This window comes from Ictidomys tridecemlineatus, unplaced genomic scaffold (genome assembly GCF_052094955.1).
Source record: "Ictidomys tridecemlineatus isolate mIctTri1 unplaced genomic scaffold, mIctTri1.hap1 Scaffold_222, whole genome shotgun sequence".
Taxonomy (NCBI): Eukaryota; Metazoa; Chordata; class Mammalia; order Rodentia; family Sciuridae; genus Ictidomys; species Ictidomys tridecemlineatus.
In genome coordinates, this window is record NW_027521915.1 from 311,868 (window position 1) to 452,630 (window position 140,763).

A 140,763-nucleotide genomic window follows, 5' to 3' on the forward strand; every position below is an offset into this window, starting at 1 on the left:
GATCGTACATACAGTATACACAGAAGGAAAATGAGTCTGTGTGTAGGGCTGGCATAGATACACACTCTCTGTGCTCTTTGTAAAAACAAAAATCAAAAGCCACCTTCAGAAGGCCTCTCGCTTGGAGTAACTTCACGTCAGCGCCCCCTACTATTTTTTTTTCTTTTTTAGGGTTAGTGAGAATTTTGCCTTATTGATACCTAAAAGAGCAATCTCAACTCATGAATGACTCTTTGTTAGAGAAATTCCTTCCTGGCAAGTTGCTCTTATCAAGGAAGCTTTCCGTGGGTCCTGGGTAACCTGTACATACTGACCAAAGACCTTCCTTGTTTTTTTGTTCCTGTTGAGATATTGGTAAGGAAATGCTCCACGAGGCCTCTACTGTTGCCGACTCTACATCACTGAAAAATAGCTTATTTGGTTATCAAATAGCATGAGAAAAGCCAGGGCATTTCTAGAAAAGCTTTATTGAAGGTTCTGGATTAAGAACAAGAACAATAGAGATGTATAAGGGAGACAAAATGCATTTTCACATAGGAAATGAAATTTGTGGAGTTGCTTTGGGGGCCTTGGGTCTCTCTCTCAATGTGCTGTGTCTTACGATCACACTTTGGTCCATAACCGTGACTTCTCTAGTATCTGCGCTGTTCAGCTTTCATTCATCGACCCTCTTCGGGGGCCACATCCGTCACTCCCTCCAAGAGGCACTATACAGGCTTCTTGGAGATGATGCAAAAACTTTTAAGCCATTTGAATTTAAAAATACACTAAGAAAGTAATTATGCTCATTGAAACAATGAACTATTTTAAGAAATGGTTGTTTCTCTCAACCCTTCAGCCATAGTTACTCTGCACTGGTTACAAGCCTTTCACAGAAATGTAACAAGGTGCATTGTATAGAAAACGTCTAATTACATTGACAGTTCCATGCTTTTAAATTGTATCTACAAGTGCAAAACCTCGATGTCCAAATGTTTTTAGTATCTAAGTCAAATATTCAAAGGGGTTGCTGCGTAATCAGAAATGCACATATCACTATCCCAATAAGAAAGGCACGTTTTCTGATAACCAATGATAACAATGTGTCACCTTGCACTCTGGGGTCGTAGTGATGATACCCAGGCTGCTGGGCCATATCCTACGCCTGGTGAGCCCAGAAGCACAGGCAAGCGACAGACGCGTGCGTGGTGATGGAGTCTAACTGGAAACCGCAACGTTTCCTGAAGAAGTTAATTGGATTCCTTGAAGGTGAGGAGGGAACCTAAGACAATTATCGTTGCCTGTTAATTGTCAGATCTCCAAAACAGCCAATTAACTTAGGCTTTATGGTTTTTTCAGAGAAGAAAGATTAGAAAACTTTTAGTTTTGTATTTCTGCTACTCAGGGATGTTGGAGAAGCCAATTCCTTTCCAAACTCAGAGCCGGAAGGGCAAATTGGCCACACAACCAGACAGTAATATCTTTTTGCTTCACAAAAGTTAATGGAAACAAATTTTTCAAATAATCACTCACTTATCAATATGTATAATTTGCCAGTCAAATGCTTTTTAAAAAGTAATAAGTATCTTATAATTACACATTAAAATTTTCACGACATCATCTCCTAACCCTGGGATTTAAACACCAAATGTTTTAATTCTGAATACAAAGAGACATTCACATACTGAATTTCACAATATTCTGAAACAAGTTACAGTCAAAAGTCAAATGAACAGAACATTCCACTTGCAACTCACACATAGTTGTTACCAAAAAAAAAAATGTAACTCATTGTTCAGAGATGGATTTGTCCATTCATTTCTGCTTGGTTAATTGCTGCTTGATTTCAGTGGTTAAGAGATTTTGGTTGCAGTAAAAAAATGTCTACTTGTGTGTGAATTCATAACCTTGAAAGCTCAGAGCGACTGGTCTTGCTCCCCAGTGTGTATTTTTCTATCTACAACAGTCCAAGGTGAGACAACCAAATAGATACTTGAACACAGGATTGTTTCATTTCCTGTGGTTTTTTTCTGTGAAAATCTTTCTCCAGGCCCTGGGGAAACACTTATGCATTTTACGTCCAGGATTCATTTATTCAGGGCATCTGAGATCACTGAGGAAGAAAGAAGGGAGACTAGGAGCCTCTCCCCTCCCCTCCCATCCTTCTGATGCCAGTGTCTCACCTGCACCAGGGGAGTCCTGAGCCTCTCTTATCTCCTACCTCCCAACACTGTTGCAAGTGTCTTCTGACATTCGTGTCAATGCCCAATGGGCCAAGCCTTCCCAGCAGCCCCAGACTGACCAGGTCCTGTTGAACTTGGATGCACCAGTATTGCAAGGCTGGTCACACTCCAACACCCTCCTGTGTGTGTGTACATGTGTGCTCGTGTGTGCATGTGGGTACCCATGCTGATTTCCCACTGGATTAGAAACTCAGGCAGAAACCCTGTATATTTCCTTCTCTATTCCACAAGCCCAGTGCAGGGCCTGCCACCTAGGAATTCATGCACAAATGAGGGTGAGAAGACTGCTTACAAAAGGGGTTGTGCCCATCAAATGCAGCTGCAGCCAGGGGGACAGCCTCTGGTGGCACTGCAGGGAGCCCTGTGAGTCTGCCCTTGCTTTGCCTTCCCTCTCCTCTTTCCTTTCTCCTACTTCTGCCATCTCCCTCCTCAGGCTTCCCTCACTGTCTTCTCTTCCCTCTTGTCCCTCTGTCATGGTCCACAGTGGCATCCTCCCACCCTACTGTCCTGTGTTTTGTTCCTGCTCCTTGTGTGCTAGGTTGCCACCAAAGTTGTCTATTAGTTACAAATCCCAGGGAGAAATCTGATGGTGCTCAGCAGAGAACCCACCTGCCTGCAGGTACACATGCACACACACAGGCACACACAAAGGCATATCTGTTTAAATCAACACAAGTATCTATCTATACACGTGAATATACATGTGCAATTCACATTCACAGGTCCTGGTATAAAGTTGCAATTTTTCTGACTGCTATAAAAAATGCCAGTTTTAAAACTGTGCATTTGTTGCTTGCAAACTTTATAAATATGTGTAAACCCCATTATAAATAAATCGTGGCTAGCAGATGGCATTTTTATCTACCAGCAATGGTGGCGAGGAGTTTATAAGTGCTTATTAATCCTCTGCTTTTGAATTCACAGCATGGACCCTGGGAACTACGACACAAAGGAGGGTATGAAGACTTCATCATAAAACAGAGGATGGGGGGAAGCCACCAATAAATGGCAAAAACTCTCAAAGACAATCAGCTGCATCAATATCACCTTGTGTGTTGGAAATGCAAAGGCTCAGGCCTCAGTCCCGATCCACTGAGTCAGGGACGGACGCAGGCTGCAGAATGTGGTAATTTGTGGGTGAACCAGCAAGTTCAGGTGGTTCCAATGCCTGCCTTTCATGCCAAGTTTGTTTACTAAGAACATCTGTCTCTGCCCAAGGACTTCCTAGATGGCGAAGTGTGCTCAGGTGTACTCAGGGATGATGAGAAACTGGCCCGTAAAACAGCCTTCCACCAATGATGGGCTTGGTGAATAAAGGCCCACTTTCCACCTCTGTCCCCTCCACTGGGCTGCTTCTGAGGTATCTCCCAGGCCTCCCAGGGGTGATGTCCCAGTGTCCACAATCATGGGAACTTGACAGTGCCACCTTACTGTCTCCTTTCCCCATGACTGCTGAGATCATTACCCAAATAAATTAGATACGCTTTTAGCCTCTTCAGGTTCTGCTTCCCAAAGAACCCCAACTAAGTCAGAGGAAACAGGAGAACCACCCCTTCCATCTGAATGACTTTGTGCCTTCTGACGTGGCACATAGAGGGAAGGCCGGAGGACAGAAGCACTTCTTGCCATTTTCATGGGGCTGAGCCTCATGTGCAAGCCCTAGAGGACCTTGGTATGTCCTGCGTTCTTTCCTAGATTCATCCACTGACTACCGCTATTTTCCAGAAGGACCCCTAGCTCCAGTTTCCTCATCTGCAAAACATGGGTCCCCTTCAACTGGACCATCCTGTAAAGCTCCCTCATTATCCTGGAAGAAGCCACCAGGCTTAGGTTTTCACTGTGTTCTGGGAATGGGATTCTCCTCCTTTGCCTTTCTTAGAAAACACTTCAGAAGTTCCACGAGAACCAGAGTGCTATTCTGAAACCCACCGCAGAGCCTTGTCTGGGTGCAGTGATCTATTTTGCAGTCTTTCCAGATCCTCCTACCCACTTCCAATCTGGCTGTCACCATCCACAGAAAGGGATTTACAGATGGCATGCAACCTTGGGCCACGGAGAGAGAACTGGTGTGCGCTTTTGTGAATGAAGAATCTCAGCAAGTATCTGCTGACACGTCACACATTCATCACTCCCGACACTCTCACACTGGGACTCTGTGCAGCCACTAGGTGGTGTGGAGCTAGCCATGGCTCAGAGAACTCCAGCTACTGATCTGCCCAGGCCATGTCAGGCCGGGCAGGCTGGGGCTGAGGACAGACGGGGTGCCCACCTGCTGCTGGCACTACCCCTGAGATGTCTACTCTGCCCAGCTGGAGTTCATGTGGCAGCCGCTGCAGTGGAAATGAGAACTGGGACTGCCCTGAACCTCACGTAGATAATGGGGTCATCTGAGGAAGAAAAGCTTCATGGCAGCACTGGGCATCTTCAGAACCCTCGAGAGGTGGGGAGACCAGACATGTGTCAACAAGGACCCTAAGCTGACGGGCCGTTCTTGGGTCCACTCCTCAAAGGGCCTGTCCCTTCCTCCAAGCTGGGCCTTTACATCCACTCATGGCCTATCAGTTTTTGTCTTCATTAAAAATTATCTGTGACTCCCTCTGCCACCAGGCAAGCCTCAAGGACACCATCACACCTGGCCCGATGAGACCTTGGTCCGTTTACCCCCACATCCAAGATGGCCTTAAACAGGACAGTCACTCATGCAGGTTGAGCAGGAACCCGACTTGTGGTCCTGCAAATGTCAGAAGCCCCACCCACGGTGACTTAAGCTTGGGATTTCAGATTGAGTCATGAGACCCTGTCATCTGTCAGCCGGCTCACCCGATGCTACAGGGAGCCTCTTCAGGGACAGCCTGAATCCAAGCTGACTTGGACCACCATGACTACCCCACAGGAGCCTCAGAGCTTCAGTGGGACAGAGGTGTCATCTGGGTTATTCATCCAGGCGGGCAGAGGTTGGAGCGGGTGGGCATGGGTCTCCAGGGTCACTGTGCCAGAGCAGAGAAGGGCATTTGAAGACTGCTAGACCCCATCTGGCACTCCCAGAAGAAGCAGAGTTCTGGGTGGGGTGGCGGGAGGTGCTCGTGAGAAGGGGAGAGGGCTCTGGCATACTCCCACAGGCCCAGAGTGGCCCGGCACAGACTGTGGCTACTGTGCCCAGGGAGTCAAAGCTCCGTAATGCACCAGGAGTGCTGATCTGCCACCCTGCCCCACCTGGGCAGAAATGCAGTCTGAGATTCACCGGGGAAGCAGAGCCCAGGCTGGGGAGGGAGGAGGCTCCATGAGGTGTGCCTCCAAATCCTCAGCTCCAGGCACAGGCTGGCACACGGCAGGGCTCCGGAAACACCGGATGAGCAGCACAGCTCTGCTGGCAGCTGGCTGCATTACCTGGAGCCAGCCTCCGCTGCCCACGTGGGAGTGAGGCTCCTGGGAATGCCCCATCACATTCCTTGGAAGGAATGTGGCAGAAGAGATGTGATTACCCGTGGGTACGCTACCAAGCTTTACAGAATGAAGGGAATAGAGATTAGAAGATCCCTGTCATTTGCCACATCTCAAATCTGCTTTGAGATGTCGTTGCTAAAAGGGAATGGGTTTTTTTTTTTAACTTGACATTATTTCAGTGTGACCCATCTTGTCATCTGAAATCCAAATCACGTATTTTAAATTAATAGTGAAATGTAAAAAGATTTGATCCCAATACTTTGGATTTTATAAACTGATTTCCATGCAGGAAAAAAAAATATATGCTGTTTGTCATCCACTAAACCAACACTGACTTCAGCTAAGAGGGCTACTAGAACCATGGACTTCTTACTCCCCCAAGAGGAAAATAAAATAAAACGGTTCTTAGCTTTGGTTTTCTATGGGGCTAGTGCCACTGAAAATGAAGATCTGGGCCTTTCACAAGTAGGAGATGAAAGCATGTTCAAAGAAGATGATTTCACAACATTTTTATGTACAGTAGATGCTCACACTGGAGAATCAGAACAGAATATGTGTGTGCTGGGGACAGCTTCCCAGGGGACAGGCGTGAGCTGCCTCCAAGCCTATGTGGTCACAAGGCAGGAGCCTGAGCAGCTGCTACCAGCCACTTGGTCAGTGCCACTGCCACTGGATGACATAGAGCAGGGTGTCCAGGCTGTGCCTGAAATCAACAATGTAGGAAGTGCCAGGTGGTCTGCATTAGTGCCAGGCTCTCCAGAGTTCCAATCCACCACAGAACATTCTAGAAGACTGACTCAGCCATCAGCTTGGATTCCTTGGACCCTTGGGACTTACCCAACCCATCCTCATCTATTAACTCCACACGTCCCCAAAGCAGAAGTGGAGTTCACACACTCAGCCTTAGAACTTCACAAACACGACTCCCCAGATACACTTAAGTGGCCTCTTAATTCCTCTCCAAGCACCTAGTTCTACAGGACCCAGCTCTCGGTTATGAACAGAGAGTCATTCAGTTCGACTGGCCAGGGATGACAGGTGCTAACAGGACCTCACCGAGACCAGGGTGACATTGGAGGAGGTGCCCACCAATGACAGAATCACCCAACTATGTTGGAAAAGACAACAGGGCAATCTCAGCCCCAATATTTTTTAAAAGTCATAAGCATTGCCGACTTCCCAACACAAAAGGATCTATCCGAAAATGACAGCATTTGATCTGGAAGGAAGAGAGTCAGGATGAAGAGCTGTGGCCTGGGGCACTCACCCTGTCCTCTGAGCCTCTTGGAAGCCTTGTGAGGCAGCAAGGTGGTCACCATCCCTCACTCCAGGGGTGGAACCTCCTCCTGAGCCCATCCAGACCCAGGAGGACCAGCCAGTGAGCGGGTCCAGGGCTGAACTCTGCACACTTGCATGCATCAGCCCTCCCCTCAACGCTAAGACACGTTTTTCCCTCTATTGAAGACAAAGGGTGGGTGTGGGGCTGTTTCATCTGCAGCTGTTACAAGCAGCCTGTGATCAACCCACTGGCTAAGAATTTGCCCCCGCTGTCTTCCACACATCCTCATTTGATCATGAGCCACATCTGCCAGTCAAGATCTTGATGCATGATATTAATTTTGTGCCATATTTGGCCTTACATGAATCCTGGCACATAACTGGGGTCAAGAGAGACAAGTGCCCATGCTCAGCAGAACCCAGAGGAGCTGAAGCATCTCCTGCTATCTGGCCAAGCTGCAGCAGGTGGTCCTGTGGTGGAAACCCTGTGCACACAGAGCCCCGTGGTGCAAGGAGCAGGGAAGGCATCACCCAGGAAGTGGAAGGAGGAGGCCGACTCAGCCAGCCCATTCAGTCTCAGAGCCAAGTTCATAATAGTACTTCAAATGCAGGGTTAGACACTCTTTTGACAGCTTGCTGCCTTATTCTATTACAATTCTGTGTTTATTATCAAACCTCCTGCTTCCCTTTGTATTGTGCTTATTAAGTAAAACTGCAGGTTACACCTTCCTAGTGAAATTTCCCAGTGGAATAGGTCGGTTGAGTTAAATTTTTGCCTGGACAACTACAGTCAAACTTTTTTTTTTTCATTAAAAACATACAGCACAAAACATTAGTCTTACATCATCTTTCTTAGTCTTAAAAAATATAAATATAGAGGGATAATTTGTACAGGATGTATAGGTATGTACACCTTTAATATGCATATGAGAAATTGGGAACACGTTTATGAAACTTGAACTTGAAGGAAACCTGCCTTTGGGGGCTTTTGAAGAAGGCTCTGTGCCCTCAGGCAGCCACCCCAGTCCCTGGAGTGGGCGACTGTTGCCCCAGGTCCTCCTGACCTGGTGCAGGCGTTGGAAGAGGGCCAGGCCGGCTCACTGCTTCCTCTCCACTGGTTGCTGGAGGCAGAGTTCGCTCCCAGCAGAGATGATGGGCAGGCTGCTTTCAAGGTGGTGGCTGATGAGGTGGCTGATACTGTCAAAGACCCTGTCCTTCATCCGGATCTGTGCGGGAAGCAAACAGAAAGTTGAGCATGTCTCATAGACAGAAGAAAAGAAAACACCATCTGAATCCAGAGCCACCATCTGAATCGGCCCAAGGGCAAAGGCCTTTCTGGACTCGGGAACCCCAGACTTCAGAGATGCCATCTACCCAGACCCTGGTCACTAAGTGCAGCTGGTTCCTTCAGTCCATTTCATCTGCCCACCCCTTGGAGACAGAGCCCTGAATGTCCCAGCACACTGCTCCGTGGACCCTGTCCACCTTGTTCCTCCATCCTGACCACACTGGGGCACAGCCTTCTCCAAACTATGCAGCCAGGGGCTACCCCACCTCCGAAATCATTCCCTCCCTCACAGAAGCTCCTGCCCAGCCTCCCTGCACTGAACCGCGGGGTCTAAGGACTCCTGTGCCCTTCTCTCCCACAGGCACAGTTGTTGCCTGGCTGTGGAAGTGCTTCCCCCTGAGAACCTGGCTCAGCCTCAGCCTCGCGGACAGAACCTCCAGGGCCTCTCTCCCTCCACTCCTCCCAGGCCGGCCCCAGAGCATATACGCTGCCCTCACGGGGTGGGCCTGGCTGAGACAGGGGGGGCTGTGCTCCGTGTTCCTGGGCTTTCCGTTCTCAAGTCGAGCACGGTGTGTACCCCATGAATCTTTCCTGAATATACAAATGGGAGGTAGAAGAAGGGTTAGCACCCTGTTCTGCTCACTGGCCTGTACTGTGGTCCCTGGGGATCATAAGCCACCTCTCCCTAGAGTCGGTGACTTTTATTGCTATACCAGCTCACCTGAGAGCAGCTCAGCTTTGCTCCTTTGAAAAGTGGGAGGTGGGAAGTGGATGCCTGGCTGGACCCATGTAGCCCTCACAAGCCAGGATGCCCCAGTGCCCTGGCCTCCTTCTGCAACTTTAGGAGATTGCTCTTCACCAGCATGCATATGAGTTGTCAGGAGCTCATCCTCTCTCTGAGGTGTATGCACTGCAAAGCTCACCCAAGGTGCTCTGAGAAGTGCAAGCCACGTTCTCAGGGCTCTACCAATGAGCAGCTCAAGGTAACAGCAGAAGCTTTGAAATGAGGATATTTTCCCCTACATGATTTCCCTTCACCTTTCTCTGTAAGCCCTGGAGCAGGAAGAGACTTCCTGAGCTGCAGAGGCCCCTGCTCCATGGGCATCCAGCCTCACCAATGATGAGATCCATGGGATGAGCATAGAAACAGATCTTTCCCGCAGGACTTCCCAGCACCTTCTCATGGAGAAGGTTGTTTAATTCTCTAGAAACTCCCTGGAATTTCTGACCCAAAAAAGACACCCTGGGTGATGCATTGCTAAGTATTTAGAATCTGGGGCACTTAGAAACTCAGAGTAAGAGCAGTATTCTTTGGGTGTTGCCTTAACATTAACCCCTTGTTTCTATTTTTTTTTTAATAATATGTTGGTTCTGGAGGAACTGGGTGGACGAAGGAAGGACTATGACAGAAAGTTCCTGAAATAGCCAGGCCAAGGCCCAAGCCACCTGAGGGGCATTCAGCAACCCCACGCCCAGGCTACAGCCCAGGACAGTCCCATCAGAAGCTGGAGGAGGGGGTGGTGATGGTCCCACAGTGGTTCTAACATGCTGCCAAAGCTGAGCACCACCAGGTGGTGTCTACAGTACACAGCTGGCCAACGCCAGCACATAGAACAAGTCATAATTTACTGTTAAATTAAATAAAAGGGTCAATCCACCTAATTCCTATAAATGCTTGCTAGCACTTCAATCTGGCTCCTGCCCGGGAAACTTGCAGCCCCTAGAGCCATCTGTGTGGGTCCCCACATGGCACTAGAAATGCCAGAAGCTGATTAAAACCACCCAGCCCCCGGGACAAACCTAGGCTCCAGACACCTAAAAAGATGGTAACCCCTGACAACTCTGCAGGGCTCTGCGTAGCCAAGAGGAAATTAAAATGGAGAGGAAAACCTTCATTCTTATCAGGGTACAGAGAAGAGACCAAAAGAGGCATATATTTAAAAAGAAGAAAGGTCTAAGATCAGTAATCTAAGCTTCTACCTTAAGACACTAGAAAAAGAAAAGAGCAAATTAACCTAAAGTAAGCAGAAATAAAGACAGAAAATGAGAAGAGAAATCAGTGAAATTGAAAGCACGGAATCAATAGAGAAAATCAGTGAGACCAAAATATTAACAGAATTGTTGAGCTATTAGCAAGGCTAAGGAATATGAGTAGTGGAGGGACAGAAATCACAAGGAAAAATGGAAGAGAGTCACTGATCCCATGAACATTAAAAATATGATAAGGGAATACTGTGAACAACTCTATGCCCATGAATTTGATGAACCTACATGACACAATGGACCAATTCCCTGAAAGACACAATCTGCTAAAACTCACATGAGAAGAAGTAAATGATCTGAATAGGCCTACCCAGTAAAGAAATTGAATCAAAGGTTAATAACCTTCTCAAAAGAAAGCACCCGGCCCAGATGGGTTCACTGATGATTTCTTTTTCTTTTCTTTTTTTTTTTCAGAAAGCTTCAAGTTTTTTTTTTAATTTTACTATTTTTTTAAATACACAACAGCAGTGGAATGCATTACAATTCTTTGAGGAAAATTTATACTAACTTTCTAAAATGTCTTTCAGAAGATAGAATCAAAGAGAATACTTCCTGATTCATTCTATGAAGCTAGCATTACCGTAATACCAAAATCTGGCAAAGATATTATAGGAAAACCATAGAACAGTATCTCTGATGAACATATATGCAAAAATCCAAAAATATTATTGAATCAGATTCAACAATGTATAAAAATGTATACGTCACAACTGAGGGATTTATTTCAGATGTTTAAAGTTGGCACAGAATTAAGAATCCATATAGTATTTATTACATTAACAAGTTAAAGAAGAAAAAAAATCACATGACAATATCAATAGATACAGAAAAAGCATTTGACAAAATCCAACACCCTACATGATTTTTTAAAAAAAATCTCTCAATAAACGAGGGATAGAAGGGAAGATCCTAAACTAAAAACCTACAGCTAATATTATCACTAAAAGTGAAAAACCAAAGTTTTTCCAGTAAGATCCAGAACAAGGCAAGGATGACTTTTCTCACCATCCTTTCCACTATCATACTAGAAGTCCCAATGTCTTGCTCAATACAATAATAGAAGAAAAGGTATTCATATTGGCAAAGAAGAAATAAAATTACATTTGTTCACAGACTCATGATTAGTCTCTTAAGAAAATCTGAAAGAACCAACAACCAAAAAAAAAAAAAAAAAAAAACCTCCTTGAACTAATAAGCAATTATAGTAAGGTTGCAAGTTACAAGTTTAATACACAAAATTCAATCACTTTCCTATATATTTGCAACGAAAGCATAGAGTTGAAAATTAAACTACAATACCACTTGCATTAGCATCCCCCAAAAGGAAACATATAGGTATAAATCCAACAAAGCATATACAAGATCTATAGGAGGAAACCTATTAAAGTCTGATGAAGAAAATCAAAGAACTAAATATGGAGAAGGTATACAAGGAATTCCAAGGTATTCCATGTTTATGGATAGGAAAACTCAATGTGGTCAAGATGTCAGTTCTTTCCAAATTCATCTCTAGAGTCAATGCAAAATCAATCAAAATCCTTCCAAGTTATGTAGTATTGGCCAACTTTTTCTAAAGCTTATCTGGTTGGGGGGGAAAAGATCCAGAGTAGCTAACACAATACTGAAAGAGAAGAATTTGGAGAATTGTCTCAATTCAACTTCAGAAGTTACCACAAAGCTGTAGCAATCAAGACACTGTGGTATTAATCAAGAATGACAAATAGATCAATGGAACAGGACAGAGAGCCCAGGAACAGATCCATACAAACACTGTCAACTGAATTTTAGCAAGAAGCCAAGGAATCACAAGAGAAAAGACAGTATGAACATCTGTATTGTTATGGATAGGATATGAGGCCCCCCGCAAAAAAAAACTCACGTGTAAGACAGTGCAAGATATTCAGAGGTGGAATGATTGGGTTATGAAAACTGTCACCTAATCAGTGGGTTAATTCACTGATATGGATTAGTTGAGAGGTAACTGTAGATAGGCGGGGTGTAGCTGGAGGAGGTAGGGCACTGGGGGTGTGCCTTTGAGGTTTATATTTTGTCTCTGGGGAGTGGAGCTCTCTCCCTCTTCCTGTTGCCATGTCCTGAGCTGCTGTCCTCTGTCATTCCTTCCACCATGATGGGCTTCATCTTGGGCCCAGAGCTAGGGAATAGGCTGATCATGAACTGAACCTCTGGAACCGTGAGCCAAGATAAACTTTTTTCCATCTTTCTTGTTGGGTCTTTTGGTCACAGCAATGAAAAAACTAACCAAAACACAGGGAGAAAAAAAAAAACAGTTAATTTATCCAGAGACGGAACCTAAACTCTTTCAAACATTAACTCAAACTATATTACAGACTTCACTGTAAACCCCAACACTAGAAATTCAGAAAAATGGCAGACTAAAGGAACCTACGGTAACGGAGCTGCTCTCTGAGGCTGAGTCAAGACATGGTTCTGTAGCTGCAGGATGATACAGAGAAATTGTGGGAAAGTGCCGGAAGGCAACACCAAGAGCCAGCAACCAGGTGAAACCCAGAAATACCAGTTTTTGGATTAGAAAGAGAATTAATAATAAAAAAAAAACTAGAGTGCACCAGAGCCGGCACATCGTGGCCCAGAGGGAGGGGAATCTTTGTTCCCATAAGCTAAAAGAAAGTTTCCCAGGGAATTTAAGAAAAGCAGGCTCTTCTGTCCAGCAAAATCACAATCTCAGCAGAAAAGGCACTCTGACCCCGAAAAGTGAGCAGGCGCAGGAGAGACCTGGCATGTGCCACCAGCTCTTGTGAGAGTGGAGAGGCAGCATCACCTGAGAAAGCTTCCTTGTTTCAACTTTCTGCACAGAAAATTAGAAATCTTGTAGCTTTCCTTCTCTTCCCCTCCTTCCTTCCCTCCCTCCCTCACTCCTTCCTCCCTCCCTCCCTCCACTGTCGTGGTCTTTTCTTGCACCCAAGACCCAGTGGCCACCCAGGCTTTACTTCTCACTGGATCAGTGGGTGCTCAAGCCATGAGTCAATCTGGGCTCAGGAGCGATACTGGGTGGTGACAGGAGTCACCGCTGCCATGGATCAGTCTTCAAAGAAGAGAAAAGAAAAGGGTGTTTTTATTTGAACAAGGGGCAAGGCTGACAAGGTATTGCGGTGGGTGGGTTTGGAGTCCCATGGGATGCTGCTGCCAGAAGTACCCCCTGGCAGGCTGACCACCGCCCCCAGGCCCAGAAGTGTGCGGAGGGTCTGCTGATGCCACCTGGGCACTCCCCACACACTCTCCCCAGCACGCGGACTAGCTCTCTTGGGACTGAGGATGCAGAACAGTCCTGATCAGTACCCAGGCCACTGGAGGGACTGGGCTGACCTCAGGGCCTGCTAGAACTACCCTCCCCTTCAGCACACAGACTCCCCAGCAAGACGGGCCCAGTTTGGGTCTGAGCTGACAGAGTACAAACAGCAACTTAATTGTGTCACAAACCACCTTTAGCTTAGGAACCCTAAAATCAAAGCCTCGGAGAGAAGTCTCTCCATTTTCAAACACCTCATCAAGGAGAAAACTGAATTTTTTTAAACTATTGTTGTTGCATTATAGATTATTGTATAAAGTATTTTCTTGTGTCTTACTTTACTATTTGTTGTTTCATAAGTCTATCCAATTTTGTGTATTTTTTCAATTAATTTGAGTGTTTTTCTTGACAAATCTTCTTCTTCCACACGTGTTCCCTTCTCTTTATCCTTTTTCTCTCCTCACTTTATCTGTTTCCATTCCCTCTCTCTCTTTCTTGCCTTTCTCCCTTCTTCCAATATAATTTAGCATTAAGTATGCGGCCATTAATGCCTAACTCTGCAACCTATTCTGTACTCTTTCTAACCCCCTTTTCTCATTGGTTAGTAGAGTTGTAGAATTATGATGTTTCTAAATGTATGATGCTATAATTTCTGCTCTTAGGTTTCCACTGTCACTTATTCTCTTTTCTCAAAGCCGGGCTAGTGGTACAACTAAGCACCTTCATTACACTGATTGGATGCTTTGAAGCTAAGAAATAAACTCAGCTCAGAGTTTATGGTAAAGAGATAACTGCTTCCTAAATAAGAAGAGGAGGAACGTCACAACAGATGCAAGAACAACAGAGAATGCCCAAAAACACGAGGAAACAAACCCCTGAGACATTTCCAAAAGTTTATAACCTCCAATCACTCAATCCACAGATATTGAAGTGATGAAATGCTGGATGGTGAATTTGAAAAGCTGATTGTTAAAATGACTGACCTGTGAATTAAAAGAAGATCTCAGGAATGAACCCAAAGAGCAAAAACAGGATATGAATGAGCATTTCAGTACAGAGACAGAGATTCTGAAAAAGAAACAGTCAAAAGCCTTGGGAATGAAAGCCATAACTGAGTAAAAAACTCAGTTGAAAGTCTTGCCAACTGATTAGATTAAGTAGAAGATCATCTTGGAGCTTGAGGACAAGGTAGACAGACTTGAACATTCAGATGGTATTAAAGAAAATAATAAGAAACTATGATCAGAATAGATGAGAATAGATGGGACAACATTAAGAGACCAGACATCAGACTCACAGGTACTGAGAAAGGAGCTGAGACACAGCTTATTCAGTGAACTAATAGCAGAGAACATTCCACACCTTGAGGTTGAGATGGATATCCAGATACTGGAGGAATTTAGGATCACAGATAGACAAGACCAGAAAAGAGCCTCCCCATTATACATTTTAATTACAATGCCAAAATTCCAGGAAAAAAAGAAATAAGTTTAGAAGCTACAAGAGAGATAGCTGGGTTATATTTAAATGAAAATAACAGAAAATTTCTCTGATGAAACCCTTAAGTCCAGGAAGGCTTGGAATGATGTATTTCAAGACCTGAAAGAAGAAAAACAAAAACAAACAAACACACACACACACACACAAAAAAAAACCTGCCAATCAAGATTTCTATATCCAGCAAAAGTCTCCTTCAGAATCATAGAAGAAATAAAAACCTCCCAAGGTAAACATAAAGTAAAGGAGTTCATGACTAACACAAGAGCTCAGGAAAGGATAGGTTTCATCAGAATAGATAAGCAATTAGGATTGAAGCAAGCATTGCAAATAAATCAAAATGACAGGAAGTGATACAGACCTATCTACAATAACACTGAATGTAAATGGTCTAAATTCTCAATTAAAAGACATAGACTATCAGACTAGATTAAAAAACAAGACCCAAATTTATGATATCTGCAAGAAACACATCTCATAGGAAAAAACATCCACAGGCTGAAAGTATAAAGACAGAAAGGACATTCCATGCAACAGAAACTGCAAGCAAGCAGGAGGATCTCCTAAATCTGACAAGGAAAACTTCAAACCAAACTTAGAAGAGCCAAAGAAGATTATTATATACTGGCAAATGAAACAATCCGACAAGAAAATATAACAACAGTAAATATTTATGCCCTCAATATAGGTGCACCTAATTACATAAAACAAATGTTATTTGACATAAAGTCTCAGATAGATTCCAATACAGTAAAACTGGGTGATTTCAGTACACCTCAATCACAAATAGATAGGTAATTCAGTCATAAAATCAGCAAACACACTATAGTTAAAACATAATTTCAATCAAATGGACATAACAGGTATCTTCAGAATATTTCATTCAACAACAGCTAAATATGCTTTGTTTTCAGCTATTCATATAATCTTTATCAAAATAGATCATAATCTAGGCCACAAAGTAAGTCTTAACAGATATAAAAAAAGATGAAATAATTCCTTGCAATTTAGCAGATCATAATGGAGTGAAGTTAACAGTCAACAGCAAGAAAAAACATAGAAACTAAACAAACAAATGGAGACTGAACAGTCCACTTTTGAATGGTGAGTGGATCATTGAAGAAATTAGAGGAGAAATTTAAAATTCCTCAGAATCAAACAAGAATAGAAATACAATATACCCAAATCTCTGGAACATGGCAAAGCCAGACAGAAGAACAAAGTCAATTGGAATGAGTGTCTACTTTAAATCTGATAAAGATCTCAAAAAAATCATCTGCATGTCAAGATGTTACATAAACAAGAGAAAACTCTTTTCAAAACCAGTATAAGCAAAGAAATAATAAAGACCAAAGCTAAAATTAATGGAATAGAAAGTAAACAGATACTAAAAAGGATAAATGAAACAAGAGACGGTTATTTGAAAAGACTGACAATATTGACAAACCCTTAGCCAAGCTAACCAAAAGAAAAAGAAGAAATAGTGCTACTGTGCCTCAGATTTTCCTATGAAACATAAAGGGGGGTATTTCCAAACTCAAAGCCACTATCGCCCTGATGGCCAAACCAGAAAAGGACATTTCAAGGAAAGAAAACTACAAACCAATATCCTTGACAAAGATAAATGCAAATATTCTTAATAAAATCCTAGCAAATCGAATTTTTTAAAAAACACATCACAAAGATTAAACCCCACTATTGGGTTGGTTTCGTTCCAGGGATGCAAAGATAGTTCAACCTAAGTAAATCAATGAACATAATATACCACAGAAACAGAACCAACTGCAAAATGAGGCTCATCTCAGCAGATGCAGAGATGGCCTGCAACAAAATTCAACAACTATACGTGATAAAAAACAAAAAACTAAAAAAAAAAAAACCCTAAAGAGTCTAAGGACAGGGAAGAACTTGCCTTAACATTGTAAAGGCTGCATAAGACAAACTCAAAGGCAGGACTATAACAAATGAAGAAAAATAAAGGTCTGTCCTCTAAACACAATAAGGATGTCCACTCTCACCTCTCCTATTCAATATGGTACTTGAAGTTTTACCCAGTGCAATCAGGTAGGAGAAGGAAGAAAAGGGGACTAAGAAACAGGAGAGGATGGAGTCCAATTGTTGTCGTTGGCCGATGAAGTGATCCTTTACTTTGAAGATCCTAAAAGCTCCACCAGGAAATTTCTAGAGCTGATAAACAAATTCATCCAAATAACAGGATACAAAGTGAACCTAAAAAGCTAATAGCTTTTTTACACCCCAATAGTGGATCTGCTGAGGAAGAAATCGGGGAAAAAAATTTCATTCACAATAATGTTAAAAAAATTAAATAATTTGGAGTAAGTCTAATGAGAAGTAAAAGACCTTTATGAAGAAAACTACAGAACACTGGAAAAAGAAATCAAAGAAGACACTAGAAGACCGAAAGACCTCCCAGATTCAGGTGCAGGCAGAATAAATATGGTTAAAATGGCCAGACTGGGCTGGGATTGTGGCTCAGCAGTAGAGCGCTCGCCTAGCATGGGCGGGACCTGGGTTCGATCCTCAGCACCACATAAAAATAAAGGCATTGTGTTGTGTCCATCTACGCCAAAAAATAAATTTAAAAACATGGCCATAGTACCAAAAATGATTTACAGATTCAATGCAATCCTCCTCCAAATACCAAAGATATTCTTCTCAGAACTAGAAGAAAAAGAAAAAAAAAAGAACAGTCCTAAAATTGCTCTCTGGAGGTATGTGTGACCTTCTAAGGACAGGTGGGAGTTGGGGAGGTACACAGTGGGAGTTTGGGTGACCCACAGAGCTGCAGGCCTGGTTTGACCTCACATACTTTGTGCTGAACTAATACGCCCTTGCAAGAGATAGAGGCCACCAGACCAGCCCTTGGGAATGCTAATTGCTAACAGAATCATGTTTGTAACTTTTGGTCGAACTGTAGGGGAAGTACAGTGGTCCTTCAGCATCCAAAGGGTCGATCCAAAGAGATGCCAAAATCTATGGGATGCTCAAGTCCCTTCATATAAAAAGGCACAGAATTTGCATATAATGTATCTATAGCCTCCATTAGACTTTAAATCATCTCTGGATCACCTATAGTATCTATGACCTTGAAAATGCTAAGTAAATTCTCATTATATTACATTGTATGATGATGATTAAAAAAAAGATCTGTGTGTGTTTAGTAGAGGCACAATTTTATCTTCTGAATATCTGCACTTGGTTGAATCTGCAGACGTGGAACACATGGATATAGAGGTCATCACAATCCATTCCAGCTTTAAAACTGTGTCTCAGGAGTTGGGCCACCAGATAGAATCTCTCTCATCCCTGTCCGAGGGGCTCTCTCCATCTCCCAAATTGACCCCACCTGTGGAAGCCCAGACTGTTGTGGGTTGTGTGTGGCCTCCACGAGTCCTCCAGGTCACCAGCTGATGAGTTCCTCAAGAAACCACAAAGAAGTCCTCATCCAGCTGCTAAACAGGGGGTGCTGGGACCACCACACTCAGTGTCCCCAAAGCCATCTGTCTCCACAGATCCCTGAGTGACCACAGACAGGACCCATTCCATTCACAGAAGGGAGGACCCGTGTCCAAGGACACCAGCCAGGAACGGTCACAGCTGTTCCACAAATCAACTCCATATTTTTGTAAAACTCCACAAATCAGAGCAAAGTTGGAGAAGAGGAGGAAGTACAGGCAGGAAGTGCACAGTGGACTCTCCCGGGGACCTGCCTAGGTCCAAAGCAGAGGCCTGATACTCACCTGCCTTGGGCCCTCCCAAGCAAGGTTCCTCCAGCTCCTGCAAGGTGGAAACTGTCTGCTTCTAGCGCCCCCTTGTGGCTAGAATGGCAAAATGGTGGGGGAATTTGAAAATCTCCAGTTGGAAGGTTCCTTCGACATTTGTTTAGTCTCTAGAAACATTTTCTTCTTCATCATGGAACAACTTTGTCACACAGAGCCTTATGTGGACACCTAATATGCAAAAGCCAGGAAGAAGGCAGGAGGGGCAGGCCTCAGAGCACTCCCAGGACTTGGAGATGGATCTTCCCACCCAAGATCTCCAGTGGATAGGGAAGTCCCACAACTGGCCCAGGGTCAGAGGTGACTGCCATAATCTCCAGGTTTTTTCAATAATCAACAAAGCACAATGCCAACAACGGGAGACAGCACACCTAAATGACCCACTCCTGTGTTTCAGTGATCACACAAAGCAATTCTGCTGAACAGAGAACTCTACCCCCATCCCACCCCACAACAGAGATGGACCATGATTTTATCAGAATTAGACCCCCTTCTGAAGCCCCAAGCAGGAACCTGCATAACCTCAGGCACTGTCCAAAGGCCTTGACCTTCTCCAGGGACACAGACTCCTGGGGATGCAGACTCCTGGGGATACAAGGAGACCAAGATGCGGGGGTGAGGGGAGCCACCCCTACCCCACTGCCCTTAGGCACATGGCCTTCTCCATGCCCACTGTGTCCGCCTGGCTGTGGCTCTTCAGCTGAGCTTGCCTTCTTAGGGAGGAGTGGGCACAGGCTCTCTGGAAGTGACCCAAGCCATCCTGGAGTGGAGCAGCCGGGGTCTTCGACACAGCCAGCCACCTGTGTGGTGAGATCTGATGGGTCTTCAGGGGCAGCTAGTGTGATAAGGTCTGTCAGCGAGGTCTCTGAGCTGCTTATGATTTTTCTAATCATTTCAGGAAGAGTCTGAAAGTACAGAAAACTCGGATTCTACAGACAAAAGTTGAGTGCGGTGGGAAAGAACCAAGTCCCGGGTATCCAAAAGGCTGGGTTTATTTGGGACCAAAGATTCCCGAGAGCCCAAGGAACAACTCAGAAGTGGTGGGACATTAAAATAACTCAGGGTGGAGGAGGCTGCTCACTTTGTGGCCACTGGTAATGAAGAAGAGAGACAGGGAAGGGCCGGGATCCCCATCTTCCCTCTGAGGGCATCCCCCTGCCCCCACCAATGGCCTCACTTCCTCCCACTAGGCCCAGCCTCCTGGGGGGTCCACTACCTCCAATAGTGCCCGGCTCTGGACTAAGTCTTTAACACACAGGGCTTTGGAAGACATTCCGGATCCAAACTGTCGCACTGCCTGTTCTCACCTACCTTTCAGAAACTTAGGTAGAAATTAATATTTCCAAGTTCATTCGTCCACACGCCTAGATTACCCACTCTTGTGTTTCAGGGATCATGCAAAGCAGGACAGGATCAGAAGGGACTGCCATGCAAGAGAAAGGTCACTGTGCTTGGGCTTGAATCTTTATTCTGCTAATGGGCTCTGTTCTTGGCAACTTACCTAACATGTCCTTCCCCCTCTTTAAAAGAGTGTGTTAACTAGACCCAGGTTCCTCCACTCGAGTGACATGTGCCCTGTTGGTCTGGTGAAAGCTCCTGCTGGCGACCCCTCACTCGGGGTTTCTGGCCAGCAGGTCTGGGCAGGCTCTGACAATCTGCATGTCTGAGCAGGTTCCAGATGGTTCCAAGCTGCTGGACAGGAGAGCCACTCTGGAGACTGCTGAACTAGCATAAGGGCTCAAAGTCCTGTCCACTTCGTTTTGTGAACTGGAATCAACACACCTGCCCAAGTCATTCAGTCCCTCCCGGGATCCAGAGGGAACAAAGGGCCCTTCTCCACTGACCATGTGAACATCCTGGTGGGCCCAGCCCTTTCTTCCTGGGTGCACCATGGCACCTGCGCATGAAGAGGGAGCTCTGGCTCATTCGCCACCTTCCTTGCCCATGACTCCCAGGAGAAGCATGCTGCTCTTGTGACAAGTGACAGGAAGACAGTTTTGAGTACCTGCTGCATCCTGGCCGGTCCCCTTCTAATGGTGCCCCTGATGGCAAGGACATGCCCTTTCTGTGGAGTGTCTGTCATGTGTCCTACTTTACAGATAGGACTGTTGTCATCGTGACAAGATGAACATACACTGAGCACAGGGCACGGCTGGGGGGTGCTCAGGACGTGGTCGCTATTGCTCTTCTCTCACCACACTCGGCACATTAGCGTCACCCTGGATGGGATGTGAGTCCTGGGAAGAAGTGACCAGAGCAGGTAGGTGTTGAGGAAGAAAGGACAGCTTTCTGGGCTATTTGGGGGCCATTTGATGAGCATTTGGAAGAGGAGCACACAGAGACAGGATGGGGCAGCTGAGGCTGCCCGCCTGGACTGGGGGAAGGACTCCAGAAGGCCCTCCGGTGCCTGGAGTGAGGAGCAAGCTCCCTCTGCCTGCGGCTTGGCTTGCAATGCCTAGGCAACATCCAAGTGGAGTCACCTGCAGGCAGGCAGAAGTCCCACTTAAGGATTTCTCACTAACAAGTACACTCAGTCGGTGACAACATGATTGCAATGACAAAGGGTGACACCAGCGTGGGCAAAGCTGCCCTGATGGAAACCCAGATTCCCTGGGAACAGCTGGCACAAGCTGCTGCAGCCCATTCTCTAAATTCCTGGCTTTGCGTGGATCCACTGGGGGGCCCTGCCCCCACCCAAGATCCAAGAGCCTGAATCCAGACTAAGCAGCTGGGACGCAGATCAAAAGCAGAAGCCCTGCCCTGGCCTCTGCTGGGTCCAAAGGTCCTTCCAGGAGGCAGTGGTTGGGCCACAGTGCTGACCCCACCCTCCCTCTCCATGTCAGGTATCCGGCCTGAGACCTGGTACACCCATTGCTCGCACCCTCCTCCCCTGCCCCAGGAGAGCACTCAGTTTTCCCCCAGATTGTGAGCTTGACCCTGAGTCTCTGCAGGGGTGTGGAGGGGTGGGGGGTGGGGGGCCTGATGTTCACCCCTCCCCTGCTCCCCTGGGCTCTCTGAACAGGAGGTCCTGGAGAGGAGGATTTGGTCTGGTTCCCCCACTAGCCCCTTTCCTTCTGGTATAATTTCCCAGGCACTGAGAAGATCTCATCATCCCCAGCTTTGCTCAAGGGTATACAAAGTCTACTTCTGACAATAGAGAATATAAGAAAATAAATAAATAAAAATAAGAGAACTGACCCTGGTGATCCAACAGGAAATTCATAGAGAACTATCACCAATCAGATCCAGAGGAGAGAATCTGTGGACACATTATCTCCAACCTCCCCCAGGGACTGGACGCACTGGCCCTGGCCATTTGCATCATTTCAGAGAGAAGGAGGGGAAAGCTCCTTAAGGACTGAGTGAGGAAGATGCTAAAATCTAGCTGTTTTCGTGTCTTTCATTTTGCCTGAGTGTGGTGAGCCGTTTCAGCGGACCGTGGCCGCCATTACAAGATGGCGCCGGCTTCCGCTGTGGATTGCGACAAACAACTCCTTATTAGAGAGAGTTGGCGCGTCATTGTTTAACACCCTATGAGAAAGGTCCACGTGGCGGCTTTGCATTGGGGCTTGGTGTGCTTTATTAAGTGTGGGAGGCGCGAGCGGAGGGAGAATGCTTGAAGACATGTCTGAGTAAAGGCCTGAATAAACTGCTGAGAGAAGATTCCTGAGTCGTGTCTTCCTTGCGGGCAAGAGGTCACGACACCTGAGTTTGAAATCCTTCCTAGAATATATGGTATGTGAAGCCCTGAGAATTCAGGATCAGTTAGGAATTCCCCTACTCCCCCTTCCTGTACCCAGTAAAGAGACAAAGGAAGAATCAACTTCTAAAAAGAGAAGGAGGGGAAGAATGTGGGTGATGGGCTAACCAAAAGCCAGAAGCCTGCTGAGAGCCAGGAGGAGCCCTCTAGAATGTGGTCGGGGCTTATGGTCATCTGTCCCCCAGGCAGAAGGGTCCTACACTCCAAGTGCACTGGGCTGCAGGCACAAACCCAGCCCCTCCCCTTCCTCGCCTCCTTACAGCAGAACCAGCACTTTATGTTCAGAGAAGAGGTCAGGGAATATTGATTCAGAGAAGTCAAACATGCTGCTTGGGAAGAATTAGGCCTGAAGGAGAACGAAGGTGAGCCCAGGTAGAAGCCTCTTGAGACATACCCAGCCTCAAAAGTCCCAGCCCCCCCCATGTTTTTCTAATCTAAGAGGCAAAGCCCTTGCATTCCTCCCCTCTGTCCTTCCTCCCATCCCAACACACACATACACACACACACACCACACACATACACACACATACACACATACACACACACACATACACACACACACATACACCACACACACACCACATACACACACATACACACACACCACACACACACATACACACACACACATACACACCCCCCATACACACACATACACACACACACATACACACATACACACACACACACCACACACACACATACACATACACACACATACACACACACACCACACACACATACACACACATACACACACATACACACACATCACACACACACATACACACACACACACATACACACCACACACACACATACACACACACCACACACACATACACATACACACACACACCACACACACACACATACACACACACCACACACACACACATACACATACACACCACACACACACACATATACACCACACACACACACACCACACACATACACACACCACACACGTACACACACACGCACACACACAATCTCAGTCACTCTTCTAAAGCCCGGGACAGATGAGAGGGAAGGAGAACTGTTTACCTAGCAGAGAAGACCAACCCCGGGTGATCAGCCCAGCCTCTCCCCCTAAACCTCGCAGTGAAAGCAGCGTTAAGGTTGGATTCATGACCACATCATTACAGAACAGGAAGGGAAAGAAAAAGCTAAATGTTTTCAGAAAAGAGTGTCGCCCCAAGGAATGAAAGAGCCACTGTTGCATGGAGCTGGTCCAGGGGTGTAGCCCAGTGGTAGAACACTTGCATGGCAGGCACCAGGCCCTGGGTCTGATCCCGAGCACTGCATTAAAAAATAATCATTAAAGAAAACAAAAAAAAAAAACATAAGCACTGTGAGAAGAAAGACCCTAGTGAGCAAATCAACACCAGCCTCAGAAGATGACTTGGAAAACAGAAAACAAGAATTGAAGTCATATTAATAGCATGAAAAAAATCAAAAAGATACTGACTGCATCCTCAAAAAAATAAAGTGCATAAAAATTAAACAGGACAAAAAAATCTTTTAAAAATTAAATATGTAATCTATAAAATGATATGAATATGAATATATGTAAAACATGCAGAGACAGATAACATAACATTTATGAGGTAGTCAATAAAAGCCCCCAGAACATAGAGAAAAGTTTCAAAGAACTAGAAACTTAAGAGAAACACAGGGTGAGTCCAGGAGGAGAAACTTCTCATCTATATGTTCAGGGAGGAATTGATGTAGAAAACAGGAAATTACCAAATAAATGGTTTGTGAAACTTGCTCTGATTTACAGAGAAACACAAATCTTCAGATATAAAGAGTTATCAAGTTTCCAGAAAATGGAATGGAAGAAGTTCCACACTTAGATTCATGACCATAACATGACAGATATAATGAAAAGAGAAAAAGCTGAATGTTTTCCAGGAAAAAAAATGTAACCAGAAGGGTAAAGACTCAGATCAGTCATACTATGATGAACCATATTGTGAATCAAAAGTGACTTAAAGACACATTTTCAGACTTGTGAGAAGGAGAAAGTCTATTTGCTACACCTGTTCTGAGAACGACAATCAAGTAAGCAATCCAGTAAAATGTGACTGAATGCCAAGAAAGAAGAGTTGAGATAACAACACACGGAAACTCACCAAGGTTCAAGGAAAATGTGTCTCTAGAGTGAGGAATTCGCTTTAGAAACATATTAGTCCACTTCAGAAGAAGTCTGTCTGTCTTCATGTGTGTTCCAAACAGGAAAGGGGATGATCATGATGCTGAATAACAGTGACCACATCGAGAGAAAAACAGCTTTCTTCTCTCCAGAAAAGCACATTTAGAAACTTCAAAATTAACTTATTAAAAAAGCAGTTGCATAATAGAGTACATATATAACACAATGTTGGGCCTGACATATAGGAATGTGATATAACATCTTTGCCAATAATCGCACAAAGAGAGTGGGTTGCAGTAAATCTAGTTTGACTGAGAAAACTTCAGATGGCAAAATAATAATTATACCATGTATTGTTGGGCTTGTAACGTTAATAGATACGGTATGTATGGCAATAATTCCTCACAAGGGAAAAAGAACAGAGCTTCATAGGAGGGATGTTTTTGTAGATCACAAAATTAAGCTAGTATAAATTTGAAGGTAATTCTGGCAAGATAATGTATGTGGAACAATCACTTAAAAAGATTCAAAGGCATAATGGAAAAATGATTAAAAAGAAAAAGGCAAAACAGAAGGTACTAGGGAATAAAGATAATCAACTTATGTGCACATGTATAAAAATGGTATAATAAATCTCATGATTATGTACATAATGTACCAATAAAAAGATATAATGTGTTGATCAGAAAAAAATTAAAATGCTACATTATAAAATATTCACTTAATGCAAAGGTAAAGAAGGAATGGGGACCAAAAAAGACATGAGACATGTAAAATACAGAAAAGTAATACAGCAGATGTAAATCTAGTCATATCAATAATGATGGCATTAAATGTTAGTGAATGGATACAACAATGCAAAGGCAAAGATTATCAGAATATATAAGGAAAAATCATGATATAACTAAATGCTGTCTGAAGGAGACATGTTTTAGATCCAAAGATACAAGCAAATTGAAAGTACAGGGCAGAAAGAGGTGTATTATGCAAATAGCAGCCTTGAGAAAGCTTGAGTGCATATATTAATACTGGGCTTCAAAACAAAAATGTTACTACAGATGAAGAAGAACATTTAGTAAAAGGTCACCCTGTTAGAGGACATAGAAATCATAAACATATATGCACTCAATAACAGACCACCAAAATACATGAAGCAAAACTAACAGAAATGGGGAAAGAGAGACAAATCAACAATAACAGTTAGAGACTTCAATACCCTATTTTTAATAATGGGTAGAACAACGAGGCAGAAGACTAATGAGGAAATAGAAGACTTGAACAGCCCTAAAAACCAATTAGACCTATTTGGTATTTATGAAACACTCCATCCAACAATAGAATATACATTCTTCATATATGATTGCCAATTTGATATTTAGATAAAATGGAAAAATTCCTAGACAGGCACAAAGTATCAAAACTGACACATGAAGAAATAGATAGCCTATTGAACTATAATGATGAAGAGAATTAGTACTCAAACTACCCGCCACCAAAAAGTTAGGACCAAATGGCTTCACTACTAAGCTTTGCCAAGAATCTAAGGAAGAATTCACCAATTCTTCACAAACTCTTCCAAGAAGTGAAAGACAAAACACTTCTAAACTCACTTTGTGAGTTCTGTAATACCCTGATAGCCAAAACCAGACAAAGATACCATAAATAATAATAATAAAACTCTACAGATTCCCTTATGCATATGGATGGGGAAAATCCTCAAAAAATACTGGCAAGCCAAATCTAGGAAATAATAATAGAAAGATTATACATCCATGCCCAAGTGAAATTTATTCCAGGAATGCAAGGGTTAACATCTGAAAATTAGTTAGCATAACACAGAAATTATAAATCAAAGACACACACAAAAAAATTAACAGACATAGAAAATAATTTGACAAAATCCAACACTACATGTGTGAAAAGAAAGACTCAACAAACCAGAAGTAAAATGATTTTTTTTTCAACCTGATAAAGGGTATACACAAAAATCCCAAAGCTAACATACTTAATTGTGAAAAATTAGATGTTTTCAGTCACAAGACAAGAGGTCTGCTCTTGCTACTTCTATTTATCATTGTAGTGGAACTTGTAGCTAAGGTAATCAGGTAATGCAGAGAATAAAAGGTATCCAAGCTGGAAAGGAAAAAAACAAAACTCTATTTGCTGATAACAAGATCTTTACATAGAAAATTCTAAACTATCCATTAAAATATTAAAACCAATAAATGACTTCAGCATAAGTTTGTAGGATACAAAATCAATAGGCAGAAATCAATTATGTTTCCATACACTTGCAACGAATAGTCTGAAAATGAAATCGAGAACATTAGAGAACATTCATAAGAACTTTCTGAAATAAAATGCTTAGAAGTAAAATTAACAAAAGAAGTGCAAAACTTATACCCTGTAAACTAAAAATATTATTAAAAACTAAGAAATACATAAATAATTGGGAAGACATGTCTCTATTATCGTTTGGAAGACTTAATTGTTAAGACATCACTATTCCCCAAATTGATCTATAGATTCAATGTAATTCCCATCAGAATCACAACTGACCTCTTTGTAGACATTGACAAGTTATTCTAAAGCTCATATGGAACTGCTAGAAACCCCAAATAGCAAAACAATCCTGAAAAAGAATAATAAAGTGGATGGACTCACCTTTCCTGATTTAAAAACTTTCTGGAAAGCAATTGAAATCAATATTGTATGGTACTGTCCCAAGGTTAGACATCCAGACCCAGTGAATCAATTTGAGAGTCCACAATACAATATACTTCAATGATCAACTAATTGTCAGTAGTGGTGCCAGCAATATTCAATAGGGAAAGAACAGTCTTATCAACAAATGATGGGAAGACAACTGAATATTCACAAGTAAAAGAATAAAGCTGAACCATTACATTACACTGTATATACGAATTAACATAAAACGAATCAAAGGCTTAAATGTAAGCACTAAAACTATAAATTCTTTGAAGAAAATATAGAGGTGAATCTTTGTGACCTTGGATTCGAGAAAAGACTCAGGTATAACATAAAAAACCTGAGCACAAAAGAAAAGATAAAATGAATTTTCTCAAAATTTAAAATTTTCATGCTTTAAAGGACAGCATCAAGAAAGTGAAAAGATTACTTGCAGGATGAGAAAATAAATAATGACAAGTTATATAACTGATAATGGACTTGTCTCTAGCATATATAAAGAACATTTAGAATGTAATAATAAAATATAATCCAATTAAAACAAATGGGCAAAGGATCTAAATAGACTTTTCTGTAAGAAAGATATGGTCAATAAGAAAATTAAGAGTTGCTCAACATTGTTACTAATCAGAAAAATGTAAATCAAAACCACAATGAGATATAACTTCCTACTCACCAGGAGGGGTAGAACCATAAAGGGTGGTAAATTGTTGGAGAGCTTGTGGAGAAATCAAAGCCTTTATGTGGTGTCAGCTGGAGTGTAAATTGGGACAGTTACCTTGGAAAATTGTTGGGTAGTTTCTCAAAAAATAAAGAAAAGATGGAGTTTCTCAAGAAATAGTGTCTACCATATGACCTAACAATTCCATTGCTGGCTATATATCAAAGAAAAATGAAAATATAAGCCAGCACTAACTATAAAAATATTTATAGCAGCATTATTACTAACAGCCAAAATGTGGAAACGACCTGAGCATTCATCAACAGACGAATAATAAAACAAAAAGTGATCTACCCATACAATGGATATTAATGATTTAACTATAAAAAGAAAATCATACAAATATATGCTAGAGGTTGGGTGAACCCTGAGAACATTATGCTGATTGAAAGAAGCTGGTCACAAAAGTTCACAGGTTACATTGTTATGGACCAGGTTATATGGGCAATGACCAAACAGACCCATTTTACCCTGAGACTCCAAATCATGTAAGAAATGCTTCTCCCGTGGGAAAGCCCCGCCTCTGTGCCCATTAATAGTTACCCAGCATAGTGTACTTGGGAACACAAAATAGCAATTCTTATACAATGTAAAATTGTTCTCTTTGGTTTCTATTTTTCTTGGGCAATGTATCTTATCAGAGATTCATTGTCTAGACGTTAGTAACCATTCTCTAACTTGTTCTCAACTAGGGTCATTTTGACCCACTTCCCTTCTGCTGGCTTGCTGCTATGCCAACCAGGAAAGTCTTGTGGGAAATACCAGTGTACCCATTGCACTGTCTCACTAACTGCCCAATTCAGCTTTTGTACCTGCGTGCTTGCTGCTGCGTCAATCCAGAGGTGGTTTTTGAATATCCTAAAATGCTCAGGCTTGGGGCTGTTCCTTGCAGAGATGGTAATGGGTCCTGTGGGGAGTAGTTGCAGGCCTGGGGGCTAAATAAAGACTTTTCAATTAGACACAACTAGGACTTGGTGTGTTTTCTGAGCGACCAGCCCCACAAGAATATTATTTTATTCATATTAAATTCCAGAATGGAAAACCTATAGGGATAGAAAATATTCCTAAAAGGTCTGTGTGAGTGAGGAGAATTGGAGGTCAGTGGGTTTTAGCTCAATCAGATGATGTTTCTTTTGATGGTGATAAAAATGTCCTAAGATTGACATTGGTGATGAATGCAAATATAAATGAATTTACTGAAAACCATTTTACTAAAAACCAAATATGCTAAATACCCATTTTAAATGAGTATGCTATGTAGATTATATTTCAATGAAGTAACAGTAAAAAAAATCTCTCTACTCCAAGTTTACCAAAAATACAGGAAAAAGAGACAAAGGAACAAATTAAATAATGTCACAAGGAAGCAACTGCCAACTGCAGGGTATTCAACAGACAAAAGTTTCAATTAAAAAAAAATCACTGGTATAGAAAGAAAACAGAAGGAAAGCTGCCATGCAATAAAATTGTGTCAAAAGACAACAAAATTCAAGTGCATACCACATTTGGATGCTGATTCCAACAAGTTCATAATAAAAAGAACATCTCTGAGACAACTACAAAAAATGAATATGGACTGGGTATTGGGTCACACTGATAAGTTATTCTTAGTTTTGTCAGATGAACGATGACGTTGTAGAACTGTGAGGAAGGTTCTATAGGTGAACATGCATTCTGAAGTTATTTACAGGAGACATGGCGAGGGGTAGGCTTTGTGCACACTACAGAATACTTTGTACATTCCCTCCTTTGTCTTCCTTTCTACTATTTTTCTTTCTCAAATAATCAGTCCTAAAGGGAAGCAGGATATCCATGCTCTGGAGAGTGGAGGTAGCCACTCAGACCCACATTGGGTTCAGACCATAGGAAGAGCGGGTGCCCAGGGTAGGGAGGACCAGCACAGAGTATCCGAGGCCAAGAGGAGGGAGGGGAAGGCGTCTTTGCCCAGGAGAAGGCTACGCAGCCAACGTGGGATGTCAGAGTCCCAAGACGGAAGGGGACATCTAGGTGAGAGGGGGACGGGTGTGGGGTGTTAGAGCATGGATAGGGGACAGTGGGACAGGAGCAAGGGTCTCCCTGAGGAGGGGCGGCAGGCAAGACAGGAGAGGGCTTCCATATAGGGGCCTAGACAAAAAAAAAAGTCAAGCTATCAGGGGTGATGGGATCAGGTAGCTCACTGCTGGGGATGGGAGTTATAAATGTGGAAAAGGAACCATAATGAACCCTGTGATATGGAATTGAAATTGGAAGACTTGCTGAAAGTGACATAGAAATAAATTAATGCAAACTGTGTGTGGAAGATGGAGTAGGTATATGTGTGAGGTGTGGGGGTAAGGTGGGGGGTATGTATATGAGTGTGTACCTGGGTGCATGTGTGTCTGTGTGAGAGTGTTGCATGTATGTCCACGCACATGTGTGTGCAAGTGTACGCGCCCTAACTCTGTCCATCAGGAGACCAGGGCCAGCCACACCCTTCTCTGGTCTGATGTCTCCCGCAGGCCCATGTGTGGAAGACCCGGCCCTCAGCCCGTGGTGCTGTTGGGAGATATGGAAGCTTTAGGAGGAGGGGCTTAGAGGAGAGACCTTAAGTCACTGGGAGGGCGCCCTGGAAGGGGACATGGGGGGGCCTTCCTCTCGTTTCCAGGCCACACTGGGTGAGCCATGTCCTCTACCACCCACTCCCACCATGGTGTCTGCCTCATCCCAGGCCCAAAGGCAAGAGGGCCAAGGGACTGCGGACTGAGCCCTGAGCCATGGGCCTCTGCTCCTTTGAGTTGATTATCTCAGGAACTTTGTCCTGCTGAAGGGAAGAGGGCCATCACAGTCCCCAATAAGCACTCCTAGTGCCCAATCCTTATCTCTAATAGCCAGTGCCCTCCTGAAGGAGCAGGAGCATTTGGGAGGAAAGGCTGAGTGCAGAGAAGGATGGGCCCCCTGTGTCCTTTTGTTCTAGAAAGAAAGAGGTGCTCAAACAGTGACCAGGACAGAAGCCAGCTTGAAGAAGCCTCAGATTAGAGCCACCAAGGAAAACTGGAAACCAAGACCCACACTCACAAAATAACCAGTGGATGGAGCCAAAGGCTCAGTTAGGAACTAGAGCAGGTCTTGGGACAGAGGGAGAGGAGTGAGTCCCCAGTGGGCAGCCTGGCAGACGCCTCCCTGAGTGTCCAGAATGAGCACCATCTGTCACTGCCAACTAACGAGAGGCCCCAGAGGCCTCATTTCTGTGAGCAAGCAGCAGGGGGCATCCCCTGAACCAGAGTGAGCGTGCTGGCCAGCTTTTCGTTTCCTCAATAAAATATCTGAAATTATCCTCTTAAAAGGAGGAAAGGTTTATCTTGGATCGCGGTGGCAGAGGGTCCAGTCCATGGCCACGTGACCCTGGTGGCCTTGGGGCCTGTGGTGAGGGAGCACACCACAGTGAGGGAACAAAGCTGCTCCCCTCATTTGGTGGCCAGGGAGCAATGACCTCAGGAAGGGACCAGTGCGCAGCAGCCCCTGCCAGGGCCCATCCCTGTGACCTCACTTCCTCCCACGAGGCCCCACCTCCTGAGGGCCCCACCTCCAACAGCACCAGTGGCTGGGGGGCAGGCCTTCAGCACTGGGGCCTCTAGGGGACACTCCTGACCCAAACCAGCAGCAAGGGGGCCACCAAAGAGCGCAGACTGAGAAGAGCCCCACGTGCCAGATTCTGAACAGAACCTTCTGGAATAAAGGACCATCCTGGGAACCACTGGGGAAGCAGGAGTGGGCTCCAGAGCATCAGGTGGTAGGGCTACATCCACGTGGATGTCTGGGTTTCGAGGGCTGCTCTGCAGCCGTGAAGGACAATGTCTTTGTGGGCACCCAAGGTTGACCAAAGATTGGGCCAAGTGGCTCTCCAATGATTCCAAAGGAAAAAACAAAACAAAAAAAAACACTTTTGTCCTATACTCTCAGAAAATATTCCACAGAGCCAAGGGGGTGAGATCCAGGAGAATCCCAAGGTCCAGCAGGACCGCCAGGCCCCCTGGATAGAGGAGGAAGTCCTGAGAGACCATTGCCCAGGACTAAAGGACAGAGAGAGAAAGAGAGAGAGGAAGGATCCACGTGTTTAAAGGCCCAAAACAACTACCTGACAGACTAAAACTTGTCAAAAAGGGAAAGAAATAGAAGTGACGTAAATTTAGGTGGTCCCTTTGCAACATAAAGAAATGACACCTTAAATGGTTACATCAACGGATATAATAATTCAAGGAACGTAATATTAAGTTAGAAATAAGGACATATAACAGGTAAGCACACTCCTTTGGGACGGGGCAGGGTCCCTGTCAAGTGAACTTTCAGAGAAACTGCTGACCTTGTTTTCTCTCTGAAATGGGGGCAGAGTGAGGAGGGCAGGGTCCGGCTGTAGAGCTTTTCATTAAGTGCTTTCCTGCTACATCTTATTTGGGTGTGTTTTTGGTGTCACGTTGATAAAAATGTAAAAGGTATATTGCTGAGGTCATTTTGAAGGGCAAACACTCCATGTTCCTTCCTGAATTCTGCATCCACCTGTCCAGGTTGGGGTTAATGGGTGGGGAGGAGGGTTGACACGTGCCACCTCCCCAGCAAGGCCAGGTAACACACAGAGGTGTGTGAGCAGCCACATAGCACACAGAGGACTTGGTGTAAGTCAGGGCTGAAGCTGTGTTGGGTGAAGCTTCTGAGAATTCAGATTTTGCTTTTTCCTGCAGCACAGCCTAGTCTGCCTGAAACAAGGGGAACTTCAAAACAGCAAGGTATTAAGTGGAGGGGGTAGGGGACTTTTTAAAAAGTGATATATCACTGGGCATGGTGGTGCACATCTGTAATCCCAGCAGTTTGGGAGGCTGAGGCAGGAGGATCACTAGTTCAAAGCCAGTCTCAGCAACTTAGTGAGGCCCTTTCTCAAAATAAAACATAAAAAGGACTGGGGATATGGCTTAGTGGTTAAGGTCCCCCTTGGGTTCAATCCCTGATACCAAAAAGAAAAAACAAATGTGACATATAATCATTGTACCAATTTATGGGGTACAATGTGATATTTTGATCCATGTACACATTGTATAATGATCAGATCAAGAAAATTAGCATGTCTATCACCTCTCATGTATCATTTCCTTATGGAAAAGCATTTGGAATCCTTTTTTCAAATATTTGAAATATACAATGCATTACTGTTAGCTAGTCACCCTGCTGTGCAGTAGAACCAGAATTTATCCCTCCCGGTTAACTGTGACTTTGTTCCTATTAGCCAAACTTTCCCCTTTCTCCCTCCCCTTCCTCTTCCCAGCCTCTGGTCACCACGATTTTACTCTCTTCTACGAGATCAGTTTACTTGGATTCCGCACGAGTGAGATCACATGGTATTTGTCTTAGTCGTAGATGGACACCATACCTGTATTTTATTCATTCATTTTTATGCACTGCTGAGGATTGAACCCAGGATTCACATGTGCTAGGCAAGCGCTCTACCATGGAGCTACAACCCTGGCCCCCAGAATCTGTTATTTTACTTGTGTGGGGGAGGGGTCTTTTTGATAATGGCCATTCTAACTGGGGTGAGATGATATTTCACTGTGGTTTTGCTTTGCATTTCCCTGATACTGAGTGATTTTTAGCATTTGTTTACACACCTGTTGGCCATTTGTGAGTCTTTTTTTTTTTCTGAGAAATGTCTATTTAGGTCTTTTGTCTAATTTGTAATTGGACTTGTTTCCTACTGAGTTGAGTTCTTTATGTAATCTGGGTATTATTATGAAGAGTTTGCAGGTTTTCTCACCCATTGTTGGGTTGTGTCTTCATTCTGTTGACTGCTTCCTTTGCCTTTTTTTTAATATCTATTTTTTAGTTGTACACAATACCTTTATTTTGTTTATTTATTTTTACGTGGTGCCGAGGATCGAACCCAGGGCTGTGCACATGCTAGGCAAGCGCTCTACTACTGAGCCACAACCCCGGCCCTTCCTTTGCTTTTCGTGTCGACACTGTCCCATTTGGGTGGGGTGCCTTTGCTATCTGTGATTTTGGAGGCTAATCTAAAGAATCCTGTTTTTTAAATCACTCTCAGGATAAAAGAAAAATCTAGTAAATGTGGGAGTGTTGGACTGTGGCTGCTGTTTTGTGATCTAAAAGCCCCCGTGTGCCCTCTTACATGTGCAAGAACCTGAGGCCATGTGGATCAGGCCCAGCCACCTGTGTGGCCGCAGCACATCCAAATGGGAGCAGGGTGGCTGCCCTACTGTGCTGTTCTAAGAAATGAATCAATGGTGAGTGACTCAGAGGAGAGTTTTAGACACCCAGGCTGACTCTGTGATTCAGAAGATGTTGAAATTTTTTAAAAGGTGTGTATGGGGGGGCATTTCCAACTGCATCTCATCCAATTTTGATGGACTCCAGTCACCGCACGTCCCACCTGCTATTTCAGGGTCAGTAGTTTCAACACCTCACCAGGGACACTCAGAAGCTGCCACCGCTGGCCTCCTTGCCCAGGTTCCCAGTGACCTCGGCACACAGGGGAGGCTCTGGGTTGGTCGACACTGGAGTAAATTTAGATGCAGAACTGCTTTGCAGCCTTGCGTCTCTGAGTAATCCGTTCTGCCAAGTTCCCTCCTTTATAGTCAGGGACCGGCCAATTACCATGAAAATCAGATGAATAAATATTGAAGAGAATGTGCTCAGCGTCTATTTTGGTGTCTTCACAGCAAGGAAGCGATGCTACATTTTTAATTAAGTCTTTCATTTCCATTTCCTTTTCATCTAACACTATCCTCCATAGGATCAATTTAACTCGATAATCAGACCCAGATAAAAGCTCCCCCAAAGAAAGGCCATTAGTAGGTTTGACTTAACCAATGTTCTCAGTGGTGCCACACGTTTCTCCTCCAAAATTAAAATACATGAATACTTTGAGTCATGGCTTCTGTGGACACCTGGCTTAACCATGTTACTCCAATTCCATTTCCTCATTTTCTACATCATCTTGAAACTGGTTTGTGAATTTATGATAAATACATTATTAGTCGTGCATATCTCTCTCTCTAAGTTATTCTTCGGCCATTTAAAGACTGAACGGAAAAACGTAATCATCTTTGTTCTATATAATAACATATTTAGCTGGATTTTCACATTTGTGTTTTTTAATAACCTAGATTTTCAAGTGAAGTATGTAGATTCTCATAGAATTGCTTGAGTATTTTCTCTCCTATTTTCTTTAGTTAACCACAACGAAATTATTAGATGACCTAAGCAGGTAGAAAGAACCCTGGGCTGGTTCTAGTTAGAAAAATCTTGCTTGTAAATCTACATCTGTAGTAAGGTGTGACCCTCATGCCCCTGTACACATATATCACTGTAACTCCCTGGATTCTCAACTACTAACCATGAAAAGCCCAAGTTGATTAAGCATTTATCAAATGATTATTGAACACCTACTGTGTGCCAGGGACCATTCCAGTTGCTGGGGGTGGACAATAAACAAAGCCACTACCTTGATCAAGATCAGAGGCTAGAGGAAGCAGAGAGGCAAATAGTAAGCAAATTAATAAATGGGTACCAATGCTTGCTTGACATAAGTGCATTAAAGCCCAAACAAATCAGAACAAAGAAACAGGAAGCACACAGGGAAGTAAATCCATCAGGGAAGAGTCTCCTGATAAGCCACCTCTGATTTGGAGAAAGTCTGGCCCGCTCTAGGAAGCAAGTGTGGCCACGTGATCTTGACACCCAAACCAGATGAACACACACAGGCGCCAAAGCAGTAAAGACAGTTGAGAGGGACGTCACATCAGAGTCTTCAAAAAATCCTAAAGAAAATATGAGGTATCCAAATCCAACAGGGAAGGCAGGTTTAGGATAAGATGCAACATCAGAAAGACCTCCCTGTGGCATTCTTAGATGGATGGATTTAAGAAAAACATCACCCTATTATCTCAAAAGATGCTGAAGAAGTATTGGATGAAGTTCAATACCTTCATATGATAAGAGTTATTAGGTAAATAATATGTATGAGTTCCACCAAAGCCGAGATTTTTCTATTTAAATTGGTTCACAGATACAGACCAGGTGCCAAAAGTTGATGCCTGGAGTTGGTAGTTATTCCGTGCACACATTTGTTAAATGAATGAATGAATGAATGAATTCCTTTAGGTTGGGAAGAACAGATCACTAAAGGGCTACGGCAAACATCCCTAAGGGTAGAAAACTGCAAAACATTTCCTTGCAGGTGGGGTCAGGCAAGGGTGCCCCCTCCTGATTAATGTTCATGGCTGTACCTAGTCAGGGTGGTAGATCAGGGGCCAGGATGGGCCCTGGAAAGCAAGAGACAAGACTCCCAGTATCTGCAAAGACTGAGTGCCAGGGAGCCTGCCAGAATCAGCAAAATCTCTAGGCACAAGAACCCTCCACATTCCTCTTCCTACAGCAGTCATTGTTAAGAAAATGTAACTAAAAATAACATACTACTTACAACAGGGACTAAAACTAGACACTTCAGAAATAACCTAACAAGCCGAGTGCAGTGGTACACACTTGTAATCCCAGCAGCTTGAGGAAGGAGGATCACAAGTTCAAAGCCAGCCTCCATAAGTTAGTGAGGCCCAAAGCAACACAGCGAGATCCTGTCTCTAAATAAAATATAGAAATAAAGAGGAGTGGGATGTGGCTCAGTGATTAAGCAGCCCCGGGCTCAATCCCTGGTACCAAAAAACAAACAAACAAACAAACAAAAAAAACAAACAAAGGGAACACAAGAACTTTCTAGATAGACTTTTAAAACTCTCTCAAAGAATATCTTAAAAGTCTGAGTAAGTGGTTCTTCACATCATGGGGTGATGATCTAGTATGGAAAACTGGCTGTTCTTTGCCAAAATAATCTATACATGTAGCATAAGTCCTATCAAGATCCCAGCATGTATTTTGGGTGACTGATTTTACAAACAAAATAAAGATGAATGAATGTTTGAGAGCATGCTTGGACCATTCTGATAAAGGAAAGTCAATAGAAGGACTCACACCAGCAGATATTAAGACAGCTGCCAAGTCCTAACAATGAAAAGAGCACAGTTCTTACACAGGAATAAACAGTCAGGTCGATAGAATGAAGAATCCAGAAATAGACCCAGGATGTCAAGAACTCAGTACGTTATAGAAGGAGAAGGAACTTTGGTATGGCGGAGAGACAATGAATAATTTGGTAAATGGCAAGCAAAAAAAAAAATGGACTTACTATAATGAAGACTTAAAAATTTAGGGTTTCCTATCTCATATCGTATTCAAAAGTATTTCCCATTGAAATTAAACCTAATTGTGAACAACAAAACTATAAGGCTAGAAGAAGAGAAATAGAAAAAGAAAATATAGAACACAGTGCCTTTGTGATTTGTGGGTGAGTAAAAATTTAAAACTCAAAAATATTAATCCCAAGGGTAAAATTTGGTGGATTCAGCATTCCAAAGAAAGACTTCTATTTGATGAAGAACCTCACAGGCAAAATGATCAAATAAGCAAAGAAGAAGAAGGAAGGAGAAGAAGAAGAAGAGGAGGAGGCGGCACATGGAAATTCTACTGCTGAAAAACTCAAAAAGAAAGTCAAAAGAAAAGTATGGGAACAAGAGCATAGCACTTAGAGGAGACAGACCTGTTGTTCTTGGCTAATGATATGCAATCAAAGAATTGCACATCTGGCCATGAACTAGGACTTTACTCCTTACTCCTACCAATTAGCAAAACTAGACAGATTCGATCTAGGAAGACTGAGGATGTAGGGTCCCCCCTACCAGGGGTGCACCTCAGTAGCCCAGCTCATCTGGAAGCAAATGCAAACCCTGGTGAAATTAAATATGTATTTCCTGTGACCCAAACTTCCACCCCTGGCATATGACCCAGAGACACTATCCCTGGGATAGAGAGAAACACGCATGAGGGTCTGTAGCAGCTTATACCACCTTCTCCAGAGAATTTAGAGGGACTCCAAATGTGCCTCTGAAGGTCCCCAGGCAGTCCCCCAAAGTGATGATCCAATGCACAGAAAGCACCATTGATGCAACTCAAGAACTTGAGAGGAAGGAAGGAAATGAAAGAAGATCTGTGGAACATCATGTTTATAAATTTCTAAAAGACATGAACACAAAATATATATTTTTATAGATGACATCTATATAAAAAATTACTACAGAAAAAACAGACCCAGAAGGAAATGGTGACATTTATTATGTTCCATGCCTGGGAGGTGGTGGTCTTGGTGGAAGAGAAAGAGGAATTATGCAAACAGATGTTTCAAGAATGCTGAGAGCTGAGGTATAGGGCCCCTCAAGTGACCCCCCCCCGCCCACCTGCACCCACCTACACACAGAGGATATGTTCAAGTCCAGATGAAGACTAAAGTTTAGCTCTTACCTGTCGGTCACTTAAATAATTCTACCTTGCTTTTTGTTTTCACTGCATAAGAGGTTTTAAACAACAATTCTGGAATTTACTCAGCAGTTAATTCAGTTGCATTTAGTGCAATTATTTGGAGTATACCTAGGGTGAAGTCCAATCTACTTATTGATTGGAAGATGGTCAATTCAGCCAAACCCACACAATTATCCAGACACAACTGCACAGCCAGAAATGGTCAAACTCAGCCTCACTGGGCATCACCTCTCACAGAGGAAAAAACTAGAGACTAATTGGTGGGGATCTTGCTTACTGTTCAGCACTTTTGCAGCCTACAGATAAAATCTCAGTGACTCAACTTTCAGGAATTTTTGAGATAAATATTAAAATACCAGAAGCCTGTGCTTCCTTGTCTGTTATGAATGTATTAAGAAGAAAAATGTCCTTTTTACAGATTTAGTTCCACCTTTCACTTTTAGACTTTAATTCCAACTGAAGGTACTTTGGAATATGATATGAGTCAGGAACCCAACATTTTTAAAGTCTCTGCATAGTAGGCCAAAGTTCCTGTATTTATTTACCTGAAAGTATAGGAAAGTCAAAACTTTCATCACAGGCCATGAAAGTTTTCCCAACTTTTATGACTTGCCTGGGGCCCTGACCATCGACACCTGCTCTCTGCCTCTGTCCCATGGCACGCACATGTGGATAGGGGACAGAATGCAGGGGTTGCCCCATGTGGTGTCCCAGAGAGTAGAGTTGGTTAAAGATAGGTGTGAGCTCATGAGAAGGCCCTGTCCCGTGCCTTACCATGCCTTCAGGGTCCATGAGCAACAGATGCTTGGCCTGGCGGTGGTGCATGCCCGTGAGCACGAAGGAGCCTGGGTTGGTAGTGCTCTTTCTGACCAGGAAGTCTCCGTCTTTCTCCAGCAGCCCCTCCGCCTCCTTCCTACTCATCTCTCCTTGGTACCAAGGCTTGGCATTCAGTTCCTCCAGCATCTTTGCATCGGGGGCTCTGGGTGAGACAGGGCTGATGCACTCCACAGAGGCTGCCTTGTTTAACACGGGTCCCAAGGACTGGTTCCTGAGCACATATTCAAAAGGCTCTGCATCAAGGGACATTTGCCAGAAACGAGTCAGTCCATCACCACAAGAGCAAATGATCAAAATACCACATAAGAGAAGAAAATGCAAACATAACCCCCCCACACACCCAGGGTAAGAAAACTCGGAAAGAAGAACTGGCTGGTAATATATCAAGACTTATCCTAACCAGTAATTACAAGCATAGCCCCAATGTTGGCATGGGGGAGTCTGTTTTCCCTGACAACTGGAAGTTCTACCTTGTGCCAGGGATTCAAGTTTACCCTCTGTCAGCTAGAGAGTAGGACTTCGTCACTGCACTCTGCAAGAGGCCATACATGGCTCATTCCCTCCAATTTCCCTGGAATATCAGCCATATTTCTTAATAAATTCCAAATAAAAACTTGCTAAGACCAAAGGTGAAGGCAAGTTATGCAGCTTTGATTTCATGTAGAACCTAAGCCCAACTTACCAACGGTTGACTTCAGACTCTTTGGATACCCCTTGTGTGACTTCTAGGATAGGAACTCTAACTCCCTTTGACCTTCATTTATTTTCCCACCACAAAGGGATTGCTTGAATTCCTGACACCATGCTTGGCTTTATCCCCCTTGAAACACACTTCTGTCTACAAGGTGGCTGTGGATGGGGAAACTGCTGTTCCAGCAGCAACAAAAACCAGTGGCGAAGAAAGTAGACAGGAAAGTCTAATTCAGTTTCAACATTCAGTTTTCCAGTAAGGTGGTAGGTACCAAAGCACTCTGGAAAATGAGCACAGGCTGTGAAACAGGTGTGATGAGGATGATTTAGGATCCCACTGCCCACCCAGCAAGGGGCAAGCACCACAAGAAGAGGAATGGTTCTCTCCTGGGCACAGCTACATCTCCAGAGCCCCATGTTGTTCCTAGTACATAGTCCGTCTTTAAGTATTCAATGAGTGCCGTCAAATAAGCTAAATTTGGCAAATATTAGAGGGGGACAGAAAGAAAAGAGATGAATACATGAAACCAAAATTAGATCTTTTCGATAGCTGCGAAGTGTCACAGGTTTAGGGAGGAAAAGAGGTTAAAATGATAGGCTAAGATTAGGTCTGTGGGTTTTCCTCTTTTGTCATCTTATCTGATCACCTGGAGTAATTGGAAATTTGTGTTATACTATTTCTGCATCATCTCTACTTTTTCTATCTTCACCATCAGCAGCAGCATCCCATTTGTCCCCACATTCACATTGGTCAGCACAGTCACCATCAGCACCAACATGATCTCCATCGCCATCATCACCATCTTCACAATTATCTTCACCACTGCCATTACCACCATCATCACCACCTCCATCACCACCATTGCCATCATCACCATCATTATTTCTTCATAATCACCATCATCACCATTACCATCACCATCATTGCCACCATCACTATCGCCATTATTACCATCATTACTGTTTCTATAATCTTCACCACCACCACTATCATCTTCTTCATCACCACCATCATCACCACCATCACCATCAACACCATTGACATCATAATCTTCATCACCAACACCATCATCACCATCACTACCATTTCCATCATCATCTTAATCATTACCACCATCATCACCATCACCATCACCATTATTATCATCTTCATTATCACCATCACCATCATTGCTACCATCACTATCGCCATCATTACCATCACTACCATTTCCATAATCTTCATCACCACCATCATCATCACCATTACCATCATTACCATCTTCATAATCACCATCATCACCATTACCACCACCATCACCATCATTGCCACCACATTATCACCATCATTACCATCACTACTGTTTCCATAATCTTTACTACCACCACCATCATCTTCTTCATCACCACCATCATCACCACCATCAACATCAACACCATTGACATCATAATCTTCATCACCAACACCATCATCACCATCACTACCATTTCCATCATTATCTTAATCACTACCACCATCATCACCATCACCATCACCATTATTATCATCTTCATTGTCACCATCATCACCATTTCCACCACCATCACCATTAATGCCACCATCACTATCACCATCATTACTATTACTGCTGTTTTCATAATCTTCATCACCACCACCATCACCATCACGACCATTTCCATCATCATCATCATCATGACTATCACCATCATCACTCACATAACCATCATTACCATCATCACCACCATGAGTATTATTTAGCACTAGTGCTTCAAAATAAACAACACAGTGCTGGCTTGTATTTTTAATTACTTTTTAATAGACATGAGCCTCTCTAAGACCCTTTCTACAATCTGTTTCCTCTTCTCTGGTTTCTGGAGCTGATACAGAAATTAATTGATGGGAAATTAGAAATTAATTGGTGGAAAAAGAATAGCTCTGGTTCCCATTTTCCTCAAAGCCCAACTAACCCAGCTCTCCCCAGGCTCTGGGGCCAGGAATCACTGGGAAATGGACTAGGTTAAACAGTAAAAATGGCCTGCCCAAAAATACAATGGCAAAACTACCATTGGGATATACTACAACAACCGAAGCAGAGGTGGGGGGGGTCACCACTCTGCTCTCCAGTTTAGGAATCTGGTTCTACACTATTTGAGCTGTTTTCTCACTTTTTAAAAAGTGAACACATTGGATGAAGGGATCTGAGGTTCCTCTCAGCATTAAGATTCAAGTGTTCTTCTAGCTGAGGTGATTTTTGACAAAATGAGAGTCAAAATGGGAGTCCAATGGGTCTAGGCAGCCAGATTAGCTGAGGAATAGGAAGTGACCTAATTCTCAAGGCATGTGACCCCAGCCTCACCCACATCAGAACCTGGAGTAGCAAGAACTAGACCAGCAGAGCCTTTTACACATGGTGAGTTTCTTAACCTCTAGGATTCTCCATCTCCACCTCTATAACATAGGGATGATGTTAGTAATAATATTGTCTACCTCCCAGATCTATATGACAAACGGAAATCCCACGGTTCACATGCCACCACATTGCCACCTCTGATCACCGCTCATCCCCCGTCTTATTTTGCGGTTCCGAACTTGGGAGCACTTCTTACCATCTGGTGATACACAGTTATTTGTTTAAAACCCATTGAGTGGAGACCATCTATTTGGCTCTCTGTGTATCTCCCACTAAATAGAAAAGTATTTGACATCTGGGAAGAACTCAATAAATTTTTGGAAGTAGGTAGGAGAAAAGAGAGAGGAGATGAAAAGAAAACTGAGAGAAACAATGAGAAAGAGAGAGAGAGAAAAAGGGAGGGAGAGAAAGAATATACATGTCAGAGAGAGAGGTGCTCTGTGATTTCTTGTTTATCCGTCCGTCCTGCCTGGTAGACTGACTCTGTGGGTACGGCCCATTTCATCTTTGCTTCTTTGACAACTAATACAACAGTTGGCATTTAATAGGCAATGAATATTTAAGTGTGTAGATCAATGAGCACTTTTATTTGTGCATACTATTTATCTCAATACACTTTTAGGTCTTCAAGAAGAAAGCCTTTTCCAGAAAGAGATGGAAATTGGCTTTGCCTCTTGACTGTAGAGAGGGTTATATAAGTTCCTAAGCCATAAATGAGCCCCATCGTAGCCCAGAAAAGTGCAGCTGATCACCACCATTAACCAAAACCCTGCTAGCAGGAAATCCAGTCATTGCACAGAGAGCAAATAAAAGTCAGTGTAAAGGGTAACTTCAAAAGAGAAGAAAGGAAGAGACAAACGGAAACCTACTCATGTCAAAGAGGTCCTTCCGTGGGCTGCTGTCTGCACTGTTGGCCACAGCTGGCCAGGCCTGCGCTGGGATGTGCTGGGTGTTGACATAGGTGGGTATTTCTCCCATGGGGGGGGGGCGCATGTGATTTCCCTTCTGGCGTAATGTAGATGTCCAGGGACCCTGCAACAAGAAAACATGTCCCTATTTCTCTTAGCATGGCGACCCTATTTATGCCTCTATAGTGAAACCACCCGCCATTCCACAGAAGGGTTCCTTAATCCTACCAACAAGAAAATTCTTCCTGAAGATCCTCATCAGCTACATTCTCCTCTTCTAAGTCTGTCATCCTAGCTGTATCCTGGCTAGGATGCTTCTCTGTCAAAATGGGATCTTCCAGCTAACCTTGGGTGGGTACTATATTGGTTAGGGGTCTCACCAAAGATCTGGGCCACACTGTCCCCAGGGTCCTGCAAGCCCCGCAGCCAGAAGATGCCCTGCTTCCTTCTCTCCTTTACAACACTCTGGGATGAAATAACTGAGCAGGTGAACCATCAAGCTTGGTTGAACCACTCTTTATTTAAGTGTCTGCGAATGCTTTATAAATTATGAAGTGCCTCCTAAGAACTGAGACGGTTTCCTTACAACACAGAGCCACCACTGCTGACCTGGATCTATAAGGGAGCCCAGCCTGGGTGCATGATGGGGGAGGCCCCTCTTACAAGGCAGTGATGCTCCTCAATTGGACCTCTCAGCTGGTCAAAGGGGTGCTGAGGCTGAGGGAGCCCAGAGTCCAGCTCTTCCATCACCCAGAGGTGGCGTAAGAGATGTTGCCCACGATTGCCTGTTTAGCTTACTATTCCTGTGTCACCCTGCCTCCAATGCAGCTAAACAACCCTATCCAAGAGAATGCCCTGCGGTGCTCTCCTTTCTGGAAAGAGGGCATCTCTCATACCCTGGGGCCAGTGATATATTGAAGATGGTTCCGTATAACTGGCAAGAGTCAGTTCAGGACTTTTGAAAAACCTTGCCAAGAGCCTATGACCAGGTGTTGGCCAGCACCCAGCCATCTCCCAGTCAGCACGGGTGAGGGGGAGTGGGCATGCTGATATCGCTTCCCTGGGAGGATTCACCTGCAAAAATCGACCTGCGATTCTACTCTCTGAATCCCACACACTATTTCTATGTTTAAGAGGCTATTTCTGGATCACCTGCCCCAGGTAAAGAAGTGCTATTTAAGTATACACCTTTGAGTATATTGTGAACAAATCTCCACAAGCTCATTTCAAAAAGGAGATCAAAAGCCCCATGAACGACCTTGCTAACACTCCTTTGCCCCTGCAGATGACAGCAGATGCTGAACGGGGACAGATGGACACCCACCATGGTGGTCCCTGAGTCCACACTCACTTAGGAGGAAGAGCTACTAGAAAATGAACAGTCTGTTTTATGGGAACATATCTGTTTTATGGGGAAAACATACTTATTATTTTTCAATAAGAGCTTGAGACTTATGAGTGTCAAGTTCCAGATGGGGAACTTGTTTCAGATTCATTTTGCCCTGGTGGGTCGGCTACATTCTCTGACCTTGAACCTACTGGAATGACTTAAATATACAAAAAAAGCCTTATTTTACAAAAACCTGATTTATTTCATAATCAAGTAAATATCTAGAAGAAAGAACACATCTATTTTAGCCTCTGACAATGATCTCTCTCCATGCATATGTTACATAATACATTTTAAACATAAATAGAACAGAGGTGAATGGCTCATGGTGAAAAAGCACCTTGGCAAAATCATATCTTTGATTATTTCCTACTTACTTCAAGGCAGAGCCACATGGTGGCTTCAGCTTGGCCTTATGCTTTGTCGAGGGGGTCAACCCCACAGCTCTCCCTTTCACTGGGGTAGAGAAGACATGGAATTCTTTTGTATGAGGAAAATTTGAAAATTTGTCACTTGGTTCTTGGCACAAAGGGTTATAACCACGGGGTAAATCTTAACATTAAATCAATCAGTGGTTAAATTTACATTCATAGTGGGGTGAGTTGGATCCACCTCACTTAGACTTTGTGGCAGGACCACAGAACCATTGGAAGAGATAAGAAAATTTTTGAGAAGGGAAAGGGTTTAGAATTAAAAGAAAAACTTCAAGGATAAATGGACAGATTGATGGAGGGATGAATAGATGGGTGGAAGACAGATGTTGGAATGGAAGTATTTATATTAGTAACTGTGAGCAGCTAGCAAGTTCTTAGCAAGTTGTATGTAGATTATTGTAATTCTATCTGGATACGTCCAAATTATTGTTAGAGGATGTCTGGATTATAGATAGTTGCATCTACATTAAATATAGTTAGATAGCCACATTTAAGTCATTTTTAGTATGTGACGTTAAGTGTGTTGTTAGATTGGCGAAGACCTGGACATGTCTTCTAAAAGCAGCTAGGAGCTGCATCTGGTCTGTGCTGGCCCACAGGGACCACACCCACTGGTGAGCACACCACTCATCCCAAGCACATTCTGTTTCTCCGGGCCTCACCTTGCCTCTCACCTTTCCTGGAAGGTGTCTGCTGCCAGTCTTCACCAAATGTGTGTCCCAAGTGTCTTCCCTGGTAATAAGTTTGCTCTTTTCCTGCAAACTATAGACACATGTAAATATAGAGAAAGAAAGCTTGACCCTCGACCCCTCCCCCATCTTGGAAAGCCATGGTGCAGTGGGTGGGACCTTGAGGGGGTCATGGCCGACTTTCCTTTGATGCCTCCGAGTCTGTGTTAAAATTTGGTAAATAAATTTGTGTGGGTGTGAGCAAAAGGCTGCACCCTGTCAAATCACACACCCAGCCTCCTTGTTTCCGTGACCTCACGGTCCTTCCCCAAAGGTGACTGTAAAGTCAGCTCTGGCCCGTGGGGCTGCATCACTGCACAGATTCTAAGATGGATTTTAATTAAAGAGAGTATCCATGTGCCATATTCCACTTCCCACCCAATGCCTAGCATTCAGAGTCATTTATGTCATTTCACTTCCTGAAAACCAGAAGCTTCCCTCTTGGTGTTAGACCTCTGATATGGGTATTATTTTGCCATTTTAAGGTCATTATCATTCACATAAGTAGGTCATGGTAAAAAAAAATGTCCATGGCTGGGGCTCAGGGGTAGAACATGGGCTTGGTATGCATGAGGCTCTAGGTTCTAGATCAATTCTGGAGGGGAAAAAAGAAAAAGAAAAGAAAAAAAATTCCTACAAGAAGATAGAGATATAATTCTAGAAAGCAATTTAGATTTAAAGGAAAATTTTGAGTTGGAGGGGGAATGAGGGAAAGAGAAAAATGCAGAAGATTCCCCTACTTTAAGGTTCTCTGTCCACTCTCTTTTCAGAGAACCCCCGATATCGCACACCTTTTAAAGGTTCCAGATTCTACCTTCCCCTCATGAAGATCGATCACAGCGTGAAGGGATTTGTCCTATGATAGAGAGGACTCCCCAGATTCAAATCTCAGGAACCACAATGTGATTCTAAGGCACTTGGCTAACACAGAGCAATGTTAGACAAAAAGTCTCTCCCATTTGTACATCTGGTGGAACCCAGCAAAAGAAAGTGTGAGTGATTGTGTCAAAGGTTAATTGGAATATCGCCTGAAAAACAAATTGATGAGAATAACAGGCAATTAAGTTCGCTGAGCCTCCAACCCAGGATAAAACGTGAGACTTACCTGGTCAGCGTCAGGGGCGTGGGGTCTGCCTTTCAGTCGAGCATGGAGGAAACCTCCTGGGGGGGGCATCTTGCTGGGAATGCTGTTGTAATACGGGTGGTCTGGGCCCTCCCCCTCCTCTTCTGTCCAGGGTTCATCTAGACTCTGCATCCTGTTCAAAGATTTCCAAGACTTTCACCAAAGTGGAGCTTATAGGCAAACCCAACAGATCTGATGTAAGCACCTGCTTGGTTTGGAGATGCTTTAAGCGTGACCCTCCCTCAAAAAGGTTGATGTGTTAGAGGCTTGGTCCTCAGTCAGCAGAGGAGATGGTAGGACTTTAAGAGGCATAGCCTAGTGAGAGGGTCATAGACAACTGAGGGTGTGCCCTCAGAAGGGATTGTAGAATCTAGGTCCTTCTCTCTGTTTTCCTGTTTCAAGAAGTGATCTCCTTCCTCTCATGTGCTCCCACCATGATGTGATACATCCACTGAGAATATGATAGTACTATGCTCTTCTACCCCAAAACTGTGATGAATAAACTTCTTTTCTTTACCGAGATACTAAGCTTCAGGCATTTTGTTATAGTAATGTAAAATGAACTTATAAAGAATCTATTGCCAAGAACAGAGAATTCAGTCACTGCCTTCTTAGCTATCTATATCTTGGGTATACATAAAAAAAATCAGATGATAATTTGATCAAAATGTCTGCTTTATTCAGACTTATACCCACTGGAAAATTCTAATCATATTTGACACAGTCCTTTTTGTTCATTTTAATTGAGAAAGAAATCATTTATAAGTAAAGATAACCAGGTTTTCAAGGTACAAACACACATTTCAATATGTCATGAAATTTATATAGAATTGAAATCAGCTAAAAAAATGAAGATTAAGAGACCTCAGAGAAAATGGCAGATTAAAGACCTTTAAAAATTATCTCTTCCTTAGAAGCAACAATAAAACTGTCCAGAGATAAACTTTTATCAGAAATTACTTTTCCCAAACTCTGGAAATTAACCAGCAGCTCAAGAAACTTGCAGCATCCCAGGGAGTATTTATTTGTTAAAACTTGTAAAAACAATATCTTTGTGCATTTTTAAATTTCCCTATTTCCATCTCTGTGTCCCTAATCACAGTGAAAACCAACACCCGGGGAGTCATGGAAGGGCAAAACAGTAGTGAGACTCCTTCAAAGCCCCATTCCCAGAAACTGACATTATTTGACCTGATTGATCCTTGAAAGACCCAACTCCCAAAGCTGTCCTTTTCTACATTTATTTTTAATTAATTCATAATAATCATGTATACTTATGGGGCACAGTGTGGCAATTCAATACATTTATATAATATAATCAAATCAGAGTAATTAGCATTTTCATCTTCTAAAACATGGTCATTTCTTTGCATTTGCTAAAGCTGTCTTTATTTGACCTAATTTGGAGCTCACCCAAAGAGACAAAGGATCTCATCCCCAGGGCACTTGTCAAAAACAATTAGAGGTGACGGTTTAACATTGTGGCTTACTGAGGCAGTGGGTGACATTTGGGTTGAACAGTAGATTCATCAAAAACCTTGAAAGGAAAAGCTGGCAAGAGAGTTTTTGTAGGGATTTTAACAAGCTCCAACATATTTCTGGGAATTTAGAGAGCCACATGCTTGTGTATGCCTAGGGTTGTGTGCCTATACAAGACCAAGGTAAGAAGCCCTAAGCTCTCACCCCTGGCTGACCTTGACTGTCTGTGTGAGCAGAAAGTGAAGGTTAAGGTAAAGTTGTCAACTGCCTGGCTGAAGGTTGAAGGAATGCCCCAACACACACACACATACACACACACACAGCCCCATCAGTAGAGACTGGGAGACTGAGTGGTTCCAGACATTTAAGGAAACACGTCTCCAAGCATTAGCAAAGCAACATAGCTAGCCAAGCACAACCATGGGTGGACATATATGACAAAGAATAGAGACTTCACATATCGGGTAGAGAAAAGTCACTGGAACAAACTATCACAAACAACAACGATCACTCTGAAAAGGGGAGAAATATGATTTTCATTTTCCACATTATATCATGTAAATTTCCATTTTTAATAAAAATTATCTGGCATATGAAGAAACATGACACAATAGCTTGTGTCTAGGAAAAAATAAATACAGGGAAATGGTCCTAAGGAAACTCAGACTTTGGACTAAGTGAACAGACCATAAATTAACTACCTTAAATGTGGTGAAAGAATTAAAGAGCCAAGTATAAAAACTAAACAGGAGAATGATGCCTTGTGAGATAAGGAATATTGATATAAAGACAAAAAGAATAAAAATAAAACACATTCTACAGTTGAAAATTCTAATAACTGAATTTTTAAAAAAAATCATTCAAGGGTATTAATAGCAGGTTTGAGCAGGCAGAAGAACGAAGGACAGGACTTAAATATAGGTCAACTGAGATTAATTAGTCTACAGCACAGAAAGAAAATAATGATTAAGGAAAATGAACAGATCCTCGGACACCTATAGGACTCCATTAAGGATATCAATGTACACATGATGAAATCCCCAAAGGAGAGCAAGACTGAGGAGGGAAGAGGAAAAAACATTTGAAGACATAATAATGAAGAAAATGAAGACATTTGAAAAAAGAGAGGTCAATGGCAGAGGAAAATCCTAAATCTTCAGTAATTGCATTCAATATAAATGCATTAAACATTCCAACAAAAAGTCAGAAATTGGCAGAATTGATTAAAATATGATTTGACTATATATTTTCTATGACAGACAAAGACATTTTAGGAAAAAAAACAAAGGGAGAAATAGACAATTCTACAATAATACTTGAAGACACTAATATGCCACTTTCAATAATAGATGGAACAAATGGAAAGAATATTAAGAAATAGAACTTTGACCAATATAATAAACCAATTGGAGCAAAGAGACATTTACAAAAATACTCTGCCTAACAATAGAGAAATAAAAGTTTTTCCTCAAGTACATATGAAATGTTCTCCAGGAGAAACCATATATATGTTAAGCTATTAAATGACCCTCAAAAAATTTAAAGAACTAAAATCCTAAAAAGCATGTTTTCAAAGAATGTTAAAATCAAAATGAAAATAATAGGAATTGTTGAGAGCCACAGCCAAAGGGGCCCCAGCAAACTTCCAGCTGCCAGCAAGCTTCAGACTGCCCCAGCAACATCTAGCTGATTGGCTCCTCTGCGGTGATGTTCATTGGGCTGTTTCCCTGCCCTTCAGACTGCCAGCTGATGATTGGCTCACAGCTGCCCCAGCAACATCTAGCTGATTGGCTCCTCCACGGAGCTGCTCATTGGGTGACTTCTTTGGCTCTGCCCACGCAACCCAGCCAATCGGCCTCAAGAGGAGGAGGATTGTGGGAGGAAAAGGCTGGTGTGGGGGAGAGAGGCTTGTGGAAGCCGGTGGTGGCAGTTGGGCTCTGAGGGTTTTTCCCTGGAGCTGTTTTGTTTGGCGTTTGTAGTTCTAAAAATAAAGTTAGTTTCTTTTTGACAAGTGGCTCCTGATTTGTGCCAAGCCAGACTTCGGCATTTGGTGGCTCGCACGGGGAGCAACTGAGGGTAAGTAAACTGCTCGCCCCTGAGGGCAGGGCGAGAGGATGGGGAGCCATTCTAAGATTCCTCTTTTGTTTTGCTTCATTTTTGTTTTAACTTGCCTGTCCCTGGAGATGAGTGAGAGGGAAGAAAAACCACTCACATCTGGGGAAAAACTATTTGCGTTTGAGGAACAGATAGGGAGAAAGGACGGATGCATATGTCAGGAGGATAGAAAGGCTGTTATAATGATTTTGTGGGGTTCCCTTTTTATTGGATTCTGTCTCGGTTTTGTTTGGCGTCATCTTGTTGGGTTGTATTATAGTAGAAATACGGGATCAGCAATTAGTAAAAAACAAACCGAAAGAGTGTTAAGTAAATTGTTAGAGGAAGGAAGCTTCCCAGTAAAACCAAGAGCAGTCAGGGCATACGTTGATGTAATACAAGAATATAGCCCATGGCTTTTTAAGGAGGGGTTGTTAGATATATCACAATGGAACCATCATGGTGAAGATTTAAAAAGAATAGAAAAGAACAACCCAGGGACTCTGCCAGTTGGCACATTGTCATTGTGGACGTTGGTATCTAGTTTGCTTAGTCCAAAGCCTTCAGTTCAGACAGAGGTAGAGGAAGAAGAAGACATATTGATTCAAGTAGAAGAGGAAGTCTCTCAAGTTAGTCAGACAGAGGAAAAGATTCAAGTAAAAGCTCGAGCTAGTCAGAAAGAGGAAAAGATTCAAGTAAAAGAGAAGGTCTTTCGAGATAGTGAGACAGAGGAAGGAAGTTTAGAGCAGAAAAATCTATCAGGGGAAAAGTTAAAACAGGTGACTGCTAATAAGACCCTTTTGTTAGAGAGCGTAAGTGTCCAACCAACAGCACCGCCTCTACAGGAGACTGCTACTAACAGCATTCTATCACCAGAGGGCGTAAGTGTTCAACCAACAGCGCCACCTCTACAGGAGACTGCTACTAACAGCACTCTATCACCAGAGGGCATAAGTGTCCAATCAACAGCACCACCTCCATATGCTAAGAGACTCCCAACCCCCGCAGTTGATAGTTTGGATCCTGAGACAGGATCTCAAGTATGCCCTGTATTTGAGGTAGGAGGGCAGCGAACTTACCAGGGTTTAAATTTCAAATCAGTGAAGGAGCTAAAAGAGGCTGTAGCAACCTATGGTCCTCAAGCACCCTTCACTGTAAGCTTGGTCGAATCCATTACCAACTTAAGCATGACGCCAGCAGATTGGGCTAGTTTGTGTAAAGCTGTGCTAAATGGAGGACAATACCTGTTATGGAAGGTTGCCAATGAGGAATTTTGCAAGGAGACGGCTAGTCGAAATGCAGCAGCTGGTTATCCTCAGAGAAATCTAGATATGTTGTTAGGAAAGGGACCTTATGAGGATCGGCAGCAACAACTTGCATATGATCCTGGTGTATATTTACAAATTGCTGTAGATGCAGTTAGGGCATGGAAGTCTTTACAAGAACCTGGAGGTTTACAAGGTCAATTATCTAAGATAATACAAGGAGCTAATGAACCTTACGCTGAATTTGTAGATAGGCTTATTCAAACAGCTACCAGAGTTTTTGGGAATACAGAACAAGCAATGCCATTTATAAAACAACTGGCTTATGACCAAGCGAATCGTTGGTGTAGAGATATCATTAGACCATGGAAACATGAAGATTTAAACACATATATTAAATTATGTAGAGACATTAATGAACAAGGGCAAATTGTGGCAGCTGCAGTAAAACAAGCTTTAGATGCCAGAGACATTAATGAACAAGGGCAAATTGTGGCAGCTGCAGTAAAACAGGCTTTAGATGCCAGAGACATTAATGAACAAGGGCAAATTGTGGCAGCTGCAGTAAAACAGGTTTTAGATGCCAGAGACATTAATGAACAAGGGCAAATTGTGGCAGCTGCAGTAAAACAGGCTTTAGATGCCAGGCCAAGAACATGCTACAATTGTCAACAAACAGGACATTTTAAAAGGAATTGCCCCATAGGAGGAGGGTTTAACAAAACTAGGTATCAAACAAGTAGAATACCGGGTATTTGCCCACGATGCCGTAGAGGGAGACATTGGGCTAATGAATGCCGTTCTCAAACCACCATAGAGGGTACTCCATTATATTGGGCTAATGAATACCGTCCTCAAACCACCATAGAGGGTACTCCATTATCAAAAAACGAACAAGGACAAGGTGTTTATCCACAATATCGTGGACAAAGGCATCGGGCTCCGTTGCCAAAAAATGGACAGGGGGCCCCAATGCTCCGGGGCCCCAAACCACAAATATACGGAGCACTGGAGGAACCCAGCAACCCCAGCAACCCCATCAGGGTAGTGCCCAGCACATCAGATCCCTCATCAGACAAACCAGAGGGAGCGCAGGGTTGGATATCTGCGCCTCCACCAAATCAGTACTAACTCCAGAGATGGGAGTTCAAATCATTCCCACAGGGGTAAAAGGACCTCTTCCCAAAGGAACAGTAGGCTTATTATTGGGACGCAGCTCTTCTACTCTAAAAGGACTTTTGATAAGTCCTGGGGTAATTGATTCCAATTATGAAGGTGAAATAAAAATTATAGCCAGTTCTCCAAAGGGTATATCAGTAATTTCACCAGGAGATAGAATAGCACAGTTACTAATAATACCAAGCCTACATGATAAATTTTCCAGTCATGTTGTAGAAAGAGGTTCCAAGGGATTAGGCTCCACAGGTGTAGATTGGGCTATGCTTTCTTTAAATTTAGATTCTCGCCCCATGCTAAAACTAAATATTCAAGGACATGAATTTAATGGGCTACTGGATACAGGTGCAGATCTTAGCATCATCTCTCGTCAAGAATGGCCAAAACATTGGCCATTACAACAAGCCACTCAATCGCTTCGAGGCCTAGGAGTGGCGACTAATCCCGATAGAAGTGCAATGCTATTAGATTGGAAGGATCCTGAAGGATGTGAAGGAACTATACAGCCATATGTATTGGATCATCTTCCCGTAAATTTATGGGGACGAGATGTCTTAGATCAATTAGGTTTGACATTAACAAATAATATCAATCAAAATGCACCCACTATTATGGCTAGACAAGGTTTTAGGAAAGGAAAAAGATTAGAAAGACAAGAACAATGTATAGCAGCACCAATACAAATAGATCAAGGAACAGACAGACATGGGTTGGATTTTCACAAAGGGCCACTGAGACAATAAAAATTACATGGAAATCAGAAAGACCAGTATGGGTTCCTCAGTGGCCCTTGACTAAAGAAAAGACACAAGTAGCCCATGATCTGGTCAAACAACAATTAGCGGAAGGACATATACAACCTTCTGTATCTCCCCATAATACTCCCATTTTTGTCATCAAAAAGAAATCTGGTAAATGGAGATTACTGCAAGATTTAAGAGCCATTAACAATGAAATGGTCATTATGGGACCTGCTCAATCGGGGATTCCTCAATTGTCTGCTTTGCCAAAAACTTGGTATGTTTTAGTTATAGATATTAAAGATTGGTTTTTTTCAATTCCAATTCATCCTGAGGATAGTCCACGTTTTGCATTTACTATCCCTGCACTAAATCATGAAGGTCCTGATCAGAGATATGAATGGAAAGTACTCCCTCAAGGGATGGCTAACAGCCCAACTATGTGTCAAATTTATGTTAACAAAGTAATCCAGCCACTTAGAAATCAAAATCCTGAACTACAAATATTTCACTATATGGATGATGTGTTATTGGCACACAAAGCTAAAAACACATTGCTAGAATGTTATGCCACACTTACAAACTTATTAAAAAATTATAATCTAGAGATAGCAATAGATAAAGTGCAATTAAATTTTCCAATTAATTATTTAGGAGTTCTATTATCCTCAACCATGGTCCGTCCACCAAAAATTCAAATACGAGTAGATCAACTCAAATCACTTAATGACTTTCAAAAGTTATTAGGAGACATAAATTGGATAAGGCCTTATCTAGGTATTCCAACAGGAGAATTGGGACCTTTATTTGATATCCTAAAAGGTCCATCAGATCCAAATTCACCCCGAATGTTAACGCCTGAAGCAAGAAAGGCATTAAAAATCATTGAAACATATATGGAAAATATGCATTTGGATAGAATTGATATAAGTTTGCCTTTATTATTTATTGTATTACCAACAAAAAATATTCCTACAGGAGTATTTTGGCAAGAAGGTCCATTATTATGGATACATTTATCTTATTCTCCTAACACTATTCTTACTAGATATCCTGAGGCTGTAGGACAATTAATACTCAAAGGAATAAAAACAGCAAAGGCAGTGTTTGGAATTTCTCCCCATAAAATTATTACTCCATATACTATGAATCAAATTGATGAATTAGCTAATGAGTTAAATACTTGGGCAATAATAATGTGCAAATCTAATGTTTCATTTGATAACCACTTACCATCTAATCCTTTATTGTCTTTTTGGTCATTGCATCCTGTAATTTTTCCAAAAATGACAAGAAAAACACCTATCATGAATGCTCCAAATATATTCACTGATGGGTCAAATAATGGTACAGCAGCAATAGTTACACCTGATCAAACTTTTACATTTTTAGTACCCAAACAATCAGCTCAAAAGGTAGAGCTTAATGCAGTATTACAAACTTTTGTGATGTTTAAAGATTCTGTATTTAATTTATTTTCTGATAGCCAGTATATAGTTAATGCTATAGTATCCCTTGAAGATGCTGGTAGAATTTCCCCTTCTTCTACTGTTTTCTCTTTGTTTTCCACTATACAAAGTTTAATCTGGGACAGAAAAGATCCATTCTTTATAGGACATATCAGGGCACATACAGGATTGCCTGGAGCCCTTAGTTTAGGCAATGATTTAGCAGATAAAACTACACGTGACATACATATTTTCTCTGTACTAGAAGAAGCTATAAATTTTCATGAAAGATTCCATGTCAATGCTAATACTTTACAAAAGCGTTTTAAAATAACTAAGGAACAAGCTAGACAAATAATAAAACAATGTCAAAATTGTGTGACCTTTTTACCACAAGTTAATCTTGGAGTCAATCCTAGAGGATTGATGCCTAACCATATTTGGCAAATGGACGTCACACACTTGCCAGAATTTGGAAAATTAAAATATTTGCATGTTACAATTGATACTTCTTCTGGATTTTTGATGGGCTCCCTTCATGCCGGCGAAAAAACTAAAGATGTTATAGCTCATTGCTTACAAAATTTTGCCACTGTGGGCATTCCAAAACAGTTAAAAACAGATAATGCCCCTGGTTATACGTCTACTTCTTTTAAACAATTTTGCTCATCATTTGGCATTACTCATATAACAGGAATCCCATACAATCCACAGGGTCAAGGCATAGTTGAAAGAGCTCATCAAACTATTAAAATGTACTTATTAAAGCAAAAAGATGGAATTGGGAAGGGGTATATATTCCCCAAAGATAAACTTAAAATAACGCTTTTTACTCTAAACTTTTTAAATTTGGATTCATCAGGACTTAGTGCTGCAGAAAGGCATATGTGTCCAAAAAATGTACATAAGCCCAAGGTACTTTGGAAAGATATTCTAACAGGACAATGGAAAGGTCCTGACCCAGTAATTGTCTGGAATCGGGGGTCTGTTTGTGTGTTTCCACAGGAAGAACAGCAGCCGATTTGGATTCCAGAGAGATTAACCAAGGTTCTGACCCAGAACAGCAGCCGATTTGGATTTCAGAGAGATTAACCAAGGTTCTGACCCAGTGATTGTCTGGAGTCGGGGGCCTGTTTGTGTGTTTCCACAGGGAGAACAGCAGCTGATTTGGATTCCGGAGAGATTAACTAAAATCCTGACCCAGTGATTGTCTGGAGTCGGGGGTCTGTTTTTGTGTTTCCACAGAGAGAACAGCAGCCGATTTGGATTCCAGAGAGATTAACTAAAGCGATTTCTACAGACCAAAAAGAAGATGATTTAGCTCAAATCCATAATAGCTGATATCCAAAACTCCAATTTGGCTATCCTTACATCTGCGACAGAACCAGGATGCTTTTTTCAATATCTATTTTATTATTGCCCTTTCCCATATCATGAAGTTCTATTTTATTTTTTTGAGCTCATACAGACCTAGGTTAATGTTTTGTAGATCAGTTCTATTTTTTTTTTTTTTTGACTATAGAGTTTTTAAACATTGCAATAGAGATTTTACCTGTAAAAAGTTATAAGGCCTTTACTATTGTGTTATGTGTTGTATGTATTATATTATGTGTGCACACTTGTGTTTTGTGTTATATGTTTGAATGTACGTATGTCCAATGTACATATTTCTATATATCATATATGATGAGCGCTCATGAAAAGATGGATCCAAATATTTTTTTTTTATTCACGTGATTTAAATGGTTTAATTTAAATTGGGTAAATAACTGTTAAGAATTGTTTTAATATGTAAACAAAAAAGGAGGTTAACAGATCTGTTTGTTTACTCTCACCTTTAGTTTTCATTATATTTAATAATTCTCTTCACTATAATGTAAATTGTTAAGAAAATTGTTTTCTTTTAGTGTCTTCTGGAATGTTACCTAATTTTTTCTTTAGCCATTATTGCCAGAATTTCTATCTTCATCCCAGTGCCGATGAAGATAATATAAATTGTTAAGAAAATTGTTTTCTTTTAAGAAAATTGTTTTCTTTTAGTGCCTTCTGGAATGTTACCTAATTTTTTCTTTAGCCATTATTGCCAGAATTTCTATCTTCATCCCAGTGCCGATGAAGATAATATAAATTGTTAAGAAAATTGTTTTCTTTTAGTGTCTTCTGGAATGTTACCTAATTTTTTCTTTAGTCATTATTGCCAGAATTCCTATCTTCATCCCTGTGCCGGTGAAGACAAAGATAAAACTAATCTACAGTTTCTGCAATAGCCATCACTGAACTGCTTACAGAACTTACACTGAACTGCTTACAGAACCGTCAATTGACTTGGTATATCTTCCTCCCTTCTGCTTGTCATGATCATTCAGCTAAAATTTGGGGGTCAACAGAGGTGAGGCAAAGAACCTCACCCCCCCCCCCCCCCGCTGAGACCTCTCCACAGGTGTGGCTGTACTGGACCGGTAGTCAATGACGGGTAAGATCCAATTACAATGGTACCAACCTAAGACAGGAGGCTGACGCCCTGAGGTCAGCTCATCCGAAGACGGGTAAGGACCATATGTATTGGACAACCTAAGGCAGGCACGGTCCATAAGCCACATGCTTGTTGTTTAAACAGAGAGGGGGAGATGTTGAGAGCCACAGCCAAAGGGGCCCCAGCAAACTTCCAGCTGCCAGCAAGCTTCAGACTGCCCCAGCAACATCTAGCTGATTGGCTCCTCTGCGGTGATGTTCATTGGGCTGTTTCCCTGCCCTTCAGACTGCCAGCTGATGATTGGCTCACAGCTGCCCCAGCAACATCTAGCTGATTGGCTCCTCCACGGAGCTGCTCATTGGGTGACTTCTTTGGCTCTGCCCACGCAACCCAGCCAATCGGCCTCAAGAGGAGGAGGATTGTGGGAGGAAAAGGCTGGTGTGGGGGAGAGAGGCTTGTGGAAGCCGGTGGTGGCAGTTGGGCTCTGAGGGTTTTTCCCTGGAGCTGTTTTGTTTGGCGTTTGTAGTTCTAAAAATAAAGTTAGTTTCTTTTTGACAAGTGGCTCCTGATTTGTGCCAAGCCAGACTTCGGCAAGGAATATTTCAGGATTCACAAAATGTAGAAATTAACTTATTTCTAAATAAACATAGATCAAAAAAGAGATCACAAGAAAAATTAGAAAATTTTTTGAAATGAATGAGAATAAAAACAACTCTCCAAAAGTTATAGAAGAAAATAAAATAACTGCTCATAGGGAAATACCTGTACAATAAAAAACCTAAAGATAAAGATCTCAAATTAGTAACTGACCTTCTACCTCAAGAACCAGAAAAGAAAGAGCAAACTAACCCCAAAGCAATCGAGAGGAAGAAAATGCCATTAAAATAGAAATAAAGGAAATGAACAACAGAAAAACAACCAAGAAAATTAATGAAACCAAGAGTTGGAAAGATCAGCAAAACTGTCAAAGATCTAGCTAGACCGACCAAGGAAAAATTATACATTATAAAAATTATAAAATCAAATTGTAAAAATCAGAAATGAAAGAGAAGATAATACTATCAACCATACAAAAATAAAAAGGATTATACGAGAAATGATGAATAATTGATGCCAACAATTTTGCAGATAGAAAATTGCAAACTATTAAAACTGACTCAAGAAGAAATAGAAACTCTGAATAAGTAATAAATAACAAGATTGAATTTGTATCAAAAAGTTTACCCTCCAAGAAAAGCCTGGGAACATATTGCTTCCTAATGAATTCCAATAAACATTTAAAGTAAAATTAACAGCAGTTCTTCAAAAACTCTTGTTAAAAATAGGCAAGGAGGCAACATCTCCAAACTCAATCTATGAGGTCAATAGTACCCTGATTCCAAAACTAGACAAAGACATCACAAGGAAAAAAATCTATATCAATATCCCTTCTGAACATGGATGAAAAATACTAAATTATTCCTAACAAGCCAAATTCAACAACATGTAAAAAGAATTGTACACCATGACAAAATGGGATTTATCTCAAGAATGCAAGTTTGGATCAACATTAAAAAAAAAAGTCAGCGGCTGTAATATACCATATCAATAGAATAAAAAATAAATACCAGATAGTATTAATATCACAGAAAAAAAGAAAATATCCAACACATTTGCATAATAAAACACTAAAATAATAATAAAACACTTGGAATTGAAAGTCATTTCCATTAAACACATCTATGAAAAGACCACAGCTCACATCACAACTAATGATGAAAGACTAGCTACTTTCCCTTAGAGCAGGAGCATTACAAGAATGTCCCCTCTTGCCTGCTCTATTCATTGTCTTGAAGATTCTAGCCAGAGAAGAAAGATAAGAAAAAGAAATAAGAGGAAGGAAGGAAGGAAGGAAGGAAGGAAGGAAGGAAGGAAGGAAGGAAGGAAGGAAGGAAGGAAGCTAGCTACCTCTCTTTGCAGATGACTTTATCTTCTCAATAGAAAATCCCAAGGTATTCATAAAAAAGTTATTATCAGTAATAAATGAGTTGAGCAAGGTTGATAGATACAAGATAAATGTACAAAAATCAAGTGTATGTTATACATTAAAAATGGGAAATAAACAAAAATAAAATTAATGAAGAACTCCATTTATTATAGCATCAAAAGGAATAAGTTATTTAAGGGGAAATTACTAAAACAAGTACACTATTTATATGCTGCAAATTACAAGACATCTTGAAAGAAACGCAACCCACAAAACTAGAGAAAATATTTGGTAATCATATATATATATTTTTTAAAAAAGCCTATATCCAGAATATATAAAGAACTCCCACAATTCAACAATAAAAAGATAAGTATCCTAACCTTAAAAATGGACTAAAGATTTGAGCAGAACTTTCTCCAAAGAAGACATACATATGACCAATACATACATGAACAGAGGTTTGACATCATTAGTCATCAGTCAAATGAAAATGGAAATCCCAGTGGAGACCACTTAACTTGCACTAGGGTAGCTCAAATCTCATTAATGGATTGATCTGTGGATGGATTCCTGGTTTCATGGTCCCCTGACACGTGGTGAGAACTTAGCGGGTAGGGCCGACTTGAAGGATCTGGGTCCTCCAATGGCACCTGAAGGCTGTACCTGGTCCCCTGTCCCTCCTTTCTCTTGCTCCCTGTCTCTCTCTTTGCCTCTGGGCGAGAGCTTTGAGCCCCCTGTGATGGGGCCCAGTGAGGAGGAATGGAAATCTCTGAAACCAGGAGACATCCATTTCTAAAGTACAACCGTGATCTGCGGAGCGTTGGCTGCACTGCATTCGCTGTCTTCTCTGGCGTGGGGCTGAGATGCGCTCAGGAAAATCAGTCCACAACCCGAGCCACCGTTCATTTAAATGTCCTTGTTTTTATTTTCAGTTAAAGAAGGGCGACGAATCCAGGTCACCATCAATGAACACAATGAGCAAAAATGACCCAGGAATAAGTCATTCCCCTCACCAGCAGGGAGAGAAGGGGAGGGGAATCCTGGCTCCAAGAACTGGGAACGCTAGGACTCCTGTGCAGCTCGGGAGACCCTCACCCACCCATCTCCACCCCCGCAATGTGGGAAACACTGTACCAAACCCTCCCGCTTCTAGCAAATACTTCCCTATGTGGAAAGAAGTGAGACGAAGGGGGGGAGGAGGAGGAGGAGGGGGAGGGGGGTATGAGGAGGAGGAGGAGGAGGAGGGGGGGAGGAGGAGGAGGGGGGGGAGGAGGAGGAGGAAGAGGAGGAGGAGGAGGGTGGGGGGAACCAAAGAAAACTCCCCCACACAGAAGCGCCTGCAATGCTGACTTCTGGGACCCTGGCACCGCAGGAAGAATGCCTGCAGTGTTCTCCACAGTGTAGGTCTCCAGAGGCTGGAGCGGGTCAGGAGGACAGGGCAGGTGGAGGAAGCACGCTTGTTTCCCAGAACCAGGCTGATCCAGCAACAGGTGGAGCTGGTCCCAGGGACTCTACTTGATCCGCCCTCCTGGAGCCTGCGCAGTGAACGCACTGAGCACCGCCCTTGAAGGCGAGATGCTCAGCAGGACAAGCACCCGCAGCACCAAGCTATAGCAAAGGCCCCTGTGATGTTCTGTTCTGGAACTTTCATTAGTATTTACATCTGAAGTTTTTCTCAAAGGTTAAGATTCTGTCTACTTCCTTTTCTTTCCTCCCAAAGACCTTCAGACTTAAATAGGACGCTTAGTCACATTCTCAGGACATCATACCTTCAATCTGATGCCAGAGAAGCAGAACAGTTAAATTAACTCCTCTCTACCCAAGTTTGTACAAATCGTTTTATCTGACTTTTACAAATACAGAACATTTTTTAAAATACAGAAAGCCTTAATAATCAGTCTTAAAGATACCCAGGCATCCACCCCTGAGATTAATCAAATGTTAGACCATTCAGCTATGTTTTATGCTACCTTTCTTTGGGGGGGGGGGCTAAAAGTTCCTCTAGGAACTCAAGAAATAAAATAAATACATAAATGAAGAAAAGAAAATAGAAAGGAAAGGAGGGAGAGGAAAGGAAGAGAGGGAAGGAGGGAGGGAATGTATCCCACTCGGATGGTAGATATGTTAATAATGTGTTAGTGGTAGAAACTAAATGCTGGATAGATGGGTATTCACTCTAAAAGTCTTCGTGTAATATTGAGACATTTTATTATTAAATGTTAGGGCAAAAATATGTTTAAAAAATACGTTTGACAAGTACATTTGAAACCAACCCATCACCCCCACCCATCCGCAGATACCCTGCCGCAGATGTGTAGTATTCTGATATGTTTTGGATACTCCTTACACATGTGTACCTATCCATAAACTCTATGCACAGTTGCTTATGTATTTTCAAAACACGTGGTGAAAAGTAAACACTCACACTCATTTTCAATTTCTTCAAGATTTATCCTGGTCACACACACATACTGATGGATTCTTTAACCACTATGTCCACCATGTAAAAAGAAAAAAAAAAAGTCTGTTGACTTGTTCTCCGACCAGGGTACCCAGGCCACTGGACTTCCTCCCCTTACCTCCCCTTAGAGACCTGTCCTGGGTGCAGCAGGCTGAACCTTCTATCAACCTCAAGAAGGTGGGCTTTTCACAGTGGCTCCCCAATGAAGGTCTTAAAGGGAATTTTCCAGGGAATAAGGAAACAGATTAAAAGTCTCTTTCCAGAGAGGTCAAGAGGAGAAGGGAGATTAAGTGGGCCTTCATAATAGTGGACTGAAGACAGACACTGACCTATGGCTACAGCCCAGAGTGAAGTTTTGCACCTATAGGAGAAACTGTGAATGCGCCATTATAAATTTTCGTTATGCGTGTCGATCCAGGACAGGGTGAAGGGCAGAATACTGAATGACCCATATGCCTTGTATTATGGCTTTTAATGCATTATGCTGCATGGAAGATTCTTCTGTCCCAAAGAAGCCCAAGAGTAGATGCTGACCACCATTTATAGTGAGCTCAGTCTCTCCTAAGTACTGTTGACAGTCACTGTTTCACGGAACACTGAAGCCAATCTCTCTATTTTATAGATGAAGCTCCTAGACTCAGAGAGTTCAAGGAACTTGCCCAAGGCCACACAGCAGTCAAAGGACTCCAAAGGACAATAAAGGTCACAAAGGACAATAAAGCAGAAGGGAAGCTGGCAGCCAGTAGGTGCTCCTTGCAGCAGGATGCTGGCTAATTGTAATAACGAGGACAACGGGACGTTTAGGATCTGTGATTGCACAGACCTAAGGAGGTGACATATGGAAAAATCACAAGGTCGCACAAGAAACAGAACAAAATATCACAATGAAGTTGCTTTTTGGTAACCTTGGTTACTATCACTATAGTTTCAAGAAAATATTTTCTACACATTTGAAGCATCACCCATATGTTGCCTTCCATCTGTGACTTCCTGTGCCTGAGCCCAACATGAGCAGGTGTCTCTGAGCCCAGGAAGCCCTGGGATGAACTGGGTGTGACCAGAGTGTGGCTTGGGGACAGAGAGAGGGGCTTCAGCAAGTGGTGTGGCAGCACTACTCACCGGTCCTGGAGAGCAGGGATCTTGGAGGACACTGCAGGTACTGCTTAAACCGGAGCTCAAAGGCTTGGCCAATGGAGCCAATGACGTCTTGGGCCAGTCTGTCACAGCATTCTAGAATGTGACAAGCTGAGAGAGAAGGAGACACAGACAATTAGAGACCGATGCGGGAGCTCCCCAGCTCCTCAACCAAGAGCTCCTTCTTGGGGTCAGAGAGGAAAGGGGGTTTCTTCTTTCTTCATCATGCGTCTCGGCAGAAATGACTCCATCATCATCTCTGGGGAGATCCCACAGCTATGGTGGAAGGCATTCATTTTTTTTTTTTAAGAACCCGCTGTCTGCAAAATTATAGGTTCTATTTTTAAAGAAAGGACTTTTAAGTCCAAATTGGTGGTGCTTCAATATCTTCAGTCTCCAGACCGTCAATTCTAACCTTGTTAGGGAAACGGCATTTGGAAGGAGACCTCAGCACAGCCTAGAGCCTGGTCTTGCAGCAACGGAGTCCCATGAAGTGCCCATGGGCTGTGAGCAGTGGATTTAAACTGAGAGCTGTTAAGTGAACCTGGAGACAGTGATTCCGCGACTTTTCAGTGGGAGTACAATGTAGACAACAAAAGGCAGTCGCTGGAAAGAGTGGGAAGCACAACTTCTTGGAATGGTGGTCAAGAGGTATCAGCCAGTGTGCCCGTCCCCAGAACGTGCAAGCCACGTCCCACACGAAACTGGGACTGGATTTTCAGGCAGATTCTCAGGAAGGCAGCTTGTGAGGAAGAAGAGATAGAAGTTAGGGAGCTGGTGGCCAGAACAGTGCCCAGAGGTGGGGCAGCGACCTGAGAGGGCTTTCAATGGTTCGAGGGCAGGTACCAGCAGGACAGCCTCCGCACCAGGACAGTGTGTCCCGATGTGAGACCTCCAGACTCTGCGGGCCTGTCACCAGGAGCAACGTGCTAGACAAAATGACCAAGGCCATTGTTTGCCCTGAGCTCCTGCACGTGTCCCAACAGACCAGACCAGACCAACATGGAGTCCCTCTTTACAACTGCCCCATTACCATATGGAAACTTGAAGGAAGCGGACAGATCCCCAAATAGACCAGTTTCTCCAGAAAACAGGAGCCAGTATAATAAGAAAGGCCCTCTGCTTCAGCCCTGACCTTCCCACCACCCCAAAAAAGTTAAAAAATAAGTGACCTGATCTTGACCAATCAGGCTGGTTTTTTAAATCGTTCTGTCTCCTTGTGTCCACTTGACAAAACCCACCGTTCTACTTGGCCCTGTGGGAGCTCTCTAGTTTTAGAAGGGGAGTTCCCCAATTCATGAATCACAAATAAGTGAGATCGATGACTAAATGTGTTGTGATTTTGTCTTTGGACAAGCACAGCACACAGCCTGGGGACAAATGGGAGAAAGGGATTCTCCTGGAGAAGAGTGACAGATGCCCATCAACGCTCCGTCTCTCTCTTGCCAATAGCCACCACGTATTGCCAAGGAGGCTTCCTCCAGAAGCCCATGGATCCCCCAGCAAGGAGCTTGGTAGTCATTCCTGAGGGGCGGCAGTGACTAGGGAGACATGGAACTGCACCCACCTTGCCAGAGAAACCAGGACACGCCAGAAAAAAGCCTCGTGTAGACCAAAAGGGGGCAGAGACCCCCACCACCTCCACGCGCATCTGCCCAGAGCCAGCCAGATACTGGCGGTTCACCCACAGGACAGCCCTGGACCCTCAGTCTGCTAATCCCCCAGACTACAGGTGGACACAGGGACAGTATTTGGGGGGAAGAATGCAGCGAGCACACCATTGCTTTGGATTGCAGCGTAACCCATCACATAGATAGAGCAGTCCTATTTCAGCAACAGGCAAAGAATTTGTGTAAAAAGGTGGAGGTGTGCTAGATACCATTTACATGTTGATTCGTGATATCATCGGATTTTATTGTGGGTATTATTATTAGCATAGTCCTGGATAGTCACAAAGCAAGCCCCTATTAAGCAAGGATCACAGTGGCACAAGTCACCAAGGAATACAAATGCAAGCCTCAAGCTCAAAAGGAAGTGGAGGTTCAGACTTGAAGAAGCAAAATCCAGCCTGACCGGGTTCCCCCCAGCCTATCTGCGGGCTTCCAGCCACACTTACTGGCCCCTACTGTTCCACATCAGCACCAGCCAACGGCATGGCCTGGAACTTTAGAGAACCATAGAATAAGAGAGGAAAGGGGTCATAAGATAGAGTCTATTTTTTAAAGGAGAGAAGCCACCGCTAACATCTGAAATGGAGAAGAGAGAATGAGGCTTGTTCAGGGCCGGCCACTCGCATCTCATCTTGACCAAACTCCTACACACCTGAAAACATGAAGGCTGTAAAGGGTGTGCTGTCCCCTAAGGCCAGGCAGCCTGGAGCAGTGCAAGGGCCTAGGTGCCAGTGCCCTTGCAGGGTGAGGACCAGGCCCTGCAGTCTAAGTGACAGAGGGTAGCACGGCCTACAGACAGTGAGCCGGCACATGAGCTCACGATCACCATCACTATTCACAGGAATTAAATCAGGACTCGGTCTGGCATGGCCCCCAAGGAATGGAGGAAACAACATCATCCGCTGCTTGGTCTGAGGATTCCTTTTGTAAAGTGGCCTTTATGTGTCCCAGAAGCTCACTCCACACACCCCAAAGGAACCCTGGATGTCGTCTTGGGAGCCTGGTATCTTCTCTGAGAGCTTTGCCGGTCTTTAGCCGAAGCCACATCCAAGAGGATCTGGCATGATCATCAAAAGATGAGTCCCCCCAAAAGGTGGCCATCAGACCTGGGTAGCAGTGTGGGGCTTCACATGTCCATGAGGACATGGCAGCCAAAGGCACAGTTCCCAAGCAAGGAGGATGATGAGAGAGACCCGGAGCAATGTGCCCAGAATGAAGAGGTGAAATGATGGAGAAGGAGAAACATGGGTCAGAGGACCGGCAAGATGAAAGCATGGTCCACTCGGTCACTTCTGGGGAACTGGTCCTTTGGATGGCATTGACAGCCAGCAGAGAGTCATTTACTTACTGGTGGAGCTCACTGGCCAACAGGAGTCTCTTTTTTTACTTCTGTGAATGTCAATGGTTAGAAAATTTATCTTTCCATCTTTGAGGCACTTTTTAAAACAATTTTTAATTTGGAGGAGTTGATTTCTTATCTTTTCTGATTATTGATTTTACTTTGAAATGACACCAAAGTGTCCAAACTGGAAGTCAATCTTACCAGCTTTGCTATTTCTTTCCTGTTTGCCTAAGTTCTTATTGTCATTATAACCCTTGACTTATGGTTTCTCTCTGAGAAGTTTAGTTCAGTTAAAAAAATTAGTTAATAGTTTGATATAATCCCATTTGCCAGATCTTATTTTTTGTTAACTATGCTTTTGAGTTCTGACCCCAAAATATACTTGCCCAGACCAATGTCATGAAGCATTTCCCCTATTTTCTTCTAAAAGTTTCATAGTTTGGGGTCTTACAATTATGTATTTAAGCCATTTTAGTTGACTTGAGAGACAGCATCTAGTTGTATTCTTCTGCATGTGGATACCCAGATTTTCCAATGACAACTTTTGAATAGACTATCCTTTTTCCCCAGCATGTGTTTTTGGTACCTTTATGGATAATCCACTAGCTGTGAATGCATGGATTTATTTCTGGGATTTCTACCCTGTTCCATGAGTCTGTGTGTCTGTTTTATGCTCAAACTCTGCTTTCTTAGTGCAACTTTGCAGCATAATTTGAAGTCAGGTAGTGGGCTGCTTTGTTCCTTTTGCTCAAGATTGCTTTGGTTATTCAGGGTCTTTTGTGATCCCATACAAATTTTAGGATTGCTCTTTTTTACTTCTGTAAATTTCATTGGTATTTTGATAAGGATTGCATGAAATCTATAGATTTAATTTTTAAACAGTTGATCTCTTGGGCTGGAGATGTGGCTCAAGCAGTAAGGTGCTCGCCTGGCATGTGCAGGGCGCTGGGTTCGATCCTCAGCACCTCATAAAATAAAACAGATGTTGTGTCCACTGAAAACTGAAAAATAAATATTAAAAAAAAAATCCTCTCTCTCTCTTCTCTTTCTCTCTCTCTTAAAAAAATTAAACAATTGATCTCATGGGAGCAGAGAGTAGAATGGTAGATATCACAAGAGGGTGTTCGGGTAGAGGATGGATGAAGAGATGTTGGATCAAGGATATATAATTACAGTGAGAAAGGAGAATAAATTTCCAGAGACCAATTGTACAGCAAGATGACTATAGTTGATAACAAAATAGTGTGTTATTGAAAATGTAAAAAAGAAAACGGTTGCTATCAAAAAAGTAAAACTATGTGAGGGTAATGCATTGGTTAATTAGCTAGATTTAACCATTCCATAATAAATATCTATAGTCTTCCCTTAGAATATGTGGGGCATTGATTCCAGGATCTCCTGAGGATACTAAAATCTGAGGATGTCAATTCCCCATACAAAATGGCATATATTTGCACACAACCTACACACATTCTCCCTATGCTTCGAAATCACTTTGAGATGACTTAAAGTAGCTAATACAATGTAAATGCTATGCAAATAGTTGTTATATTCTATTTTTATGTGTACTATTTTTACTGTTGTATTGTTATTCTAAATATTTTCCATCGGCAAATCCAAAGATGTAGAGTCCATGGATATAGAAGGCCTAGCGGACTTCAGTGTTAGGGTACAACAGGATAGAATCACACAGTGCTATCCACTGATTTAAAAAGTCGGAACAAAAATGTTTTCAACCTAGTTAATGCGAGGTTTGAGTCCATTTCCTGAAGCCCCTTAACTCAGCCTGACGGAGGCCGCAGTGTCTGTAACAGCACCTTAGCTAAGAGGCCCTCCAGCTCTCTCTGCTCCCTGCACGCCGTGCCCTGAGATGCTTTCCTCCTCTCGTGGTGCTCTGCCTCACCTTGGACCCAGAACAATGAATTCAGTCAACCACGGACTAAACCTCTGAATCCATGAGCCAAAATCAACTTTCCTCTTCTAAGTTGTTCTCGTCAGGACTTTTGGTCCCAGCAATGAAAAGCTGACTAAAATATCCTGCTAAACAGTAGTTACTCTCTCTTCCTTTCATTGGGCTGAGAGCTCCCCACTTACATAGAGCATCAAAGTCCAATGGATTCTCAGCAGAGCAAAGGAGATTGCTCAAACCCTAGCAGGTTTATCAGCCAACCATAGTCTGTTCCTTTTATATATTCATATGCTGCTCATTGTTCAAAGTTTTTGATCCAAGATAGGTAAGAAATTTAAAAATTAAGCTAGCATGTTAGTAGTCACTTAACATGTGTCCTAGCACCAGAGGACCAGATTAAAACTACAAGGAGATAGCATTTACACCCATCAGGCTGGCAGGGATTTAAAAGTCTGAAAGGGTCAATTGTTAAATCAAAGGAGTCCTTCTCTGTCACTTGTGGGATAATAGTTTCAGAAAAGCTGAGGATGAACAAAGACATGGTAATTCAGCCTTAGTGGTATGCATATCCTAGGAAAATTCTTGCATTGGAGCACAAAATGGTGTGTCCAAAGTAGTTACTGAAGATGTCATTCCATAGACATTTACCAAGCATCTAGCATGCTCTAGACCCTACCCTAGGATCTGGGGATGGAGCAAGAAACAACACAGAGTTCCTGTTCTAATTAAGATGATATGTCTGAAGAAATACAAGCGATCAACAAATATATGAAAAAATGTTCAACATTACTAGCAATTAGAGAAATGCAAATCAAAACTACTTTAAGATTTCATCTCACCCTAGTCAGAATGGCAATCATCAAGAATACAGGCAACAATAAATGTTGGCGAGGATGTGGGGGAAAAGGGTGTGGAGGAGAAGACGACGAGGAAAGACTGGTCAACAGGTACAAAACTTAGTTGGAAGGAATAAGTTCTGTTGTGCTATTGCCCAATAGGGTGAGTACAGTGAACAATAAACTAGATATTTCAAATAACTGAGAGAACTTCTAATATCCTCATCATAAGGAAAAGGAAATGATAAATGTCAGTGATAACAGAAATGCTAATTACTCTGATTTGATCATTACCCATTGTATAGGAGTATGCAAAACCTCCCACTGTACCTCATGAATAGTTATGTGTCAATTAAAATTAAGTAAAACTTTAAAACATAAATTTTAGAAAGAAAATGGTTCATTAGAACCCAGCAAAGCCAAATCTCTTGGGAGTTTCATCTCTCCTCTGCGCATGTCACTGCCTGGGCCCCCCATGGGTCCTGGTTTTCAACTCCCCCTCCCCAACCTCCAGGGGACCCTTACCTCCTGGAGATCTTGATGGTGGTGGTTCCCATTGGACTTGGTGACTAGGAAGAGAGACCTTTTCCCCTTCCACCAGATTAACTGTAGTAACTGGGGAGTCTTGAAACCAGGGAGATAACTATGAATGCTCATTAGAAATACTTCCAGATGAAGACGGTGAAAAAATGGTAGAAAAGTCACAGAACAGGCATCTGCTTTATGCTTTAAATATAAACCTTGCTGCTCGGCCATCAGTGGCTTATTTTAAAGCTGACATTTCTCCTTCTCTTCTCCCACTCCCTGTCCCTAACCTCGAAAGCAGCAAGATCACCATTCTTCCTGGACTCGGCCTAGTTGTCCGTCCTGCTCGCTGACCTCAGGAAGGAAGGGATCCAGACTTGGGAGCTGGGGCTCTAGGATGCAGATGTGCCCCCTCAAAGCTACCACCTGAATCTCAACTAGGACTCCTCACAGGGGCATCTGGAGTTTAGCCCCCTGTCCCCCAACACCACCCCCAGTAGTTAGAATCCAGCCCCAGGGCAGGAGTTTCTGTGTGTTCTCGTTTGCTAACAAATCAACAAAACTTCTATTTCCTTCCTCTCAAAACCTTGCCCCTGTGGTTGGCTGGGCAATGGAATCCACAGCAGCCAGGCCACCTGGGAGGCTCCCTGAGAGACAAGAGTCCTGTGCGTGGCTCCAGGAGACGGGAAACAGAGGAAAGTGGGGGATTCCACTCAGGAGTCAGCGAGGCCCCGGAGTGATGGTCTCTTAGAGAAATCGACTCCCTCAGTGCCAGGCCTGGGGCTGCTGCATGGGGCCGGGAGGCTCCCCCAGACCATCCTAAAGATTTGCAGAAATACAGACTTCCCTGTGGTCGCAGGTGTGCAGCCCGGCAGGAGCTGGGTGGCAACAGGACCTTTGAAAAGGGAGGTTTAGATGGACACCAGCCCAAGCACACCAGCTGCCGTCTGGCACAGCTCACACTGTCCAGTCAAGCGGCAGGATTCATCACAGGACATTCAGAGCCACCTCAACTGCCCCTGGAGAAGGGCGGGGCATGATTCCTGCAACTGTGGGGACAGAACATTTCCCAAAGGACACAAAATTGCCCTCCCAGCAGGGAAAGATCTGGAAGCAGGGCTGTCATCACTCAGGTCATTGCCTGAAACTGCCTTTTAGAAATACTTCCTGTGCCCAGGAACTGGGCAGCACTGGGAGCAGAAGTGAGCCAGAGGCCAGGGTCGCACCTCTGCACCAGAGACACGCAGGTCACCCAGTCAAGACCCTGGGGCCTACCATTGCCTCCCAGTGTCTGGCGTGATCCCCCCTGGAAGGCCCAGCCAGAGACCCCTCCATGTCACGTCCTGTGCAGGGGTCACTTCAGGTTCTTTAATGTCAGCGTTTCCTTTTAACCACTGTTGTCTTCTGTGTTGACGTGATAGATTTCATCCTGGCTGGTATCCCATTCATTGATCTGGTTTTATGTTGTTCCTTTAAATGTGTATAAGCATGGCCTTAGGCCTGAGCCTAAGCAACCCCATTTTAAAACCCCAGTTTGAAACCTGCAGTCTCACCAGGCATGACTAACCTGGCCCTCCAGTAGGGCCCTAGGCACAGACAAGTCACTTCTCCCCACCCTGGTAAACTCAGTGTGAATCCTCTGGCATGGGCAAACCTCAATATAGAAGAAGAAACATGAGAAAACAGAAAAAATACAATGCAAAAAGTTCGTAACTCGCCAATAACTGAATTCACATGTATTAAAGTAGATGAAATCTCCAAGTACTTTAAAAATTAGTTGTTAAAATGATTAACGACTTTAAAAAGATCTAAGGAATAAATTAAGGGAGGAATAAAACAGGATCTGAATGAGCCTTTCTCTAAGAAGACAGATTCCTTAAAAAAAAAAAAAAAAAACAGAAATCTTGGGAATGAAAGACACAATAAGTCAAATAAAAAACTCAATTGAAAGTTTCTAAAATATTTTATCAAGGAAAACACAGAATCTCAGCTTGAGGACAAGGTGTCCTTTGGGAACTTTCAGAGAGCATTAAAGACAAAAATAATAAAACTTTTCTGGTTTAGATCTGAGCTCAAAAAGCTCACATGTGAAAAAGTGCAAGAAATTTCAGAAGTAAAATGATTAGATTATAAGAGGTGTGACCTAATGGTGGATTTTCCCACCCATATGGATTAACTGATTGGGAACTACTGGCAGGTGGGATGGGGCTGGAGGAGGTAGGTCACTGGGGTGTGCCTTAGGAGTTTATATGTTGTCCTTGGCGAGTGGACCTCCCCTCTCTCTGTTTTCCGGTTGCTTCCTTCTGCCACATCTTTCCATCATAGTGTTCTGCATCGCCTTGGGCCCAGAGCTATGGAGTTTGCCGACCAAGGACTGAACCTCTGAAATTATGAGCCAAAATCAACTTTTCTTTCTCTAAATTCTTCTTGTCAGTTCTTTTGGTCATAGAAGCACAGAGCTGACTAAAACAGAAACTAGGACCAGAATATATAAGAACTCTGGAGCAACATTAAATGACCAAACGACACTCACTGGCAGAAAGGAAACAGTAGAAATACAGGCTATTATCATTGACATCATATTCAGTGAAATAACAGAATATTTCCTAAACTTTGAATGAGTCGTACATCAATTCGCTGGAAGCATTTGGAATCCTAAGTAGAGAAGACAGATGACACATTATAATTACAATGATAAAAATCCAGAAAAAGGAAGAATGTCAGAGGATACAAGAGAGATGGCCAGGTCACATTTTAAGGAAAATTACTCAGATTAACAGCAGATTTCTCTGAAGAAACCCTGAAATCCAGGAGGATTTGGACTGATGTATTTTGAGTCCCAAAAGAAAAAGATTGCCAACCAAGATTGCTATAATCCAGCAAAGCAATCCTTCAGAATCGAAGAAGAAATAAAAACCTTCCAAGGTAAACATAAAGTAAAGAAATTCCTGACTTCTTAGCCAGCATACTTAAAGGAATTCCACACACCAAGAGAGCTCAGGAAAGAATAAATCTCATTAGAAGAATAGATAAGCAAATGAGAATTAGCACTGAAGCAAAAACTGAAAAGAAATAAAAATCACAGGACAGAATACATTATCTCTCTACAATAACACTGTGTGTAAATAATTTCAGTTCTTCAGTTAAAAGAAGAACTGTCAGATTTCATTAAAAAAATAAAAATGAGACCCAACTGTATGTTGTCTGCAAGAAACACATCTCGCCGATAGACATCCACAGGCTTAAAGTATAAGAAGGAAAAACAAAGATCTATGCAAATAAAGCCTGAAAGCAAGCAGGAGTAGCTGCTCAATCTGTCAAAGTGGACTTCACACCAAAATTAGTTAGAAGAGACAAAGAAGGTCAGCACACACCGGTAAAGAGAACAATCCAACAAGAAGGCCCCACACATAAGGTGCACCTGATTTATAAAACAAATGCTGTTTACCAAAAAGGCTCAGGCAAATCCCAGTATAATAAAAAAAGTTATTTCAATACACCTCTCACCAATCGGTCACCCAGACATAAAATCAGCAAAATGCTACAGAAGATCGTATGGATTTCACAACATCTACAGAATATTCCTTCCAAAAATAGGTGACTACACTTTCTTTTCAGCTGCTCATGGAACTTTATCCAAAATAGATCAATCCCATCTTGGGCCACAAAACAAGTCATCACAAATACTAAAGGATGATAACATTTATTGCATATTATAACATTATAATAGAATAAAGTTAGAAATGAACAGCAAGAAAAAATATAGAAGCTATATAAAAACACATGAAGATTCAATAACTTTTGAATGATGACAGGGTCAGTCAATAAATACGATAAAATTTATAATTCTTAGAATCAAACCAAAATCTTTGATACACAGTAAAAGCAATTTTAAGAGGAAATTTTATATCTATAAATGCCTAAATAAGAAATGCCCAAATAAATCACCTCACAATCTTAGTAAAACAAAAATGAACCATTCCCAAAATGAGAAGAAATATAATCCAAAACCAAAGTTAATGAAATAGAGAATAAGAATACAATGCAAAAAATCAACAAAGAGTTGTTTTTTTTTTTAAATATGGGCAAGATTGATAAACTTCTATTCAAACTAACAGAGAAGGGTGGGTGGAGAAGAGTCAAATTAATAGATTAGAGGTAAAAGGAAATATTAAAACAGACATGAATGAATCCAGAGGATCATTAGAAACTATTTTTGAAAACTTACGTTCCAATAAATTAGAAAATCTAGAAGAAATGAATAAATTTCTAGACACATATGAAATACAAAAGTTGAACCAAGAGGATATAGAAAAACTAAACACCCTGATAACAAACAACAACATTAAAAACAGTAATTAGAAATCTTCCAACAAAGAAAATCTCAGGACCAGATGAGTATACAGCAGAATTCTTCCAGATCAATAAAGAAAAAATGCCAATGCTCCTCAAATTATTTTATGAAATAGAGAGGGACATTTTCAAACTCATTCTATGAAGCCAGTATCACCCTAATATCAAAACAAGGTAAGGACACTCCAAGGGAAAAAAACTATAGTCCACAAAAAATAGTAACCTTATATAGAATGAGCAGTCTAGAGAGGTAACGTATAGTACAGTGACTAGAGTTAATGATGACAGTTTGCATGATTGGAATTTCTAAGGCCGTAGATTAAGTTCTCACTATACACACATACAAAGGGGATAGGTATACTAATTTGGTTATAGTCAACTTTGGACTGTATCAAAAGATTATTGACTGTATCAATAGATTAAAGCTATGTGTGGTGGTGCACACCTGTAATCCTAGCTACTCGGAAGGCTGAGGCTACAGGTTTCAAGGCAGCGTGGGCAACCTAGTAAGACCCTGTCTCAAAATGAAATTTAGAAAGGGCTGTGGTGTAGCTCAGTGGTAGAGTGTTAGGCTTAACCTCCAGTACAGTGAAAAAAAATATCAATTTATATATTTTAAATATTGACAAGTCTTAGTTTAAAATTAAATATAAGAGGGGAAAAAAGAATTTCAATTTCCTGAAAAACAGTGAATCTATTCAGGGCTATACTAATAACTTAGTCAAAGTTGAAGACTTCCATTCAGTCTTTTCACCTCATTCTGATGCCTCATTCTCACACAAAAAAAATGGAAAAATGGTGAAGCATGATGGTATACATCTGTAAGTCAAGCAAATCTGGAGGCTGAGGCAGGAGAATCACAAGTTTGAGGCCAGCCCAAGCAACTGAAGAAGGCCCTTACAACTTAATGAAAACCTGTTTCAAAATAAAAAGGGCTGGGGATGTGACTCGGGAAAGCACCGCTGGGTTCAATCCCCAGTGCCCTCCCACCCAAAAAAAAAAACAAAATGGAAACATAGGTAAGTTCTAAGTTGTTGGATTTTTTTTTCAAGTTCTGAATAAGATCCAGAAATACTAATGACGTGAGCACAAGAGTAATATCAAAGGGCTGGGGATATGGCTCAGCTGCACAGCACTCACTATCATGTGTGAGGCTTTGTGGGTGGAGTGTGTGTGTGTGTGTGTGTGTGTGTGTGTGTGTGTGTGTGTGCAGAAGAGAAAGAAAGACAACCCTTTACCTGTTTGATAGTGTTTCACGTGATCTCATAGATTTTGTTCAGCAAACAGGGGTACAGTCAATCACTAATCAAAAAGAAAGAGGAAACTGTGAATCATCTTGTGATCTAAATGAGTCACTCAGGATGTAGAGTCCCTAGATTACCAAAGGACAGTCTCAGAGTGAGAGCTCTTTCTCAAGTCCCTAATGTACTAGTCACATCTCCAAAGCAACACTCCAGTAATATCGTGGGTGTAAGATGTCCCCTGAAAACTCATGCAGAGGTGAAGTGATTAGATTATGATATCTACAGCCAAATCAGTAGATTAATCCATTTGATGGATTAGTAATTTAAAGGAATTATTGTACTTGGAGAGACCTGTAGGCAGCAAGGGTATGGAAGGAAGAAGTAGGTCACTGGGGACAGGCCTTTTTCTCTGGTGCCTCATTCTCTTTCTGTTTCCCAGCCCTCAGCCATACCCTTCTACCATGATGCTCTGCCTCACTTCAGGCCCAGAGTGATGAAGTTGACCAATCATGGACTAAACTCTGAAACTTGGGAATCTAAAATAATTTTTTCCCTCCCCTAAATTGTTGGGGTTTATTTCCCCCCTAGGTCTTTCAACCACAGTGACCAAAATCAGACTATTTTAATCACCCTTTTCTCTGCTGTGACCAAAAGATCTGATAAGAACAATTTTAGGGGTGGAAAGATTTATTTGGGGGCTCTCAGATGGCCGACTCAATTCTTTGGGGACCAAGATGAGGTGGAACATCATGGTAAAGGGTGTGGTAGAGGAAAGTGGCTCAAGATATGGCACCAGGAGGCAGAGAGAGAACTAAGCTCAACAAGGACAAAGTTCATCAAGGCATGCCCCCAGTAACCCTTCAGTCACACCCTATCTGCCTAGTTACCACCTGGTAAATTCCTATCAGGGAATCAATGCACTGATGGGTTGAAGATTTTCATAACCCAATCATTACCCTCTAAGCTTTCTTGCATTTCACACATGAGCACCTCTTATCTAAACCATAACATTCTGCCCCAGAATTCATGCCCATTTCACAATGAAGAATACATTTAGTCAACTTCCAAGAGCCCTCATAGTCTTAACAGTTCTATGATTGTCCAAAAGTCCAAGTTCAAAGTCTCCACCAAGACTCAAGGCAAACTCTCAAAGTAAGTCCCTGTAAAAATCAAAAGAAAGTTACAGACATCCAAAATATAAGGACACAGAGTACCTAGTTCTGTTCCAAAATAGAGAGATATGGGCACAAAAAGAAGGGACAGGACCAAAAGATCGAAATTTAACTGAACGAACAATTCCTACAGCTCCAGTATCTACAGTACATGGCATGATAATGGCATCACCTTAGGGTCAGTGTAGACCTGCCCTATAGCCTTGTTGGTGGCAACCCATGTGGCCTCTTTCTTGGCTTCTCTTTGCTTGATTCCTGCAGCTTTCCATGTGACTGTCATCTCTTCATCTTGGAGGTCTCCACGGCAACTTCTACTTTCTTCCCATGAGTTGCCCTCTCAGGGGCTGCCTGCTGGGATTCCAGTCCTGCTGCTCTTCGCTTGGCCTCTCAGGCATTCCTCTGAAATCTCAGTGAAGCCTCCATGACCACCTCTTTCCAGCGTCCTGAATTCCTGCAGAACCAGCACCAGGTGGTTGATGTCAAGGTCTTCTGCCGTCTTGAGCAGTAGCCAAGCCTCCTGGGACCATGGCTGCAGTAGCCCTTACATGCCTGGGCATCTGAGCTCAGAGAGACAACTTCCTAGACACTCTCTGTACAAGCAGAGTGCTCCCCCTCCCTTCTATTTGCACCTTCAAGCCTTACATAGGTATGGTCTTGCAAATGTCTGAGATGCCCTCAAGCCGTCTTTTCTATTATCTCTGAGTAAAATACTTCAGCATCTCTTGATTGGTTATAATCTCTTTAATCACCACAGCTTCCTAAGCTCCATTTTTACTCACAATTTTCTGGTCAAACTGCAAGTTTTTCAAATCTTTATTATTTGCTTTATGCTCTTGATTATCACAATAAACTTTGCTATAATCCCCTGAATGCTGTGCTACCTTGAAATTTCCTCCACCAGGTTAATTCATCTACCACCTTTAAATTCAGCTTCACAGAAAGTTTTGGGACATGGGAAACCGTAGACAATTTCTTTGTCGGAATGTAATGAGAATGGCTTCTAGTCCAATTTCCAATATCATCTTCCTTCTCTGAAACCTCATGAGCCCCCTCTTTACTGTCCATAGTCCTACTGGTTTTTGAGCTCCTTTCAGAATCACTCCTTAATCTCTGCTTACATCATTGTAAAGCTTTTCCGGCTTGTAACCTGTACTTTTCAAAATCCTCCCCCCCTGCAAATCAGCTCCAAAGGCTTCTGAACAACACGGTCAGGTTAGTCATAAGGACAACCCCACTTATCCATATCAATTTCTGTTTCAGTCAGCTTATTCATTGCTGTGATCAAAATACCTTACAAGAACAGCAGGAAGAAAAGGTTATTTTCTTATTTTTTTTAAGAGAGAGAGAGAGAGAGAGAGAGAGAGAGAGAGAGAGTTTTAATATTTATATTTAGTTTTCAGTGGACACAATATCTTTATTTTATTTTTTTATGTGGTGCTGAGGATCGAACCCAGCACCCCACACATGCCAGGTGAGCATGCTACCACTTGAGCCACATCCCCAGCCCAAGTTTATTTTCTTTTAAGAAAATTTAAGTTCAGTCCATGATTAGCCAACTCTATAGCTCTGGGCCCAAGGGAAGGCAGAATATGTGGCAGAAGGGTATGGCAGAGGGAAGCAACTCTGGCAACCAGGAAGCAGAGAGAACTCTGCTCATCAGGGACAAAATATGAACCCTAGTGATTCATTCCTCTAGCCACATCCTTCCTGACTACAGTTATCAACCAGTTAATCCACTGAGTAGGCTATGCCTCACAATCTAATCATTTCACCTCTGAAAATTCTTGCATAGTCTCATATATGAGTTTTTGAGGACACCTCACATCTAAGCCATAACACCATTCCTATACACGTATCTAAAAGAATTCAAGTCATAGCAGCCTAATTCACAATCGTCAAGTTATATAACCAGCCTAGGTGTCTGGAACCAAATGGATGGATACAGCCAACATGGTACATATATGCATGATAGAGTTTTATTCAGCCATAAAGAAGAATAAAATTATGTCACTTTCAGAAAAGTGGATGGAACTGAAGAGAATCATGTTATGTAAAATAAACCAGACTCAAAAATTTGAGGGTCATGTTTTCTCTCATATGCATAAGTGAAAGAGAATAAAGGAAAAGCAGGATCTCATGAAAATAGAAAAAAAAAGATCATTAGGATAGAGGAAGGAATCAGAAGAAGAGAGGAAGGAGGGCCAAGGAAGATATTGGGGATTGAAATTCATCAAATTTTATTATGTACAAGTACAAATATGTCACAACAAATCCTATAATTACTTATAATTATTATGCTCTAATTGAAAAATTTAAGATACTTCTAGAGAAGCCAAAATGACATGCAAAAATTCATAAGCAGGAATAATCATAGAAACAAACAGTAATAGCAGCAAGGGACAATAACCTATTACTGTAAGGTTTCAACAGAAGACTTGCAGAGACCCCGATGTGTCACAACTCTGGCAGTTGTGAGGACTATGCTTGGGGCCCAAGGAACTACAGGGCTTCAAGGCTCACTGGAGCACACAGTCCTACAGTATCTGAAGGAGGACTTAGCTACTTGAGAGCCTCCGTCAGAACTTCACCTCTAGAACTCTTACTAATCTGATCGTTAATGGGAGAGGCATTCATACTAAATTAAACCTTGGCCTAGGGGAGGAAAGATAGAAGGAGCTGGGAAAAGGCCCTTCCCTGGCTCCCTGGGAGGAGGAAATCCTGGGTGGACACAGATGGGACGGAGGCAGATGCTCTGCAGTCAAGTTCATGGCAAGGTTGCCGCAGAGATTCAGCCAGGCTCCCCTCTCCACCCACACTGCCTCCCGTGTGTACAAAACAGAGGCATGACAGATAATGGTGGCTGGAAATTCCTGGATATGATTATCCTCAAAGGGTAGGTGTGCTGGCTATCTTTTTGTCACCGTGACCGGGATGGCTGACAAGAATCACTTAGAGAAGGAAGTTTATCTGGGCTCATGGTTTCAGAGGTTTGGTCCATTGTCGGCCAAATCCCTTGCTCTGGCCTTAGGTGAGGCAGAATATGGTGGCAGAGAGAGCAGTGAAGGAAAGCTGCTTGCCTCGTGGCCACCGAAAAGCAGAGAGAGAAACAAAAAGGATCCAGAGGGACAGGACAGAATTCCCCAGGGCCTGCTCCCAGGGCACTACTTCCACCAGCCATGCCCCCCCTGCCTGCAATCACCACCTAGAAGCCCATTCAGATTACCACTCCATCAACTGAATGAATGCACCCATTACCTGTGACTCTTATGATCTAATTATTTACCTCCTCCATGAGCACAGGAGATTTGGGGGGACACCTCACATCCAACCATAACAACGGGCATGGTCCTACTCTCCATGGAGCTGAGCTACATGTGGTTGCTTTGAACAGAAGTACAGCAGAAATGAAGCTGCCTTTCAGAGCACTGGAAGTTTCCACTCCGGGTCTTATGGAGCCCAGAACTGCCATGTAGGAAGCTCTACTTCCTTGTCAGATGGAAGAGCCACCTGGAAAAGCCATGGGACGCCACTCAGCATAGAAGGACATGGACATGAAGCTAACTTGGACTCTCTAGATCAACATCTGAATCAGCAAAGTGGGTTGGTGTTCAACTTGTCTGGGTGACAGTCCTGACCTTGACGGGTGTGCCCCTGCTCACCGGCAACAGATGCTAGCCATCTGCAATCACCACTGAATGGCTGCTTCCCCCGAGAAATGGTGGACCAGAACATCATGTTGGCAAGGAAGCCATCATGGGGACCATTCCGAGGTCATCAAGACCACCAAGGTCCCTTTTCTTCTGTCCTCCACATTTCATAATGACCTCGTCTCTGCTCAGAAGTGACAGTTAGAAAATAGGAAGATGTCTGGGTTAGAACCTGTATGACCTCATCTGTAGAAGTCCTCCTCTCTGCCACCTAGCCAAAATGATAGTTTTTGGTGATGGATGGTCAGGCTTGCCTAGGAGAGAAGAATAGCTAAAAACTGGTTGTAAAGTTTTGTTATCTTCCATCTAAAGAAACCATTCAAAGGAAAGACAACCCCCATTGATTCACTGCTTATTAACCCAGGGTTGAAAAAGACCAGGTGGAAAATAATCCTCACACACTTAACAGAAATGAGAAGTTTTACAGCCAGGTTAGGTTCTGTTTGCAAGAGAAACAGAACCTTGCATTTGCTCTGCAAATGCCTCTTTAGGAGGAGTCATGAGTCATACAACATCACACCTAAGAAAGAAGGCACTTGCAGGAATCCCTAGGGAGCAGGTCTCCACACTGTGGATCAATCTACCCATAAGGGTTGTCTTGAAAATATTTTCAAGATAAAAGGTTGCAGGGAGGGTGGAAAAACAGAATGCTAAGATCTCATTCATATTGAAATTTTTAAATGGGAGAGAATACACGTGTTCGGTTATGGATTTAAATAGGATGCCAAGCCAGCAGGCAAATCAGCAGTTGGTACATGGGGTAGGGTCTGGGAGGATGTGGGGGGCCAGCTGGTAGTGGAAGAAAGTGGTTTGTATTGTCATAAATACCAGCGGTGGGAGTGGCCATCCATGAGTTTTTTATTGCAGCTGTGGTATAAACACATCAGGAGCTGCCCAGCCATCAAGAATACCACAGCATAGGTCAGCCCCACCACCCCAAGTGTGTTATCATCCAATGGGTCTTGGTATTGTAAAGGAACACCCACCCCATCTAGCCTGTGTAAGCCTAGAAGCTTAAAGTGGGATAAGGAGAAGCACCCTGAGCTTGGACACTGGGCTGTGAGCTGAGTAGGACAGTCAGAGGTGGCTCAGGTGGCTGAATCATCAGTGAGCATACACAGAGAGCTGACACTAGGCAGGAGGATCAGCAGGCATAGAGTCTTCAAAGTGTAACCAAGGCACCATCGAAGCACAGGTGGGAGCTGCTAATGTGTGAAGTCAGGTGTAGCGAACCGTAGCCATCAGGATACAGGTTTGTGTTTCAAGCTTAGCAACGTCCAGCATCTCTTAATTCAGTCAGGTGATGCTGCTACCCTTGCAAATCTCAATTATCCTTCATAATGTGATATGACACATGTTCGTTTTGGCAAAGGGAACTGAGCTAATGAGGAACATCTGGTACGAGTGTTAAGCCTGGCTGTATACAAATGAGCAATGTTGTGGGTCAAGCATGGCTTACCTCTGCAATTAACAGGGTCCTTAGCTACATAGGCGACATAGTCTGTTGTGTCCTGTTAAAGAAAAAAACAAGATGTCAGTATCACTTGTCAAGAACATCACAGGGATACAGTAGATCAACACAAGCTGATAAGGACACTTCCCACCATACAAAGAATCAAACACTGCCCACACAACAGCCCAACCTAGGCAGCTTCTGGGGATGCAGATTCAGGCTCAGTATGTCCAGGCAGGGCCTGGGGGGCTGCATTTCCAGCCCCCCTCCTGGTGATGATGCTGCTGGCCCATGTTCACACTAGAGCAGCCGGGATAGAAGGCACCGCTCCTCTGCATGTCGGATCTCCTGGGAAGCTTCCAAAACTGAATCCTATTGCCCAGATAATTTGATTTAACTGGTTTGGCTGTGAGCCTGGAGCATCAGGAATTTTTCTAAGTCCCTAGAAAAATATTAATGTGAACCTAAGTTGAGGACCACGACTCTCAGCAATGTCCATACCTGGGGCCCTCAAATTTGAATTAATGTCAGAATCCCCTGTAAGTCTTGTTAGAACAGATTTCTGGGCCACACACTGGAATTTCCCCTCTGGTAGGTCGGGGGTAAGATCCCCAAACTGAATTCCTAACAAATTACAGCTGCCTCTGGGCTGGGGACCATGCTTTGAGAAGTACTGGTCTGGACAAATGTTCAGAGGTTGATCACAAACATCCCCTCTTGGGTGATTGAGATAAGAGAGTTCTTTTCTTCTTGGACATAAATAATAATTTTATTCCCTTAAGATATTTTATAAATATAAGTTCTATTTAGAAGTTTCACCCTTCCAAGTGAAATAAGACTTTGTTCACCTTCCTTCTCATAAAACCAATGAATAGAGAAAATAAGACTTAAAAAGTATGCTGAAGCTCACACCTGTCATGTGAGTGACTCAGGAGGCTGAGGCAAGAGGATCGAAAGTCCAGAGCCAGCCTCCACAACTTAACAAGGCCCTAAGCAACTTAGTGAGGCCCTGTCTGAAAATAAAAGTAAAAAGGGCTAGGAAGTGGCCCAGTGGTTAAGTGTCCTTGGATTCAATCCGCAGTGAAAAAAAAAAAAAATACACTGAAGCACCCATGTGCTTGCTGGTTTCTAAAAAAGTAATAATGGAGCCAATTGTTATCTTAATTCTTGAAAGCCAAAACACTTCTCCACAAAGTTAGTATTTTCAACATAAAAAAAAAAGAGAGAGCAACTGGATCATGGCACTCTATGTTTGAGGCTATTTACCAAACATTATGATTGCAAAGATCTTCAAGGTAATTCAGCTACTCAGGAGGCTAAGGAAGGAGGATCACGATTTTAAGACCAGCCTGAGCAACATAGCAAGACTCCTCAGGGAGAGAGGGAGGGAGAGAGAGAGAGAGAGAGAGAGAGAGAGAGAGAGAGAGAGAGAGAGAGAGAGAGAGAGATTGGTTCAAGGTGATTGATGTGTTCTGACTGTTGTTAGCACCTGTCAGGGTTCTCTTTGGTGACCTCTCCCCCTGTCACCGTCTATAAGCAGAGGAGACATCTCCTTCTCTCTCAACAGCGCTGCATCAGATCTTCACCGTGTCCTCTATAACGGGATCTGGTGAGGATCTGAAGCTGCTGGCAAAACTAGAGATGGCAGCTTGAAGTCAGACTCTTCCTGGCATCAAGAGAGTAAGGGTGGGAAGGGTCCTTGGGAAGCCCGTAAGAGCTTCTCAGCATCACCCTGAGAACCACAGAACCCCAGGGTGTGTTCTCCAGTGTCTGAGAGCTCACCAGATCTAAGGGTCACGATTTCCTATTTTCCCTTTCATGATAAGCTTAAGAACCTGATATCCAAGATCAGGAGGTGGCCACGGTCACCGACTTCAGGCTGAGATTTGCGATTGGGTTTCCAACATTAAGGTTGCCAGATTTTTAAAGAAAAGGAAAAGAACAGTCAGAGTAGATGCCTTTGCCCCACTGGAAGTCGACTTCTGTCACATTTGGACATAATGATGCACAGCTGCAGATTTTCCTTGAATAGGAGAAAGTGGTAGAAGAATTAAACCATCCTTATGCCCACGGAAGGAGGGAGATGCTAGATTCAAAACCTTCTGCACCAGGACAGCCAGTCTTACAGCCATCAGGAGCAGAGACTGAGTTCCAATGAACTTTGTCCATCACAATAAAGTCACGTTACTTTGAATGCCATTGGGCTTGACAGTGTTTGTTTGTATTTAATTTCCAAATTGGATTGGAGTTTAGAGTTCAATAAAAAGTATAAACAAAAGCCATCTCTTCTTGGATTCTGTACAGATTCGGGTCACATCATTAATTTGAGTCAGCATGAATGATATATTCAAGGAAATACTTAACAAAAAAAAATCTTACCCTAATCTAAGAAACTCTACTCTGGCTCAAAGTTGGGGGAGGAAGGACAGTAAGAAGACTGATCTGTGTCTCTCAGATGGTCAATGGCTAAGCCTGGACATGGTTGTTCTGATTCTGGTATTGATCTCTTTCTGGAATAGTAGTAGAGTGTAACAGGATTCAAAACAATTGTTCTTGAAAAGTTCCAACAAAGGGGTTGCTGCTTCTCTACTTATTCCCTCCCCGAGAACCTCGGAGCCTGGCCATTGCTCTAAAATTCTTTTGGTGGTATTTGGACACTGCTGACCATAGTAGACTATAATTATTGTGTTGCCTCTTTGGGGAGAGGGATTAATAATATTTTCCAGTCTGTTTCATTTGATGTTTCCATCTACCATTTTCCGACTGTGTAGAACTGAGACACAAAGCATTAAACAACACATGGATTTAGCAGGAGTATCAGGACGAGGGCCTAGAGTCCTTGGTTTTACTTAAAACATTTACCAATAATAGTAATGTGGTAAAATTGTGGTTATGATTTCATTTGGAATGAGATCTCATGCACTAGCTATTTGGATTGGATAAAATGGAATGTAACTAGGCTTCCTGTCCTCTGGGATCATGCCATTTTTCTGTATTAGAAAAAAAATCACAACAAACATAAAAGGTTATGGATTACTTTAAGCGTCAATAAATAGTTCCATTCATTAAAATGAAAAGATGATGAGTATATTTGAAGAAAAAGAACAGGCCCACATTCTGTTTATATCTTGGAGAATAAAATAATTTTATATAAGCCCATGTGTTTGGCTTTCCAGGACCTAGATATTTGTATCTCCACTCAAAATATCATCATTAAGACAAGAATTAAGAAAAGTTCCTGAAAGGAGCTATTGATGCAGTTCAATAAGATATCTGTCTGTTAGTTTTTCAAACTGGGTTACCTTTGACATTTAGGAAACTGCATTTTCCATCGCCTGCACAAGGAAGGAAAGAAGGAAGGGAAATTATGGCTCAGAGCATCACATTGGTTAAGCACTTAGACAACCACGGCAAATTACTTAGAGAGAGACAAAGGGAAGGATCTTGGTCTAGACGTGTGTGTGAGTGCAGTCGGGTAGGTACTTGAACGTCCTTGCACATGAGCCCAGGAAATGTAGCATGGGTGTGCCACTGAGGACTTTCCTGTTACAATGAATTGTGAGAAATCATCAGGATCCGAAAGAAAACAAAGGTACAGTAAGAGCAGAGGAGAAAAGAAAAGGAAGCAACTGTGGTAGACTTTTTTTAAAAAGACTTTAACAAGAGTCCAAACCATTTGAACCCATGGGATGTCACTGCTAAACTGTGCTCTGGTCATCTTTGGTCAATTAAGCAAAGATGTAAGGGCAAAGATTCATGTGCAGGGTGAGCAATCCCTTCTGCCACCAAGTGCCCTGGGTGTGGGGTCTGAGGTGGGGGTGCTGGACAGGAACAGGGCACATTACCAGAGGCACTGGTCCTTGGCAGGAGCCTCCAACCCCAGCCTTGCCTACCCCTGATGCCCACCACCACTGGACACAGAGAAACACTGCTCTCTCGTTACTGAGATCTGGGTCCCTATGAGACTGTCCTTCAGAAACATCTGGAATCTGCCACAGAAATGGCTCTCTTGATTGACCTGACTCCCACTATGCCAGCAGCAGTTCTGTGACAAGGTGATCCACGTAGAAGAAATGGGAAGGTCATCAAGAAAATTGCCCTCCTGCGGCTAGCGGCAGACAGGATCCCTAGCATTAAAATAAGGAGCAGTGTGTGCCAAGCACAAGGGCTACTTGGGGGGCGGGGGAAGCAGGGCAAAGAGTGATCAAGACCCCAGCAACTCTGAAAACTGTGGTGTGGGGGTGCAATCTGCCACCTCTTAAAAAGGCCAACACTTGGGCTGGGGTTGTGGCTCAGTGACAGAGCGCTTGCTTTGCATGTGTGAGGCACTGGGTTCAATCCGCAGCACCACTTAAAAAGAAATAAACAAAATAAAGATATTGTGCCCAGGTATAGCTAAAAAAAAAAATTTAAAAAAAAGGTCAAAGCTCCCAGAATTTCTGACGGTTTTTGGCTATGAAATAAAAATTAACAGCAGGTCCTTGACATAGGCTACCTACCCCCAAGAAATGATAGTCAAGAAGAGTTTCCAGTATTTGAGAGGGAGAAGTTGGCATCACAGTTAATTTCTATTTATTGTTCAGAGGGGGCACACTTTAAGTAAGGGTCTTTTCTTGGAAATTCCCAAAAAGTACAAGAGAAACAAGTCCAAGGACACTTACCGGATCTCCCCCAGAGGCGAAGGAGATGGACTGCATGTGATGATTCGCTATGATCTGTCAGGACCAAAACAAGAAATGACACGTACCGTTATTACCCTTCCCACGTCTTGCAAAATCAACCCTTTGTTATCCCATGATCCAAATTGGCGAGTTTTCCTGAAAACTCACAACCGTATGAAAATAGCAACTGTAAAAGTCGCGGCCGTCGACCACCTTTCGGGAGCATTCACAGCCTGATGGCTGCTGTCCAGCTGGTTGGCCTCAGAGGCTTTCTGTCAGTCATCCCAGGAGCTGTGGAGCGCCAACATCAGAATTCCACCTGACAGGTGGGTGGCTGAGGCCCCAGGGACCAAGTGACTTCTTCAGAGGAACTCAGCTGTTAATCAAAGACCTCTACCCGCTGGCCAGGATCTCAAGGAAAAGTCTCACCTGCACCTCAGAATATTGCCATTTATGGTGGTTTCCAAAGCCACACCAGGACCCCCATCACAGACCCCCTAGCTAGCATGGAGGAGGAGGGGCCTGTCCCTCTCTCTTTGTCCCATTTGTGCTGTGCACAGACAAAGAAGGAAGCCAGAAACAAAGATCAAGAGCCAGTGCCATCCACAGCACTCTCGTGATTTATCAACATAGAAACCAGAGAGGACATTCCAAGTTAATTTTAAAATGGGAAATTTCCATTAGTTTTTATAAACCGCAGCATACAGTGGAATTTAGTAGACACTAAGTAAATTAGAAGCTTCCCTAAATTTAAAAAGCTCCATAAGTCTTCCATGCTATTTTTATCTTTCCAAAGACCATGTAATGACATTGGGGTACGTTTCCGGGGGTGGGGAAGAGAGCTCTTGTCTCCATCCCTACACAGCCAGGTTGATTCCTGCACAATCCCCTCAGGCCCTTGTCCTCTGGCCGGCAGTTAGGATTGACAGAGCTATATTTGTGCCATCCCAGGGATGTTTCCAAACCGGCTCCTGTAAAACCCAAATATAATCAAATGATATCACATATTTACTTTTAAATGCCTACTTTTGTTGTTGGCAATTGCAAAACTTCAGGATGTAGGAAATCCTGAGCATCTAAGGGACCATAAAGCAGTGTGCCCAAGCCCCAGATGACCTAAGCTAATAATAGTCACCCTAGAATTCTGTCCTCAGATCACGGTAGAGAGAATGGTGAGGAAATAGGACCCCCCCCCCAAATAATGATAACGTTTTGAATTTTGCATAATTAGCTTTTGTGTATTTAATTTTTTGCTTCTAAGACAGCTCCAAAACTGGGGCTTAGAAATTAAATTGGAAAGTAAGATTTAGCAGGGGAAAAATGAAAGTCATATTTAATCAACATGATGCATGATCATTATTGTGTGACTGAATCTAATTCCCTTGAGTAACAGAAAAATTGAAAAGGGGAGGAAGAAAATTAGAGCTAATTGATTCTAATAGATAGAGTCTGTGCTTCTGCTCCAAAGGCTTTATCTCATTCTCCTACTTGGAACTCGGTGGAGTGGAGGAGGTGCTGCCCGTCTGCTCTCTCTGACAGAGCAGGAAGGATCTCACCATACAGGACTCAATTTGCTGCAGTTGACAATTACAGTCAACAGGAAGGGAGTCCAGAGCCATCTGATCTTTACCTCGGCTCTATCTGCCACCGACTGTACCTTTGTCATCTGAGTGAGTAGCACCTGGGGGTCCGGAGCCCACCCACCGAACCTAGAGGCAAGAAGATGGGAACTGGACACATCCAACCAGCCCAGGTCTCAGGTGGAGCAGGGCCAAATGCAGCAGCAGTGTCCTGGGTGCCTCTTCTCTTTTATGGAGGGGGGGAAGGAGGGAGAAGAGCCCATGGAATTGAGGGTTACAGACTGAAGAGTCCTGGAATCTGAAGTCCCCAGCAATAGAGAAAGAGAATGGGAATGAGCAGAGATGGGATGCAGGGCTGAGTGCACCAGCCACCACAAACAGCGGGGACTCCACCTGACACAGCGCAGGCCAAGGCCGGGCCTCCCCAACAAGCCTCCCCACAGCCTCAAGGGCTAATCACCCGGTCCTGGGCACAGTTAGTTAGTTTGCAAAGACGAGGGATATCTGTGGGTCCCAGGAACACAGAAGAATGGAGCGAGAGTGGTATCCACTTATGCCCAAACAAAGCCTGGACATGGCTTCTCAGTTCTATGCAGAATCTAGTATTTATTTATACCTCTTGGGTAGGAGTTGGAGGCATACTGAGGATACTGCTGGTCCACCTGAGGTTATGGAGGTCAATAAACAGAAATAGGTGTAGGAACATGAAGTCAGCCACGGGCATCCTTGGTAACATGGTCAGAATCATGGAGTGTGAGGGGCAGAGGTCACATCCAATGTCCAGCTCACATTGCCAGCACTGTAGGCTGGGCAGAGCAGGGGAGGACAGAAAGATGACTATTGATTCAACCTCGACAGGCCAGCCCCTTCAAAGTTGATACAATAAAAATGTCCACTCCACATCCACTTTTTCACCAGGCAAAGTTTTCCCCTCTGCCTTATTTGACCTTCAGAATCTCCTGTTGGGAGCCAGGACCATCATTCATATACCCATTTTTTCAACTGAAGAAACTTACTACAAGAATCATAAGACACACGCTGCCCAGAAACACAATCATCCTAAATGGAATTAGCCGTACTGACCACGGCTGTGCGGCGTTGGTCAGCTCTGAATCCACCCACCCTGTCTGGGTCATGGATATGCCACATCTTATCAGCCCTGCGACACCATGAACTAAGATGTTCCAAGACCATAAACCACTAAAGAAGAAACACTTCTGTCAATCAGTCAAAGTTGATAAAATAAAAACGTCATCTATAAAAACCAATAGAACACGGTTATACAAGGGATAAGATGTCAAGAGAAGACTTTTGCACCTACATCACCTTTTTCATCACATTGCAAATAAAAACAGTTTCTTCCATTGTCCTTCGAAAAACAACAAAAAATAGTTACTAATAGCCAAATTAAAGAGAACCCATCCCACCTGTCATTCTCTTGGTGGCCAAAGTTCAGAGACTGATCCAGATTTGACCCAAACATGTTCTAACCGGAGGTCTGGTGAGGCTGCCCTGGGAAGACCATCGCTGGGCTCGTGGAGGGCCGGGAGGCCTGGGCGACCACACACCTGATTGGAGTCCGGAGTCCGCAGGTTCAGGCTGGCGGTGGAGATGGTCAGGGAGATGCTCATCCCTGCAAACTGGAGGTTGCTCTTCCCCAGGATGCTGGACAGCATTTTGCTCAGAGGCTGTGAAATCCAAGAGCATTTTTTGATCTGTTTTTGATTTATAGAAGGCCACCCTGCCGGACCTCTGCACTGGCCTCCTCTACAAGTGCGGAGACCCAGATGTTAGCCACACACACTCCGCCCCCAGCCCTCACGGACCCCTCCTCCCACCTCAGGCACCGGAAGACGAGGATGAAATGAGTGAGCTGGGAGGGAGAGAGCGGAGGCTGACCGGTGGCATCTAGAAGATGCACTGCTACCTCTCAGGAAAGACCACAGCAGACCAGTGTGGGGGGTTCTACGCAATCTCCAAGGATGGTGAGTGTTGGTTGCTAAGGGAATGAGCCCCAGCCTTCCACACAATCTCCTTCTGGGTGGGGGTTCACATAGAGAGCCCAGCTAGGATCCTGTGGCCTGAGCCAGCCCAGGGTGGACTGACCCGGGCTGGCTATTACTGGTGTCCCATCCTTCTTTCAGGAACCAAAGGGCTGCATGTTCCAGTTAGGTGCCTTCTGCCCCAGTCCCTGGACAAATCCTGCCAACACTCATTTCTCTGTCCTTTGGGACCAACCAACCCATCTTTTCGATTTGAAGTAAAGTATTCTCTCTTTCCGGATGCCAGTTAGTTCTAACAAGGCACACACTGTTTTAATCTCCTGGGAAAGAAAAGGAAGTGACGAAGGCCAGGGTTTTCTCAAGTGGAGTCGGCAAACTGTGAGGACGCACTCCACCTGCTGAAGGTCAAGCCACAGAATGTTCTGGCAGACTGGGATAAATCACTGACGCCTTTATCGACTGGCCTTCTCTTTCTCTCTCTCTCAACCGGGCATACCCCATTTAATTAGCCAATCAGAATAGGCTTACAGTTTAGGATTTCTATCCAGCCAATGAACTTTCTCCAAAAATAACTTTTTATGGAAATCCCCTACTAAAAGGAGAAAAAAAAACCCTCTTCCATGCTTGCCTTAGGGGACACTATTTGTGGCTACCCTGATTCAGTGTGCCCAAATTGCAGCACTTTGCTTCCAAGATAAATGCTATTTCTTTTGTCTCTCTGTGCTGATTTTTCTTTTTTTTTTTTTTTAAGTCAACACTCCTGAAAAAGATATTTAAAAATAGAGATGCCCAGGCCCCACCTGTGAGATCTGGGTCAAGTGCACCTGAGGTGAAGCCCTGAAATGGGCACTGTTTCTTCCTCCTCCCACCAAGAGGACCTTGAGGGTAACCAAAGACTTGTGAGTACCACTCATCTTTGGGAGTGAAGTTCCCTATCTCTGTTCTCAGACACTTCTCCATCCCTGAATCCAGGATTCAGAGCCTCTCTTGGTCCTCAGTGTCTGCAGAGGATCGACCAGACCTAAACTGACACACCTGTTAATGCCACCCACGTTCTTTGCCTGCTCTCTCTCTCCAGTCGACCTGGAGGTACGTGAATGTCCCCCATCTCTGAAGACAGATACAACCTGGTGCCCTGGGAATAGCAAAGCCAGGCTCACCAACTGCCCAAATGATCTGGAATGGCTCAGCCTCCAGAGTCGATTCAGGGTTCTCTAAGGTATGCTTTCCGCACAATTCAGTCCAGCCCTAGAAAGCCCATGATTGTGGGTGCCAGTCAACGTCATCACCAGATGATTAACTGAAGAGGGTTTTCTCTGATTTCTCTTCACTAGGATTTTTCCCTGTCTTGTGAAACCATATTCAGGGTAAAAAGAATATGAAGTTGAACACTCAGGCTCTGGAGCAGGTGGTTTGGGCTCAACCTAACTCCACCACCTGCTCAAGCTCTGCATCTCATCTCATTTCTGCCTCTCAGTTCTCATCATCTGTGACGTGAGGATTTCCAGTGGTGTGTGGAGCTAGCTAGTATCAGCAAAGGAGACACAATTAGACATTTATATGAGCTGGCTAATATACAGATTTCTTAAACTTTAACTTATACAGACTCACAATTAAATAGAACTCATCTCAAGAGCAGACCGTAAATGCCCAACACTCCATATCCTACTGGTTTTGTTGCATAAAATATGAACTCTGCCTTTCAGGTTATGTTTACTGTACCTTGATGGTACAAGTACTGTGTAGTGATTTGTTACTGTATGTCTCTTTCCTGACTCCATTTCTGGAGATGCATGATAAAAGCTTGTGCTCAGCACATGGAAGTATTTACACCACAGAAATTGGCAGATGCTGCAGATTCAGTGCTTCTTGTTCCCCCTCTCAACCCTAAGAGGTGGTTGTTAAGCATTTTTTCCAGCACACCACTGGGAGGTCTACCACAAAGCATAGTTAGGATGGAGTGAACTAAATTCTACAAAGTGCTTTAAGGACACAGAAGCCTGGCCAAGTGTTTGCTGCCCTTGCTGTCCTATTGTTTAAGCCACAGGGAGTAACCAAGGTTTCTGCTTTTGGACAGCCGTGACAGCTCACTGTCCCCAGCCACGTGAGGGAGCAATCTCAGCTCTCTTTGCTGATAAAAACAACAAGAGCAAGGCCAGGGGAAGAGGACAAGGAGCAGTTGTGTGGTTGAAGGCCCTGGGAGGTGAGAGAGGACGGAAAGGAGGAGACAGACACGTAGTACCTTTCTCTTCTTGAAGGCTCCTTTGGCACCGGGTACAGCTTCGCACACATGGCTGATGGCTTCCCTTAGGAGGACAGGGAGAGAGATCCATTTAATCATGTGTCAATCGGCATTATAGACCCCAGAAACTCGCCACTCAAAAGCCCACAGAAAATAACTGCCTGCTTCTCTCAACAGAGAAAATAGACCTGCCCTCCACCCCTCCTGTAAAAAGTGAGACTAAACAAAACACAGACAGGTCAACTTAAACCTCTAACTAGCCACACCCAGGCTCTTTTCATCATGATAGTTGGTGCTAATAGTGTTATATGACCAATGGCACAGGTTTTGTTTTTCTTTTTTCCAGAGTCTGTTTTTTATTTTATCTTATTTTATTTATCTTATTTTATTTAGAGAAAGAGAGAGAGAATTTTTTAATATCTGACCAATGGCACAGGTTTTGTTTTTCTTTTTTCCAGAGTCTGTTTTTTATTTTATCTTATTTTATTTATCTTATTTTATTTAGAGAAAGAGAGAGAGAATTTTTTAATATCTATTTTTTAGTTTTCAGCGGACACAACATCTTTGTATGTGGTGCTGAGGATTGAACCAGGGTTACACGCATGCCAGGCGAGCATGCTACCGCTTGAGCCACATCCCCGGCCCCTAGAGTCATCGGGATAGAAGAAGGCACAGAGATTCAAACCAAAGGAATGGACAGCATATTAAATGAAATAATTGTAGAAAACTTCCCAGAGATGAAAGATGGAATGGATTGCCAAATCCTGGAAGCCTACAGGACCCCAAACATTCAAAACTATAATAGACCAACTCCAAGACACATAATTATGAAGATAGCCAACATACAGGACAAGGAGAGAATATTAAAAGCTACCAGAGAAAAGAGACAGATTACATTCAGGGGTAAACCAATTAGGTTAACGACTGATTTCTCAGCACAGACTTTGAAAGCGAGAAGATCCTGGAACAATGTATTTCAAACGCTGAAAAATAATGGATTTCAACCAAGAATACTGTATCCAGCAAAATTGAGCTTCAGATTTGACAACGAAATTAAAATCTTTCACGATAAACAAAAGCTAAAAGAATTTGCAGCAAGAAAACCAGCACTGCAAAGCATTCTGAGCAATATACTACAAGAAGAGGAATTGAAAAATAGTGCCCAAAACTAACAACAAGAGGTATCCCAGTAAAGGAGGAGGAAAATAACCAAAAAAAGTAAAACTAGCCAAACTAAAATAAATAAATAAAGAAGCATGACTGGAAGTACAAATCATATCTCAATTGTGACTTTAAATGTTAATGGCCTAAACTCACCAATCAAGAGACATAGGCTAGCAACCTGGATCAAAAAAACAAATCCAACAATATGCTGCCTTCAGGAGACTCATATGATAGGAAAAGACATACACAGGCTGAAGGTAAAAGGTTGGGAAAAATCATACCACTCACATGGCCCTCGGAAGCAAGCAGGAGTGGCCATACTCATATCAAATAAAATCAACTTCAAACCTAAGTTAATTAAGAAGGATAAAGAAGGACACTATATACTGTTAAAAGGGACCATCCACCAACAAGACATAACAATTATCAATTTGTATGCACCAAACAATGGAGCTGCAATCTACATAAAACAAACGCTCCTCAAGTTCAAGAGTCAAATAGACCATAACACAATAATTACGGGTGACTTCAACACACCGCTCTCGCCATTAGACAGATCCTCTAGACAAAAACTGAATAAAGAAACTATAGAACTCAACAGCACAATCAATAACCTAGACCTAACTGACATATATAGAATATACCAATCATCATCAAGTGGATACACGTTCTTCTCAGCAGCACATGGATCCTACTCAAAAATAGACCATATATTATGCCATAAGGCAAATCTTAGTAAATATAAAAGTGTGGAGATAATACCATGCACCATATCTGACCATAATGGAATGAAATTGGAAATCAATGATAAAAAAAGGAAGGAGAAATCCTACACCACATGGAAAATGAACAATATGTTATTGAATGATCAATGGGTTACAGAAGACATAAAGGAAGAGATAAAAAAATTCTTAGAGTCAAATGATAATACAGACACAACATACCGGAATCTATGGGACACAATGAAAGCAGTTTTAAGAGGGAAATTCATATCCTGGAGTTCTTTCATCAAAAAAAGAAAAAACCAACAAATAAATGAACTCACACTACACCTCAAAAACCTAGAAAAGGAAGAACAAAACAACAGCAATTGTAGTAGAAGACAAGAAATAATTAAAATTAGAGCAGAAATAAACGAAATTGAAACAAAAAAAACCATTGAAAAAATTGATAAAACTAAAAGTTGGTTCTTTGAAAAAATAAATAAGATAGACAAGCCCTTAGCTATGCTAACAAAAAGAAGAAGAGAGAGAACTCAAATTACTAATATACGGGATGAAAAAGGCAATATCACAACCGACACTACAGAAATACAGAAGATAATTAGAAAGTATTTTGAAACCCTATATTCTAATAAAATAGAAGATAGCGAGGATATCGATAAATTTCTTAAGGCATATGATTTGCCCAGATTGAGACAGGAAGACACACACAGTTTAAACAGACCAATAACAAAGGAAGAAATAGAAGAAGCCATCAAAAGACTACCAACCAAGAAAAGCCCTGGACCTGATGGGTATACAGCGGAGTTCTACAAAACCTTCAAAGAAGAACTAATACCAATACTTTTCAAACTATTTCAAGAAATAGAAAAAGAAGGAGCTCTTCCAAATTCATTCTATGAGGCCAACATCACCCTGATCCCAAAACCAGACAAAGACACTTCAAAGAAAGAAAACTACAGACCAATATCTCTAATGAACTTGGATGCAAAAATTCTCAATAAAATTCTGGCGAATCGAATACAAAAACATATCAGAAAACTTGTGCACCATGATCAAGTAGGATTCATCCCTGGGATGCAAGGCTGGTTCAATATACGGAAATCAATACATGCTATTCACCACATCAATAGGCTTAAAGACAAGAACCATATGATCATCTCGATAGATGCAGAAAAAGCATTTGACAAAATACAACATCCCTTTATGTTCAAAACATTAGAAAAACTAGGGATATCAGGAACTTACCTCAACATTGTAAAAGCTATATATGCTAAACCTCAGGCTAGCATCATCCTAAACGGAGAAAAACTGAAGGCATTCCCTCTAAAATCTGGAACAAGACAGGGATGTCCTCTATCACCACTTCTATTCAATTTAGTTCTCGAAGTACTAGCCAGAGCAATTAGACAGACAAAAGAAATTAAAGGCATAAAAATAGGAAAAGAAGAAATTAAATTATCGCTATTTGCAGATGACATGATAATCTACTTAACAGACCCAAAAGGATCTACAAAGAAGCTACTAGAGTTAATAAATGAATTCAGCAAAGTGGCAGGATATAAAATCAACACGCACAAATCAAAGGCATTCCTGTATATCAGCAACAAAACCTCTGAAATGGAAATAAGGAAAACCACTCCATTCACAATATCCTCAAAGAAAATAAGATACTTGGGAATCAACCTAACAAAAGAGGTGAAAGATTTATACAATGAAAACTACAGAACCTTAAAGAGAGAGATAGAAGAAGATCTCAGAAGATGGAAAAATGTACCCTGTTCATGGATAGGCAGAACTAACATCATCAAAATGGCGATATTACCCAAAGTTCTCTACAGGTTTAATGCGATGCCAATCAGAATCCCAAAGACATTTCTTGTAGAAATAGATAAAGCAATCATGAAATTCATATGGAAAAACAAAAGACCCAGAATAGCAAAAGCAATTCTAAGCAGGAAGTGTGAATCTGGAGGTATAGCGATACCAGAGCTCAAACTGTACTACAAAGCAATAGTAACAAAAACAGCATGGTACTGGTACCAAAACAGGCAGGTGGACCAATGGTACAGAATAGAGGACACAGAGACTAATCCACAAAGTTACAACTATCTTATATTTGATAAAGGGGCTAAAAACATGCAATGGAGGAAGGATAGCATCTTCAACAAATGGTGCTGGGAAAATTGGAAATCCATATGCAACAAAATGAAATTGAATCCCTTTCTCTCGCCAGCCACAAAAGTTAACTCAAAATGGATCAAGGAGCTACATATAAAAACAGAGACACTGCGTCTGATAGAAGGAAAAGTTGGCTACGATCTACATATTGTGGGGTCGGGCTCCAAATTCCTTAATAGAACGCCCGTAGCCCAAGAGTTAATGACAAGAATAAATAAATGGGACCTACTTAAACTAAAAAGTTTTTTCTCAGCAAGAGAAACAGTAAAAGAGGTAAATAGAGAGCCTACATCCTGGGAACAAATTTTTACCCCTCACACCTCAGATAGAGCCCTAATATCCAGAATGTACAAAGAACTCAAAAAATTAAACAATAAGATAACAAATAATCCAATCAACAAATGGGCCAAGGACCTGAACAGACACTTCTCAGAGGAGGACATACAATCAATCCACAAGCACATGAGAAAATGCTCACCATCTCTAGCAATCAGAGAAATGCAAATCAAAACCACCCTAAGATACCATTTCACTCCTGTAAGATTGGCAGCCATTATGAAGTCAAACAACAATAAGTGTTGGCGAGGATGTGGGGAAAAGGGCACACTTGTTCACTGCTGGTGGGACTGCAAAATGGTGAGGCCAATCTGGAAAGCAGTATGGAGATTCCTGGGAAAGCTGGGAATGGATCCACCATTTGACCCAGCTATTGCCCTTCTTGGACTATTCCCTGAGGACCTTAAAAGAGCACACTATACGGATACGGCCACATCAATGATTATAGCAGCACAATTCACAATAGCTAGACTGTGGAACCAACCTAGATGCCCTTCAATAGATGAGTGGATAAAAAAATTGTGGCAGCTATACACAATGGAGTATTATGCAGCACTAAGAAACGACAAAATCATAGAATTTGCAGGGAAATGGATGGCATTAGAGCAGATTATGCTAAGTGAAGCTAGCCAAGCCCTAAAAAACAAATGTCAAATGTCTTCTTTGATATAAAGGGAGCCACTAAGAATAGAACAGGAAGGAAGAGCATGAGGAAAAGACTAACAGTAAACTAAGACGAATGGGGGGAGAGAAAGCAAGAGAGAAGGGAAAACATATGGAAATGGTAGGAGACCTTCAGTGATACACAAAATTATAAGAGGTTATGAGGGGCAAGGGGGTGGGGGGAAAAAAAAAGGGGAAAGAATTGAACAACAGCAGAGGAGGTAGAGAGGGAAGATGGGAGGGGAGGGGAGGGGAGGGGGGATAGTAGGGGATAGGAAAGGTAGCAGAATACAACAGTCACTAATAAGCCATTATGTAAAAATGTGAGTATGTAACAGAAGTGAGTCTGTATTATGTATTTGGGGAGTACAAAACCCAATTGAGTCAAATGTATGAAAGATGATATGTCTTGAGCTCTGTAATGTTTTGAACAATCAATAAAAAAAAAAAAAATAAAAAAAAAAAAAAAAAAAAAAAAATCAGCACCCTCAAGTATACTTTTCCCAGGGTTATCTTCATTGCTGTGGTCAGGGCACTAGGGCCAAACCTGATTAATCAATCAGTCACTGCTATTGATCAACATTCTACTGAAGTGAGTTAGAAAGTAATTGAAATAAATTTGCTCCTTGGAGTTTGATACCCAGCTTCTGCACTTATAAATACAGACAGTCCTGGTTTACAGTGATTCAATTTACAATTTTCTGACTTTACCAGGGTGTGAAAGCAATACAGAGTCAGTAGAAACCATGCTTGAATCTTGAATTCCATTTTTTTTAAGTTTTAGGCTTTCAAAATATTTTGTTTTGCTTTTCATTAATATGCATTAATTGTATGTGAATTAATGGTGTCCAGTGTGATATTTCCACACATGTATAAAGCATGCTTTGATCAAATCCAGCCTCCATTTATTAAACCCCCTTTCCAAATGTTAGTCATCGATATCCTACATTCAGGTGAATATTTTTAGCTTTCCCAAATGAAAAAGGTATTGTCCTTCTGTGTCTGGCTTATTTCACTTAACATGATGTCCCCCAGTACCATCCATATGATCCTCTCTGGACAAGGGCGGTGAACCTGGGCTCCCAGTCTGGATGGAGGGTGAGAGACCACCACTCCACAGAGTGCTGTTGCTGTGCTAGCATCTTCCATGAGTCCAACTGATGCATTTTTCACTTACAAAATTTTCAACTTATGACAGATTTATAAGTCCAAAAGAAGCTGCACCATAAAATCAAGAGTTTAGAAGAAGAAAAGGAGCTCCCGTTGTGTGTAACTGAGTCAGAAATGAGGCTATTGCAGGGTAGGTCCTTGGAACAGCATTGGTTGAGTGGCTACTCCGTGTCAAGCACCATCCTGGTTCAAGGAGTCAAAGAGTATGCGTAATGTTGAGGGACACTGAAGGGGGACCAACAGGACAGGGGTCTCACAGACGGGTCTGGCCACACTTGGGCAGGAAGTCAGGGAAGAATGTGGAGTAAAGGTTTCTGAGGTGCACATACAGGCAGTGGAAGCCTGTGGTGCATTGGAAGGGGACACCCGGAAGCAGACATAGTTCAACTCCATGACTCAGCCAAGGTGAGGAATGACGGGGAGACAGGGTGAAGGTGGCTACAAAATCAGGAGCCCAACAAGGGGATGCACTGAGGACTTCTCAACTCCCACAAAAAAACAAAGAGAAAATATTTCAATAGCAGAGAACAAATAAACAGAAATCTGGAGAAATGAGGAATGGTAAAAAAAAGAAAAGAAAAGATAATGGTCTTCAGCAACTTCCCACAAACTTTGCAAACAAAGTGCTTCTTGCATTTAATTTTTATCTATCATCTGGAGGACAAGTAATCACTATTGCAATGCAAGGCTCTTAGGAGAAATATGTCCTTGTCTAATTAGGCAAGAGCTTGTCTCAACAAGATTCCCATTTGCCATTCAATTCATTGTAAAGAGTGGGGAAGGAAATATTTTTCTAGAAGTTCGGATGCCAAGAAAACTATATGAAACATCACGACTTGGAAAAAGTGAAGAAAGAAGCCAATGATTTTGATGCTTTTATGCTTCCTCCAATTTTTAAAATAATATCCCAACTTTGGTTCTAGCAAAACGGTCAAATATGTGTCACCCAAAATACTGTCTAAAAGTAAACTCCTTGTTACTTTTAGAAGAAGGTTACATTGTCTTTTTATAGAATCATAAAAACCTCAGTATCTATATTTTATCTCTTTAAATTTTTTTTAAAAATCAGGTCCGTGACCCTCTGCACTATGCTTATTAAGTGAATTGATATATTTAGCTCAGTGCAGCTGCTAAATCTCTGATGATCCAAGAAGATGGTCAAAGGGAAAATCTCAGAGGATGTTTTAAAAGTTAGTCCTAAGAGAGGAGATGGGCTCTAGGGTTCCAGAACAATAAGAGAAAGAGAGAGAGAGAGAGAGAGAGAGAGAGAGAGAGAGAGAGAGAGAGAGAGAGAGAGAGAGAGAGAGTGTTAAAAGACTGGAAGTTGCTAACCCCTTCCACTTTTTGTGTTGCTCACTGATCTGTCCGTCGGAGTGGCCTAAAACTGAAGCTGGTTGAGGTAGTTCTCAGCTTCCCTTCTCACCAGTACAAGGTAGGATGGAATGGGAAGTACTGTAGACTGAAGTTTTGTCTGGGAAGACAAGATTGAGGCATTCCGGGGGGAGCTGCTGCAGAGATATATGAGGAGGAATCCAGCAGTGGGGGCTTAAGTCTAATAAGGCCTCAGGGGTCTTGTTGGATGGTATCTGCTCTAAAGAGAGAGATTCGACCAACACACCCTGAGGACCTTGCAAATGCTGAGTTCTACTGAGAGTCTGGATGTCAGGGATCTCCCAAGAATTCTACTCACACAGCAGAAGAGCCAGTCCACACACTCTGCTAGCCACAAATGTGAACTTGTCAGGCTTAGTCCCTGAGTGAATGCACCCTCCTGTTCAGTGTCCCATCTCTCTCCAGCTGGTCATGTGAGTTGCCAGATTCAAAGGGAAGATGAGTTAGATTTGCCTTTATTTTTCTGACTTAAATCCCCTTGGGCAAATCCTTATGATTGTTTCACTCATGCTCTGCTAGGTACACTCTAGACCACACCTAGGCACTTGTGGTAGCAGTATGGCAATGTTTGCCATGATCATCCAGGCTCCTGCAGCAGGGGGCTGCAGTGTGCCCTCTTCAGTGTGACTCCCAGCCTCAGCTTTCCATGGCCAGTTAAAAAATGCAGACAACTTTTCAAATACCCGTTCGCTGTGAAGATTCTGGAGCAACAAAGTTTAGTCAATTTTTCTGATCCCCAGGATTTCCATGCCAATTCGCACTGTGATTCTCTTTCTGTAACCCCTCTCCTTTATGGTGACCTCTGCTGGCAGCAGTATAATGTGACTCAGCTCCAAAGTACACTTTGTAATTTGAAGTTCTATGCACCTAAACTCATAAGTCTCTAAGACACTCTGTCCAATTTGAATTTTATTTAAATCCCTCTCTTACGATTTAGATAATAGATGTGCCCCCAGGTGTGTGACAAATTGCAAGAGGTTTTAGAGGTGTAAAGATTGGGTAATGAAAGTCTTAACCCAATCAGTGCATTAATACCATGATAAGGATCAATTGGGTGATAACTGTAGGCAGGTAGGGTGTGACTGGAGGATGTGGGCCCTGCTGAGGGTGAGGCTTTAGGGTGTATATTTTGTTCTTATTCAGGAGTCTCTCTCTCTCTCTCTCTCTCTCTCTCTCTCCTGGTGTCCTTTCCTCTTCCACACTCCTACCATAGGCCCTTAGAAATGGAGTTGGCCATTTATGGATTGAGACTTCTGAAACCATGAGCTTGCAAACAAACTTTTCTTCCTATAAAATTATTCTTGTCAGGTCTTTTGGTCACAGTGGTGGGAAAGCTGACTAAAACACCCTCATTCACACACCTTGTTGAGAAAGAGTCCTCCCCCACGCCTGCCCCTGCTTGAATCCTGAGAACAACTGGAAATGCAGCCTTCCTCGAATCCACCATCTTGAATTTGGGCTGATTTTTATATTTGTGTATTTCAGTTAAAATGCAATGAAAATAAATAATTTTTCTATGTATTGAAGGCCCTAACAAGCCTTAACATTTTTAATAATGATTAATTTAGAAATAACCACCTTTTTATTATCAGTCTTCATTATACTCTGCATATCTAAACTAGAATCTCATAATTTTTTTCTCTATTTATAAAGGATGGTGATAACTCTAAGATTTTTCCTTCTGAGAACATATTGGCCTTTTTACTTTTTTATTTATAGTTTTAAAATAGAAAAACAAATTATTCTCCAACTATTCTAAAGTCCAGAAGTCTGAAATACACTTCACTTGGCCAAAAATCCAGATGTGGGAAGTGTTGTACTCTCTATGGAGAACCTATTCTTTTCCTCTTCTTTTTTTTCTGGTGATTGCTAGAACTCTTTGGCTTGTGGTTATATCACTGCAATTCTATCCTTTATCTTCATTTACATTTTCTTCTCCAATGCATGTGTCAAATAAATATTCTCTCTCTCTCTCTCTCTCTCTCTCTCTCTCTCTCTCTCTCTCTTTCTCACACACACACACACACACACACACACACACACACACACACACCCTTACAAACCATATATTATTTGCTGTGGTAAATATGCATAACATGTAAATTGAGTGACATGTATTTTGCATTATTGTGCAACTAGCACCAACAATCATCTCCAGAGATTTTTTTTTATTCTCCTAAACTAAAAGTCTATACCAATTAAACAACATCTCCTATTTCATTTTTCCCCCAAAACTACCATTTTACTTTCAGTCCATGAATTTGACTACCCCAGGTATCCCACAAAATAGGATCTTATTGGTTTGGTTGTGTTCAAGCTTCAACCATTTGGTAAAATGTGTCATTATAACTTAAGGCTGGGAAATATTCTATTGACTGTATTGGCCACATTTTGTGTATCCATTCTTCCATTGATGCATATTTTGGAGTTTTCTTACCTTCAGCTATTTTGGGTAAACATGGATGTACAAATATCTATCTATTCCAGTGCATGCTTTCAATTGTTTTAGGCAAATATCCTTAAATGGAGTTCTAGATCATATGGTAAGTTCTGCTTAATTTTTTTTATTTTTTGATCCACATTATACAGAAACCTGAAGTTGGACTAAGGTGAAAACTTAGGACCTTCTTAGATCTATCCTGGACATTCATGGTGTTCTAATGCCCCAGGAGTATGTCAGACATACTTGATGTCATTTATGAACAGCTCTTATGGTTTGTATGTGAGGTGTCCCCCAATAGCTCATGTGTGGGTCAATGCAAGTAGGTTTAAAGGTAAAAATGTTTAAGTTATAATAGTTGTAACTAGTGAATTAATCACCTGATGGATTAATTTAGTTGTAACTGAAGGCAGGTAGCTATGGCTGGAGGAAGTAGGGCATTGGGGTTTGCCTTTGGGGTATATATTTGCATCTGGCAAGTAGATATTTCTCTTTGCTTCCTGATAATCATATGAGCTGCTTCCCTCCACCATACTCTTCTGCCATGATGTTCAATTTTTCATTGAGACTCAAGGAATGGACTGGCTGTCTATTGACTGATACCATTGAAATAATGAGCCTTCAAATAAAATTTTCCACCTCTAACTTTACTCTTTTCAGTTCTTTGAGTCACAGAAGTGAAAATGCTGACTAAAACAAGTTCATTCATCATCTTTTTCTTTTAAGCTTCTTAGTTAACCTATTAATTTCTTCAACTATTATTCATGATTTCAGTCATCCACAATGCTCAAAAATTGCCTCCAATTGTCTTCCACATATGGCTTTGGTACTAGGAAAGCTCAAAGTCCTGGCAATATACAAATAGCTCTACATGTGGGATCTTCGAGAGATCCACAAGATGAGTCAAATTATGACAAGATTCTGGAAAAGAGCTTTGAGGGAGCTCCAACTCCATGCTGCTGCCTCCAGTGTCAGACCTTTGCTTTCACCATGGGCTATCTCTTTTCAGTGCTCCACTACATGTGGAGATGTAGAGAGGGAACAAGACAACAAGAGAACAAGACAATATCACTATTCTCACTAAGATATATGCACTTTTGTTAAAAAACTCTTGAAATATTTCTGAAAACTTTGGCTAATTTCCAGAAGTCTGAAAAAAAAAGTTCAATTCATTGTGCTCTCATTGTTTCATGTTGAAGGGAATTTTCAGGAGTCTATCATTTTTTTACTGACATCCTCCAGTATACTATTACATAGAAGTAATAGAGTGGATAACCTTACTTATCTCAATTTTATGGGGAAAGGGTTCAATATTTCAAGGTTAATAAAAATATATTTTGTAAGATTTTGAAATTATCCTCTTTTAAAATATGGAGATCCTTCTTTTTCTTAGTTTATTTAAAGTAATTAATTTAACTAGGTTTTGAATATTACCTAAAGGGTGTTTTTGACATTTATTGAGGTGATCACATGTTTGTCAGATGTTCTTCAATTATTGCTACACATTGTACTATAAATTAGTGTAATGATAATCTGAGGTTCAGGATGACTTTACCTTTCTCCAGCCAGAAGTATGTGTTCAGGAAGCATGTTTAAGGGTAGATCAATGTAATTAGTGAATATAATTATTCAATCCAGGACTCTGGCCTTAAGGATTGTCTTCAACTTCATGCCTATCTTTATCTTTGGATATAGACTTTCATGGTGACCTTTAGGCATCAACTGAGACCAAGGTATTTAGTTTGTTTTTCCTATTTGATAGGCTCTCAACTCCATATTTTTATTGTATTGCTCAGAATCTGACAAAAATGATTTTTCAATTCTAAATCTCTTAAATGAAATGGTCAGTCTTTCAGCCTCTTACCTCCTGATTTTCAATCCACAATCATTTCAAATCTCATAAAATATCAGGCTTTCCAATGTGAATTTCTCAATCACTCTGTTTTCTTATTCCCACATTTGACATTGTTTCATGATCATAAATAAATATTTATTTGTGTGTGTGTGTGTGTGTGTGTGTGTGTGTGTGTGAGAGAGAGAGAGAGAGAGAGAGAGAGAGAGAGAGAGAGAGAGAGAGAGAGAATCACTGAAAGAGCAAGACATGGAAGTACACAATCAGTAACATAGATTAGACACATTTTTTTCAAAATTTTGTGATCATTGTAATTAAATACAGTTTGCAGATAATAAGATTTTTTTACTTGAGAAATCCATGAAAGTCAACTCATGGATTTACCAAAGAATTTTAATCCTCAGTATTTACAAAGGCTTGGACAAACTGTCCTTAGTTATACTGACAGTTAAAAAGTAAACATTTATGTAGTATTTAATGTGCTATGTTTCATTCTCTCTGAAAATAAAAGCTCATATACACTATAGTGCACCCATTCTATATCTAGAAAAACATCCGAAGAAGTCCATAAGTAAAAATATATGTACTCATATATATTTATATATATATATATATATATATATATATATATATATATATATATATATATATTTAAAACTCAGTTTTCTTTTTTTTAGTTGTAGTTGGACACAATATCTTTATTTTATTTATTTATATGTGGTTCTGAAGATAAAACCCAGGGCCTCATACATGCTAGGTGAGTATTCTACCACTGAGCCACAACCCCAGCCCTGCACATAATCTTTTTATATTAACAATTCAAAAATAATCTAAATATCATCAAAGAGGTATACCTATATAAAAAAAGAAAGTATTTTTGGCAATTATGAAATAGCCAAACAATGGGGCATTATATATTACATTAATTTATACTACTTGTAAAAATATCTATGACATGTAATTATACAAATGTCATTTTCAAATCATAGATGTTTTGTATACACACATATGTATTTATTCCTGTTTGTCTGTGTTCAAATATCACCATATGTATATTTTCTCCTCTTTTCTGACTTGTCTTAGATTTATTTGTCTCTATGTGGGAGGTTGGGGCAGTCTAACCAGTAGAGGTATAAAGAAAGGGTATATTTGGACAAATTGGAAATTCAGATTGTACCTCATGCTATTCCCTCTAGCTGGAATGATATTTCCATGTTTTTCCCTGTATGCATACACATATACATACATTTACATATAAATACATAAATGCATGTCACATTCACAATTATATTCTAGTAACCATTGGAAAAGACAAAAGGTACATATGACTCTCAAGTGATTATTTCCCAGGAAATTTACATATGAGTTTGTAGTGGCATACCCTCATCCACAGAAAATTTTAATTAATCTTCTCTAGAGACCCTCACCATAAATGTACTTAGAATATCAGCAAGAATTTCTGCAACAGAGTTTTCAGGCAGAAGGAGGGAGGGTATGCTTATGCTTGTAGCACCAGATTGCTATAAGAAAGAAACCCAAGGCTTTCACAGAGGCATTTTCATTTCAAAGAAAAATAATCAGATTCTGAGGAGCTAACAGAGAAATGTCCTTGATTTTGTATCTAGGACTGGGTTCCACTGTTCTGAAAAAAGTTGCTTTTGTGCAGACTTCTACCTATTGTGAGGCTCTGAGTTCCCCCAACACACTGGGTATAAAGTTCTGAACCTCCCTGAACTTGGGGTTAAGAGGGATGATTTGATAGAGGCAAAATGCCCCCCTTTTGAATCTGGGTGTGGACAATAAATCTGCTTCCTGCTCTTCTTCCATGTCTGGCCTCGTCTGGCCTACTTCAAGTTGGGCAAATTTCATATTTTTTTAAATAATTATAAATTCAGAGAATAATCTCTGATTGTTAATTTTGATTATAACAAAATATTAAATTTATACGGTGCTTTCTGTTTGGTAGGCACTGCAAGTTATATGTGATTTATGACCTTAGGACTATGTTACAAGAAGATTTTTATTGGATATACAACAGTAAGATTTCTTTCATGCAGACAAATTTGAACTGGATCTTGAATGGTGGTCAAAATTAAAAGAGCTTATGGATGGAATTCTTGCCATTAAGGGGTGCAGAATGATTGACATACTAGTCAGAAAAAAAAATCAAGCAACAATGATGATAACAACAACAAAAAGCACTTGTTCAAATGACTGCAGGGTCTCCTTCAGAACTCTGGTAATCTTTCTTCAGACTGGCATGAAACAGAGCTCATATAAGGGTGGTATAGAGCCTAGCCCAAATGCAGGTGGGGTGGTGTTAGTGTCTTTTGGATCAACCAGAGATTTCTAGGTAAAATCCTGTAAAATATTGCTTAGGATTAAATACAACTCCATGCAGGACTAGTCCTCTCCTGCACAATCTCTGTTTACAAAAATGACAGATGAATTGATTATACATTTAATTCTATTTCCAAGTTATCAGATGGGAAGGATTAAAGAAAGGTGGAATTGATGAATATATTAATAAATGGCTGATATTCATGTATAGAATCTAGCTTCCTTCCTTCCTAATATCTACCTTTTTCCTGGAAACTGACTTCTAGGGACTATGTTAAGCAAGGAGCCAGGTCTTTTGAATTCAGAGAACTGGGTATTAAAAAGTTTAGAGTAATTATTCTTTCAGTCCCACCTCTTGAGCCACAGTTTCAGCAGTGCAGCAGTGACTGTATTTATCTATCAATACACACCTTTGCATTTTAGGCATCCACTGTATCTTGGCTAAATGTCTATTTGGCTTCCAATGACATCCACTGTCCCTTGCACCTTTCAACCTGGGATGATAACATCTTCCTGTTGATGCTAGTCCCTAATCCTTTACTACACTTTGCCACTTCCCTTGTCCTGTGCACACCTCTGAAAAACAGCCTCCTCATTAAAAGATTCAATTAATATGTTTGAGTGTGTGCCACCTGTTTCTTTCAAAGATCCTTACAAATTAAGAGAAAACACTTAAATGTTACTTCCTTAATTTTTTTTCCTTTCACTCTAACTGCTCTTCTTCTACCCCAGTAAGACCAGGAAGGAGCTTCGGTCACTGGGCTCTCACAGCAGCCTCTATCATAGCATTGGTCACACTGCAGTTTTATTGCCTGTGAATTCTTCTTCCTCTCTCTTAGGAGACAGATCTGTTTCTTATTCACATTTGTATCCCTGGATCTCAGTGTGGGATTGATACACATAAAGTGATCAGTAATGCTATTGATTGAACTGGCTTTTCAGGGAAATGAGAAGATTCTTGGTAGAACTGGACTTCTAGTTGCTCCTGAGAATCTTTTCAGGGTCAGGAAGCAGAATTGGTGGGTAGATCCTCCAAACAACCTGGACATTGGGAGTAGTGCTTCTGGCTTCAGAGAAATGGCCATGTGTACAGCCCAGAGTAGCCTCCACACAAAGCCCATTCTTATCTCACTCGTCCCCAGATGCACAGATGAAAACTAGCTTGCTTGCCTGATGAGAAAGCCATGAAGTAGTCACACTTCTTAAAGTTGTCACTTTCATACAGAAAGTGATCAGGGTCAAACTTCTCTAGGCTGGGAAACTCTCTATCATCATGCAGGACAGAAGTCTTGAATGTCATTGTGTCTGTTACCTGATAGAAGGAAAAACAGATGAACTAGTTTATAAAGGAGTCATGGAACTTAAAAAGAATTAAACATTCCTCACCTAATCTCCTTGTTTTATAATAGAGGAGAGGGAGGCACACACACAAAAAGAGAATTTATTTGCTCCATGTCACATAACAAAATAACAGTGAAGCCAAATATGTCTTAAACCATGTAATGCCTGCTCCAGAACACTGTGCATTGCCTGCAAGGCCATCCTAACTAGGGTGTAGTCTGACAACAGCACTTGCTGTACAGAAGATCAAGGAGCTCTATGAAGTGCATTGCTCTCGACCAACAAATTGCAGTATTGTCTCACAGAGCTGATGTCACTAAAAATTCAGCTAATTTTTCTTATTATTTTTTATTTTTTAAAAAATTTTACTTATATTTTTTATAGACTCAAGTATGAGGATTTCTTCAAGCCTCAATTCCTTGAATGGCCGTATTCTTGAAAAACTTTCAATTTCCTAGCAAGATGAGAAAGTGTAAGTATACACTCCTATTGCTATGTTCCTCTAAAAACTGTAACATCATCTTTGTAGAGAGCATTTCCAATTTCTAGATATAATTTGCACATCCTCTTCCTTTTAAATATCGAGTGACTGTTCTCAATGTTCTTCTGTGAACTGGGTTTTCCTACATAGTATTATTCTCTTATGTTGTGTTTTATTTTCATTTATCTCTGAATATTTTCTAGTTTTCCTAGTGATTTCTTTTTTTAACCTATTGGTTGTCCAGGAGTATGTCCTTTAACATCCACATTTCCTTCTGTTGTTGATTTGTATTTTCATTCCATTGTGATCAGAGAAGATACTTGGTATGACTTTAATATTTTAAAATCAATTGAGAATTATGCATGATCTACACATGGTTTATCCTGGAGAACATTCTTTGTGTATCTGAGTAGAATGTTGATTCTATAATTGTTAAGAAAAGTGTCCTGTTATGTGTTTGTTAGCTATAGTTGATATCTGATGCTGCTTAAATCTTCCATTTTCTTTTTGGTGTTTGTCCAGATGCTCAATTTCTTATTGAAAGTTGAGTGTTGGAATGCCCCACTTCTATTTTACAACTATTTGTCTCTTCAATTATCAACGCTTGCTTTTTACAATTTTAGGATCTCTTGATTGTTACATATACACTTATAATGTATGTTGTACATAAATTCACCTCTTTTCTAATATAAAATACTCTCATTTCTAATATAAAATGTCTAATTTCATTTTAAACTTTTTTCTTTTTAGATATAGATGACAGTAGAGTGTATTTTGACATTATATATTCATGGAATAAAACTTATTCTAATTAGGATCCCATGCTTGTGGTTGTATATGATGTGGAGTTACACTGGTCATGTATTCATATATAAACACAGGAAAGCTTTGTCTGATTCATTGTACTGTTTTTCCTATTCTCATTCCACCTCTCTTCCATTTATTCTCTTTTCCCTAATCCTATGAACTTCTATTTCCTGCCCCTCCCATCTTATGTATGTTAGCACTTGCATATCAGAAAGAACATTCAGCCTTTCAGCAAAATTTTTTATATTTATTTTTTGGTTGTAGTTGGACACAATACCTTTATTTTATTTATTTATTTTTATGTGGTGCAGAGAATCGAACCCAGGGCCTTGCATGTGCTATGTGAACACTCTACTGCTGAGCTAAAACCTCATCCCCTAAGCAAATTTTTATTGATATCTATTGTGTGATATGAGTATACCATCCCTATATTTGGTTACTAATTGCATAGAAAATTATCCATTTTTTAAGAGAGGAGAGAGAGACAGAGAAAGAGAGAGAGAGAGAGAGAGAGAGAGAGAGAGAGAGAGAGAGAGAGAGAAATCTGTATTTTTTAATAGTTATTTTTTAGTTTTCGTTGGACACAACATCTTTATTTTATTTTTATGTGATGTTGAGGATTGAATCCAGTGCCCCACGCATGCCAGGTGAGCACACTACCACTTGAGCCACATCCCCAGCCCAAATTATCCATTTTTTAACTTTTAATACAACTGTGTTTGATATAAATCTGTCTCTTATAGATTGTACATTCCTTATATATCTGTATTTTTAATGGTATTTCTTAATACTTTTATAGTTCAACAGCTGAATCATATTAACAATCCTTGTTCTACTATAATGCTATATACCCTATATACTTTTGGTTTCTCATTTCTTCTATTATTGACTTAAGTTTTATTTGATCATCATTGTTTATATTGAGCTTTTTTATTCTGTTTTGATATTTAAGTTATAATTTTAGTAGTTACCATGGGGATTGCTGTTAGCATTCTAAATTTACAAATATCTAACTTGAAATGATTCTCAGTTAGCTTTCAATTGCATACAACTAATTCTGCTCTGATCCAAAAATATTCACCTTTGTCATTTTTTGGTCACAAATTATATCTTCCTATGTCGTGTGTCCATAGCATATATTTATTATTATTTCTTTAAAATAATATAGAAACAAAAGGAGAGTTAAATACAAATGTAGAATTCTATTGATATTTATATTTTGGTAGAATTAATATTTCATCAGAATTATTTCTTAAATTCGCAGAAATTTATTTTCAGATATCCTTTTTCCTTTTTTTTCTCATTTTAGTGGTTCTCTTTAGTTATATATGAGTAGAATATATTTTAATATAATTATATAAGCATAAAATGCATCTTATTCTAATCACACTCCAATTTTTGTGGATTACATGATGGTGGGATTTGCTCTGGCATATTTATATATTACATAAGAAATAGAATGTTGAGTTGTTTTGGCCCTTCTTGTATGATGGATGTACTCTGAAGAATTTCCTTATCTTTTGGTATGTGTTGAAATGTCTTAATTTCCCACATATTGTGAAAGGATAGTGTTGTCAGGCAGAAAATTCTTCATTGACAAATTTCCTATCAGCACTTTAAATCCATAATGCCACAGATCAATGCCTTCCATCATTTCTGAGGAAAAGCCAACTGTTACTTTTATGAAAGATACTTTATGTGATGCTTCACTTCTGTGTTTCTTCTTTCAACAGTCTCTGTCTATAGTTTTGAAGTTTGTTTAAAATATGCCTTGATATGAGTCTCTTAGGTTTTATCCCACTTGGAGTTTAGTTTCCAGCATGGGTAGAGTCATGACTTTCCTTAAATGTTAACATTTTCAGCCTTTATTTCTTCAGAGATGATATGCCTCTGCATGGAGAGCAAATGAAGACAGAATCAAGGTGCAGAGGCAAAGCAAAGGATCCTCATCCAAGCTGTCAGATTTATTTATATCAATAGGTTACATTAGGTCATTGGCGTCATTAGTACATATTGTTCATTATCACAGGTTACAGAGTTGGCAACATTATGCAGCTTATTCCTTAGCTACATACCAAGATGTAATGTGCAAATTTAGCAGCTTTGTGTAGCTCTCATGAATGTTCATTGTAGGGTCTGGGATTGTGTCTCAGTGGTAGAGCTCTTGTGCAATAAATGTGAGGCACTGGGTTCAATCCTCAGCAACACATAAGAATAAATAAACAAAATAAAGGTTTATGTACATCTACAACTAGAAGAAATTAAAAAAAAAAAGAATTGTGTGGGATCGATCTTATTCAGCGAGGGGGTCCACAGAACAGGGTAGAGGACAGTGTTGCTGCGGAGTCCCTAATCAAGACCTTCAGAGACCAAGCAGGAAACAGATCTAATTTTATTGCACAGTTACCATATATACATACTCAGATAGTAGCTAAGCAGATTATAGGCAGCCACCAATGCAATTTCTGCTAACTGTCCTTGCAGCGATCAATCAAGGAGTGATCCATGGAGCAAGCTCAGGGTCTGCAACACATGGCCTCACACTTAGGGCTGTGCCTCACACTTAGGGGTAAGTGGCCTGCTGCTCAGGTGCTTGGCATGAGGGAGTGGCCTGTCACTCAGATGCCCTAACCTATGCCATGTATGCAGTACTCCATGCACTTTGTCCTCAAAAAAGAATATCCATTGCATAAGGTAACTGTTATGTAGACAAGTTTAGATGCAGTGAAGCATTGTGGTTGTCTAAAAGAAAGTTCCTCTATTCCCAGGAGCGGAGTGTTGATCCTGTACATATATATAGGTTGATGCTGTACATATAATAGTTATCTTACTAGTTCCTGGGAGAAACTGCAAAATATTCCAACTGTTGATAACAAAATGCCTATTATTCCTCGGGAGTTTGCTCACCAGAAGAAATTTGCTGTCTTTTACATTTCCACAGTCAGAACCCTCATATGCCTCTTTTGTCTCTCTTCCCTTTCTGGGACTTCCATCAAGGATGGAAGTCATAATAGATGGAATTCCATAATCTTCTTGGTTCTATTCATTTTCTTTTGTTCCTTTTTCTTTATGCTATTCATACTGAAATGTTTCTGTTGTTCAGTCCTCATGTTTGCTATTTCTTTCTTCCATTCCTTGAAGTCTGCTGTTGAACTTCTATGCTAAATCTATTTATTGTTGAATCTGTTGTATTTTTAGTTCTGGAAAATCTATTGGTTTCCTTTTTTAATCTCATTTCCCCAAATTGAGATTTTTGGTTTTTCCACACATTGATTTTCTGATTATTTTATAAACTTGTAAAAGATAAAAGATTTTATCAAGTAAGTTTGATATCTGGTCTCCTCAGATGTGGTTTTTGTCAAATCCTCATTTTAGCTATTGAGGGATATTTATTTCTGATATTTCTACACTACCTAGTTTTTGCTATCATTGAGAACTAAATAGTTAAAATATTACAAACTGTTAATTCAAGAAATAAAATATTTTTTACCCTTCCAGCAGTATTATTATTATAATTTTCAAACACTGTATTTCTTGTCATCTGTGATCAACTAAATCTCTATCCCTTTATGTCTGTAGCCAGTCAGTATCATGAAAGAGATTTCCTTACCTTCTTAGGTCCAATAAGAAAATAAATTCATTTTTCTTTTTTGAATTTTTCATTTAAAGCCTCTTGGGAAGTTTCTTGTCCCTCAAATATTTAAACAATGAGTAATGTCTCTGTGCCAGTCTGTTAGCAAACAAAATCACAATTTTATCAGGGCATGGTGGCTCACACCTGCAATCTCAGTGACTCAGGAGAATAAGGTAGGATGATTGCAAGTTTGAGGGCAGCTAGGGAAGATTAGAAAGACCCTAAATTAAATTAAAATATAAAAAGTTTTGGAGATACAGCTCAGGGGTAGAATGCCCTATGTTCAATCTCCTGTACTGCAAAGGAAAAAGAAGTCACAACCTTGTTGTGTGAAGGAAAAAAATTGCCATTGCCTAGTTGGAGGCCATCAAGCTGCACAAAAACACAGTTCACTATCCCCCACTCTGCCTCCCATGTAGCTGAGTATGGGGAATGTTAGCCTCTCTGTGAGCTGCCTGATTACTGACATTCATCATGTATTTACTAGGAAGATGCACATACTTGCCCATATTCAAGAGTCCTAATATAATTTATTCAGATTAATTACCCAAAGTCAATGGTTGATATGGTGGAGAGACAAATGCCTAAATATCTGGGTCTACCATCATTGTGACATTACTCTAGTAATACCACCAAATAATATTAATATTTTAATCTCTGGCATGGAATGCATTTCCACATAATTATATTTTTGTTTATTTTTTTCAGCAAATTTAATTTAACCTAACTATGATAAACTACATATCTATAACTGCCCAATCTCCAACTTCACTTCGACAAATAAAAATATTAACCTTGGCTTATAAATGTACTCCCTGAAGTAATTTTAACTTGACTTAAATCTTCAGAATAACTCCTTGAGCTCAGAAAACTACCTGAGGTTGACTTTATCATGGGAGGGGACTGACTCTCTCTAGTTAGTACACATGTTGAGAGGGTTCAGTTCTTGATAAGGGTGCTGATTTACAGTTGGCTAAATAGACCCTAGAGATCCCAGGTTATGAAAGCATTATTAATTTAATGTTATCCAAGGAATCTATTTCAAAATAATATGTATATCTTTTTTTTGTGTGTGTGTGTGTGTGTGTGTGTTAATTATCCCCTGTACTCAGTATTTAAAATAGCAGTCTTGTTGATAATACTGTGTCACATCTCCTTCTTATTGTAAAACCTTGACTTTCACATTGGAATCACTCCTACTCTATCCTTTATCATATTTGTGCAGTTGATGCATCAACGATCTGTCTTTAAGTGACACTTTGAGTGTCACTTCATTTTGTATTTTCCTATTTATTCCTGTGCTTGTTCCCTCGACCAAGTAGCAGTGGCCTCCCACCTGGATCACAACAATGCTGGCACATCCTGCGTTGGTTTTCCCATTATTGTGCACTGTGATTCCTTGTAGGTTTTGCTGCCCTAGTAGCTTTTTCTCAATTTCAACTTCATAATAGGTTTGTAGACAAGATTGAGCCCATTTAAATTTTTGACAGAAGAGGAGAATTGCAGACTCTTGATTCAGGCTTATAACATCTAGCATAAAATGTCCCTCATTTCTATTTTGTATTAATTAAGTTTCTGTTTCTCTGAAAATAAGACAAAAATCTAGTTATTAATCTGTTAAACAAATACTGGGTTTAAAATTTACCTCAAATACAAGGAGTCTCACTATGGTTAATTCTAGGGATACTACAGTAGCCCCAAGCCTTAGAAAATTGAGTACTTTCCATTTTACTTTCCATATTTAGAATGTAGACCTTCATTTTCATGATTAAAATCTCATGTTTCAAGATAATGACTATTCTATGTCCTCATCATATTCATGATTGCAACGAGAGGGAAAAATTCAGAAGGATAATTAATTGTTTTTAGCTTATGGGTTTTTTTTTTCAGCTAATAAATGTTCTCAAAGGACTTCTAGCAGTAGAGTCTCATAAATAAAAATTTTAAGCCAACAAAGAGTAAGGCTAAAGAAAATGAAGTCTGGCCAATGATCACAGTGTCTACCATACCACACAGAGGTTTCTTCTGATCCTGGGATCTCCAGGGTCTTTTTAGCCAACTGTAAATCACTGTGAGTCATTTTGGATTCAGTATAATTACATAAGTTGGCAGATAATTTGACAAAATAAAACAAATTATTCCAAGAAAAAGCAGAAAATCAACAGTTGAAATTTATTTAGTATCAACCTAAAATTGCTGTGGATGATGTGTTTAGTGCTGGGACAGAGACAATAAGCACCACAGAGAAAGATATTCTGCTCCTGATGAAGCACACACGTCAGAGGTCTGACCACAGATGATGAGCGATATTAATTTCCCAGGGATGTGGGGAAGATGATGCTAGTGTGCTCCTCTTGTTTGTCTTAGGGAAGCTTCACTATTTAACCTTCTGTTTCCCCAGCTACAATCAGGAGGATGACTGCGAGAAATGAAGAGATCATAGCAGTAGGAGAGACAATGGAGCTGTGGTGCAGGTTCTGGATTTCAAGGGACACGGTGTGTGGCTGGCACAGACAGCATAAATTAGCATGGGATTATATATCTGGTTTCTTATGAAAGTTCTACTTTATTTAGCAGATAAATTCTTGCAGATGTCTTTCCCCTTTATGATAATTCTAATTCTGGAGTAGGAAATAGGAAACTCTCCTTACTGAAGTATAAGTGAAAATCTGAGAAATTAGTGAGGGTTTCTAAGATGGTTTTCACTCTAAGAAGTTTTCTAAAAACTAAGATCCATCATAAAGCTATTTCCCATTAGACAAATGATGAACCTGAAGGAATTTTATTACTGCAGAAGTATGTTTCCATAAGTTTATATCAAGAAAGTAAGAATGCCAGAGAGAAGGATCAGTAATTTTAATATTCTAAGAGAAAATATTACCTAATAAATTTTCTTTTCAAGAGGTCCAGTGGTGCAGCACACATGAAACATTCTTTCTATCTCTCTATTCCAGTGAAATGAAAATATAAGGACTAATTCTTTTTTAAGGTAAGAGGAGAGAAAAATAGTAAACACATAGTAATCTTTAAAATAGAAAGTTTAAAGAAATTAAAATGGAAAAAATGATCTTAGGTTTCTCACTAAGAAACAACATTTATGTAGTCAGCATGGTTTAAACTCTCAGTATATAAACAAAATTATAGTCTAATATATTCTGTTAAATGGATGAGGGGAAGTCTCTCCGTGTGTGTGTGTGTGTGTGATTGAATCTATTTGTACCTGTGTATTTGTATTTTTGGATTAAGAGATGAAAATTCTTATCTTCCATACCAGGAAATCAATAAAAATTATTTAAAAGTTGACAAAAAAGAAACACTCATTGTTTTGAAATATGAACATAAAACTTCAGAAAGTTGTGGAATGAGCTGATAGAATGCTCAGCATTACCACATTTGGGATGTGAGAGTGTGATGGAGCACCACTGCAAATTGCTTATGCAAACAAACCAACAAATATCTACTGATTCATTATGATTTAATTTTTAATACCATGGATTTTTTATATAAATTTAATATATTTGATTTTTGTTTATCTTTCTGCTAGGACCCTAACTTATTGACATAATTATGTTTTTTTTTTATTTTTCTAAACTTTTATTTTATTTACATTACTCCTCATGGATGATGATGTATAGGTATTTGCTGATAATTTGCAATACATAGTTTATAAAAGAGTGATACCCATCTATACTTTGGTAACTCTATATGTAGTAGTGTACCTCTGGACATATCATTTTCATTTGCACTGTTTGGCTTCATTAATCATACTCCATGTAGCACATCAGTATTATGACAAAGATGACATATTTGGCCTGTCCTATTATTTCTTATTTTTGTCCTACCATTAACATGCAGAAAGAGGTTGTTCATGTGATTAGCAGACACTGGATTCCATGCATTCAGGACAGGAGCTACATGCCCTACATAGATCCTGTGTTGCATGACATCGGAGATTCATTGACCTCATTCCCAATGGCCTACCTCATGCAGTGATCTCTAATGTTAAACTCAGAAATGACCACATTCCTAAGGTGGGCTACTTCTATGCTGCACTACAGTGCTGTCAATGTCCCCTAATTCACAGTATGTTTCCAAACCTCTATCACACAAGATCACAGTGCTAAAATCTTACCAACTTTACCTTTCTCTGTATAATGGACTTTGTGCTGTTTCTACATTGGGCTATAAATCTTTATAACAGGAGCTGATATCTGGCAGTGTGAGTCTTCCATGTTTGTTCTGCCACTTCAATATTATTTTAGGTCTTAGGTGTTTGCATTTCCAAATGAATGTTTATCATTTAGCTTATAAATTTCCCCCAGTGACTAATCTGGCATTTTTTTTTTCATGGTGAGGGTAAATCGGTTTATGCATCCATGCATTTGGAAAGAAATGATATCGTAAACCAATGGTTTTGTACACTCATAAATAAGGTGGTTTCCAGTGGTTTTGGTTTCTTATTATTTTCTCTGTAAAATTAGGTTGTCAGTGCGGTGGCTTGTAAGATTTCTGTTAGGATTTACCTGAATGATAAAAATTCTGTTATTATTTAGAATTCCTTTGCCATTGTATTTACCTGGTATATGGAAATATGATTGATTTCATCATTCTGTTGATATCATGTTTAGAACCCTCATGAAATTTACTGATTATCTAGAGATATGTTTGGAACTTCAAGGTGCATATCCTGCTATCAGGAGTATATTTCCATTTATTATTTTCTAATTCTCATATCTTAATTTCTCTTTATGGCATTGTTTCACTGGTTAGGATTTATATCATAACACTGAATAGAATTATTGATAGAAGCATCCTTATTTCACTTCTAATCTGCAGAAATACATGGAGGTTTAAGAAATTAATGTTGAAAATGATGTTTTAAGTAAATTGTGGTAGATATTTCTTATCATATTAAGAGAGTTTTTTCCCTTATGTTATTTTTGGCTCTGTGTGTGTGTGTAGAATTTTATCAAATATGTTCTCTGTATCTATTATTATAATTGTATATATGGGCTGTTTTTCCTCACTAAATATTTGTATTTTAAGTATGTAGACACAATTGAATTTCATCCATTCCACATTGTTCATGACAATTCTATTTAGAATCCTAAAGTATTTTGCTCTATAACTCTTTTTCCACAAAGTCATCTTGTCAGATTATTGATGTTAAGATATGTTTACTGCCTAAAATTAAGTTAGAAATATTCCCTGATGTGGGTCTTATTACATTTACTTTAATCTTATGACTACTTCAGAATATCTATGAGATATCAGAAAATGTTTTATTAAGTTTCATATGTTACAAATGAAATAAATGCAGAATTTCAGTCAGTGTTTACCTCCTTTTACAAAATATTGCTCCTTCTCCCTGGGAAAATGATGTCAGAATGATGTCACACTTCTGGCTCTGGCTCAGCATGGAAGATGATATGAACACAGTCACAAGTAAAATGTAGCAATAAATTATCTCTCTGACATTCTCCTGTCACTGTATTACTGAGAACAATTGTGGACCCACAGCTTTAAAATGCTTTCTGGCACATTGTATTTGGGATTTAATTGGTTGGGATCAGATAAGAACAGAGTGACAATAGAGTGAACCTGAGATGATGACTGAATCCCAGGTAAATAAATTTAGATTGTGTTGGAATGTATCTTAACAACCTAGGCATACACTTTCAAACTAACATTAGAGAACAAATTTCACAGCTCATTACCTTGGTAGGTTGCTGGAAGGTTATTCTCATTTTAGGGGGTGCTGAAACTTTAACATATAGTACTAATATAGGATCTACAATAACAGTAAAATTGGTGTAACATTGGATTGAATCTAAATTTTAGTAGAAGTTAAACATTCCCAAATAATGTATAAGTTATACATTAGTGCAGTTTTGAAATGAAACTGCTACACCTGCCTTCACTGTAGCATACATGCCACTGAATCTGTCTGAAATAATTTTTTTTCTTTCTTTTTTTTTAAATAAGAACAAACAAAAAGAAAAAAAAAAGGTGACTACTTCATGCCTTCTCATCAGGGAATAGAAACTCATTACCTGATAAGTGCTTTAGATATTTCTCTGGGATTAGATGGAACTTATCTGGTGCCTCCCTGGATCTAATAGATTTGTTCTCTATACATGATTAGGAATGTTCTCCAATCTCCATGCACTTCCCTTGATCCATCTTTAATGATGGATAGTAGGAGTTTCATTTTTGACATAATACATTTCTTCCAAATTAAGAAAACCAGAGTGTGAAGTGTTTGTATACTTCATTTATATACATCACAGAGGTATCAAAGGTCTTCCACAGAAGGTAATACTCATTAAGTCTCTCTTTACCCATCAGGAGAAAGCATCTCACTTCACAACTTGATTGTCTTCTGAATAGTGTTGCCCATTACGTAAGCTCAACTACAGAATAGAAGTCTCCAGTTACAGAGAACAGCACCATAGACTCCTAAGGAGTTAGGGAACAGCTGAGTAATCCATCCATTGTGAAGCAACAGAACTAATTCTGTGAGAGAGGGGAGCACAGATTACTGGGGTAGAGGGAGTTATGTGTGAGAAGACGCCAGGTTTGTACCCTCTCTTATGAAGCATAAAATGGGGCAAGAAACACTGTAATAATATAAATGACAGCTGAGCTGCCTTAAAAGGGACAGAAAGGAAAAGAAGAAAAAAAAAAGGCAGAGATTTTGAGGAGTAAATGTACCACTGGAAGAGGATCTTTGTTCTCAGTCAAAAATGTTAGAAATGCTGCTAAGTAACCACAGAGTCATGAAAACATAAAGGATGTGCCAGGATACCATGAAATAATCATACAACACACTTCTTCCAGTGATGAGCATGTGTCTTGCATCCTGGATCAGCACACCTGCATCATGTGTGCTGAGTCTCTGGCCATGGAATGTCCTTCCTTGATTCTGTCACTTCAATGCCTGCTCTACATCAAGAATTGTGGATACCACAATCACAAGGACAGAGACCTCTCTTCAAATCCACATTTCAACACAACAGAAAGATAAACAAATAAATGGAAATCAATGTGTCCAGATGATCTATGCATCAATGAAATCATGAATATTATGTTGAGAAAAACTAATGATGGCAAGATTTTATTGTTTGAAAGAATCATAAAGAGTAGAAAGAGGAAATGCAATTTGACATGGGTGTTGAGGTTGGTAAAAAAAAAAAGTGCATTGTAAATAAGAGGAACAGTATGATCCAACAGTCTAAACTACTTGGTGTGTTGCAGACAGATAAACAGAATGTATAACTAAAACTGTGGGTGGGAAAAATTGGGAAAAGTTTCATGAAACATTATACAATCACAAGCAATGTGGATGTGTTTCTAGAAAAACAGATAGAATCTTGAAATGTCAAAAGAGCATCTATGATGTAGGAATATTTAGTAAAGTTTCGGCATGGATATGGAACTCAGTAACTTTTTGAATGATACATTTATTAAGATGAAATGTGAAAGTGGAACAAATTGGATATAACTTTCCTATGTTCATCTATTAATACACCATAGTGAAACTCCACATGATGTACAACAACAAAAATGGGATCTTAATTAGCATTGTAATTAGGATAAGTTATACTTTATAAATGTATATCAAAATATACACTACTGTCACATATATCTAAAAAACACATATAAATATATTTAAAAGAAGATTAAATAGTAGATAGTTAGCAATCTGTCATCCTTTGCCCTTATGACAATCTGGCTGTCCTTCCATATACCCATTCATTCTTTTATTTCTTCATCCTTCTATCCATTCAATGATTCATCACATAATTACTGTGTATTCTCTTAATGCCAGTTAGAAACACAACAATCATCAGAGTCACAGTTTTTGCATATAAAGAGTAACTATTCTCTTTGTTTTTATTTTCTGGAAAACACGTGTTAAAGAGGGCCTGGCTCTCATAGAGAGCACTTTAACCTGAAATCTACAGTGAAGAACCTGAAACCACCCATTTGCCAATGTGTTTGCTTCTCCACCAAACAGGTACCTGACTGTTTTCCTGTTGTCATCTACAGTCCTTCCCTCAGGGAATTGTTAACATACTTTCCTATGGGGGTTGCCTTCTCTGCCCTCTCTTCTAACATTTCTCCATTCCCACAGGATCCAGATAACACCTTGTCTTCATTTTAGAGTGTTTCCTGTGTCACTGCAGAATTATATCTGCTATTCCCCATGGCCTGGTAGGCTGGTATTGGTGACCACAAGTGCCAATGCTTACCTAATATTCAGTTATTCATATTATTAGGTAAGCATTGGAACTTGTGGCACATATGTAATATGTGACAATTCAGAGCCATTTCTCCTCCACCTGATCATAATGATAATCATGATTAATAACTGGTGTCAATCTCGACTTTCAATGTGGAGAAATAAATCAGGTAGAAAATTGGGTTCCAAAAGGACATGCTGCCTCAAAATGATAAGTATAGAGCATGGAAAGGGGAAGAGGTAATGAAGCTCTTTGGCAGGGCTTGGGTATAACCAAGAGGTAGAACACTTGCCTACCATGTGGGAGGCTTGCAATCAGTAGGTGATGATCCATACTTACATTAGCTAAGGATTTGCTCATGTTTTTAGCATCTATCTGCAGGATATTCCCAAGAATTGGGAGAGGCATGGGTCTTGGGGAGAGTTTCCCTGTCTACATAGTAAGAGGAAGCCTACAGGAGAGAATGATCACCAGGCCACAACTGGATTGACTGAAGCCTTCTCTTTTAATAGCTGTGAGCTTACAAGCACTGTATGCTTTTGTGGTATTCCCTGATAATTCAGAATGTGTCCTATTGACATAAACTGCTGAGCAAATCAATTGGATAAGTTGCAATCCCTTCTGAGTATGCAATAGATAGCGATGACAATAACAAAAAACTGTTATTTACTCTTGCTCTCCTTTCCAGACCTCTATCTGGGACAGTCTAGTTTAGTCACTCTGAGATCACAGGAACAGGCATTTTAAAACAAACACAAATTCACAACATCCGGTGGTACCAATGTAGAGCTAGGATTAAGAAAAAAAATGAAGCATTTGATTAAAAACATTGCTCAACATGCTGGATTCTGAATTATGACTGGTTGGAAATTCATGACTTGGGTAAAATAAGTGTATCTTTGACTTGTATATAAAAATATTGAACTTGTAGTACTTTATTAAAAATTAAGATAGTTTGTCTTTGAAAATCAAATCTTTCAAATATTTTAAAATGCTGCCCTAACATCACAACTGCCTAGGTAGTACAACTTAAATATTTTGAAGTACCAAACATACATCATAACTGAGTTAATATACACAGCATTTGCTATTGAGCACCCCAACCCCCCAAATTCTGGGGAGCAGAGGGCAGAGATTATTATTTTTTTAATGTCTATAATGGTATGCTGTGGCTTCATAACAGGTGCCTCCAAAACCACAGTAGAAAATAAAGGAAACACCACACTGACTCTGTTCATAAGCAACAAGCTTCCTCTCAAATCAGTACCCATTGTTTCATTCTAAGGATAACTGGGAGGAGATTCTACAAAAGAAAGAGCCACAGAAGTATTTCTCTCCCTCCATCAGTATAGAGGTAAAACTTATTCAGCAGAAATGAGGAAGAGAAAATCTCAGCTAATTGAAGCGGGGAGGAATTGAGAAACTGTGGCTCTGGAAATCTCCCACCTCTTCCAGATAGAACTGCATTTGTTGCTGTTTAGTGTAATTCAGGTCAGATGTAAGAAAATGAAAAATATCAGACCATAATCAATACTATTGTGGACAGAAACACAGGCAGGAGGCTTAGAGGTGGACAAGAAGCAAACTGTTAGGTGCAGGACAGGCTGAACTATGTTATCTTCAGGACAGGCTGAACTATGTTATCTTCAGGTCAGGCTGAACAAATATTAGCTGCAGGATGGCCCACGCACTGAAACCTCCCTCTGTCTGGTTCTTTATCACCTGTTTGCATCAAGTCTGAACACTCAACCCCCACTCAAGGCTAAACACTTAACTCCCCCTTGTGCCAACAAGGCAGCTTGCAGACCCAGAGGCCCCATTAGATTTGGGCTATAAAAACTCCCTCCTGCTGGGGCCTTCTCTCTCTTTGCTCTCTTTCTCTGTCTCTCTCTTACTCTCTCTGTCTCCCTTGTGCGCATTCTCTCTCTCTCTCTCTCTCTCTCTCTCTCTCTCTCTCTCTCTCTCTCTCTCTCTCTTTTTCCTCCTCTGTTGCACTGCTGCAATAAAGATCTCTTAGTCGCTCTGAGTGTTGTGATCACTTTCCTTTCACAAACAGTATACAAAACAGACTCCCAGCACAGAAGAAACTATGCAAATTGGAATATGAGACTTTATTTGGTAGCTGTGAATTGCATGTCATTAGATTGATGTACAACACTCAATCACAAATGGTAACGCTGTATAAAGATGTGCCTATAAAGATGCCATTGTTATTTGTTTTAGATTGGCAAGCTTTGTTATTTATGATGTATTTAGTAAGGAAAATTGCTATCAAGACCCTAGTTACATAATGTTTAATGCTTATGTGTACATGTGTTCTAAAATTAACATGCAATTTTATACATATATATCACTCTTTATTAATTATCTTTAATTGAAATAAAATTATTCCCATTTTAGAAATGAGGAAACTGGGCTTCAGAGATGCAGTGCCTTGGCCAAGGGCACACAACATGTTAGGTTGTAGAACGGAGGTTGGAACACATATGTATTGAGTCTCAAAGTTTTCCCAAAAGCAAAACATACAGTTCAAACAAGTTCAATATTTACTAAGTATATATTATTTTGAGACTTTTATGATCATAGTAATCAGTGACTGTTGCAATAGTCACTGACTTAATAATGGCAGCAGTCGTTATTTAAAAAGGTGGTTCATAAAAATTATTTTTTAACCTTTAGAACTTTCATTAACTCATGTCTTGGTGAACTCTTTATCCATGTCAAGGTGAAGCAGCAATTTTTCCTGTGACTCACAGTGGTGTGACATGTAATCCAACATGGCTATCAGGCTCTAAATACTGATAGAACCACACCTATTCATTTTGGAAAAAAATAATTTTTCAGATCATTAACTTTATTGTGTATGAGATGAACTTTTCTATTCTCTTCTTCATTCCATGATGTCCTGGCCTGAACTTTTCTCTTTTTATAGAAAGGGAGAAGCACACTACATACCAAAATATAGCGTATAACAAAAAGAAGGGACTTTATAGCAATGAACTGCTATGATAAAAAATCAACTTCACACATGTATCTAATTATACACCTACAGGATTAAGTACAGTAAGAGGTAAATAAACCCAAAAATAACAAAAGGAAAGAAATAATCAGGATCAGAGCCAAATAAGTGAGAGATATAAAAACTATAGAAGATTAATGAAAGAATCTTAGGAGAACAAATCAAAAAAATCTTTAGCTAGACTAAGAATAAAAAGTAGAATAAACAAGTAAATAAAATTTGAGATAAAAGTAGACATTAAAATTTATAACAGAAATATAAATATCACTTATTTATTAAAAATTATAAATCAACCAATGGAAAATCTAATGGACATGGTTAAATATACAGACACATATAAACAACCATAAGTGCTCTATGAGATATGAAAACCATAAACAGACCTGCCACAGTCTGTCTGGTACAAAATCACCAAGCCACCACAAAAGCCTTGTAGATTCAAACAGTAACTCTTTATTCCCGAACTCTCACCAGCACTCTACACACACTACCTGGGAATCCACTGCTTCCACTCCGCTCCACTCACCAATTCTCTCAGAACCCCGCAAGAACTCAACAGGAACTCCAAAGGAGGGGGCGCCTGAGGCAGCAGGATATGCACTAATCCCAGAGCCACCCTATTCCCAGCAGGATCCACCCTAAACCCAGAGCCACCCTAATCCCTGAGCAGGGTCACCTTTAAATCCCAAAATATCAAGCATTATTCCTACTTGGCTATGGCTCTCAGCACAGACCAATAGTGAATACTAATATTAAGTCAGTAATAAAATATATTCTAATCAATAAGGTAAGTATAGAATAGTTTCATTGCTGAATTCTATCAAAGTGTCATAGAAGAATTGACAACTTTTTTGGTCAAATAATTACAAATAATTTAAAGGGAGGATGGTCTTTTAAACTTATTCTAAAAAGACATCATCATACTCTTTATATGAGGGTCAGAAAATTTTGATTTTTTTAACCTTTAGAATTTGCATAAACTCAGGACACAATGAACTCTTTCTCCAGGGCAAGCAAAAGCTATCTTGCTTCTTGACTCACAGAAATCTGAAATCCAAACCACTCAAATCAGTATAATCTCTGAGAGAAACACACTTCCTTGTTTTGAATAAAAAAACCCTGAAGGCTCTCTTTGCACCATTAACTTAATTCCTCATGACATAAGTGTTTCTACTCTTCTCCTACAGAGGCTCTTAACCGAACTTTTCTCTTTTTATAGAAAGAAGGAATCACACAACATAGCAAAAGTTATGGGATAAAGAAAGGCAAATACAAACAAGGAATAGCAATAAATACTGCAACAAAAAATAAAAAAAAATTATTGTAACCTAAAGATGCATCTCAAAGATCTAATAAAGCAATGGAAAACTGACAGTAATAGAATAAATAAAGTAACAAATATCAGATCAGAAAAAGATATAATAATCTAAGAAAAGGTAGTGAAAGTTAAGTTTTGAAAAATTACACCAAATCAGTAAACTTTTAGTTAGACAAGGAAAAAAGAAAGAAAACAAATCAGTAAAATGATAAATAACAAAAGACACAATACAACTGATATCACATAAATATAAAATAATATTAGAGACATTTATAAAAACTTTGTGCCAATGTAGAAGAAAACTGAAAAGAAATAGGTGTCTGGATATAGGTAAGTACCAAACTTGAACTATAGGAAACTATTAAAAACCCAAATAGACCGATAATGTCCATAATTTGAGTCATTTTGAGCTGACTTTTGTGCAAGGTGAGACATAAGTATCTAGTTTCATTTCTCTACATATGTCTCTCCAGCTTCCCCAGCACATTTGTTGAAGATGTTATCTTTTCTCCAGTGTGTACTTGGTGTCTTTGTCAAAGGTCAGATGACTTCATCTTTGTGTGTTTGTCTCTTTGTCTTCTTTTCTATTACATTGGGCTATATATTTATTTTTATGCCAGTACCATACTGTTGGTGTTACTATAGCTCTGTATTATAATGTAAAATTGGATATGGGGATACCTCCAACATTGCTTTTGTTTTGGTTAGAATTGCTTTTATTTTTCTGAATTTTTTATTTTTCCATATGAATTTTAGGACTTTTTTTTATAGTTTTGTAAAATATATCACTGGTGTTTTGATGAGGATTGCTTTGAATCTGTAGATTGTTTTGGATAATACGTTTATTTTAACATTATTTATACCTATCCATGTAAGTGTGTGCATGTGTGTGTGTGTGAGTCTAGTGCAAATGGAATTACATCCCTGATTTTTTTTTAATCAGATTGCTTATTTGTATATGGAAAAGCTATTGATTTGTATATCATATTTATATGCTGCTACATTGCTGAATTTCACTATTAGCTCTATAATTTCTCTGGTGAACTATTTTGGGTTATATATATATATATATATCTTGTCATTTGAAAACAATGATCCTTTGACTTATTTTCCTATCCATATCTTCTCATTTCCTTCTGTTGCCTAATCAACGCTGACTAAAATTTCAAGTATTATATTTATATTGATTAGGAGTGGTGAAAGTGAACATCCTTTGATGATGTGTAAGCAAATTCTTTCTATCCCTGTTTTTTATTAGTGGATTATGCTTATACATAAAAGTAGGGTTCACTGTGACATAAGGACACATGCATATAACATAATTTGCTCCTTTACAAACTTCCTGGTCCTCCCACTTTACTTTCTTTACTGGCTCCCTTTTTGTTGTTGTTGTTGCTATTGTTGTAGGTTTCATTTTGCATTGTTTCTTACTGGGTGCATTATAATTACATAAAATTTGGGATTCATTGTGCTGTTTTCATATGTATACAGTATATACATTGTATATCTAAACTATATTTTCTTTATCCATTCAGGTGTTGGCAGAAACCTAACATAACTTGGCTACTGTGAATTGAAAATGGACAGCTTAGAGCAGAAGGAATCCCTTTACCTGATTTTAAAATGTACTAAAAACCTACAGCAATGAAAATGGCATGGCACTGACAAAAGGACAGGCATTAAGTCAGGGGAAGAGAAAAAAAGTACAAATGAATTAATCTGCATGTATATAGTGCAATGATAATCAAAGACAATGTAAATAGGGGAAAGGATAGTCTCTTCTATAAGTACTGATCACAAAGCTGGGTATTCTCAGACAGAAGATGAAATTGTGTCTCAAACTCATGACAAATATACAAGGATAAACTAAAATAAATAAAGACTTAAATGTAAGACCTGAAACTATAAAAACTCTAGAAGAAAAATTTGGTGGAAAAATTTTCTTGCCATTCATCTTGGCAACAGTTTCATGAATATGATACCAAAGGCACAGTGAGAAGACGGTGATATCAAAGTAAATAGCTTCTGTACAGCAAGGCAAACAACAGAGGGAAGAGGCAATCCCCAGAATTGGAGTAAGTATTTTTTTTAAAGAGAGAGAGAGAGAGAGAGAGAGAGAGAGAGAGAGAGAGAGAAAGAGAGAATTTTTTTAATGTTCATTTTTTAGTTTTCAGTGGATACAACATCTTTGTTTTGTATGTGGTGCTGAGGATCGAACCCAGGCCACACGCATGCCAGGCAAGCATGTTACCGTTTGAGCCACATCCCCAGCTCAAGGAGTAAGTATTTTTCAAATCATATATCTAATAAAGGATTAAAATTCATAGCATATAAGAAACTCTGAAATCTCAACAGCAAAAAAAAAAAAGTAGACAAAAATATCCCTGTATTTTAGAAAACAAACAAAAGAATAAACATCCCCAAAGACACAAAAATTGTCAACTGGTAAATAAAAACCTGCCCATCATCATTCATCAGGAGTGAAATGCAAATCACAATGGAATATTACTCAGATTCCTGCCATATGTGACAGCATGGATTAACTGGGAGGATATTACAATAAAAGAGTCACAGAACAACAAATATGGCATGGTTCTACCTACATAAAGCACCAAAATAGTCATTTTCACATAACTAGAGAGTAGAATGGTGCCTACCAGGGGTGGTGTGTGTGTATGGGGAGAGGGAAGGAGTTTGATATGAGGGGAGTAGAGTTTAATTAAGTATAAAGTTTCAGCTTTGTAAGATGAACCAGTTCTAGAAATCTGCTGTACAACATTGTGGGTATATGTACAAATAGGCTACTGTTCACTGAAAACTTTGAGAACAGGGTAAATCTCAAGTGTTCTTGCCATAATTAAAATATTTATACATGAAAATCAAATCAGATCTTACTCAGCCTAACCTTTTCCTCTGCCTCTGCAAAATAACAACAACAGCAACTGCTTCTAGATTTTTGGAAAAAATGAATACAAAGTAATGCATACAAAACAAAGAACAACACTTGAAGAAAAAGTACATGAATAATGACCACTATATTTCTACTGATTTTTTTAACAACCAAGTAGACCAAGGAGGTGTTAGAGTTAATATTCCATTTCTCCCTTGAATTTCTGTACACCTGAGAAAAGACATTAAAAGTCTTTGCTCCAGATTACCAATCCAAGAACATTTTACACCAAACAGTGATCTTGATGGTTTCTCCATTTTGCAGAGAAGGCAGATTTATTTATGTCAAATATAATTAGAGATATTGTTTTCTTTTGGGGAAAGATTGAACAAGTTTGCTAAGAGTCCCCTTATAAATGTAGGGATTTCCTGAGTTCTTCAAATGTGAGTGAGATTAACAGTGAGGACAGCATTTCCATGGGTTCCTCTGCATCACTCTGAAGAACCTCAGGGAAGGGAATCATGTAGGAACATGCATGCATCTAAATGGCTTGTGAACAATAGTCATCTCTTTCTGATCCAGGAATCTTGTGCCTTCTGCCAGCTTCTTGAAATGGTGGTGGCTAATTTGTTAGCTTGTAAATAATAAAAAATAAGTAAAATTGGATAGACTCAGGACTGATGATACCCATAGTAGTGGACTTGGATCACTTGGAGTAGTCAAAAAAAAAAAAAAAAACAAAGTAGACAAGAGAACACTCATGGAAGTTGTTTCAAGAGGATGTTGGTGAATGTTGAAAGAAGATTTAAGGTAACTATAGTCCAATTATAGCACTCTACTTTATCAGGAAGCACTAGTTCAAATGGGTAAACAAGCTAAAATATAGGCCAACAAGAAAAAATAACAAATCTATTTTTTTTTTTTTTTGGTACTAAGGATTGAACTCAGGGGTTCTCGACCAAAGAGCCACATCCCCAGGCCTTTTTTTGTGTATTTTATTACAGAAAAGGATCTCACTGAGTTACTTAGTGCCTCACAATTGCTGAGGCTAGCTTTGAACTCATGATTCTCCTGTCTCAGTCTCTCAAGTCACTGGGATTACAGACATGTGCCACCGTGCCAGCTAACAACAAATCTATTAATGAAGAGTTGGTTTAGAAAGATGGTGTGCCTTGAAACCTTATCATAGAAGAATAGATCAGGATTGGTATCATGTACATGTGGTGAGAGGGATGGCTAAAAAAGCAAATTTAAAGAGAATTTTTCAGGAAGGTTCAATAGTAGGATTTGAGTATTCAAAACTGTAATAGACTGGATAAATTGTGAGATAACTAAAAAACCTGATTTAATAATTTTTGCAGTATTTTCAGATGTTAAAAATCATACTTAATATCATTTTCCCAAGGAGATTATTTGCAATTTGGTAGTCTGTAATGATGTTGGGAGAAACGCACATAAGAAATGTTCAGACATCCAGTGCAATGAACTGTGTAATTGCAGTCTCTTTTATTTCACAGATGGAGCTGAGACTGAAAGAAGGGAGGTTTTCTATCATATTCACGGGGGGAGAGTTGGGCTCTACCATTTACTTCCTGAGAATAACATTGGAGGAATGAGGATTAGGTAATGAAGCAGTGCTATCAAGAGATCAAGGAGAGTAAAGGAAGACAAAAGTCACAGAGAAGTGTGGGCTCTACAAAGAAGTACAATTTTAAAACTAATTTATATCCTTTGGGAGTTGTGGAAGGGAAGAGTTTGCCTGAATGAAGATATCAGAACCCACATGGGAAAGGGGTGGTGTCTGTCAAGTCCGATAAGAACTTAATTGCTTTTGGCCAAAGGTATTATTTTAGTTATCTTGTCATTGCTGAGACCAAAATATCTGGCAAGACAACTGAGAGTAGGAAAAGTTTAATTTGGCTCATGGTTTCAGGGATTTAGTTCATGCTTGGCTGACTCTATAGCTCTGGTCCAGAGGTGAGACAGAAAAAGCATCATGCAGGAGGGTGTGTGAAGTAAAGCGGCTCAAGACATGACAGCCAGACAGCAAGAGAGAGAGGGAGAGAGAGAGAGAGAGAGAAAGAGAGAGAGAGAGAGAGAGAAAGAGAGAGAGAGAGAGAGCACAAAATATTAACCAAAGGAATACACTGAGTGACCTACTTCTTCCAGTCACACCACAACTGCCTACTGCTTAATAAACCAGGTTAATCCATCAGTGGATTAATCAACTCACTAGATTAGGGCTCTGATAATCCAATCATTTCATCTCTGAACATTTTTGTATTTTCTCGTGGGACATTTCATATCTAAACAATAACAGGTTTATAAGTTTGTTAAAATTTTCATGGAGAATTTTGTACAGAAATATTTATCATGAATTGATCAGTACAAAATACAGCTAGCATTGAAATTTAGAAATAAAAGGGACTAAAAGTCTTAATTTCCAAATTGACCAAATCTCTACTGTTCATTCATTTAGAATCAACTAAAACAGATCTCTACTGATGCACAGAAATATCTTGATATATTATAACTAAAATTTAATATCACAATAATGAGAGAAAAGATAAAATACAGTTTATAGTCAACTCTATCTAAAATTCAGATCATGTCTTAGAACAAATATTAAGAATGGTAAACAGAAGTAGTGTATCCCTTATTCCCATTGACTTTCTATTCCTCTAGTCTTCCTGACAGATATAATTAATGGAATGCAAAAGTTTTAATAATAACCTAAAACATATATCATGGGAAATCTATTCTTGTAATTATACTGAAAAAAAATGTAGGTTTGATTCATGTTGCTTTACCAATCTATCTATTTGTCCATCTAAATAATACTGTTACTTAATCAAAATAGATTAACATTTTTATTTCTGTGCTTTAGAGATAAGAAAAGTGAGCTCTAGAGAGTTTAATTAAATTGCCCAAAATCAAAAAATGAATATATCATAAAACTTTGGTTAAAAACTTGATATACTATTCACTTCATATCCACCAGAATATAAGAACACATTTAGTATCATGCTAAGTTTGTGTGTAGAACAATTATGCATAGTAAATTTATTATAGATAATATTTATTTATTTTTTATGTGGTGCTAAGGATTAAACCCAGTATCTCATGCTTGCAAGGCAAGCGTTCTACTGAGCTACAACCCCAGCCCAATATAGCTAATATTTAAAACTGAAAGTCATCAAAAATGTTTATATTGAAAAAAAAACCTATCAGATTGTTATTACTCATCTCCTAATCCTTATTTCTATGGAATTTTATAAAAACAATAATAATAATTGCTTGAATGATACTAGAGTTAATGTAGATCACATGAGCCAATGTTGAATGCTAGGATATCAAATTTTTCTTATTTTAGAAGATATTAAGATGTTGTCATGAAGTAAAATTTACTATTTGTTTCTTTCTAGTCTTTTTCTTTTATTTTTCTTTAGGCTTTTTCTGATTCCCTTCTCTACTTATTTTGAATCTCTCTCTCTCTCTCTCTCTCTCTCTCTCTCTCTCTCTCTCTCTCTCTCTCAGCTGAATATTGCTAAATTGCAAACAAATAGTGTTAAAATTTACTACTTTTATGGACATTTGAATTTTCATATAGGTTTCTTTAAAATAAATATTTTGTTGGTAATATTGCAAGTCTGTAAGTTACAAATTTTAACTAAGAGTTTTTTTTTTCTCCTGTATTTCAAACCATACCATTCAAGCCTCTCACATAGACAGGTCTTCCCCAAATTAAGGCATATGGTGTGCAAGCATCAATGATAGTTTTGAATAGCCATCTGTTTTATTTTTTCCCTTTTAAAACTTCAAAGCACATAGCTACATCACATTTATTTACCATGTTATTTCAGCTTGAGAAACCATTTTAAGAACTAGAAATAGGTACATAAATGACACGTTAAATTTTCATCAGCAAGTCAGTGAAGTGTTTCCCTATTTGACACATCATAGTGTGTAATGAAACATAATGGTGTGAAACCGCTAAGTTGAAAGACACTGCATGAGGCCTTCCCAGAGTGGGAAAAAGTCCTTTTTTACATTGTATGAATCATAGTTAAAAAGGTAGTTTGGGATTGTTTTAATAGAATAATTCATATGGACTTTTATACTTTTGATGTTTTGATTTTTAAGTATATATGCTCTGGATAATATCTCTCTTTCCAATTTTACCATGGCCCAAAATAGGTGATTTCCTAATAAGAAGCTGTATCAATTCAAAAAAATTCTTCTGAGGGTATATTAATAAAAATGACAACAAAACTAAAACCAAATCTATATTTTTTTTCTGAAATTTTATTAAATGCTTTACATATTTTAAATTTCCAAAAGTATATGCATATATGATAATTATTATTCTTACTTTCCAAATGAGTACACTGAGACTTTAAAGTTGCTAAGTAATTTGTTAAGTCACAAGGTGAATTACTAGAAGTCAGTGTGTCCTTCTTTGCTTTCAAAGACCACATTCCTCATTGCAGCAGGAATTGAGTAATTTTGTAAGTTCCATTAAAACTATAACAAATGCCAGCAAATTAAAATGCCAGAAAAGTAATGCATCATGTTTTATTATTATTGTTGTATTGAGGAGGTGAGGAGAAAATACCTAATCCCTTTAGAATTATCTTTGTGAAATGTATGGCATTTCAGATAAGGATTAAAGGATATCTATAATTTGGATAAAGAAATTATGGCTGAAAAAAGCAAAAGGTGAGGACCCTAGAACAGCAAGCAGCTGGAATGGCCTCAGATGAGGGGCTTTGGGCAGTGACCTAAATCAGAACAAGCTGACTTTTCACTTTTGTAGACTCATGAAGTCAGTGAAGTTTTCATAACCTGAATTATAAATTGTCAGTTTCATATATCCTAAATACCAAGGTGGAGTCTCTATGGGCCCCAAATTCCTTTATTTTAGAACAAATATAGATTTTTACAATGCTTTTTAAATTAATATTTAACCTGAGTACTAATAGTATGAATTCTCCCTAAAGTCAGTAAAAAAGGGGGCTCTTGAATATCAGGTCCTAGATAAGTTTTTTTTTTTTCCCATGTGACTATAGTCTGAACTGTGATAGTAATCCTTTATATCAAAATGTTAAATTACACCACCTTAGCAGCTAGGTTGACCTGCTTCCGATTCTCAGTTTCACTTTCAAACATCAAAAAATGATCTTGGAAGACTTGGGAGAACCAAGTCTTAGATGATCCAATTTTGAAGATACAAGCAATTGAATGCCCAAAGTTTCTAGGTTCTAAATCAAAGTCATGATATTTTAATATATTTGTTTTATTTTTTTATTATTTTTTAATTTATATATGCCAGCAGAATGCATTACAATTCTTATTACATATATAGAGCACAATTTTTCATATCTCTGGTTGTATACAAAGTATATTCACACCAATTTGTGTCTTTATACATGTACTTTGGATAATAATGTCTATCACATTCCACCATCAGTTCTAATCCCATGTCCCCTTCTCTCCCCTCCAACCCCTCTGTCCTATCTAGAGTTCCTCTATTCCTCCCATGCTTTCCCCTCCCTATCCCACTATGAATCAGCCTCCTTATATCAGAGAAAACATTTGGCATTTGTATTTTGGGGGGGATTGGCTAACTTCACTTAGCATTATCTTCTCTATATCCACTTATCTGCAATGCCATGATTGTATTCTCTTTTATTGCTGAGTAATATTTCATTGTGTATATATGCCACATTTTTTTTAATACATTCATCTATTGAAGGACATCTAGGTTGGTTCCACAGTTTAGCTATTGTGTATTGTGCTACTATAAACAATGATGTGGCTGTGTCCCTGTAGTATGTTTTTTAGACTGAGGAGAGGGCTAGCTGGATCAAATGGTGATCCCATTCCCAGATTTCCAAGGAATCTCCATACTTTTTCCATATTGGCTGCACCAATTTGCAGTCCCACCAGTTGTGTATGAGTGTACATTTTTCTCCACATTCTAACCGACACGTATTGTTGTTTGTTTTCTTGATAGCTGGCATTCTAACTGGGGTGAGATGAAATCTTAGAGTAGTTTTGATTTGCATTTCTCTAGTTGCTAGCAATGATGAACACTTGTTCATATGTTTGTTGATTGATTATATATCATCTTCTGAGAAGTGCCTGTTCATGTCCTTGGCCTATTTATTGATTGGGTTATTTATTTATTTTTCTGGAGTCCAGCTTTTTGAGTTCTTTAATACCTTAGAGATTAGTGCTCTATCTGATGTATGAGGGGTAAATATTTGCTCCCCAAATGTAGGCTCTCTATTCAACTCACTGTTTCTTTAGCTGAGAAGAAACTTTTTAGTTTGATTTCATCCCATTTATTGATTCTTGATTTTAACTATTGTGCCACAGGAGTCTTATTAAGGAAGTTTGGGTCTAATCCCACATGATGGAGATTACAGCCTACTTTTTCTTTATTAGATGTAGGGCCTCTGGTTTAATTCCTAGGTCCTTGATCCATTTTGAGTTGTTTTGTGCATGGTGCAAGATAGAGGTTTAATTTCATTTTGTTGCATATGGATTTCCAGTTTCCCCAGCATCATTTGTTGAAGAGGCTCTTTTCTCCAATGCATATTTTTGGCGCCTTTGTCTAATATAAGATAACTATAATTTTGTGGGTTACTCTCTATGTCCTCTATTCTGTACCATTGGTCTACCAGTCTGTTTTGGTGCCAATACCATGCTGTTTTTATTACCATTGCTCTGTAGCATAGTTTAAGTTCTGATATAGCAATGCCACCTGCTTCATTCTTCCTGCTAAGGATTGCTTTAGCTATTCTCGTCTCTTATTTTTCCAGATGAATTTCATAATTACTTTTTCTATTTCTATGAGGAATGCCATTGGAATTTTGATCAGAATTGCATTAAATCTGTATAGTGCTTTTGGTAGCATGGTCATTTTAATAATATTAATTCTGCCTATCCAAGAGAAAGGTAGATATTTCCATCTTCTAAAGTCTTCTTTGATTTCTTTCTTTAGGGTTCTATAGTTTTCATTGTATAGATCTTTCACCTCTTTCATTGATTCCCAAGTATGTATGTATGTATGTATGTATGTATGTATGTATGTATGTGTGTATGTATTTTGAGGATATTGTAAATGGGGGTAGTTTTCCTCATTTCCTTTTCTGAGGATTTGTCGTTGAGATACAAAAATGCATTTGATTTATAGGTGTTGATTTTATATATAGTTACTTTGTTGAATTCATTTACTACTTCTAGAAGTATTCTGGTGGACCTTTTAGGGTCTTCTAGGTATAGAATCATACCAACAACAAATAATGTTAATTTGAGTTCTTCTTTTCCTATGGATATCCCTTTAATTTCTTTCATCTGTCTAATTGCTCTGGCCAATGGTTCAAGAACCAAGTTAAATAGAAGTAGTGAAAGGGGGCATCCCTGTCTTGTTCCAATTTTTAGAAGGAATGCTTCTTGCTTTTGTTTTTGGTGATCAATTCTCATTTTTGCCTTATACTGGCCTTGAACTCCTAAGCATAAGAAGCCCCCCGCCACAGTTTCCAAATGGCTGGAATACAGGCACATGTGACACACCCAGGTTGTTGCCACTGTTGTTTTATTAATAAAATTAGTGTTCTGGAAAGAGTATTTAGTTTTCAATATTTTACAGTGCTTTTGTAAATATATAATAGTATTTTCTCTAACAATTCAATACCACAATTATAAAATCTTTGAATATGAACCTGGTAAATGTTTTTATATTTTTACAATGTTCTTAATTGAGGCTATTATTATTGGTCCCTTAGGTTTCTATTTTCTTATTCTTTATTGGGTCAGCTGTGTAATAAAAGATCACAGGGCTGGATTTATTGTTCTTTGCTTCAACACTCAATGACCAAAGATTTTTGCAGTGTTGTTCACAATACTAAGTCAGAAAAAAAATGCTGACTGTGAATATTATGTCTTCCAATTTTAATTCATGCCTAAAAGCAAAAGACTGACATTTTCAATATGGGGAGGGGAACGACTTTTATTTGTTATCATACTTTTAATGCTTTTGGGGAGAAAATAAATCAAAGCATTAGCAAGTAGAAGAAAATATCTACACTTTTCATTATCTGGCTCCTGTTTTAGACTGTTGCCAAAAGGGTTTTATGAGTATTGTTACTTTTATTCTAATGAAGCTGATGTTCATTTTCTGACTGATAATTCTGATATTGGCTATGTTGAAAACACATATATACTATTGACAGAAGATTCTTTCAGTTGGAGAGAATTCTAAATTGTCTTCAACTGTAGAAGTAACAATCAACAACAACAACAAAAAAGACAATGATAATAATCTATTAATTGATTCCAACTTTTGGTGCATTATTTTTTAGACCTAGACATAGTCCACCTTATTTTGATGTGAGGACCACCTAGCTTTATAAGTCCTACCACCACCCTTCATATGATTGTATGCTTCCCTAAATCTTGGTAATATTATCTGATATTTTGATTATTCAGGGGCTAGTATTCTGTTTTAAACTAAAAAGCAATAATTAAAATTCTTACATTTAAATTTTTATAAAAAAGAAAAACAAAATTTATTTTCCCCAAGTAATAACTAATATGACAAAACAATTCTAATGTGACAGAATACTTCAAACTAAAGTGGAAATATATACATACCCTTAAATCCACATGATTTATGATTTTTGTTGCAACTATTATCAAAGCCTAATAAATTCAAGAAAATATGAAAGTGTATAATGTTCATTTCCACTATGATAATATATATATATATATATTCATTTATGCTTGCAATCTTCGAAGAAAGAATGTGTTTTTAGTGGAAATTTTGCTAGAAACTCCCATCCTAATTGTGTCTCCCCACTTCTGAGTTTGTGGTGAAGGTAAGATCTTCCATTGCACTACATGTCTTCCCCTCTTTAATGAGGCTGAGTGAATCTCCAGTACTTTTTTTCATACCGAGTGGATTTTTGAGAGCAAAGTACATAATTTGCTGTTACATTTAAATATAAATAAAACAGCCCTGATTCTCAAGTAGAGTTCAGACGCTTAGAAGTGAATGAATCATGTCAATATTCAGTCCCTATGCTTAACACTGATCCCATTTCCTCTCCTTCATTTCATGTCTTAGTTCATTAAATAGAGCTATAAAATATAGTACTCAAATAATTCTTCTATAAAAATCTTATATTCATCAATCAATTCAGAATGGAAATTTACTAATTGCTTCTTTCATTTAGCATTTTTTTCATTCTTTATTTCCACTGAACATCACTGGAATATCTTATGGAAGAGCACGTTTTATCTTTTCACTTTATTCCTCATTTCAAAGACATAGAGACATTTGTTTTTTACTGTGTCTTGGTCAAAATATCTTTACCATTCCTATTTCAGTTCCTGTACCTCCTTGCAATAAACTACTCCTTGTTGCAAAACTTGTCAGAAATAAACTTTCAGCTTCTCATTTCTGTTTATTTTAAATATGGAATATTAATTGAAAATGTCATTTCATTGTATTAATTGCCAACTAATTTAATTAATTTGACCCAAGTGAAAAATGGCAACAGTATTTAAATGGTCCTGGTAGTTAAACAAGTCTTACAGAGATTGATTAGACCTCATCCCACTTGGTCAGAATAGCTCCCACACTTTGAAAGTTTTTGAAATAATTTTGAACTTGACCATGATTTCTTAAGACTTGTATCTTTCTGTTTATGACAGTTCTTCGGTCTATAAGCCTAAAGTAGAAGATGTCTTTTACAATGATAATAATCTCTCTCCTGCTTTTATTCCTCATTTCTGTCTGTCCCTTGACAATTTTAAAATATATGTCATTCTTGTCTGTACTATATTTGTTTCAGGACAATATATACTTAACATAATTCCTCCAATCTTAGCCCAATCATCACTAGGTCTGGTTAATGTTAGCAAAAGTGAGTTTCATAGTTCTCTTTTAATTCTAGTCTTATTGTTCTTGCAGGCTAATATTACAAGTGCCCTCATAAGAAGAGGATGATGTGCAGACATGGAGACATGGAGGATGTGAGGCAGAGCTATGAATCTGCAAACCAAGGAATCCTAGTGATTGCCAACTACATGGGAAGTTAAAAGAAAGAAATGGAGCAGCTTCTTCCCTATAGTCTTTAAGAGAGCATGTTCCTATGGCTCCCTGATATTAGACTCGTAGTTTCAGAGTTGCTATGGCAGCAGAAACTAATAGAAATTTGGATACTGGGAAGTGGGGTTCTGTTTTAACACATATATGTAAAAATGTGCAAGTGGCTTTGGAATTCTTTAATTGGTAAAGGATGAAAGAATTTCAAAGTGCATGAGACAAAAAGCCTAGGCTAAACTGAAGAAATTGTTAGTAAAAATAGGAATATTAAATATGATTCTCATTAAGGGTGAGATTGGAAATGAAAAACATATTATTAAAAAGTGAAAGAAATGTCTGGGTGTGGTGGTTTACGCCTGTAATCCCAGTGGCTCTGGAGGCTAAGGCAGGAGGATCATGAGTTCAAAGCCAGCCTCAGCAAAAGTGAGGAGCTAAACAACTCAGTGAGACCCTCTCTCTAAATACAATACACACGCAAACACACACATACACACACACACACACACACACACACACACACACACACACACACACACACACACACACAAATAGGAATGGCGATGTGGCTTAGTGGTCGTGTGCCCCTGAGTTCAATCTCCAGTACCTCCACCCACTGGGGGAAAAAAAGTGGAAGAAATGTGGTTATTTTTATAAAGTGGCAGAGAACATGTTCAAGTTGTATTTTCTTGGAAGGAAAGTAAAACTTTTAGGTGATGAACTTGGAGATCTAACTGAGGGATTTCCAAGAACAATATTGAAGGTGTGGCTTGGTTTTACCTTGTTTTCCAATAGTAAAACTCAAAGAAAGGGGCTACGAAATTTAAATTCCATGCACAAAGGCATGTAATGAAAGCAAAGCTAAGAAGTAATGTAAGAAAATGAAAGTTTAAAAAGCAACTCTCTTACATATGTATAATATCTTTAAAAAGCAACTTAGTTTGTACAGCAGCCAAACTAAAGGAAGCAGAGAGAAGTCATGGGAAAGAAACTACATGACAGGATGACCTAGAATTGAGAAACCTAGGAAAATAAATGCAGATGGAGAGCACACCCAGAGGTGTGGAATTCATTCTCCTTGTTCACCATAACTTTATTTAAGAGAGCTGAAACCCCTTCTTCCTTCCAAGTTAGATTTACCCAATATAGAAAATTAAGGGAGAATAAATTAAAAATCCAAGTCACTGTGGTAAAACAATCTGTTTCTATGTTAGCAGAAAAAAAGTAGCTTTTTATTTTTTCCTCATCTGAACCAAAGGAAATTCCAATGTCTTTGGGGATGAAAGTGAGGTGAAAAGAAATTTTTCAGTGATGCATAATAACAAAAAAGGGATCTAAAACAGCACATATATCAAGAGAAAAGAAATGAACAAATAATGAAATAGAAAAGTATCACTTGGTAACAGGAAATGAAAGTCCATGATAAAAATATTGCTAATGGAGCAAAATTAAAATTTTGATTAAGTATTTCAACAGGAATTATGAAGAAAATGCAGGCAAAATTAGTATAATATATACCAAAATTGGAATTTTGAAAGTAGAAAAATAGTGGGAAAGAACAAACATTTAAAGATATCGGTACTTCAGGGTTTCACCCTAAATTTCATTTCTTTGTAAAATTTACAAATTATATAGACAAATTAATAATATGTAAATGTTATTCTCATCTTTTGACCCCTAGCATATAAATACCTATAGGCACTTGGAAAAACATCTTTAAAAAATAAACATGGTTGGTCATCGGAATGAATCAATACAATCTCAGAGCTATAGCAACTTGCTTAATCTCCCTAGAGTAATTCTGCAGGCCTGAAATAATGTATACAAAAGAAAATAACAAAATGTGAAGTGCCATGGAGTGGGAGACTTTGCTATTCTTCCTCTCTCCTTACATCTGAAGTCGGGTTATTTCTATTACATATAAAGCTTACCCTGAAAGCAGAAAGCTAAAGTCAAAGTTTAGATAAAACAATCTGGAACCATTTGGGCGATAATCCAGAAATAATGTCTTGTAGTAACCATTGTATCATCATTACATTCATTGAAGTTTTTGGAACTTGTAAACCCTCCAGCTCAAATCAGAAGATCGACAAAGTTACCTCTGGCTCATTTGAAAGAACTGTGTTCCCAGTTTACCAAAAAGTCAACCATCTGCATAATACTAGTTTTATGCAAAATAAATAAGTAAATTAATTAATTAAATCAGTTTACAAACTAGTAATTTGTGCACCGTCATGAAAACTCTTTTTGTTTCACAAAATGGCAGTCTTATGCTGTTTACTGTGTTTGAACAACAAAAAAACAAAAGCAGAAAAATAAAATGATTAAATAAAATGGAAAAATGTAGAAGTGGCTTTTTAAAATAAGGTCTGAACTATCTGAGATGATCTTGAGGAGAAATATTTAAGGTAATTTCAACTCCCTAATAATGATTAGAGATTATCATAAAGGATTATTATGCTTAACACTTAATTTTTAATTTCCATCCTTATGGGTGATAAGTGGTGAAAGAAATGTATTTTTCAAAATATGTCTGCATCAGTTATATTCTTGAAATACTGAATTGAGTGTGTGCCTATAATCCCTGTGGCTTGGGAAACTGAGACAGGAGGA

At 40.3% G+C, this 140,763-nt stretch overlaps 1 protein-coding gene across 1 annotated transcript; it reads right to left on the minus strand.

Moving 5' to 3' along the window:
* Window positions 1–7,729: 7,729 nt before the first annotated feature.
* LOC101975466 (SHC-transforming protein 3) lies at window positions 7,730–92,139 on the minus strand. Its single transcript, XM_078036164.1, is given in 12 exon segments — window positions 7,730–8,170; window positions 39,379–39,674; window positions 43,391–43,505; window positions 43,507–43,553; window positions 45,928–46,015; window positions 47,087–47,237; window positions 63,329–63,353; window positions 63,356–63,454; window positions 81,561–81,612; window positions 86,216–86,269; window positions 89,364–89,483; window positions 92,041–92,139. Coding segments are annotated over 12 exon segments (1,275 nt in total). The 3' UTR covers window positions 7,730–8,041.
* Window positions 92,140–140,763: the final 48,624 nt, after the last annotated feature.